This window comes from Pleurodeles waltl, chromosome 6, assembly GCF_031143425.1.
Source record: "Pleurodeles waltl isolate 20211129_DDA chromosome 6, aPleWal1.hap1.20221129, whole genome shotgun sequence".
Lineage (NCBI taxonomy): Eukaryota > Metazoa > Chordata > Amphibia > Caudata > Salamandridae > Pleurodeles > Pleurodeles waltl.
In genome coordinates, this window is record NC_090445.1 from 1,290,251,214 (window position 1) to 1,290,395,392 (window position 144,179).

The window sequence follows — 144,179 nt, forward strand, 5'->3', positions numbered from 1 at the left end:
TAGTACTAATACTTTACACATTGTATCTGAAGTTAAGCCTGCCTGCTCGTGCCAAGCTACCAAGGGGTTTAGCAGGGGTTAAGTGAGGGTGTTTCTCCTTTACCCTGACTAGAGTGAGGGTTCTCTCTTGGACAGGGGGTAACCTGACTGCCAACCAACAACCCCATTTCTAACAGTAATATAAAGTCCAACCTCACCAATAAGCAGGATGTTCTATTACCATTCTGGCCATACTAAATATGACCTGGTTGCCCCTTTCTGATCAGAATCTACCACTTAAACAGTATATGAGGATAGTCCTAATGCTATCATATGAGAGAAACAGTCCTAACAGTAGTGGAAAACGAGTTTAGGTTTTTTTTCACTACCAGGGTATATAAAACGCACAGGTACATGTCCTGCCTTTTATCTACATAGCATCCTGACCTATGGGTTACCTAGGGACGACTTTAGGGGTGACTTATATGTAGATAAATGGGAGTTTAAGGCTTGGCAAGTACTTTTAAATGCCAAGTCGAAGTGACAGTGAAACTGCACACACAGGCCTTGCAATGGCAGGCATGAGACATGGTTAAGGCACTACATATGTGGGTGTCACATCCAGTGCTGCAGGCAAACAAGTAGCATTCAATTTACAGGCCCTGGGCATATGTAGTACACTTTCCTAGGGCCTTACAAGTAAATCAAATAGGCCAATTGGGAATGAACCAATGTTAACAAGTTTAAGGGAGAGAGAGCATCTGCACTTTAGCACTGGTTAGCAGTGGTAAAGTGCGCAGAGTCCAAAGAACAGCAAAAACAGTGTCAGAAAAGTGGAGGGAGGCAGACAAAAAGTAACCAACATTTCAGGCATTGTCAGTTGTTTACTTGTTATATTTCTTACACTTTTTCTGAACATCGCTACAATCCTTTGAAAGCTGTCACTTTGGGCAGATGGTAGTTTTTTTCATAAACAGGATACTGTCCTAAATGAGGAGCTTAAACACTTCTCACTCAGTCGTAATCTTTGATACAATTTGAATCAGTATTTACTTTACTGTCATCAACGTCAACAAGATACAAACTGGACAATGTTCTAAGTCACTACAAGGCCACATATGACATACCTTTCTTAAAGACAGTAGCACCAATATTAATGAATGCTGCATCTACACTTAAATCTTGAGATTTACAAATAATCACAGCATATGTTATAGAAACTGGGAACTGCTTACTCTGAACATGAAAGTCTTTCACAATCAAGAAACATGCAACAGACCTTCCAATCTGTTTTATGCCATCAACATGATCAAATTGTATTTCTAGGTATTCAACTTCATTCCTATTAGGAAACAAAATGAAATCAATTATTTTACCCATAGCACAATTAATTAATACTTCCACAACATTTATATTTTGCCATAAAATTAATATACAGTTTTTGCAAACATGTAAACACTTTTCTAATTCTGCAGATCTGGACATAGATGTCTCTAATGAATCCAATTTTGCTTGTAGTTTTTTACTTAATAGCACTATCACACCTGGTGTTCCATTTTGGTGACTGCTATAAGTTTCAAAATGTCTTCTTTCTCCAATTTTAGTAATTCTTCAATAAAACTGGAGCCCTCCTGAAGTGTAGGCACTAGGCAGACAATAGATGTTCCTCCTTGATTAAAACTGAACATTAGCTGTGCTGCTGTCTTGTTCTTAGGAAACAGTTTCTTTATTTTAAGTTGACTTTCTAAGCAAGTTTCCCCTCTTTTGTGTGAACTCATCTTTCAGAATATTTCTGTATTCCACGTCAGATGCTTGTCACATATTCTTAAGTAGTTTTTTGTACTGAAAGTTTAACCAAATGTTAACATTTACAGTACATCCCAAAGAATTCCAAGTTTCATTGTGAAATAGTGTCTTGAGCACAAGCTGTCCTTTCACGGGGTAAGTTGCAGTAGATCATCAAACACAATCAAGTGTTCCCTCCAAATATCACATTATAGGCTGTTGTTAGAATCTGCTGAATTCTCAGGTGTACAAAGGCAAGCAGTGAGGACCATGTTTACAAGAAATTACACATGCGCACAAGATTTAGTTACAACACCAAAGGTGTGCTATATCTACAATATGTGGCACCATGGTACAAGGATCCAAGGTGTGTAAAAAATTCTGACTCATCTGTGGGAACTTTGCCATAACGTTTCCACCCAAAACGTGAGTCATCTCTGAAGTTGGCCTCACAACTGACGCAATTTCACCAATGCATCAAAATTTAGAGGTGCAGCCTAATATTTCAGGACCAATGTAAAAAACAGTGAAATGGTGGGATATCACCATCTACACTTTTACATTGGTCTTGGTATGCATGCAATATATCTAAATGTCACATTATAGTAAGCCTATGTTGGAAAGTGGATTTTTAGTAAGGGCAGGTCGGTACTTACACTTAGCAATAGGACACAATCTCCCTTCTAGGTCCAGTCAACATCTGAATTAATTAATCCTTGCTCAACCCTTGGTTGCTTGGCCCATAAGCAGTTGGATTTAACTTAGGAGTCACAGGTGTAAAGCATTTAACATCAACAAAACAGTAAATAAGTAAAGTATGACATGTAATAGAAATGTGACACCAATTTATAAAAATAAGAAGTATTTTTTATCTTTGAAATTACACCAAATTGACATAAATCCAATATAGGGAACCAGAGATATGAATTTTTAAAGAACAAATGTAAAATAAATGCTTTCTAGTGCCTAAAAACCAAAAGCACCAACCGGAAACATCTGGTTGGGCATGGATAGAATGCTGGGGACCTGAGCTACGCTGTGCATGAAGAACTTTTGGAAGTAGCGCACAGAAGCCCAAGGGGCTGCAGAAGACAGGTGCACAGGGGTGCTGTCCTACACAGGAAGGCAAGTTGATACCTCCACCAAATTTGGACAGCTGGACCTTTGGACAGTCAGGATCACTTTGGTCCACCACCTGTGTTCCAGGGATTGCGCTCGTGGACAGGAGAGAAGTCCCAGAGTACAATTGTTGTCACCGAGAGGTGCCTGCTGAAGCAGGGAAGTGACTCCGTCACTCCACTGGAGATCCCTTCGGTACTTCTGGTGCAGAATGAAGACAGGCAGTCCTCAGAGCATGCACAACATGGAAACAATTGCAGTTGCTGGCTGGAGCTGAAGTTGCAGGATCGCAGTAGGGTCACAGTAGATTTTCTGGATACTTTGTTGCAGTTACAGCAATTTCTGGAGCAGTCTGTGGTTGATCCAAAGGTCAGAAGTTGAAGCAGAGGATACAGAGGAGTCCTGGCAGAGTCTTGCAAACAAAATCTGAGGAAACACCTACAGGAGAGACCATAAATAGCCCTGAGAGGGAGATTGGCTACCTAACCAGGTATGCACCTATCAGGAGGGGTCTTTGACATCACCTGCTGGTACTGGCAACTGAGATGCTCCCAGAGGGTGCCCACGCCTTGGAATCCAAGATGGCTAACGCCAGGGACACTCTGGAGGAGCTCTGGACACCAACCCTGAGGTGGTGATGGACAGGAGAGTGGTCACTCCCCTTTTCTTTGTCCAGTTTTTGGCCAGAGCAGGGACTGGGGGTCCCTGAACCAGTGTAGACTGGATTATGCAAGGAAGGCACCATTTGTGCCCTTCAAAGCATTTCCAGAGGCTCTGGAAGGATACCTCTCTCCCATGCCCGTAACACCTGTTTCCAATGGGAGAGGGTGTAACACCCCTCTCCTAAAGGAAATGCATTGTCCTGCCTTCCTGGCATTGAACTGCTCAATCCCTAGGAGGGCAGGAACCTATCTGTGTGGTGGCAGCAACTGGGGCTGCAGTGGAAACCTCAGAGAGCTGGTTTAGCAGTGCAGGGGGGTCCATGGTTCAGCCCCCAGGGTGCATGGAATTTGCCCCCAAATACCAGATTGGGATTGGGAGTTCCATTTCACAATCTTAGACACCTCACATGGCCATATTCAGAGTTACCATTGTGAAGCTACATATATGTATTGATATATACGTAGTGAACACTTATAATGGTATACCTGCACTCACGAAGTCAGGGAAATTGGTCCTGGACAATGTGGGGACACCTTTGCTAGTACAAGGGTACCCTCTCACACACTAACTTTGCACCTAGCCTTCAGTACTGAAGATTAGACAAGTAGGTGGCTTATAAGTTACCTGGTGCAGTGAAAATGGCTGTGAAATAGTTTGTGCACTATTTCACTCAGGCTGCAGTAGCAGTCCTGAAGAAAGGTTTGTATGAGCTCCTCATGGGTGGCAAAAGAAATGCTGCAGCCCATAAAGATCTCCTGGAACCCCAATGCCATGACTACCTAGGTTCCATATAGTAGGGACTTACAAGGGGGGTCCAGTGTGCCCAACCACAACTGGAATATGGAGTCACTAAACTATATTGACAAATTTGGTACACAGAGAGAGCAGAAGCACTGGAGTTATGGTTAACAAAACTCCAATGACACAGTCAAGCAAACACACTATGAGCACTGGGGTCCTGACTTACAGGATCCCAGTGAGACAGTAAAAACCCACTGAAAAACACTGACAAACAGGCCAAAAATGGGGGCAATCATGCTAGATGAAAGCCACCTTCCGTCATCCACAAATTGGATCAAAGGTTCCAGAAGCTCTGAGTTGCTCTTTGGAATTTGGGACTAGAGTTCCCATAATTCAACTGGTCAAAATCCTCAAATGACCACTGAATGCTGGTCAACTGGGCTCTTCTTCCATTGGACTTTGGTAAGATCCTTTGCACCTGTTGCTTACAGTGAGTCTACTCCTGGAATTGCAGAAGCTAGGCAAAGTCCTTTTCTTGGTGAATCCCAAAGTGTGCATGTAGGAGGCTGGCCTGGCTTGTAGTGGGTACAAAGGGGTACTTACACTCTGTACCAGGTCCAGTTATCCCCTTTTAGTGTAGAAGAGGTGTTTCTAGCAGCTTAGGCTGATAGAAGGTAGCTATAGCAGAGCAGCTTAGGCTGAACTAGGAGACATGCAAAGCTCCTACTATACCACTGGTGTCATATGCACAATATCATAAGAAAACACAATACACAGATATACTAAAAATAAAGGTACTTTATTTTTATGACAATATGCCAAAAGTATCTCAGTGAGTACCCTCAGTATGAGGATGCCAAATATACACAAGATATATGTACACAGTACCAAAAATATGCAGTAATAGCAAAAGGAAGTAATGCAAGTAGTGCAAAATTACAATAGATTGCAATAGGAGCACATAGGTATAGGGGCAACACAAACCATATACTCCAAAAGTGGAATGCGAACCACGAATGGACCCCAAACCTATGTGAGCTTGTAGAGGGTCGCTGGGACTTTAAGAAAACAGTGAGGGTTAGAAAAATAGCCCACCCCAAGACCATGTAAGGTAGGTGTAAAGTGCACCTACAACCCCCAGAGAGCACAGAAGTCGTGATAGGGGGATTCTGCAAGGAAAACCAACACCAGCAAAGCAACAACAGTGGATTTCCAGACCTGAGTACCTGTAAGAGAAGGGGACCAAGTCCAAGAGTAGCGACAGTGTCGAGAGTGGGCAGATGCCCAGGAAATGCCAGCTGAGGGTGCAAGGAAGCTGCCACCGGATGGAAGAAGCTTAGTGTTTTGCAAGAACGTAGAGGACTAGGAACTTCCCCTTTGGAGGATTGATGTCCCACGTCGTGAAGAAGCTTGCAGAGGTGCTCCATGAAGAAAGACTGCAAACAAGCCTTGCTAGCTGCAAGGGTCGCGGTTAGGGTTTTTGGATGCTGCTGTGGCCCAGAAGGGACCAGGATGTCGACACTTGGATGAGGAGACAGAGGGGGCACCCAGCAAGTCAGGGAGCCCTCACCGAAATAGGCAGCACCTGCAGAAGTACCAGAACAGGCACTCAGAAGAGGAGTGAACTGGAGTCCACCCGAAGTCACAAAAGGGAGTCCCACGACGCCGGAGGAAAACTCAGAAGATTGTGCACTGCAGGTTAGAGTGTTGGGGATCTAGGCTTGGCTGTGCACGAAGGAAATCCTGGAAGAGTGCACAGGAGCCGGAGCAGCTGCAAATCAGGCGGTACCCAGCAATGCAGTCTAGCTTGGGGAGGCACGGACTTACCTCCACCAAACTTGGACTGAAGAGTCACTGGACTGTGGGAGTCACTTGGACAGAGTTGCTGAGTTCCAGGGACCACGCTCGTCATGCTGAGAGGGGACCCAGAGGACCGGTGATGCAGTCTTTTGTTGCCTGCGGTTGCAGGGGGAAGATTCCGTCGACCCAGAGGAGATTTCTTCAGAGCTCCTGGTGCCAGAAGGAGGCAGGCTACCCCCAGAGCATGCACCACCAGGAAACAGGCGAGAAAGCTGGCAGGATGAAGCGATACAAGGTTGCAGTAGTTGTCTTTGCTACTTTGTTGCGGTTTTGCAGGCGTCCTGAGCAGTCAGCGGTCGATCCTTTGGCAGAAGGTGAAGAGGGAGATGCAGAGGAACTCTGGTGAGCTCTTGCATTCGGTATCTGAAGAATTCCCCAAAGCAGAGACCCTAAATAGCCAGAAAAGGAGGTTTGGCTACCTAGGAAGGAGGATAGGCTAGTAAGAAAGGTAAGACTCTATCAGAAGGAGTCAACAGGTTGATCCTGGCCCTCAGAATTGAGTTGTGATAAGACTGCCCCTACCCCTAATTCAGATGCATCAGTTTGAACAATGAATTTATTGGAGTAACATGGGCTTTTTAGGACAGGTGCAGTGCACATGGCCTGTTTGAGCTCACCAAAAGCTTTCTGACAGCTAGCTGTCCACAATATCTTTTTAGGCATTTTCTTGGAAGTGAGATCATTAAGTGGGCTGCAATGGAGCCATAGTGTTTAATGAATCTCCTGTAATACCCAGTGAGGCCTAAGAAGGCTCTCACCTGGGTCTGAGTTGTAGGGGGAACCCAATCCATGATTGTTTGGATTTTCCCCTGAAGTGGTGCAATCTGTTATCCACCTACCAGGTGTCCCAGATAAACCACTTTCCCCTGCCCTATCTGGCACTTTGAAGCCTTGATAGTGAGGCCTGCCTTTTGCAGGGCCTCCAAAACTTTCCACAGGTGGACCAGGTGATCATCCCAGGTAGAGCTAAAGACAGCTATATCGTCCAGATATGCTGCACTAAAAGCCTCCAACCCTTGCAGGACTGTATTCACCAACCTTTGAAAAGTGGCAGGTGCATTTTTCAAACCAAAGGGCATTACTGTGAATTGGCAGTGCTCTCCAATAGTCGAAAATACAGTTTTTGCTTTAGCATCCTCTGATAACTTGATCTGCCAATACCCTGCAGTCAAATCAAAGATGCTTAGATACTTGGCAGATGCCAGTGTATCTATGAGCTCATCTGCCCTGGGTATAGGGTGAGCATCAGTTTTTGTTACCAGCTTGAGACTTCTGTAATCTACACAAAACCTCATCTCCCTTTTTCCAGCTTTTGAGTGAGGCTTTGGTACAAGCACCAAAGGAGAGGCCCCAGAATGTTCAACCACTCCTAGTTTAAGCATTTTCTGAACTTCTTGTTTTATGAAGTCCCTGACATGGTCAGGCTGCCTATAGATTTTACTTTTGACAGGCATGCTGTCTCCAGTATCTATTGTGTGCTCACACCAAGATGTGGTGCCTGGCACAGTTGAAAAGAGTTCAGAAAACTGACCTAGGAGATTTATGCAGTTGTCTTTTTGCTCAGCAGTAAGACAGTCTGCCAAAACTACACCTTCCACTAGAGCATCCGCTTCTGTGGAAGAGAAGAGATCAGGGAGAGGGTCACTCTCTTCTTCCTGTCCCTCATCTGTTGCCATGAGCAGGGTGAGATCAGCCCTGTCATAGTAGGGTTTTAGGCAATTGACATGGAGCACCCTAAGGGGACTCCTGGCAGTGCCCAGGTCAACCAAGTAGGTGACCTCGCCCTTCTTTTCAACAATGAGATGGGGTCCACTCCATTTGTCTTGGAGTGCTCTTGGGGCCACAGGCTCCAATACCCACACCTTCTGTCCTGGTTGGTACTGAATCAGAACAGCCTTCTGGTCATGCCATTGCTTTTGGAGCTCTTGGCTGGCCTGAAGGTTTTTACTGGCCTTTTTCATGTACTTCGCCATTCTGGATCTTAGGCCAAGTACATAGTCCACTATATCTTGCTTAGGAGCTTTTAAAGGTTGTTCCCAACCCTCCTTCACAAGTGTTATAGGACCTCTTACAGGGTGCCCAAATAGGAGTTCAAAGGGGCTGAAGCCCACTCCTTTCTGGGGTACCTCCCTATAAGCAAAAAGGAGGCAAGGTAACAGGACATCTCATCTCCTCCTGAGTTTTTCAGGGAGTCCCATTATCATTCCTTTGAGAGTTTTATCAAACCTCTCTACCAGTCCATTTGTTTGTGGGTGATAGGGTGTGGTGAATTTGTATGTTACACCACATTCCTTCCACATAGCTTTCAAGTATGCAGACATAAAGTTGCTACCCCTGTCTGATACAACCTCTTTTGGAAAACCCACCCTGGAAAAGATTCCCAGGAGGGCTTTTGCCACTGCAGGTGCTGTAGTGGTCCTTAGAGGAATTGCTTCAGGATATCTTGTGGCATGGTCCACTACCACCAAGATAAACCTATTGCCTGAAGAAGTAGGAGTGTCAAGGGGGGCAACTATGTCAACCCTTACCCTTTCAAAGGGAACCCCAACCACAGGTAGTGGAATAAGGGGAGCCTTTGGAGTGCCGCCAGTCTTGCCACTGGCTTGGCAGGTCATGCAAGACTTACAAAAATCCTTTGTGTCCTCTGACATCCTAGGCCAGTGAAACAGGGGGACAAGCCTTTCCCATGTATTAATCTGACCCAAATGTCCAGCCAAAGAAATGTCATGTGCCAGAGTTAGGAGGAACTCTCTGTACTGCAGGGGAATGACCAATCTCCTGGCTGCTCCAGGTTTTGGATCCCTTGCCTCTGTGTACAAGAGGTTGTCCTCCCAGTAAACTCTATGTGAGTCACTGACATCCCCATTTTGCTGTTTGACAGCTTGCTGTCTGAGACCCTCTAATGTGGGACAGGATTGCAGTGCCACACTTAGCTCTTCCCTAGCAGGCCCCCCTCTACCCAAAAGCTCAGCAGTGTCTGCTGCCAGCTCCTCTGGTGAAGGTTCTGCACAGGGAGGAAATTCTTCTTCCTCAGACGTTGAATCATCTGTAGAGGGAGGGATAGTGGGTAGGGATTTACCCTTGCTATCCCTAGCTTTAGGGATCACTTGGTCCATTGTTCCAGGATCCAAGTAACCCTGTCCTTTTTGCTTTTTGGCCTGAGCCCTTGTCAAAGCAAAAATATGCCCAGGAATGCCTAGCATTGCTGCATGAGCCTCCACCTCCACTTCTGTCCAAGCTGATGTCTCTAAATCGTTCCCTAGTAGACAGTCTACAGGTAAATCTGAGGCAACCATAACTTTCTTTGGACCAGTAACCCCCTCCCCAGTTGAGATTTACAACAGCCATGGGGTGGCTTAGAGTGTTGTTTTGCGCGTCTGTCACTTGGTACTGGTGACCAAGTAGGTGTTGTTCAGGATGTACCAGTTTCTCTATCACCATGGTAACACTGGCACCTGTGTCCCTGTAGGCCTGAACCTCAACATGATTGATTAGGGGAAGTTGCTTGTACTTATCCATATTAAGGGGACAAGCAATCAAGGTGGCCAAATCAATGACACCTTCAGAGACTAACACAACCTCTGTGGTCTCCCTAACAAGACCAACCCCAACTAAATTACCAAAAGTGAGCCCAGCTACTCCCTTGGATTGGCTATTAGTAGGTTTGCTCCCACTACCACTGCTATTACTAGGGGCACTAGAGGTTGCAGTAGGGGTTGTGGTAGTGGGAGGTTTGGTGTTTTTCTTTGGACAACTGTCATCAGTTGTCCAATGGCCTTTTATTTTACATAAATAACACCAAGGCTTTTTTACTTGATTAGAAGAGGATTTGTACCCATTACCCCCACCAGAGTGTTTTTGTGGGCCTGATGAAGTCTGATTTTTAGATTTGTCCCCACCCTTGTCTGAAGACTTACCATCCTTCTTCTTGCCATCCTTGTCACCCCCTGTGTGAACGTTTCTGTTCACTCTTGTTCTGACCCATTTGTCTGCCTTCTTTCCCAATTCTTGGGGTGAGGTCAGATCTGAGTCCACTAGATATTGGTGTAACAAATCAGACACACAGTTATTCAGAATATGCTCTCTCAGGATTAGATTGTACAGGCTTTCATAGTCAGAAACTTTACTGCCATGTAATCACCCCTCCAAGGCCTTCACTGAATAGTGAACAAAGTCTACCGAGTCTTGTGAGGACTCTTTTCTGGTTTCTCTGAACTTAATCCTGTATTGTTCAGTGGTTAAGCCAAATCCTTCCAAGAATGCATCCTTCAAAACTGCAATATTATTGGCATCACTTTCTCTAACAGTAAGGGGCCTATCCCTACCCTTTCCATTGAAAGATAGCCATAGGACAGCAGCCCACTGCCTTTGAGGGACTCCCTGTACCATACAGGCCCTCTCAAGTGCAGCAAACCACTTGTTAATGTCATCCCCCTCCTTGTAAGGGGGAACTATCTTGTGCAGATTCCTGGAATCATGCTCTCTCACAGGATTGCTGTCAGGAATACTACTGCTGCCACCATGGGGTCCAAACCCCAACCTCTGTCTCTCTTTCTCCAGATCTAGGGATTCCTGTCTAGAGCCAGCTGTTGCGGTTTAAGCTTCAGTCTGGTCTCTTCCACTCTCAACTTATTGAGTTCCCTTTCTAACAATTTGTCTTCAGGGTGGGTGGGTTGGGAATTCTTGGACACAGAAGAAATATTGGATTCAACAGAGGGAGACCTGCCTCTAACAGCTTGCACTCTAACAACCTCTCCTTCAGGAACAAAAACATCCCTACTATGATGGGAGCTTCTATTACTACCAGCATTGCTAGGTGGTCTGCTAAGGGGCAGATTAGGAAGAGAACCCTGTACCACTCCCTCAAGGAGTGTTACAGGTTAGAATGTCGGGGACTCAGGCTTGGCTGTGCACGAAGGAAATCCTGGAAGAGTGCACAGGAGCCAGAGCAGCTGCAAATCACGTGGTACCCAGCAATGCAGTCTAGCGTTGGGAGGCAAGGACTTACCTCCACCAAACCTGGACTGAAGAGTCACTGGACTGTGGGAGTCACTTGGACATAGTTGCTGAGTTCCAGGGACCACGCTCGTCGTGCTGAGAGGGGACCCAGAGGACCGGTGATGCAGTCTTTTGTTGCCTGCGGTTGCAGGGGGAAGATTCCGTCGACCCACAGGAGATTTCTTCAGAGCTCCTGGTGCAAGAAGGAGGCAGGCTACCCCCACAGCATGCAACACCAGGAAACAGGCGAGAAAGCCGGCAGGATGAAGCGATACAAGGTTGCAGGAGTAATCTTTGCTACTTTGTTGCGGTTTTGCAGGCGTCCTGAGCAGTCAGCGGTTGATCCTTTGCCAGAAGGTGAAGAGGGAGATGCAGTGGAACTCTAGTGAGCTCTTGCATTCGGTATCTGAAGAATTCCCCAAAGCAGAGACCCTAAATAGCCAGAAGAGGAGGTTTGGCTACATAGGAAGGAGGATAGGCTAGTAAGAAAGGTAAGAGCCTATCAGAAGGAGTCTCTGACGTCAGCTGGTGGCACTGGCCACTCAGAGCAGTCCAGTATGCCAGCAACACCTCTGTTTCCAAGATGGCAGAGGTCTGGGGCACACTGGAGGAGCTCCGTGCACCTCCCCTGGGAGGTGCAGGTCAGGGGAGTGGTCACTCCCCTTTCCTTTGTCCAGTTTCATGCCAGAGCAGGGCTTGGGGATCCCTAAACCGGTGTAGATTGGCTTATGCAGAGATGGGCAGCATCTGTGCCCATCAAAGCATTTCCAGAGGCTGAAGGAGGCTACTCCTCCCCAGCCCTGACACCTATTTCCAAAGGGAGAGGGTGTAACACCCTCTCTCTGAGGAAGTCCTTTGTTCTGCCTTCCTGGGCCAGGCCTGGCTGCACCCCAGGAGGGCAGAAACCTGTCTGAGGGGTTGGCAGCAGCAGCAGCTGCACTGAAACCCCTGGAAAGGCAGTTTGGCAGTACCCGGGTTCTGTGCTAGAGACCCGGGGGATCATGGAATTGTCTCCCCAATACCAGAATGGTATTGGGGTGACAATTCCATGATCTTAGACATGTTACATGGCCATGTTCGGAGTTACCATTGTGACGCTATACATAGGTAGTGACCTATGTATAGTGCACGCGGGAAATGGTGTCCCCGCACTCACAAAGTCCGGGGAATTTGCCCTGAACAATGTGGGGGCACGTTGGCTAGTGCCAGGGTGCCCACACACTAAGTAACTTTGCACCCAACCTTCACCAGGTGAAGGTTAGACATATAGGTGACTTATAAGTTACTTAAGTGCAGTGGTAAATGGCTGTGAAATAACATGGACGTTATTTCATTCAGGCTGTATTGGCAGGCTTGTGTAAGAATAGTCAGATCTCCCTATGGGTGGCAAAAGAAATGCTGCAGCCCATAGGGATCTCCTGGAACCCCAATACCCTGGGTACCTCAGTACCATATACTAGGGAACTAAAAGGGTGTTCCAGTATGCCAATGTGAATTGGTGAAATTGGTCACTAGCCTGTTAGTGACAATTTGGAAAGCAGAGAGAGCCTAACCACTGAGGTTCTGGTTAGCAGAGCCTCAGTGAGACAGTTAGTCATCACACAGGGAACACATACAGGGCACACTTATGAGCACTGGGGCCCTGGCTGGCAGGCTCCCAGTGACACATACACTAAAACAACATATATACAGTGAAATATGGGGGTAACATGCCAGGCAAGATCGTACTTTCCTACAGTGCAGTTGGTGCAGTCCCTGTGGGTGCAGTTCTTCAGGTGCAGACCAGAGGTTCAGCAGGACAGTCCTCTTCTCTAGTATTTTCTTCCTGCAGGGGTCTAAATTGTTGGGCATCTCTGCCATATTTATCCTCACTCCTGGGTTAGCAAGTATGGAGCTCCCCTGACCAGTGAAATGCAGGGTGCCACCCTCTGGGGTGACCACTTTCTGTGAAGTGTGGCAAAAATCATCAGTCTTGGAAGCAACATTCTTTAAAAATCCACATGGAGAAAATCTCTCCCTGAAGATTACATCTAGATGGGCCCACCCACTAATGTGGCTATATTTCCCTAAAACCCACTTACATCCCCTCTCTTAATCTATCTATCCATCTGGCTGGGGAAGCAGGAAATGGGGAGGCCCAGTTTCTGTCCCAGGTGGCTTTTCCTTCTTTGAAAAAAACAGTTTGGCCAGTCTACACCCATCCTGCCTGGCCATCTCCTGCAGCAGCTCTCCTCCCACCAGATGTTCCCTTTCTTTCAGCCAAGGCAACTTCTTACCTCATTAAGGCAGCCTGGCTCAGGTGCCAGAGACTGACCAATCAGGAAAGGGCACTAGTGGGCTGATTTTGGCAACTTTCATAAAGAGTTCTACAACTCTTTCTCTGTATTAGTTATAATAAATCTAACCTTGGTAAATTGTTGGTTTTATTTTAACTTTTAATTTAATAACAATCTTGACAGATATAGCTTTTTTTCTAGTGGAAATGAGACTATTCATTTTAAATAATGTCTCCCACTGTTAGCCAATAGAGCTAATGCACTACAATGGGGAAAATGAATAGGGCTGTATTTCTCTTTCCCGGGCTTAAAGGCATCCTCTATAAAGTCCCTGCTTCTATATAAACACTGCACCCAATTGAGGCACTTAGGGCAGACCCCATGGGTGACATATGTAAAACGAAGGTAGATTGAGGCTTTGGAAGTACTTTTAATTTCAAAGTTGAACTTGGGGATAACTTGAATTTGAAGGCAGCCAGCAAGACAGGTCTACTTTTAAAATTACACCAGAGACCACAGAAGGGCACCTAGGGGTGTCCCGACTACATTGGGGTCCCTACACCTACATTCCCTACCACATACTCAGGACTTACAGGTAGGTTGTCAGAGCCAATTATAACTATGCTTAATTTGCATATGCCATTTTACACAGAACACTGTATCTAGGACTGGTTAGCAGTGTCCAGGGCACAGTCAGAGTCAGTAAACACCAGTTTCAGCCAAAACGTTTGTGAGTGATCAGGGCTTTCTCACAGTAATCAATCATATCACTGACTGCAAGGAATAATTTTAAGCTAGAATACCAACATATAGTCGAAAGAAGGAAAGAAAACATAATTATTTAAAAGGATTTAATCGATAGTGAAAAGGAACACAAACTTTGTGTTAGAACATGTGGACTACCTTTCTTACCATTATTGAGCAAGGCATATAAATATGTAAGCTGCACAATTAATACTTGACTATGCATCATCATTGGAGCCATGCTGGCGGGTCTGGTAAGGTTACTCTCAGCATAATTTAGGGAAATCCTAGCTGTAGCATATCATGGGAACTTATCATTCTAATCACCCTGCTCTTTCCAACTATTTTCCCTCATCAGGGCATATAAAACAGCTTTTATAAAGTCCCTCCTTATATTAACACTACAGGCAACCCTTGGTGCACATCGGGCAGACCTTAGGGATGGCTTATATGTAAAAATAAGGTTGTTTTGGACTTTGGAAGTAGTTTTAATTCCAAAGTCAAATTTGGGGATAGCTTTAACTTAAAAGCAGCCAGCAAGACATGCCTGTCTTAAATATGATGCTAGACACCACAGCAGTGTACCTATGGGCACACTAACTTTACTGGGATCTCTATACCTATATGCTCAACCATATACAAATGACTTATAGGTAGGTTGTCATAGCCAATTATAGTTATGCCTAATTTGTATATGCCATTTTTCACAGAGCACTGGCCTTGGGACTGGTTAGCCGTGCCCAGAGCACAGTCAAAGTCAGTAACCTTTAGTATCAGTTAAAACGTTTGGGGGTGATCAGGGAAAAAAGGATGACTTTCTCACAGCATAATCTACTCATGTGCATGTAGAGACCTGCATATGTGTGACACATTGAGTGACAGTGTAATGTAAGAGAATATAAGTATATGTTGAAATGTGGAGTAGAAATACACATATTACCCGTTGTCATCCAAACAAAATGAAAACAACCCAACTTCATGAAAAGGGTTCCGAAATACCAAAATCCCTATGAAACACTAAAAACAAAGCTAGCCACAAAAATAACCCAAAGGGACAAAAACAATCCTTCACATGAAACAAATAAGCAAATAGTACATTCTATTAGTTAATACATAAATATATATGCTTTATATAATGAGACAATAGTAAAAATGAAGAAAAAACATAGTCAAAACACCCCCTCTACCAGAGCAATAAAAAATAAAAACATGCATTCATACATACTCAATCACACTATAAAAACAAACCAAAGCACACCTAGCACCAAGATAGGTCGGAAAAGAAGAGGAACAACAATCTCCTCCTTCTATTGTTTGATCTAAGACACAAATTACAACAATGGAATGATGTTCTTCAAATATATATATAGTATCCAAATGGATTAATGTAATGCCCTATTACCTGTTGTCATTTCAGAGTACGCAGGCCTGGACTTGGCGACCCTTTTTTCCATGGATAAGTGCCAATCCTGGCCTGCCCCTAGCAAACAATATACAATGTCACATAGCCTTGCTTTAGTGGTGTAGTGGATCCTAATCAATATTTTTGGGAACCAGGAGATAGCTTAGTCTTCTGGCTTGCAGGCCTGTGCCACCGTCACCTAGTGACGTTAAACCTACTTAGCCTGCTCTGTTTTAGCACATGTATTTAATTATTTCTTCCAAAATGGCTGCCATGTTTATAGTTAGGAAGATGTTTTGATTTCACACTCTGAAGGAGTCACTATCAGTGTCAAAGATAAGTGATATAAGTAGGTATTCACATCATGTACTTTCCCACTTACATGTGACTGCAACATTATGTACCTTTTCTGGGAATTGTTTATATAATTGCCACCCCAAGCACGCCTTCTTATCTATTGTTTGGGAACATACCTGCGTCAGGGGTCCTACACGATCTGTATAAATACATCTTGTACAGACAAGGTTATCAGAGGGATTCCTACCAGATGCCATCAACACTATCGATGCTACACGTCACCTTGATGGGAGGCTTTTCTCATAGACATGGTACTGGCAGATTAAGTTCAACACACCTAGCTCTCTTTAGGTTAGAGTTTACGTTCTTCATGCTAGGGTATTAAGGCCTATTTCACATCTCATGTTGTTGCAAGACGGTGGGGTCTTCATATTCATGACTTGTTTTTACAATTCTGTTTATTGCATTGTTCATTTTAATCATTGCAGCCCATTGATTTTACGGTAGATTGCAGTCTCAATAATAAAACCTATTGAAAACTTTACTGCATCTCCTTCATTGCCTGTGTGTGAATGAGACTTGTTGCTCATGTGAGAAAAGGGTAATCTCCATTTAACCACAACTCCCCTGAGATGTCACAGAGTTCATGCGTCAAGGATACCACAAATCACCTTTTACTATTCGGGTTTTTGGTGAGGTACTACTTGTGTAGGATTAACTTAGTCTACAATTAAAGTGCTGTCATCCCTAAACCAGCATTCTTGCCTAGAGCACGAGTCCAACTACGACAGTGGAGTATGAGATCATAGGTGCCATTGTCCCAGCTTGGTAAAGGGGTCCTACAACATGATTGGTACATGTGTGGACCACTACTAGTAGAGTAGAAGTGAAATAAAGTCATGTTCCAGTGTGTTAAGTGGCTTCAGCTAATCCGATTTCTATTGAAAAGCAAATGTGTCGTTTTCACACCTGGGTTAAACAGGCATAGGAATTTTGACACATTTTGGACATTTGCCAATAATGCATCTCTTTGCTAAAATCTTGAAAATATGGATGTGTCAAATCTGTTTGGGATTTTAAGAGGGAACACCTACCTTGCATATGATTAACTTAACCCGACACAGCTAATTGTAGCAGAGGTATCTAAGTTTAGACCAAACAGCTAAGTTTACCTTTGTGAATCGGCCCCAGAGTTTTCAAAAGTGCAGAACTTGCTGTTTAAGGCCTTTTTCACTACTATCTTCCAGAATGGTATGTCACATACTGTTCAATGAAATAGAGTACAGAGTCATCATTGTCTGTTTCAAATTTTGGTGCATCTTTTATCTATAACAGCATGCAAACATGAGGAGCACCTCTTGCGTGTTATTCTTTACGTGAAAAGAAATCAGAACCTTCCCCAAAAGGAGCATTTGTTTTGTTGCAGTTGAAACATAACATAGCTTAAAACCTGTGGTTAAAGTATCTAAATACATTAGCAGGATCCAAAGAGCAAAGTTCTCTTCCTGTATTCAAAATAATATTCTTAATGTTTAAGCTTGCTTCTGTCAAAAAGTCAAGTAAGTCAGCCCATGCGTATTTTGCACAGCTAAAAGTCACAAACCAAGTAGGTGCACCTAAGTTTAGCAACATATGTTTCAGTTCTCCATGATGATGATGCCAATACACATTGGTTCCTGACAAGTCACTTCTAAGTAATAGATGGAAAATGTATGGAACACACTGGCGCAATCTAGGGTCCTCTGATTATAATCTAGTTGACCTGTATTCAGCTGCTATTATTTGTACGGGGCTGTCATCAGACTGGCCACCTACTCCAGTGAGAAATAGATGTGGAAAACAGCGAGACTCTAAATATTTCTCCCACACACACACTGGAGCTCCTCTTGTTTGTTTCATTTGGCAGACATCAATACCATTGCCAATAAAGTATTTGGAATGGAGTGAATAAATACTATAGTGTTCATATATTTTTTCTGACTTAGTTCTATCCATTTCTACAATCTGACCACTTGATGGTAACAATTCATCCTCCATACAGCTTCAATCTTCAACACCATTTTTACAATCTGACCACTTGATGGTAACAATTCATCCTCCATACAGCTTCAATCTTCGACAACATCAACAGTTTTGTGAATAACATTATTTTGTTTCAGGTATAATGTAGCTTTCTTTCCTTTATTAACATCCACTAACTCTTGCCAGATTTTTCTGTTTTTGGTAAGTACACCATTTACTGGAATAATAACTAGTTCATCAATATCTCTCTCTACACCTGCAGTTTTGATATTATGTTTAAAATCTAAAGGAGAGTAGACAACTCTTCCTTTAAGGCCTTTCTGTAGCTCTGTCACCTAGTCTTTGGTTTAATATGAACTATTGCTTGAAAAAGCTGTACAGATAGCATTGGAAATTATGGAAAATTATTCATACATATTTATTTGTTGAAGTTCTTCTGGAATTGGTACCAAATATAACTTGCTTTGTATTCTCTGTCTTGCCTTTTATTATCCTCTAACTTATCATAACAACACTTATATTTCATTTGCCATGTTGACAAATCAAAGTGTTCCTCCACAAATAAATATACACCAAAGTCTTATCTCTGTTCTCCTCTTCAGTTTTTGAGAATACAACAACATTGCATGTTTGACTTTTGTAGTGAGCGCTTCACCAACAAATATAAACATAGTTTGGATTCTCAGACGAAACTGTGCTAAACCTTGCAATCTCTTGTGTAAAGTTGTCATTACTAATACCTGCGTCCTGTTCCTCTACACCTGCACATACCAGCTCCTCATTTTCCATACATTCCTTTTCATTACCAAAGAAATGAAAGTGGACTTCTTCACAAACGTTTTCTACATCTGCTAGTGTACCATGCAACAGAGTTCTATTCCTCTCTCCTAAATATAAGGTAGAAAGTAAAGTCAACTAACTAAGGCCCATATTTATACTTTTTGATGCAAAACTGCGCTAACGCAGTTTTGCGTCCAAAAAATTAGCGCCGGCTAACGCCATTCTGAAGCGCCATGCGGGCGCCGTATTAATTGAATGACGTTAGCCGGCGTTAGCCGCCGGCGCCGTCTGGTGTGCGTTAAAAAAAACGACGTACACCAGGCAGCGCCGGCGTAGGGGAAAATGGAGCTTGGGCGTCAAGAAATGGGGCAAGTCAGGTTGAGGCAATTTTTTCGCCTCAACCCGATTTGCGCCATTTTTTTTCACTCCCAACCCCCATAGAAAGGACTCCTGTCTTAGCAAAGACAGGAGTCATGCCCCCTTGCCCAATGGCCATGCCCAGGGGACTTCTGTCACATGGGCATGGTCATTGGGCATAGTGGCATGTAGGGGGGCACAAATCAGGCCCCCCTATGCCACAAAAAAAAAAAAAAAAAAAACACTTACCTGAACTTACCTTAATGTCCCTGGGATGGGTCCCTCCAACCTTGGGTGTCCTCCTGGGGTGGGCAAGGGTGACAGGGGGTGTCCCTGGGGGCATGGGAGGGCACCTCTGGGCTCCTTCAGAGCCCACAGGTCCCTTAACGCCTGCCTTTTGCAGGCGCTAAAAAACGGCGCAAAAGCGGCAGTACGTCATTTTTTTTGACCCGCCCACTCCCGGGCGTGAATAAATCCGACGCACATGCCTCGGAGTCGATTTTTTAGACGTGAACGCCTACCTTGCATCTCATTAACGCAAAGTAGGTGTCCACGCTAAAAAATTACGCAAACTCCATGGACTTTGGCGCTTGACGCGTCTAACGCCAAAGTATAAATATGGAGTTAGTTTTGCGTCGAAATTGCGTCAAAAAAAACGACGCAATTCCGGCGCACGGAGTATAAATATGCCCCTAAATTTCACATTTTAGTATGATGTACAGCTAACATTCAGAAGTGGTAAAAGATGCTTCTACACACTTTCTGTGATAAACACCCCAGTTTATGTCCCTGTAAATTAGTATACGTCTTCACTCGGCATGGATCTAATCATTGCAAAATTAAAATTTTCTACATGACACTTCTGTATGGAAATTGACGTAGAAACATTCCTAACATGTAAATCGACTCCAGACAAACATGCAAATACTACTACAGTTCCATTTGTATACAGGGGCCTGTCTATGTCTTCTTTGCACCCCTTTAGCTGTCCTCCTTCTACATTCCTAGGACATCTCCTCTTTTGTAATGGGGCTACCATCTCTTGCTTCATAGCAATGACCAGTTGTATCAACTGCATGCACTAATGTGTTCTCCTATAAGTAGCTTTTTTCATTAAAAAAGGTTCTATACTAGAAGTGTGCTTCCATTCACTTTTAAAATCTTGCAAAAGTTAGGTTTATAAATAAACCTTCTTTTTAGGGTTTTTTTCTTCCCAGAAAATACTGTTTTGTCTAGCATCCATATTCTGTTCAAAATTAAGATAGTTTTCATTTCACAGCAAATGCTTTGTCAACTACACTTTCACAATGTTGCTTTTTCTTAACTGCAACACTTCTCCTCTTGTTCTGCTTCATGTTTCATAGAAAATGTTGTATTACTCCAGTTTGAAACATTTTAACCCATATCTCTTTAAATTGCTTCTGTCTCCATGTCAAACTACCTGTTTTTTAAAACATTTCCTTTTTTCAAAATCACATACTCCTTCTCGTTTCTTAGTTGATTTCAAACTTCACCTTTTACTTGAAAAGATTCTCTCAGTTTCCATTTTTCAACATATTTTTTCCCAGAAACTCCTCAGTACTCTTACCAGCTACTCTTTTGTTTTTCTTCACACACTCTTCACCTTATCTTCCTTTTCACTCTGAGTTTTAAGCGGGTATTACTTTGTCTTAAGTTTCTTTCCTCTTTGTCTCTTATCCCCTTCTGTGCCCAGGACGTAATGGTTACGTCCTGAGGCACAGTGCTCGTGTGCCCAGGGTGCTAGTGCTAGTGATCCCTCTGTGGGGTTCCCCCCCACCTCCCCAAGGCAGGGATGGAAGGGGAAGCCCTTCCCCTTCCACCCCCGACCCCCCCTGACCCCACACACCCTCCCTGTGACGTCAGCGTGCAATTGTGCACTGATTGTCACAGAGGCCTCCTACCATCGTGCTGGAAGCTCAGCTTCCAGTGCGATCGGAAGAGAAATGCTTTGCATTTCTCTCCCGATCATGTGGAGGAGGCCGGAGAGGCTTCAAAGGAAACCAGCCCACTTTCTTCTCTGTCATCTGCTGCTGCTGTTCTTCTCCCACTAGATGGTCCCTTTGTCTCAGCAAAGACCACTTCACAGCTCATCAAGGCAGCCTTCCCAGCCTGTAAAAGGTGGACCAATTAGGAGAGTCTGCTGATGGACTAACCTTAGGTAAGTTTAGCAAAGAGTTCTAAATCTCTTTCCCTGTACGTTAGTTTAACATTAGCTTTATCGTTAGTTGCGTTAAAGCTAATTTTGGCAGTTGTAGGTTTTATCTTAACTATTCATTTGACACTTTGAAGCACATTTTTAGGTCACTCCTATCAAAAAATAAACTTTATTAGTTTTAAATTAGGCCTTTCATCTTAGCCTGTGGAGCTAATGTACTACAATGGGAAAAACAAAATTGGCATTTTTCCCTCACCAGGGCTTATAAAACATGCTCTATAATGTCCCTGCTTATAATTACAAGGCACTCTACCTTTTGGGGCATCTAGGACAGACCTTAGGAGGGACATATTTGCAAAAATAACATCGTTTGAGGCTTTGGAAGTACTGTTAATTCCAAAGTCGAATTTGGAATTAATTTTAATTTATAAGCAGCCTGCAAAGCAGGGCCACTTTTGAAATGACAGCAGAGACCCCAGCAATACACCCATAAGTGCTTTAACTCCACTGGGGTCCTTAAACCTACATGAACTACCATATAATAGGAGCTTTCAGGTAGGTTGTCAGAGCCAAATATAATTATTCCTAATTACCACATACCTTTTAAACAGAGGAACTGACCTGGGCCTGGTTAGCAGAGGCCAGGGCACAGTCAGATTCAGTCACCATATATATTTCCACTGAAAAAAAAGGTTAAAATTATGTTATTGTTAGGCTAACATCCCAAATGTACAAAACCACTGATATTCAGCAGTTATATCTATCTCACCTAACTATAACTTACGCCCCCACAATGCACTGCTTATGACTTCACAATGATATGGTCAATAACATCACTGATGATATGACTGATGACATCACTGATTGAGAATGAGTATTCTGTAAAGGTTTATAATATGTAATCAGCTGTTGCTAAAGTTAATTTACTATTTGTAGTACAGTACTAATGAATGAGAGTAATTGTAACAAATGTGATTTGAGTTGTTGTGTGAATGTTTCTATAATATGTTTGTGTGGTTGTATGCGTGTGTAACTATGTAGGTGAGTGCCTGTAAGGATGTGTGACTGGATTTGTGATTGATGGTGGTTGTTATGAGAAAGTAACCTTTTTCTAGCATGGTTACCCCCCTTTTTGCTTGTTTGTCAGTGTGTTTTACTGTGTCACTGGGATTCTTCTACTCAGGACCCCAGTGCTCATAGTTTGTGGCCTACATGTCAGTAAGTTTTACTGTTTTGTCAGTATGCTTGACTGTCTCACTGGAGTCCTGCTAATCAGAACTCCAGTGCTTACGCTCTCTCTGGTTCAAAATTTGTACTTACATACTGGTAACCAAGTATTCCACTCCAAATTGGCATACTGGACCCCCCTTACAAGTCCCTAGTATATGGTACATAGGTACCCAGGGCATGGGGTTCCACGAGATCCTTATGGGGTGCAGCATTTCTTTTGCCACCCATAAGGAGTTCATACTATCACTTCTTCAGGACTGTCATTGCAGTCTGAATAAAATTCACTGTACCAGGTCACTTATAAGTCACCTAAATGTATAACCTTCAGATCCTGAAGGTTAGATGCATAGTACCTGTGTGTGAGGGCCCCCCTGCAGTAGTAGAGGTGTCCCCACATTATCCAGGCCCATTTTCCCAGAATTCGTGGGTGCGGGGACGCCAATATAAGTGTGCACTACATATAGGTCAATACATATGTAGCGTCACAATGGTAACTCCGAATATGGCCATGTAAGGTGTCTAAGAATTGGGAATATTACCCCCATACTGATTCTAGTATTGGGGGGGCAATTCCATGCACCCTGACGGCTCCCCTATGAACCCCCAGTACTGCCATACCAGCCTTCTGAGGTTTTCACTGTAGCTCGAGCTGCTGCCACCTCACAGACAGTCGTCTGAGCTCCTGGGGCTTTAGCAGCTCAATCCCAGGAAGGCAGCACAATACTTTTCCTTTAGGAGTGGGGTGTTACACCCTCTCCCTTTAGAAAAAGGTGTTACAGGCATGGGAGGGGTATCCTCTCAGAGCCTCTGGAAACGTTTTGAAGGGTATAAATGGTGCCCTCCTTCCATAATCCAGCCTACACCGGTTTAGGGAACCCCAGTCCCTGCTTTGGCGTGAAACTGGACAAAGGAAAGGGGAGTAACCACTCTCCTGTCCATCACCACCCCAGGGGTGGTGCCCAGAGCTCCCCCAGTGTGTCTCAGACCTCTTCCATCTTGTTTTCAGAGGGGTGGGGGCAGTCTGGAGGCCTCTTAGTGGCCAGTGCCAGCAGGTGACGTCAGAGACCCCTCCTGATAGGTGCATACCTGGCCTGGGCAGGTAGCCAATCCTCCTCTCAGGGCTATTTAGGGTCTCTCCTGTGGGCTTCTCTTCAAATGTCGACTTGCAAGGGTCCACCAGGGCTCCTCTGCACTTCCCTCTTTGACTTCTGCCAAGGATCAACTGCTGACTGCTCCAGGACACCTGCAAAACTGTAACAAAGTAGCCAGAAGACTACCACCGACATTGAAGCACCTAATCCTGCTAGATTTCTTGATTGCTTCCTGGTGGTGCATGCGCTGAGGGCTTTCTGCCTTCACCCTGCAATGGAAGCCATGAAGAAATCTCCTGTGGGTTGATGGAGTCTTCCCCCTGCTCCAGCAGGCACCAAACTACAGCCTCACTGGTACTATGGGTCCCTTCTCATCCTGACGAGTGTGGTCCCTGGAACACAGGTGGTAGACCCAAGTGACCCCGACTGTCCAGAGGTCCAACTGTCCGAATTTGGAGGAAGTAAGTCCTTGCTTCCCCTTCCCGGACAGTATCACCGTGCACCATGTGATCTGCAGCTACAAAGGCTTCTGTGCACACTTACAAGAAATCCTGCATGCACAACTTAGGTCCCCAGCACTCTGTCCGGCAATGCTCAGCTCCCTGAGTTAACCTCCAGCATCGTGGGATCTCTTTATTCAGCGTTGAGATGACTGCTGTGTTCAGTCTCCTTGAACCCGTGTTCAATGACTCCAGCAGGTGCTTCCCTTCTACGTTGCTGAGGGCCCCGTCTATATCCCCTCTAAAGTGGCGACATCCTGGTCCTTCCTGGGCCAAGACATCACCCTTTTTCTGCAACCGCTACTCTTGCGTATAGCAAGGCTTGTTTGGGGTATTTTGCCAAAGAAATCAACCTGCATCTGCCAACACATTGTGGAACATCTTTTGCAAAAAGCAGAACCTCCTACCTCACTCCGTTGATGCAGAACCAGCAACGTCTTCCAACCAGAAGCAGCCATTTTGCACCTTCATCCAGGGTTTAGTGGGCTCCTGCCACCCCCCGGACACATTAGCGACTCTTGGACATGATCGCCTTCCGTTACAGGTCTTCAGGTCCAGGAATCCGTCTTCAGTGCTTTGCAGTCTTGTGTGGTCCTTGCAAAATCCTTTATCATGACTTTAACTTGCTTTGGGGGAAATAGTCGTACTTCACTCCTGCTTTCCTGGGTCCTCGGGAGGGGTCCCCTCTATACCATTGGTGTTTCCTTACACTCCCAGCGCCCCTCTACACACTACACTTGCCTAGGGGTGCATTCGTGATTCACATTCCACTCACTAAGTATGTGGTTTGTGTTGCCCTTAGGCCTGTTGTATTCTATTGTGTTCTACAGTGTTTGCACTACTTTCTGACTGTTTTACTTACCTGATTTGGTTATTTCTGTAGATTTTGTATATGTTACTTATCTCCCAAGGGAGTATATCCACTGAGATATTTTTGGCACATTGTCACTAAAATAAAGTACCCTTATTTTTAGTAACTCTGAGTATTGTCTTTCTTCTGGTTTTGTACCTATGTGATATAGTGGTATTGCAGGAGCTTTTCATATCTCCTAGTTTAGCCATGGCTGCTCTGCTATGGCTACCTCTATCATCCTAAGATGCTAGAACACTTCTACACTCTACTAATAAGGGATAACTGGACCTGGTATAAGGTGTAAGTACCATTGGTTCCCACCACAAGCCAAGCCATCCTCCTACATTTGTGGCAGCGGTGGGATAAATACTTGTAACTGCTTTAACACTTTGTCATTGGTACTTTTCATAAGAAAACTATATTCCTAATACTAAGAAATATACACAAGTAAACTTAACAGTCTTACTTTCACTCTAAAAACTTCCTAAAAAGTTTCAAAAAAGTTTGAAAAAGGTTTTTCTCTTTTCTTTAAAAGTGTAAAACTTTTTTCTCTTACCACTAACCTCTTTCTTTTCACCATGTCTATGGTAGAGGATACCCCCGGAGTTGTGAAAACAAATTATGACAATCTTAATTTCAAAAGTTTGAGGGGTCTCAGTATAGAAAGAAGTTTGGAGATTGGTAAGAACCCTACCAAGGATCTCCTTCTTAGCCTTCTCCTTGAAAGTGACCAGAATCAGAAGGTCAAACCCAGGATCAGGAGGTAGAGGAGGGGGGTACCCAGATAGATTCAGAAATGGGTCCTGAGAATTCTAGGAAGGGTACTTCCAAAGACCTTTCACTAAACATGACACCTAGTGAAGCTGGTAGTGGGAGGGGGGGTCATACAGCAGTAGGACACTTTTCACTCCTAAAGGCCAGGTCACTAGGGTTCAGGCAGTCAGAAGAAGGTCCACTTCTGCGCATTCACACATTTCATCTGTATCAGAGGTTTCCCAAGCCTCCAACCCTGAGGACAAGACCCTAGACAGGGAACTTAGAAAGCTGAGGTTGGAAGAGGCCAGGCTGAGGCTAAAACAGAATCAGTTGGCCTTAGATAGGGAATCCTTAGATGTAGAGAGAGAGAAGGCAGAATTTAGGGTTAGTTCCCCATGGTGGCAGCAATAGCAGCAATCTTGATAGTCATCTTGTTAGAGAAACAGATTCGAGGAACCTGCATAAGATTTCCCCCCCTTACAAGGAGGTGGATGACATTAACAAGTGGTTTTCTGCACTTAAGAGGGCCTGTATGGTACACTTGGTCCCTCAAAGGCAGTGGGCTTCTATATTGTGGCTATCTTTCACTGGCAAAGTTAGGGCGACTGTAGGAAAGTACCATCTTGCCTGGCATGTTACCCCCATTTTCACTGTATGTATGTTTGTTTTTGCCCTTGTGTCACTGGGATTCTGCCAGACAGGACCCCAGTGCTCATAATGTATGCCCTATATGTGTTCCCTGTGTGGTGCGTAACTGTATCACTGAGGCTCTGCTGACCAGAACCTCAGTTTTTATGCTCTCTCTGCTTTCTAAAATTGTCACTGCAGGCTAGTGACTAATTTTACCAATTCTCATTGGCACACTGGTACACCCATATAATTCCCTTATATATGCTACTAGGTACGCAGAGTATTGGGGTTCCAGGAGATACCTATGGGCTTCAGCATTTCTTTTGCCACCCATAGGGAGCTCAGACAATTTTTACACAGGACTGCCACTGCAGCCTGAGTGAAATAACGTCCACGTTATTTCACAGCCATTTTTCACTGCACATAAGTAACTTATAAGTCACCTATATGTTTAACCCTCACTTGGTGAAGGTTAGGTGCCAAGTTACTTAGTGTGTGGGCACCCTGGCACTAGCCAAGGTGCCCCCACATTGTTCAGGGCAAATTCCCAAACTTTGTGAGTGCGGGGACACCATTACATGTGTGCACTGCACATAGGTCACTACCTATGTGTAGCGTCACAATGGTAACTCCGAACATGGCCATGTAACATGTCTAAGATCATGGAATTGTCACTGCATTACCATTCTGGTATTGGGGGGACAATTCCATGATCCCCCGGGTCTCTAGCACAGAACCTGGATGCTGCCAAACTGCCTTTCCGGGGTCTCCACTGCAGCTGCTGCTGCTGCCAACTCCTCAGACAGATTTCTGCCCTCCTGGGGTCTGGGCAGCCCAGTCCCAGGAAGACAGAACAAGGATTTTCCCTGAGAGAGGGTGTTACACCCTCTCCCTTTGGAAATAGGTGTTAAGGGTTGGGGAGGAGTAGCCTCCCCCAGCCTCTGGAAATGCTTTGATGGGCACAGATGGTGCCCATCTCTGGATAAGCCAGTCTACACCGGTTCAGGGATCCCCCAGCCCTGCTCTGGCGCGACACTGGACAAAGGAAAGGGGAGTGACCACTCCCCTGACCTGCACCTCCCAGGGGAGGTGCCCAGAGCTCCTCCAGTGTGTCCCAGACCTCTGCCATCTTGGATTCAGAGGTGTTGGGGCACAATTGACTGCTCTGAGTGGCCAGTGCCAGCAGGTGACGTCAGAAACACCTCCTGATAAGTTCTTACCTCTCTTGGTAGCCAAACCTCCTTTCTTGGTAGCCAAACCTCCTTTTCTGGTTATTTAGGGTCTCTCCTCTGGGCTATTCCTCAGATAATTAATGCAAGAGCTCACCAGAGTTCCTCTTCATCTCCCGCTTCGACTTCTACCAAGGATCGACCGCTGACTGCTCCAGGACGCGTGCAAAACCGCAACAAAGTAGCAAGACTACTGCCAGCAACATTGTAGCGCCTCATCCTGCCGGCTTTCTCAACTGTTTCATGGTGGTGCATGCTCTGAGGGCTGTCTGCCTTCACCCTGCACTGGAAGCCAAGAAGAAATCTCCTGTGGGTCGACGGAATCTTCCCCCTGCCAACGCAGGCACCAAATTACTGCATCACCGGTCCTCTGGGTCCCCTCTCATCCTGACGAGCATTGTCCCTGGAACACAGGAGCTGGGTCCAAGTGTCTCCCACAGTCCAGTGGCCCTTCTTTCCAAATTTGGTGGCGGTAAGTCCTTGCCTCCCCAAGCCAGACAGCAAACCTGTGTACTGCGTGATTTGCAGCTGATCTGGCTTCTGTGCACTTCTCCAAGGATTCCTTTGTGCACAGCCTAGCCTGGGTCCCCAGCACTCTGTCCTGCATTGCTCAACCTGCTGAGTTGGACTCCGACGTCGTGGGTACCTCCTTTTGTGACTCTGAGTTCACAGATCTTCTAAGTGCCTGTTCTGGTACTTCTGTGGATGCTGCCTGCTTCTGTGGGGGCTCTCCGAGTTGCTGAGTGCCACCTCTGTCTCCTCCTCCAAGGGGCGACATCCTGGTCCTTCCTAGTCCCCAGCAGCACCCAAAAACCTCCACCACGACTCTTGCAGCTAGCAAGGCTTGTTTGCAGTATTTCTGCCTGGAAACACTTCTGCAACATCCAGCACGCCGTGGGACATCTTCCTTTCAAAGGAGAAGTTCCTAGCCCTTTTTTTTGTTGCAGAATCTCCAGCTTCTTCCACCCAGAGGCAGCCCTCTTGCACCTTCATCTGGGGTTTCTAGGGCTCCTGCCCCCCGGACACTATTGCGACTTCTGGACTTGGTCCCCTTCCTTTTCAGGCCCTTAGGTCCAGGAATCCATCTTCAGTGTTTTGCTGGTGCTTGGGGTTCTTGCAGAATCCCCTATCACGACTATTGTGTCTTTCTGGGGTAGTAGGGTAACTTTACTCCTACTTTTCAGGGTCTTGGGGTGGGATATTTTGGACACCCTTACTGTTTTCTAACAGTCCCAGTGACCCTCTACAACCTCCCGTAGGTCTGGGGTCCATTCATGATTCGCATTCCACTTTTGTAGTATATGGTTTGTGTTGCCCCTAGACCTATGTTCACCTATTGCATCCTATTGTGATTCTACATTTTTTGTACTACTTTCCTTACTGTTACTTACCTGTTTTGGGTTTGTGTACATATACTTGTGTATATTACTTACCTCCTAAGTGAGGGTATTCTCTGAGATACTTTTGGCATATTGTCACTAAAATCAACTACCTTTATTTTTAGTAACTCTGAGTATTGTGTTTTCTTATGATATTGCGCTATACGATATAAGTGTTATAGTAGGAGCTTTGCATGTCTCCTAGTTCAGCCTAAGATGCTTTGCCATAGCTACCTTCTATCAGCCTAAGCTGCTAGAAACACCTCTATTCTACTAATAAGGGATCACTGGACCTGGTACAGGGGGTAAGCACAACAAGGTACCCAGTATAAGCCAGGCCAGCCTCCTACATTGGTGGTGCAGCGGTGGGATAAGTACTTGTAACTGCTTTACCACTTTGTCATTTGGTGCTTTTCATAAGAAAATCTTATACAAATAGTTCAATATATATACACTTAACCAAAACAGTTTACTTTTCTACTCTAAAACTTTTAACAAAGTTTCTGAGAAGTTTTGAAAACTTCTAAAAGTTTTCCCAAAGTTTGAAAAAGTTTTTCTCTCTGTTTTCTAAAGTTCTAAAACTTTTTCTCCTACTATCCTTAAACCTTTTTCTATCATGTCTACAGTAGAGGCTACTTCCCAGGTTATTCAGGCAACTTATGAAAGTTTAAACTACAAGAGTTTGAGGGGTCTCTGCCTGGATAGAGGTTTAAGCATAGGTAAGAATCCAACAAAAGAGTTTCTCTTTAACCTGCTCTTACAGGATGACCAGAACCAGTCAGGCCCATCTCAGGAAAGGGTAGAAAAAGGGGAGGCTTCCCAGTCAGACTCAGAGTAGTTCCCTGAAGATGCTGGGGAGGGTTCTTACAAAGTCCTGCCCCCTAGCAGGCCACCTAGTGACACTGGTAGTGTTAGAGGGTCACACATTAGTAGGACATCTTTCACTCCTAGAGGCCAGGTTACTAGGATCCAGCCAGTTAGGAACAGGGTTCTCTCTGAACATTCCCACATTTCCTTTGTGTCCAAACATTCCCAAGCCTCCCTCCCTGAGGATAACTTAATGAAAAGGGAACTCAGAAAGCTGAGGATGGAAGAGGCCAGACTGAAGCTTAAACAGCAGCAGCTGGCCTTAGACAGGGAATCCCTAGACATAGAGAGGGAAAGACAGAGTTTGGGGTTAGTTCACCATGGTGGCAGCAGCAGTGTTTCAGATAGTAATCCTGTTAGAGAGCAAGATTCCAGAAACCTGCATAAGATAGTCCCCTCTTACAAGGAGGGGGATGATATTAACAAGTGGTTCGCTGCACTTGAGAGGGCCTGTACGGTACAGTTGGTCCCTCAAAGGCAGTGGGCTGCTATCTTGTGGCTATCTTTCACTGGAAAGGGTAGGGACAGGCTCCTTACTGTCAGAGAAAGTGATGCCAATAATTACAAAGTTTTGAAAGATGCACTCTTGGATGGATTTGGCTCAACCACTAAACAATACAGGATTACGTTCAGAGACACCAGAAAAGAGTGCTCTCAAGACTGGACAGATTTTGTGGACTGTTCAGTGAAGGCCTTGGAAGGTTGGTTGCATGGCAGTAGAGTTTCTGACTATGAAAGCCTGTTTAATCTTATTCTGAGAGAGCATATTCTTAACAATTGTGTGTCTGACTTGTTGCACAAATACCTAGTGGACTCTGATCTGACCTCTCCCCAAGAATTGGGAAAGAAGGCAGAAAAATGGATCAGAACAAGGGTGAACAGAAAAGTTCATACAGGGGGTGACAAGGATGGCAAGAAGAAGGATGGTAAGTCTTCTGGGAAGGTTGGGGACAAAAGTAAACATTCTGAGTCTTCATCAGGCCCACAAAAATCCTCTGGGGATGGTGGTTCCAAATCCTCTTTAAACAATCAGAAAAAGACCTGGTGTTATTTGTGTAAAGTCAAAGGCCATTGGGCAAGTGATTCAACTTGTCCAAAGAAAAACACCAAACCTCCCACCACCACAACCCCTACTGCAACCTCTAGTGCCCCTAGTAAAAGCAGTGGTGGTGGGAAATCTACTACAAATAGCCAATCCAAGGGTGTAGCTGGGCTCACTATTGGCAATGTAGTTGGGGTTGGTCTTGTTAGGGAGACCACAGAGGCTGTGTTAGTCTCTGATGGTGGCATTGACTTTGCCACCTTGGTTTCTTGTCCCATTAATATGGGTAAGTACAAGCAACTTCCCCTAATCAAAGGTGTTGAGGTTGAGGCCTACAGGGACACAGGAGCCAGTGTAACTATGGTGATAGAAAAACTGGTCCACCCTGATCAACACCTACTTGGTCAGCAGGACCAAGGGCCATATTTATACTTTTTGACACAAAACTGCGCTATCGCAGTTTTGCGTCAAAAAAATTTGCGCCGGCTAACGCCATTCTGAAGTGCCATGCAGGCGCCGTATTTATTGAATGGCGCTAGCCGGCGCTAGCAGACCGGCGCTGCCTGGTGTGCGTGGAAAAAAACCACGTACACCAGGCAGCGCCGGCGTTGGGGAAAATGTCGTTAGGGCGTCTTAAAATGGGGCAAGTCAGGTAGAGGCAAAAAAATCGGCTCCACCCGATTTGCGCCATTTTTAACGACGCCCAGACGCCATTTACATGACTCCTGTCTTAGTAAAGACAGGAGTCATGCCCCCTTGCCCAATGGCCATGCCCAGGGGACTTATGTCCCCTGGGCATGGTCATTGGGCATTGTGGCATGTAGGGGGGCACAAATCAGGCCCCCCTATGCCAAAAAAAAATAAAAAAAATAAAATAAATTATACTTACCTGAACTTACCTGAATGTCCCTGGGATGGGTCCCTCCATCCTTGGGTGTCCTCTTGGGGTGGGCAAGGGTGGCAGGGGGGGTCCCTGGGGCATGGGAGGGCAGCTGTGGGCTCATTTTGAGCCCACAGGTCCCTTAACGCCTGCCCTGACCCAGGCGTTAAAAAGAGGCTCAAATGCGGGGTTTTTTGCCCCGCCCACTCCCGGGCGTGATTTTTGCCTGGGAGTATAAATACGACGCATTTGCGTCGCAGTCATTTTTCTAGACGGGAACGCCTACCTTGCATCTCATTAACGCAAGGAAGGCGTTCACGCAAAAAATGACGCTCATTCCTCATACTTTGGCGCTAGACGCGTCTAACGCCAAAGTATAAATATGGCGTTAGTTTTGCGCCGAATTTGCGTCGAAAAAAACGACGCAAATTCGGCGCAAACGGAGTATAAATATGCCCCCAAGTGACTGATGCTCATAACAACACTCTTAGCCACCCCATGGCTGTTGTGAATCTCAACTGGGGGGAGGTTACTGGTCCAAAGAAAGTTGTGGTAGCCACTGAATTACCTGTAGATTGGCTACTAGGGAACGATTTGGAAACATCAGCTTGGGCAGAAGTGGAGTTGGAGACTCATGCAGCAATGCTGGGCATTCCTTGGCATATTTTTGCTTTCACAAAGGCTCAGGTCCAAAAGCAAAGAGGACAGGGAAACTTGGAACCTTGAAAAATGGACCAAGTGCTCCCAAAAGCTAGGGGTAGAAAGGGTAAATCCTTGTCCACTATCCCTCCCTCTCCAAAAGATTCCCCTTTTGAGGAAGAGGAATCCTCTAGCTGTGCAGAACCTACACCAGAGGAGCTGACAGCTGACACTGCTGAGCTTTTGGGTGCAAGTGGCCTGCTAGGGAAGAGCCGAGTATGGCACAGCAAACCTGTCCTACACTAGACGGTCTTAGACAGCAAGCTGTCAAACAGCAAAAGGGAGATATCACTGATAGCCATGAAGTTTATTGGGAAGATAATCTCCTCTATACTGAGGCAAGGGACCCTAAACCTGGTACGTCCAGGAGATTGATCATCCCTTTGTAGTATATCGAATTACTTCTTACTTTAGCATATGATATCCCCTTAGCTGAACATCTGGGTCAGAGTAAAACATGGGACAGACTTGTTCCACATTTTCACTGGCCTCATATGTCAGAGGACACAAAGGAGTTCTGTCGCTCCTGTGTGATCTGCCAAGCCAGTGGCAAGACTGGTGGCACATCTAAGGCTCCCTTAAATCCACTTCCAGTGGTTGGGGTGCCCTTTGAGAGGGTAGGGGTTGACATTGTTGGCCCTCTTGCCCCTCCAAAAGCTTCAGGAAACAGATTCATCCTGGTGGTAGTGGACCATGCCACTAGTATTCTGAAGCTATACCCTTAAGGACCACTACAGCTCCTACAGTGGCAAAAGCCCTCCTGGGAATCTTTTCCAGTTTGGGTTTCCCTAAGGATGTGGTATCAGACAGAGTTAGTAGCTTCATGTATGCATATCTCAAGGCAATGTGGAAGGAGTGTGGTGTTACCTACAAGTTCACCACCCTTTATCATCCACAAACAAATGGTTTGGTTGAGAGTTTATCAAAACTCTCAAAGGCATGATCATGGGACTCCCTGCAAAACTCGTGAGGGGATGGGATGTCCTTTTGCCATGCCTCCTTTTTGCTTATAGGGAGGTACCCCAGAAAGGAGTGGGCTACAGCCCCTTTGAACTCCTCTTTGGACACCCTGTAAGAAGTCCCCTTGCTCTTGTGAAAGACATTTGGAAACAACCTTTAAAAGCTCAGAAATAAGACATTGTGAACTATGTGCTTGGCCTCAGATCAAGGTTGGCTGAGTACATGAAAAAGGCGAGCAAAAACCTTCAGGCCAGCCAAGAGCTCCAAAAGCAATGGCATGACCAGAAGGCTGTCCTGACACAGTACCAACCAGGACAGCAAGTGTGGGTATTGGAGCATGTGGCACCAAGAGCACTCCAGGACAAATGGAGTGGACCCCATCTAATTGTGGAGAAGAAAGGTGAGGTCACCTATTTGGTGGACCTGGGCACTGCCGGAAGCACCCTTAAGATGCTTCATGTCAATCGGTTTAAACCTTACTATGACAGGGCTGATTTAACCCTGTGTATGCCCACAGATGAGGGACAGGAAGAAGAGAGTGACCCTCTCCCTGATCTCTTCTCCACCACTGAAGCTGATGGCTTAGTGGAGGGAGTTGTATTGACAGATTGCCTTACTGCTGAGCAGCAGGACAACAGCATAAATCTCCTTGGACAGTTCTCTGGCCTCTTCTCACTAGTCCTAGGAACAACTACCTGGTGTGAGCACACAATTGACACTGGAGACAGTTTACCTGTCAAAAGTAAAAATTTTAGACAGCCTGACCATGTCAGAGACTGTATCAAACAAGAGGTACAGACAATGTTAGACCATGGAGCGATTAAGCCTTCTGAAAGCCCCTGGGCCAGCCCAGTGGTGCTAGTCCCCAAACCATATAGTAAAGAAGGAAAGAAAGAAATGCGGTTTTGTGTGGACTATAGGGGTCTCAATCAAGTAACAAAAACTGATGCTCTCCCTATACGCAGGGCAGATGAGCTAATAGATACACTGGCTTCTGCCAAGTATCTAAGCACTTTTGATTTAACTGCAGGGTATTGGCAGATAAGGTTATCAGAAGATGCTAAACCCAAGACTGCATCTTCAACCATTGGAGGGCATTATTAGTTCACAGTTATGCCCTTTGGATTGCAAAAATGCACCTGCCACTTTTCAGAGTTTGGTGAATACAGTCCTCCAAGGATTGGAAGCCTTTAATGCAGCACATCTAGATGAAATTGCTGTCTTTAGCTCCACCTGGGATGGTCACCTTGTCCACCTGGGGAAAACTTTGGAGGCCCTGCAAAAGGCAGGCCTCACAATCAAGGCCTCAAAGTGCCAACTACTGCAGGTGAAAGTGGTTTATCTGGGCCACCTGGTAGGTGGAGAACAGATTGCACCACTGCAGGGGAAGATCCAAACCATTATGGAGTGGACTCCCCCTACAACTCAGACCCAGGTAAGAGCCTTCCTAAGCCTCACTGGGTATCACAGGAGGTACATCAAGAATTATGGCACCATAGCAGCCCCTCTTAATGACCTCAAGTCAAAGAAAATGCCTAAAAGGTATTATGGACTGCTAGCTGTCAAAAGGCTTTTGATGAGCTCAAACAGGCAATGTGCTCTGCACCTGTCCTCAAAAGCCCTTGTTACTCCAAACAAATCATAGTACAAACTGATGCTTCTGAATTAGAGGTAGGGGCAGTCCTATCACAGCTAAACACAGAGGGCCAGGATCAACCTGTTGCTTTCATCAGCAGGAGGTTGACCCCTAGAGAAAATCATTGGTCTGCCATAGAGAAGGAGGCCTTTGCTGTGGTCTGGGCCTTGAAGAAGTTCAGACTTTACCTCTTTGGGACTCACTTTATTGTTCAAACAGACCACAAACCTCTATTATGGCTTAAACAAATGAAAGGTGAAAACCCTAAATTGTTGAGGTGGTCCACCTCCCTACATGGAATGGACTATACAGTGGAACGTTGACCTGGGAGTACCCACTCCAATGCAGATGGACTCTCCAGATATTTCCACTTAGACAATGAAGACTCATCTGGACAAGGTTAGCCTTATGGTCCCTCGTTTGGGTGGGGGTTGTGTACAAAAGTACCATCTTTCTTGGCATGTTACCCCAAATTTTACATGCATGTCAGTATGTTTTTGCCTGTCTCACTGGGATCCTGCTAGCCAGGACCCCAGTGCTCATAGTTTGTGGCCTAAATTTGTATGCATGTGTAGTGCCTAACTGTGTCACTGAGGCTCTGCTAATCAGAACCTCAGTGCTCATGCTCTCTCTGCCTTTAAATTTGTCACTATAGGGTAGTGACTACAATTAATGATTCTAATTGGCATACTGGACCCCCCTTATAGGTCCGTAGTATATGGTACCTAGATACCTAGGGCATTGGGGTTTCAGGAGATCCATATGGGCAGCAGCATTTCTTTTGCTACCTATAGGGAGCTCAGACTAACCCTTACACAGGACTGCCTTTTCAGCCTGGGTGAAATAGTGCACACACTATTTCACAGACATTTTCACTGCACTTAAGTAACTTAAAAGTCACCTATATGTCTAACTTTCACTTGCTAAAGGTTTGGTGCAAAGTTACTAAGTGTGTGTGTACCCTTGCACCAGCAAAGGTGCCCCCTCATAGTTCAGGGCCATTTTCCCTGACTTTGTGAGTGCGGGCCGCCAATGCACGCATGCACTACATATAGGTCAATACCTATATGTATCTTCACAATGGTAACTCCGAATATGGCCATGTAACATGTCTAAGATCATGGAATTGTCCCCCCATTCAAAATCTGGCATTTGGGAGCCCATTCCATGCATCCTGGGGGCTCCACTATGGACCCTCAGTACTGCCAAACCAGCTCTCTGGGGTTCTCTGCAGCTACAGTTGCTACCACCCCACAGACAGGATTCTGCCCTCCTAGGGTCTGAGCAACTGAGTCCCAGAGAGGCAGAACAATGTATTTCCTTTGGGAGGAGGGTGCTACACCCTCTCCCTTTGGAAATAGGTGTTACAGGCTTGGGAGGGGTAGCCTCCCAGAGCCTCTGGAAATGCTTTGAAGGGCACAGATGGTCCCCTCCTTGCATAAACTAGTATACACCAGTTTAGGGAACCCCAGTCCCTGCTCTGGTACAAAACTGGACAAAGGAAATGGGAGTGACCACTTTCCTGTCCATCACCACCCAGAGGTGGTGCCCAGAGCTCCTCCATTGTGTCTTGGATCTCTGCCATCTTGTTTCCAGAGGTGGGGGGGCACTCTGGAGGCCTCTGAGTGACCAATGCCAGCAGGTGATGTCAGAGACCCCTCCTGATCGGTGCATACCTGGGTTGGTAGCCAATCCTCCTCTCAGGGCTATTTAGGATCTCTCCTGTGGGCTTCTCTTCAGATTTCAACTTGCAAGAGTCCACCAGGGCTCCTCTGCACTTCTCTCTTTGACTTCTGTCAAGGATCGACCACTGACTGCTCCAGGACACCTGCAAAACTGCAACAAAGTAGTCAGAAGACTACCAGCGACATTGTAGCGCCTAATGCTGTGGCTTTCTCAACTCTTTTCTGGTGGTGTATGCTCTGAGGGCTGTCTGCCTTCACCCTGCACTGGAAGCCATGAAGAATTCTCACGTGGGTTGACGTTGTCTTCCCCCTGCTCCAGCAGGCACCAAACTACAGTCTCACTGGTACTCTGGGTCCCCTCTCATCCTGACAAGCGTGGTCCCTAGAATACAGGTGGTGGACCCAACTGACCCCAACTGTCCAGAGGTCCAACTGTCTGAATTTGGAGAAGGTAAGTCCTTGACTCCCCTCCACAGGCAGTATCACTGTGAACCGTGTGATCTGCAACTACAAGGACTTCTGTGCACATTTTCATGAAATCCTGCATGCACAGCTGAGCCTAGGTCCCAAACACTCTGTCCTGCAATGCCCAGCTCCCTGAGTTGACCTCTGGCATTGTGGGACCTCTTTATGCAGTGTTTAGACAACTGAAGTGTTCAGTCTTCTTAAACCCATGTTCAATGACTCCTGCGGGTGCTTCCCTTCTTCCAGTGGGCTCTCTACGTTGCTGAGGGCCACCTCTGTCTCCCCTCCTGAGTGGCGACATCCTGGTCCTTCCTGGGCTCGGACAGCACCTTTTTTCTTCAAATGCGACTCTTGCGTGTAGCTAGGCTTGTTTGTGGTATTTTGCCAAGGAAATGGGCTATCCTGCAGTTGCTGCTTCTGCCTGTGAAAGGGGACAAATACTGGACTTTGTTGTGCATTCCTGCTTGAGAAGAAAATCCAAGGGCGTGAACTGAGCTTGTCTCCTGTTGTTGAAGTCTCAGGGCCATCAGTGACTTTCCCTGCCAGCACCTGGTCTCTCTGCTGAGACTCCTGTCCTGACAAGTGGTGCCCTATCCAGTCCCTGGGCCCTTGAGAGGTGAAGATGACAGACAAGAACAGAAAATCCACACACAGAACGCCGTGCAGGGAAATTTCCAATGCACCTTCCATGACGCGGCTGATAAACGACACGCCGCTGGCTTTGCAGCTGAAACAGACACTCCATCTTCATCGCAGCTGGGAGATCGGCTCAACGTGGCTGGAGAAACGACACGCAACATCTGCTTACGGAGACCGATAACAACACAAACCCCACACAGCGTGGTTTTCTAACACTGTATGACTGGATTTTCCACGCATCATTCCTGGTCATCCAAGTCAATCCAAATCTGCGTGGACCCAAGGTGCCCCATCCGGACATTGAAGTATCACTATCTTGCAAGGGAGAAAAACGACACACTGCCGACCCAACTGGAGAAGGAAACAACGCAGGCCTCACTTGCGAGTAAGGAATCGATTCATTGGTGACTTTTTCAACGCAGGCTCACCCGTGCAGCTTTATTGTTTACGCTAACCAGGTACTTTGTGTAACAACTGCGTTCTCACTGTTTTCTGAGGATTCAGACTCTTATTCTTTTAAAACTTCATAACTTGATTTGTGTATGTTGGATGTTTGTTGTTTTGGTCTTGTTTGATTCAGATAAATATTTACTATTTTTCTAAACTGGTATGGTGTCCATTTTGTAGTGTTTTCACTGTATTACTGTGTGTGTTAGTACTAATACTTTACACATTGTATCTAAAGTTAAGCCTGCCTGCTCGTGCCAAGCTACCAAGGGGGTTAGCAGGGGTTAAGTGAGGGTGTTTCTCCTTTACCCTGACTAGAGTGAGGGTTCTCTCTTGGAGAGGGGGTAACCTGACTGCCAACCAACAACCTCATTTCTAACAGTAATATAAAGTCCAACGTCACCAATAAGCAGGATGTTCTATTACCATTCTGGCCATACTAAATATGACCTGGTTGCCCCTTTCTGATCAGAATCTACCACTCAAACAGTTTATGAGGATAGTCCTAATGCTATCATATGAGAGAAACAGTCCTAACAGTAGTGGAAAACTAGTTTAGGTTTTTTTCCACTACCAGGATGTATAAAACGCACAGGTACATGTCCTGCCTTTTATCTACATAGCACCCTGACCTATGGGTTACCTAGGGACGACTTTAGGGGTGACTTATATGTAGATAAATGGGAGTTTAAGGCTTGGCAAGTACTTTTAAATGCCAAGTCGAAGTGGCAGTGAAACTGCACACACAGGCCTTGCAATGGCAGGCATGAGACATGGTTAAGGCACTACATATGTGGGTGTCACATCCAGTGCTGCAGGCAAACAAGTAGCATTCAATTTACAAGCCCTAGGCATATGTAGTACACTTTACTAGGGACTTACAAGTAAATCAAATAGGCCAATTGGGAATGAACCAATGTTAACAAGTTTAAGGGAGAGAGAGCATCTGCACTTTAGCACTGGTTAGCAGTGGTAAAGTGCACAGAGTCCTAAGAACAGCAAAAACAGTGTCAGAAAAGTGGAGGGAGGCAGACAAAAAGTAACCAACGTTTCAGGCATTGTCAGTTGTTTACTTGTTATATTTCTTACACTTTTTCTGAACATCGCTACAATCCTTTGAAAGCTGTCACTTTGGGCAGATGGTAGTTTTTTCATAAACAGGATACTGTCCTAAATGAGGAGCTTAAACACTTCTCACTCATTCGTAATCTTTGATACAATTTGAATCAGTATTTACTTTACTGTCATCAACGTCAACAAGATACAAACTGGACAATGTTCTAAGTCACTACAAGGCCACATATGACATACCTTTCTTAAAGACAGTAGCACCAATATTAATGAATGCTGCATCTACACTTAAATCTTGAGATTTACAAATAGTCACAGCATATGCTATTGAAACTGGGAACTGCTTCCTCTGAACATGAAAGTCTTTCACAATCAAGAAACATGCAACAGACCTTCCAATCTGTTTTAAGCCATCAACATGATCAAATTGTATTTCTAGGTATTCAACTTCATTCCTATTAGGAAACAAAATGAAATCAATTACTTTTACCATAGCACAATTAATTAATACTTCCACAACATTTATATTTTGCCATAAAATTAATATACAGTTTTTGCAAACACGTAAACACTTTTCTAATTCTGCAGATCTGGACATAGATGTCTCTAATTAATCCAATTTTGCTTGTAGTTTTTTACTTAATAGCACTATCACACCTGGTGTTCCATTTTGTTGACTGCTATAAGTTTCAAAATGTCTTCTTTCTCCAATTTTAGTAATTCTTCAATAAAACTGGAGCCCTCCTGAAGTGTAGGCACTAGGCAGACAATAGATGTTCCTCCTTGATTAAAACTGAACATTAGCTGTGCTGCTGTCTTGTTCTTAGGAAACAGTTTCTTTATTTTAAGTTGACTTTCTAAGCAAGTTTCCCCTCTTTTGTGTGAACTCATCTTTCAGAATATTTCTGTATTCCACGTCAGATGCTTGTCACATATTCGTAAGTAGTTTTTTGTACTGAAAGTTTAACCAAATGTTAACATTTACAGTACATCCCAAAGAATTCCAAGTTTCATTGTGAAATAGTTTATTGAGCACAAACTGTCCTTTCACGGGGTAAGTTGCAGTAGATCATCGAACACAATCAAGTGTTCCCTCCAAATAACACATTATACGCTGTTGTTAGAATCTGCTGCATTCTCAGGTGTACAAAGGCAAGCAGTGAGGACCATGTTTACAAGAAATGACACATGCGCACAAGATTTAGTTACAGCACCAAAGGTGTGCCATATCTACAATATGTGGCACCATGTTACAAGGATCCAAGGTGTGTAAAAAATTCTGACTCATCTGTGGGAACTTTGCCATAACGTTTCCACCCAAAACGTGAGTCATCTCTGAAGTTGGCCTCACAACTGACGCAATTTCACCAATGCATCAAAATTTAGAGGTGCAGCCTAATATTTCAGGACCAATGTAAAAAACAGTGAAATGGTGGGATATCACCATCTACGCTTTTACATTGGTCCTGGTATGCATGCAATATATCTAAGTGTCACATTATAGTAAGCCTATGTTGGAAAGTGGATTTTTAGTAAGGGCAGGTCGGTACCTGTAGGAGGCTGGACTGGCTTGTAGTGAGTACCAAGGGGTACTTGCACCTTGCACCAGGCCCAGTTATCCCTTATTAGTGTATAGGGTGTCTAGCAGCTTAGGCTGATAGATAATGGTAGCTTAGCAGAGCAGCTTAGGCTGAACTAGGAGACGTGTGAAGCTACTACAGTACCACTTAGTGTCATATGCACAATATCATAAGAAAACACAATACACAGTTATACTAAAAATAAAGGTACTTTATTTTTATGACAATATGCCAAAGTATCTTAGAGTGTACCCTCAGTGAGAGGATAGGAAATATACACAAGATATATATACACAATAGCAAAAATATGCAGTATAGTCTTAGAAAACAGTGCAAACAATGTATAGTTACAATAGGATGCAATGGGGAAACATAGGGATAGGGGCAACACAAACCATATACTCCAGAAGTGGAATGCGAACCACGAATGGACCCCAAACCTATGTGACCTTGTAGAGGGTCGCTGGGACTATTAGAAAATAGTGAGAGTTAGAAAAATAACCCTCCCCAAGACCCTGAAAAGTGAGTGCAAAGTGCACCAAAGTTCCCCTAAGGACAAAATAGTCGTGTTAGAGGGAGAAGGCAAGGAAAACACAAATCAGCAATGCAACAACGATGGATTCCTGTCTGAGGGTACCTGTGGAACAAGGGGACCAAGTCCAAAAGTCACAAGCAGCTCGGAGATGGGCAGATGCCCAAGAAATGCCAGCGGTTGGTGCAAAGAAGCTCTTACTAGGCTGAAGAACTGTGAATACTGCAGGAACAACAAGGGCTAGAGACTTCCCCTTTGGAGGATGGATCCCCCACGCCTTGGAGAGTCGTGCAGAAGTGTTTTCCCGCCGGATGGACGCCAACAAGCCTTGCTACACGCAAATCGTGCGTTTGGCGTTTTTGGACGCTGCTGGGGCCCAGGAGGGACCAGGAGGTCGCAAATTGGACCTGCAGAGAGAAGGGACGTCGAGCAAGACAAAGAGCCCTCACTGAAGCAGGTAGCACCCGGAGAAGTGCCAGAAACAGGCACTACGAGGATGCGTGAAACGGTGCTCGCCGAAGTTGCACAAAGGAGTCCCACGTCGCCGGAGACCAACTTAGAAAGTCGTGCAATGCAGGTTAGAGTGCCGTGGACCCAGGCTTGGCTGTGCACACAGGATTTCCGCCGGAAGTGCACAGGGGCCGGAGAAGCTTGCAAAGTCGCGGTTCCCAGCAATGCAGCCCAGCGAGGTGAGGCAAGGACTTACCTCCACCAAACTTGGGCTGAAGAGTCACTGGACTGTGGGGGTCACTTGGACGGTGTCGCTGGATTCGAGGGACCTCGCTCGTCGTGCTGAGAGGAGACCCAAGGGACCAGTAATGCAGCTTTTTGGTGCCTGCGGTTGCAGGGGGAAGATTCCGTCGACCCACGGGAGATTTCTTCGGAGCTTCTGGTGCAGAGAGGAGGCAGACTACCCCCACAGCATGCACAAGCAGGAAAACAGTTGAGAAGGCGGCAGGATCAGCGTTACAGAGTTGCAGTAGTCGTCTTTGCTACTATGTTGCAGGTTTGCAGGCTTCCAGCGCGGTCAGCAGTCGTTTCCTTATCAGAAGGTGAAGAGGGAGATGCAGAGGAACTCGGCTGAGCTCGTGCATTCGTTATCTAAAGTTTCCCCAGAGACAGAGACCCTAAATAGCCAGAAAAGAGGGTTTGGCTACCTAGGAGAGAGGAAAGGCTACTAACACCTGAAGGAGCCTATCAGCAGGAGTCTCTGACGTCACCTGGTGGCACTGGCCACTCAGAGCAGTCCAGTGTGCCAGCAGCACCTCTGTTTCCAAGATGGCAGAGGTGTGGAGCACACTGGAGGAGCTCTGGACACCTCCCAGGGGAGGTGCAGGTCAGGGGAGTGGTCACTCCCCTTTCCTTTGTCCAGTTTCGCGCCAGAGCAGGGGCTAAGGGGTCCCTGAACCGGTGTAGACTGGCTTATGCAGAATTGGGCACATCTGTGCCCAACAAAGCATTTCCAGAGGCTGGGGGAGGCTACTCCTCCCCTGCCTTCACACCATTTTCCAAAGGGAGAGGGTGTCACACCCTCTCTCAGAGGAAGTTCTTTGTTTTGCCATCCTGGGCCAGGCCTGGCTGGACCCCAGGAGGGCAGCTGCCTGTCTGAGGGGTTGGCAGCAGCAGCAGCTGCAGTGAAACCCCAGGAAGGGCAGTCTGGCAGTACCAGGGTCTGTGCTACAGACCACTGGGATCATGGAATTGTACCAGCAATGCCAGGATGGCATAGAGGGGGCAATTCCATGATCATAGACATGTTACATGGCCATATTCGGAGTTACCATGGTGAAGCTACATATAGGTAGTGACCTATATGTAGTGCACGCGTGTAATGGTGTCCCCGCACTCACAAAGTTCAGTGAATTGGCTCTGAACAATGTGGGGGCACCTTGGCTAGTGCCAGGGTGCCCTCACACTAAGTAACTTTGCACCTAACCTTTACCAGGTAAAGGTTAGACATATAGGTGACTTATAAGTTACTTAAGTGCAGTGTAAAATGGCTGTGAAATAACGTGGACGTTATTTCACTCAGGCTGCAGTGGCAGGCCTGTGTAAGAATTGTCAGAGCTCCCTATGGGTGGCAAAAGAAATGCTGCAGCCCATAGGGATCTCCTGGAACCCCAATACCCTGGGTACCTCAGTACCATATACTAGGGAATTATAAGGGTGTTCCAGTAAGCCAATGTAAATTGGTAAAATTGGCCACTAGCCTGTTAGTGACAATTTGAAAGTAATGAGAGAGCATAACCACTGAGGTTCTGGTTAGCAGAGCCTCAGTGAGACAGTTAGGCACCACACAGGGAACATATACATGCACACCTATGAGCACTGGGGCCCTGTGTGACAGGGTCCCAGTGACACATACATATAGGCTACAAACCTATGAGCACTGGGGTCCTGACCAGCAGGATCCCAGTGACACATAACAACCATACTGAAAACATAGTGTTTTCAGTATGAGCACTGATGCCTGGCTATCAGGATCCCAGTGAGACAGTGAAAACAGTGACAAACACCCTGACATACACTCACAAACAGGCCAAAAGTGGGGGTAACAAGGCTAGAAAGAGGCTACCTTCTCACACAACCCCCCCCCAAACGAAGGACAATAAGGCTAACCTTGGCCAGTTGAGACTTTATTGTCTAAGTGGTGATAAGTAGAGAGTAGCTCTGCAATAGACTGGTTACTCCCTTTATCATCCACTATATGGTTACTTCCCTGTGGGGATGTAAACCACCCTGTTTGAAGTTTTTTAGCTAAGCAACAATGTGAAGATGTATTTTCAGAGTTTCTATCAGTAAGTTTTAGTTTAGAGCAGTGGGAATTTGTAGGAGGCTGGACTGGCTTGTAGTGAGTACCAAGGGGTACTTGCACCTTGCACCAGGCCCAGTTATCCCTTATTAGTGTATAGGGTGTCTAGCAGCTTAGGCTGATAGATAATGGTAGCTTAGCAGAGCAGCTTAGGCTGAACTAGGAGACGTGTGAAGCTACTACAGTACCACTTAGTGTCATATGCACAATATCATAAGAAAACACAATACACAGTTATACTAAAAATAAAGGTACTTTATTTTTATGACAATATGCCAAAGTATCTTAGAGTGTACCCTCAGTAAGAGGATAGGAAATATACACAAGATATAAATACACAATAGCAAAAATATGCAGTATAGTCTTAGAAAACAGTGCAAACAATGTATAATTACAATAGGATGCAATGGGGAAACATAGGGATAGGGGCAACACAAACCATATACTCCAAAAGTGGAATGTGAACCACGAATGGACCCCAAACCTATGTGACCTTGTAGAGGGTCGCTGGGACTATTAGAAAATAGTGAGAGTTAGAAAAATAACCCTCCCCAAGACCCTGAAAAGTGAGTGCAAAGTGCACCAAAGTTCCCCTAAGGACAAAATAGTCGTGTTAGAGGGAGAATGCAAGGAAAACACAAATCAGCAATGCAACAACGATGGATTCCTGTCTGAAGGTACCTGTGGAACAAGGGGACCAAGTCCAAAAGTCACAAGCAGCTCGGAGATGGGCAGATGCCCAAGAAATGCCAGCGGTTGGTGCAAAGAAGCTCTTACTAGGCTGAAGAACTGTGAATACTGCAGGAACGACAAGGGCTAGAGACTTCCCCTTTGGAGGATGGATCCCCCACGCCTTGGAGAGTCGTGCAGAAGTGTTTTCCCGCCGGATGGACGCCAACAAGCCTTGCTACACGCAAATCGTGCGTTTGGCGTTTTTGGACGCTGCTGGGGCCCAGGAGGGACCAGAAGGTCGCAAATTGGACCTGCAGAGAGAGGGGACGTCGAGCAAGACAAGGAGCCCTCACTGAAGCAGGTAGCACCCGGAGAAGTGCCAGAAACAGGCACTACGAGGATGCGTGAAACGGTGCTCGCCGAAGTTGCACAAAGGAGTCCCACGTCGCCGGAGACCAACTTAGAAAGTCGTGCAATGCAGGTTAGAGTGCCGTGGACCCAGGCTTGGCTGTGCACGAAGGATTTCCGCCGGAAGTGCACAGGGGCCGGAGAAGCTTGCAAAGTCGCGGTTCCCAGCAATGCAGCCCAGCGAGGTGAGGCAAGGACTTACCTCCACCAAACTTGGGCTGAAGAGTCACTGGACTGTGGGGGTCACTTGGACGGTGTCGCTGGATTCAAGGGACCTCGCTCGTCGTGCTGAGAGGAGACCCAAGGGACCGGAGATGCAGCTTTTTGGTGCCTGCGGTTGCAGGGGGAAGATTCCGTCGACCCACGGGAGATTTCTTCGGAGCTTCTGGTGCAGAGAGGAGGCAGACTACCCCCACAGCATGCACAAGCAGGAAAACAGTCGAGAAGGCGGCAGGATCAGCGTTACAGAGTTGCAGTAGTCGTCTTTGCTACTATGTTGCAGGTTTGCAGGCTTCCAGCGCGGTCAGCGGTCGATTCCTTATCAGAAGGTGAAGAGGGAGATGCAGAGGAACTCGGCTGAGCTCATGCATTCGTTATCTAAAGTTTCCCCAGAGACAGAGACCCTAAATAGCCAGAAAAGAGGGTTTGGCTACCTAGGAGAGAGGAAAGGCTACTAACACCTGAAGGAGCCTATCAGAAGGAGTCTCTGACGTCACCTGGTGGCACTGGCCACTCAGAGCAGTCCAGTGTGCCAGCAGCACCTCTGTTTCCAAGATGGCAGAGGTCTGGAGCACACTGGAGGAGCTCTGGACACCTCCCAGGGGAGGTGCAGGTCAGGGGAGTGGTCACTCCCCTTTCCTTTGTCCAGTTTCGCGCCAGAGCAGGGGCTAAGGGGTCCCTGAACCGGTGTAGACTGGCTTATGCAGAATTGGGCACCTCTGTGCCCAACAAAGCATTTCCAGAGGCTGGGGGAGGCTACTCCTCCCCTGCCTTCACACCATTTTCCAAAGGGAGAGGGTGTCACACCCTCTCTCAGAGGAAGTTCTTTGTTCTGCCATCCTGGGCCAGGCCTGGCTGGACCCCAGGAGGGCAGCTGCCTGTCTGAGGGGTTGGCAGCAGCAGCAGCTGCAGAGAAACCCCAGGAAGGGCAGTCTGGCAGTACCAGGGTCTGTGCTACAGACCACTGGGATCATGGAATTGTACCAACAATGCCAGGATGGCATAGAGGGGGCAATTCCATGATCATAGACATGTTACATGGCCATATTCGGAGTTACCATGGTGAAGCTACATATAGGTAGTGCCCTATATGTAGTGCACGCGTGTAATGGTGTCCCCGCACTCACAAAGTTCAGTGAATTGGCTCTGAACAATGTGGGGGCACCTTGGCTAGTGCCAGGGTGCCCTCACACTAAGTAACTTTGCACCTAACCTTTACCAGGTAAAGGTTAGACATATAGGTGACTTATAAGTTACTTAAGTGCAGTGTAAAATGGCTGTGAAATAACGTGGACGTTATTTCACTCAGGCTGCAGTGGCAGGCCTGTGTAAGAATTGTCAGAGCTCCCTATGGGTGGCAAAAGAAATGCTGCAGCCCATAGGGATCTCCTGGAACCCCAATACCCTGGGTACCTCAGTACCATATACTAGGGAATTATAAGGGTGTTCCAGTAAGCCAATGTAAATTGGTAAAAATGGTCACTAGCCTGTTAGTGACAATTTAAAAGTAATGAGAGAGCATAACCACTGAGGTTCTGGTTAGCAGAGCCTCAGTGAGACAGTTAGGCACCACACAGGGAACACATACATGCACACCTATGAGCACTGGGGTCCTGTGTGACAGGGTCCCAGTGACACATACATATAGGCCACAACCTTATGAGCACTGGGGTCCTGACTAGCAGGATCCCAGTGACACATAACAAACATACTGAAAACATAGTGTTTTCACTATGAGCACTGAGGCCTGGCTATCAGGATCCCAGTGAGACAGTGAAAACAGTGACAAACACCCTGACATACACTCACAAACAGGCCAAAAGTGGGGGTAACAAGGCTAGAAAGAGGCTACCTTCTCACACAACCCCCCCCCAAACGAAGGACAATAAGGCTAACCTTGGCCAGTTGAGACTTTATTGTCTAAGTGGTGATAAGTAGAGAGTAGCTCTGCAATAGACTGGTTACTCCCTTTATCATCCACTATATGGTTACTTCCCTGTGGGGATGTAAACCACCCTGTTTGAAGTTTTTTAGCTAAGCAACAATGTGAAGATGTATTTTCAGAGTTTCTATCAGTAAGTTTTAGTTTAGAGCAGTGGGAATTGTCCACTGAACCTATTTGTAGTGATGGAAATGCCAGACAGGGATGCTGTCTCAGAAAAGCCATAGCTGGGCAAAAACTTTGTCCATCTGGCTGGAAGAGAGAACAGGGATGCTGTTTCTCTTGAGTTGGAGCAGGGCAGGGATGCTGTCCTATGAGCTCCACACTAGGGCAGGGATGCTGTCCTAAGTGTTGTGAGGTAGTGCAGGGTTTCTGCACTAAAGTTTCTCTGGGAGGGTTGGAGGGATGCTCCATGTTAACTAAAATGGTGCTGTTTTTCTCACCAATGTTAGTTATCCCACAGAGAGGTACTTCCACCTCAGGGAGTCCAGCTTTGCCAGCTGATGATTCCCTTGGAACAGGTGCCACCCCAGGAGAGGTTTCTCCCACCACAGGAATAGTATCCTGAATGGTAGGGTGGTTAGGGGATACTGTGATACCCTTTTTACCTGTTGATGGAGAGGGATCCTGAGTTTTCAGGCCTTCTCTCCTTTGCTTTTTCATTTCACTTGAAATGAGAGGGAACAATTCCTCAGGGATGCCCAGCATGGCTGCATGGGCATAAAACTCTACATCAGCCCAACCTGAGGCCTCTAGGTCATTACCTAAGAGACAGTCTACAGGTAAGCTAGGTGATACCACCACCTGCTTAGGGCCAGTAACTCCACCCCAACTAAACTGAATTATAGCTAAGGGAAGAAACTTAGTGGAGTTATGGACATCAATAATCTTATACTGTTGTCCAATGATGTGTTGTTCAGGAGGCACTAGGTTTTCAGTCACCAAAGTGAAACTGGCACCTGTGTCCCTGTAGGCCAAGGCCTCAACACCATTTATTGAAACTGTCTGCCTGTACTTATCCATTGTAAGGGGACAAGCAGCCAGTGTGGCAAGGCCAGTGCCACTAGGTGTGACAGAAACTGTCTTGGGGCTGATTACATCAGTTTCCACTATGGACCCATAAGTGAACCCAACTACACCCTTTGCTTGACTGTTGCCAGCAGTCCCACCACTAGTACCACTACTGCTAGGGGCACTAGAGCTTGATGTATTAGTGGTGGTAGGCTCAGGGGGTTTACCTGGACAGGACTTATCCCCTGGCCTATGGCCTCTGTTTTTACACACAAAGCACCAAGGCTTTTTAATGTGTGCAGGTTGGGAAGAAGAGGAAGAATTTGTTTTATCCCCACCCTCTGAAGAGTGTTTAAGATTTGAAGTGGGATCTTTGGTTTTACCCTTATCCCCATGCTTATCTTGAGATTTTTCACCATCTTTCTTCTTATTGCCATCTTTGTCACCCCCTGTATGAACTTTTCTGTTCACCCTTGTTCTGACCCATTTGTCTGCCTTCTTTCCCAATTCTTGGGGAGAGGTCAGATCAGAGTCTACCAGGTACTGGTGCAACAAATCAGACACACAATTATTAAGTATATGCTCTCTCAGGATTGTGTTATACAGGCTTTCATAATCAGTAACTTTACTGCCATGTAACCACCCCTCCAAGGCCTTCACTGAATGGTCAATGAAATCAACCCAGTCTTGTGAAGACTCCTTTTTGGTCTCTCTGAACTTTATCCTGTACTGTTCAGTGGTTAAGCCATAACCATCCAGGAGTGCATTCTTAAGAACTGTAAAATTATTGGCATCATTTTCTTTCACAGTAAGGAGCCTATCCCTACCTTTTCCACTAAATGATAGCCATAGGATAGCAGCCCACTGCCTTTGAGGGACATCCTGTACAGCACAGGCCCTCTCAAGTGCAGCAAACCACTTGTTAATGTCATCCCCCTCCTTATAAGGGGGAACTATCTTGTGCAGATTCCTGGAATCATGCTCTTTTGCAGGATGACTATGGGGAATACTGCTGCTGCCACCATGGGTATCTAAACCCAACTTCTGTCTTTCCCTCTCTATTTCTAAAGACTGTCTATCCAAATCCAGCTGTTGCTTCTTGAGCTTCAGTCTGGTTTGTTCCACTCTCAATCTATTGAGCTCCCTTTCTAACAATCTGTCATCAGGGTGGGTGGGAGGGACATTTCTAGATACAGAGGTATGATGGGAATGAACAGAAGGAGACCTGTCCCTTACAGAGGGCACCCTAACAGCTTGGCTACCAGCATAATGTGAGATCACATCATCAGTATGGTGTGATTCAACCTCTGTACCAACTATGCTAGACTGTCTAGTAATGGGCAGGCTGAGAAGTTTCTTTCCTGAACCTTTTCCTGGGGGAGTCCCTGGATCAGATTGAGAACCATTAGCTACTTTTTCTACAGATTGGGCACTTATGGCCTTATCCTGTACTCTAAGCATATTAATTAACAGTTCTAAGGAAGGATTCTTCCCTACACTCAAACCTCTCTCTATGCAGAGACTCCTTGCTCCTTTCCAGCTAAGGTGATCATATGCAAGTTTGGACAGTTCAACATTTTGGCCTGTGCCAGACATTTTTAGAGAGAGTTAAAGTGATAGACAAAGAGAAAAAAGTTTTCAGAACTTTTTGGAAAGACAGAAAAAAAACTTTTTAAACTTTTAAGAACTTTTTGAAAGTTTAGTAGTACTTTTCAGCACTTAGAAAAGAGTGAAAAGAGGAAATGCAAAACTTTTTGGCTATGTGTATATACACTGACCTTGTTTTGTATATTTTTCTCTTATGAAAAGTACAATGACAAGAGTGGTAAGTAGTCTCAAGCACTTATCCCACCACTGCACAACCAATGTAGGAGGCTGGACTGGCTTGTAGTGAGTACCAAGGGGTACTTGCACCTTGCACCAGGCCCAGTTATCCCTTATTAGTGTATAGGGTGTCTAGCAGCTTAGGCTGATAGATAATGGTAGCTTAGCAGAGCAGCTTAGGCTGAACTAGGAGACGTGTGAAGCTACTACAGTACCACTTAGTGTCATATGCACAATATCATAAGAAAACACAATACACAGTTATACTAAAAATAAAGGTACTTTATTTTTATGACAATATGCCAAAGTATCTTAGAGTGTACCCTCAGTAAGAGGATAGGAAATATACACAAGATATAAATACACAATAGCAAAAATATGCAGTATAGTCTTAGAAAACAGTGCAAACAATGTATAATTACAATAGGATGCAATGGGGAAACATAGGGATAGGGGCAACACAAACCATATACTCCAAAAGTGGAATGTGAACCACGAATGGACCCCAAACCTATGTGACCTTGTAGAGGGTCGCTGGGACTATTAGAAAATAGTGAGAGTTAGAAAAATAACCCTCCCCAAGACCCTGAAAAGTGAGTGCAAAGTGCACCAAAGTTCCCCTAAGGACAAAATAGTCGTGTTAGAGGGAGAATGCAAGGAAAACACAAATCAGCAATGCAACAACGATGGATTCCTGTCTGAAGGTACCTGTGGAACAAGGGGACCAAGTCCAAAAGTCACAAGCAGCTCGGAGATGGGCAGATGCCCAAGAAATGCCAGCGGTTGGTGCAAAGAAGCTCTTACTAGGCTGAAGAACTGTGAATACTGCAGGAACGACAAGGGCTAGAGACTTCCCCTTTGGAGGATGGATCCCCCACGCCTTGGAGAGTCGTGCAGAAGTGTTTTCCCGCCGGATGGACGCCAACAAGCCTTGCTACACGCAAATCGTGCGTTTGGCGTTTTTGGACGCTGCTGGGGCCCAGGAGGGACCAGAAGGTCGCAAATTGGACCTGCAGAGAGAGGGGACGTCGAGCAAGACAAGGAGCCCTCACTGAAGCAGGTAGCACCCGGAGAAGTGCCAGAAACAGGCACTACGAGGATGCGTGAAACGGTGCTCGCCGAAGTTGCACAAAGGAGTCCCACGTCGCCGGAGACCAACTTAGAAAGTCGTGCAATGCAGGTTAGAGTGCCGTGGACCCAGGCTTGGCTGTGCACGAAGGATTTCCGCCGGAAGTGCACAGGGGCCGGAGAAGCTTGCAAAGTCGCGGTTCCCAGCAATGCAGCCCAGCGAGGTGAGGCAAGGACTTACCTCCACCAAACTTGGGCTGAAGAGTCACTGGACTGTGGGGGTCACTTGGACGGTGTCGCTGGATTCAAGGGACCTCGCTCGTCGTGCTGAGAGGAGACCCAAGGGACCGGAGATGCAGCTTTTTGGTGCCTGCGGTTGCAGGGGGAAGATTCCGTCGACCCACGGGAGATTTCTTCGGAGCTTCTGGTGCAGAGAGGAGGCAGACTACCCCCACAGCATGCACAAGCAGGAAAACAGTCGAGAAGGCGGCAGGATCAGCGTTACAGAGTTGCAGTAGTCGTCTTTGCTACTATGTTGCAGGTTTGCAGGCTTCCAGCGCGGTCAGCGGTCGATTCCTTATCAGAAGGTGAAGAGGGAGATGCAGAGGAACTCGGCTGAGCTCATGCATTCGTTATCTAAAGTTTCCCCAGAGACAGAGACCCTAAATAGCCAGAAAAGAGGGTTTGGCTACCTAGGAGAGAGGAAAGGCTACTAACACCTGAAGGAGCCTATCAGAAGGAGTCTCTGACGTCACCTGGTGGCACTGGCCACTCAGAGCAGTCCAGTGTGCCAGCAGCACCTCTGTTTCCAAGATGGCAGAGGTCTGGAGCACACTGGAGGAGCTCTGGACACCTCCCAGGGGAGGTGCAGGTCAGGGGAGTGGTCACTCCCCTTTCCTTTGTCCAGTTTCGCGCCAGAGCAGGGGCTAAGGGGTCCCTGAACCGGTGTAGACTGGCTTATGCAGAATTGGGCACCTCTGTGCCCAACAAAGCATTTCCAGAGGCTGGGGGAGGCTACTCCTCCCCTGCCTTCACACCATTTTCCAAAGGGAGAGGGTGTCACACCCTCTCTCAGAGGAAGTTCTTTGTTCTGCCATCCTGGGCCAGGCCTGGCTGGACCCCAGGAGGGCAGCTGCCTGTCTGAGGGGTTGGCAGCAGCAGCAGCTGCAGAGAAACCCCAGGAAGGGCAGTCTGGCAGTACCAGGGTCTGTGCTACAGACCACTGGGATCATGGAATTGTACCAACAATGCCAGGATGGCATAGAGGGGGCAATTCCATGATCATAGACATGTTACATGGCCATATTCGGAGTTACCATGGTGAAGCTACATATAGGTAGTGCCCTATATGTAGTGCACGCGTGTAATGGTGTCCCCGCACTCACAAAGTTCAGTGAATTGGCTCTGAACAATGTGGGGGCACCTTGGCTAGTGCCAGGGTGCCCTCACACTAAGTAACTTTGCACCTAACCTTTACCAGGTAAAGGTTAGACATATAGGTGACTTATAAGTTACTTAAGTGCAGTGTAAAATGGCTGTGAAATAACGTGGACGTTATTTCACTCAGGCTGCAGTGGCAGGCCTGTGTAAGAATTGTCAGAGCTCCCTATGGGTGGCAAAAGAAATGCTGCAGCCCATAGGGATCTCCTGGAACCCCAATACCCTGGGTACCTCAGTACCATATACTAGGGAATTATAAGGGTGTTCCAGTAAGCCAATGTAAATTGGTAAAAATGGTCACTAGCCTGTTAGTGACAATTTAAAAGTAATGAGAGAGCATAACCACTGAGGTTCTGGTTAGCAGAGCCTCAGTGAGACAGTTAGGCACCACACAGGGAACACATACATGCACACCTATGAGCACTGGGGTCCTGTGTGACAGGGTCCCAGTGACACATACATATAGGCCACAACCTTATGAGCACTGGGGTCCTGACTAGCAGGATCCCAGTGACACATAACAAACATACTGAAAACATAGTGTTTTCACTATGAGCACTGAGGCCTGGCTATCAGGATCCCAGTGAGACAGTGAAAACAGTGACAAACACCCTGACATACACTCACAAACAGGCCAAAAGTGGGGGTAACAAGGCTAGAAAGAGGCTACCTTCTCACAGAATTGTCCACTGAACCTATTTGTAGTGATGGAAATGCCAGACAGGGATGCTGTCTCAGAAAAGCCATAGCTGGGCAAAAACTTTGTCCATCTGGCTGGAAGAGAGAACAGGGATGCTGTTTCTCTTGAGTTGGAGCAGGGCAGGGATGCTGTCCTATCAGCTCCACACTAGGGCAGGGATGCTGTCCTAAGTGTTGTGAGGCAGTGCAGAGTTTCTGCACTAAAGTTTCTCTGGGAGGGTTGGAGGGATGCTCCATGTTAACTAAAATGGTGCTCTTTTTCTCACCAATGTTAGTTATCCCACAGAGAGGTACTTCCACCTCAGGGAGTCCAGCTTTTCCAGCTGATGATTCCCTTGGAACAGGTGCCACCCCAGGAGAGGTTTCTCCCACCACAGGAATAGTATCCTGAATGGTAGGGTGGTTAGGGGATACTGTGATACCCTTTTTACCTGTTGATGGAGAGGGATCCTGAGTTTTCAGGCCTTCTCTCCTTTGCTTTTTCATTTCGCTTGAAATGAGAGGGAACAATTCCTCAGGGATGCCCAGCATGGCTGCATGGGCATAAAACTCTACATCAGCCCAACCTGAGGCCTCTAGGTCATTACCTAAGAGACAGTCTACAGGTAAGCTAGGTGATACCACCACCTGCTTAGGGCCAGTAACTCCGCCCCAACTAAACTGAATTATAGCTAAGGGAAGAAACTTAGTGGAGTTATGGACATCAATAATCTTATACTGTTGTCCAATGATGTGTTGTTCAGGAGGCACTAGGTTTTCAGTCACCAAAGTGAAACTGGCACCTGTGTCCCTGTAGGCCAAGGCCTCAACACCATTTATTGAAACTGTCTGCCTGTACTTATCCATTGTAAGGGGACAAGCAGCCAGTGTGGCAAGGCCAATGCCACTAGGTGTGACAGAAACTGTCTTGGGACTGATTACATCAGTTTCCACTATGGACCCATAAGTGAACCCAACTACACCCTTTGCTTGACTGTTGCCAGCAGTCCCACCACTAGTACCACTACTGCTAGGGGCACTAGAGCTTGATGTATTAGTGGTGGTAGGCTCAGGGGGTTTACCTGGACAGGACTTATCCCCTGGCCTATGGCCTCTATTTTTACACACAAAGCACCAAGGCTTTTTAATGTGTGCAGGTTGGGAAGAAGAGGAAGAATTAGTTTTATCCCCACCCTCTGAAGAGTGTTTAAGATTTGAAGTGGGATCTTTGGTTTTACCCTTATCCCCATGCTTATCTTGAGATTTTTCACCATCTTTCTTCTTATTGCCATCTTTGTCACCCCCTGTATGAACTTTTCTGTTCACCCTTGTTCTGACCCATTTGTCTGCCTTCTTTCCCAATTCTTGGGGAGAGGTCAGATCAGAGTCTACCAGGTACTGGTGCAACAAATCAGACACACAATTATTAAGTATATGCTCTCTCAGGATTGTGTTATACAGGCTTTCATAATCAGTAACTTTACTGCCATGTAACCACCCCTCCAAGGCCTTCACTGAATGGTCAATGAAATCAACCCAGTCTTGTGAAGACTCCTTTTTGGTCTCTCTGAACTTTATCCTGTACTGTTCAGTGGTTAAGCCATAACCATCCAGGAGTGCATTCTTAAGAACTGTAAAATTATTGGCATCACTTTCTTTCACAGTAAGGAGTCTATCCCTACCCTTTCCACTAAATGATAGCCATAGGATAGCAGCCCACTGCCTTTGAGGGACATCCTGTACAGCACAGGCCCTCTCAAGTGCAGCAAACCACTTGTTAATGTCATCCCCCTCCTTATAAGGGGGAACTATCTTGTGCAGATTCCTGGAATCATGCTCTTTTGCAGGATGACTATGGGGAATACTGCTGCTGCCACCATGGGTATCTAAACCCAACTTCTGTCTTTCCTTCTCTAATTCTAAAGACTGTCTATCCAAATCCAGCTGTTGCTTCTTGAGCTTCAGTCTGGTTTGTTCCACTCTCAATCTATTGAGCTCCCTTTCTAACAATCTGTCATCAGGGTGGGTGGGAGGGACATTTCTAGATACAGAGGTATGATGGGAATGAACAGAAGGAGACATGTCCCTTACAGAGGGCACCCTAACAGCTTGGCTACCAGTATAATGTGAGAGCACACCATCAGTATGGTGTGATTCAACCTCTGTACCAACTATGCTAGACTGTCTAGTATTGGGCAGGCTGAGAAGTTTCTTTCCTGAACCTTTTCCTGGGGGAGTCCCTGGATCAGATTGAGAACCATTAGCTACTTTTTCACCAGATTGGGCACTTATGGCCTTATCCTGTACTCTAAGCATATTAATTAACAGTTCTAAGGAAGGATTCTTCCCTACACTCAAACCTCTCTCTATGCAGAGACTCCTTGCTCCTTTCCAGCTAAGGTGATCATATGCAAGTTTGGACAGTTCAACATTTTTTCCTGTGCCAGACATTTTTTAGAGAGAGTTAAAGTGATAGAAAAAGAGAAAAAAGTTTTCAGAACTTTTTGGAAAGACAGAAAAAACTTTTTAAACTTTTAAGAACTTTTTGAAAGTTTTAGAAGTACTTTTCAGCACTTAGAAAAGAGTGAAAAGAGGAAATGCAAAACTTTTTGGCTATGTGTATATACACTGACCTTGTTTTGTATATTTTTCTCTTATGAAAAGTACAATGACAAGAGTGGTAAGTAGTCTCAAGCACTTATCCCACTGCACAACCAATGTAGGAGGCTGGACTGGCTTGTAGTGAGTACCAAGGGGTACTTGCACCTTGCACCAGGCCCAGTTATCCCTTATTAGTGTATAGGGTGTCTAGCAGCTTAGGCTGATAGATAATGGTAGCTTAGCAGAGCAGCTTAGGCTGAACTAGGAGACGTGTGAAGCTACTACAGTACCACTTAGTGTCATATGCACAATATCATAAGAAAACACAATACACAGTTATACTAAAAATAAAGGTACTTTATTTTTATGACAATATGCCAAAGTATCTTAGAGTGTACCCTCAGTGAGAGGATAGGAAATATACACAAGATATATATACACAATAGCAAAAATATGCAGTATAGTCTTAGAAAACAGTGCAAACAATGTATAGTTACAATAGGATGCAATGGGGAAACATAGGGATAGGGGCAACACAAACCATATACTCCAGAAGTGGAATGCGAACCACGAATGGACCCCAAACCTATGTGACCTTGTAGAGGGTCGCTGGGACTATTAGAAAATAGTGAGAGTTAGAAAAATAACCCTCCCCAAGACCCTGAAAAGTGAGTGCAAAGTGCACCAAAGTTCCCCTAAGGACAAAATAGTCGTGTTAGAGGGAGAAGGCAAGGAAAACACAAATCAGCAATGCAACAACGATGGATTCCTGTCTGAGGGTACCTGTGGAACAAGGGGACCAAGTCCAAAAGTCACAAGCAGCTCGGAGATGGGCAGATGCCCAAGAAATGCCAGCGGTTGGTGCAAAGAAGCTCTTACTAGGCTGAAGAACTGTGAATACTGCAGGAACAACAAGGGCTAGAGACTTCCCCTTTGGAGGATGGATCCCCCACGCCTTGGAGAGTCGTGCAGAAGTGTTTTCCCGCCGGATGGACGCCAACAAGCCTTGCTACACGCAAATCGTGCGTTTGGCGTTTTTGGACGCTGCTGGGGCCCAGGAGGGACCAGGAGGTCGCAAATTGGACCTGCAGAGAGAAGGGACGTCGAGCAAGACAAAGAGCCCTCACTGAAGCAGGTAGCACCCGGAGAAGTGCCAGAAACAGGCACTACGAGGATGCGTGAAACGGTGCTCGCCGAAGTTGCACAAAGGAGTCCCACGTCGCCGGAGACCAACTTAGAAAGTCGTGCAATGCAGGTTAGAGTGCCGTGGACCCAGGCTTGGCTGTGCACGAAGGATTTCCGCCGGAAGTGCACAGGGGCCGGAGTAGCTTGCAAAGTCGCGGGTCCCAGCAATGCAGCCCAGCGAGGTGAGGCAAGGACTTACCTCTACCAAACTTGGGCTGAAGAGTCACTGGACTGTGGGGGTCACTTGGACGGTGTCGCTGGATTCGAGGGACCTCGCTCGTCGTGCTGAGAGGAGACCCAAGGGACCGGTAATGCAGCTTTTTGGTGCCTGCGGTTGCAGGGGGAAGATTCCGTCGACCCACGGGAGATTTCTTCGGAGCTTCTGGTGCAGAGAGGAGGCAGACTACCCCCACAGCATGCACAAGCAGGAAAACAGTTGAGAAGGCGGCAGGATCAGCGTTACAGAGTTGCAGTAGTCGTCTTTGCTACTATGTTGCAGGTTTGCAGGCTTCCAGCGCGGTCACCAGTCGTTTCCTTATCAGAAGGTGAAGAGGGAGATGCAGAGGAACTCGGCTGAGCTCGTGCATTCGTTATCTAAAGTTTCCCCAGAGACAGAGACCCTAAATAGCCAGAAAAGAGGGTTTGGCTACCTAGGAGAGAGGAAAGGCTACTAACACCTGAAGGAGCCTATCAGCAGGAGTCTCTGACGTCACCTGGTGGCACTGGCCACTCAGAGCAGTCCAGTGTGCCAGCAGCACCTCTGTTTCCAAGATGGCAGAGGTCTGGAGCACACTGGAGGAGCTCTGGACACCTCCCAGGGGAGGTGCAGGTCAGGGGAGTGGTCACTCCCCTTTCCTTTGTCCAGTTTCGCGCCAGAGCAGGGGCTAAGGGGTCCCTGAACCGGTGTAGACTGGCTTATGCAGAATTGGGCACATCTGTGCCCAACAAAGCATTTCCAGAGGCTGGGGGAGGCTACTCCTCCCCTGCCTTCACACCATTTTCCAAAGGGAGAGGGTGTCACACCCTCTCTCAGAGGAAGTTCTTTGTTTTGCCATCCTGGGCCAGGCCTGGCTGGACCCCAGGAGGGCAGCTGCCTGTCTGAGGGGTTGGCAGCAGCAGCAGCTGCAGTGAAACCCCAGGAAGGGCAGTCTGGCAGTACCAGGGTCTGTGCTACAGACCACTGGGATCATGGAATTGTACCAGCAATGCCAGGATGGCATAGAGGGGGCAATTCCATGATCATAGACATGTTACATGGCCATATTCGGAGTTACCATGGTGAAGCTACATATAGGTAGTGACCTATATGTAGTGCACGCGTGTAATGGTGTCCCCGCACTCACAAAGTTCAGTGAATTGGCTCTGAACAATGTGGGGGCACCTTGGCTAGTGCCAGGGTGCCCTCACACTAAGTAACTTTGCACCTAACCTTTACCAGGTAAAGGTTAGACATATAGGTGACTTATAAGTTACTTAAGTGCAGTGTAAAATGGCTGTGAAATAACGTGGACGTTATTTCACTCAGGCTGCAGTGGCAGGCCTGTGTAAGAATTGTCAGAGCTCCCTATGGGTGGCAAAAGAAATGCTGCAGCCCATAGGGATCTCCTGGAACCCCAATACCCTGGGTACCTCAGTACCATATACTAGGGAATTATAAGGGTGTTCCAGTAAGCCAATGTAAATTGGTAAAATTGGCCACTAGCCTGTTAGTGACAATTTGAAAGTAATGAGAGAGCATAAACACTGAGGTTCTGGTTAGCAGAGCCTCAGTGAGACAGTTAGGCACCACACAGGGAACATATACATGCACACCTATGAGCACTGGGGCCCTGTGTGACAGGGTCCCAGTGACACATACATATAGGCCACAAACCTATGAGCACTGGGGTCCTGACCAGCAGGATCCCAGTGACACATAACAACCATACTGAAAACATAGTGTTTTCAGTATGAGCACTGATGCCTGGCTATCAGGATCCCAGTGAGACAGTGAAAACAGTGACAAACACCCTGACATACACTCACAAACAGGCCAAAAGTGGGGGTAACAAGGCTAGAAAGAGGCTACCTTCTCACAGTACCTACACTTAGCAATAGGACACAATCCCCCTTCTAGGTCCAGTCAACATCTGAATAAATTAATCCTTGCTCAACCCTTGGTTGCTTGGCCCATAAGCAGTTAGATTTAACTTAGGAGTCACGGGTGTAAAGCATTTAACATCACCAAAACAGTAAGGGGCATATTTATACTCCGTTTGCGCCAAATTTCCGTTGTTTTTTTCGACGCAAATTCGACACAAAACTAACTCCATATTTATACTTTGGCGTTAGACGCGTCTAGCGCCAAAGTTCATGGAGTTAGCGTCATTTTTTGGCGTGAACACCTTCCTTGCGTTAATGATATGCAAGGTAGGCGTTCCCGTCTTAAAAAATGACTCCGATGCATATGCGTCGTATTTATACTCCCGGGCAAAAATGACGCCCGGGAGTGGGCGGGACTAAAAAACCCGCATTTGCGCCGGATTTTAGCGCCTGGGTCAGGGCAGGCGTTAACGGACCTGTGGGCTCAGAATGAGCCCAGAGGTGCCCTCCCAAGCCCCCAGGGACACCCCCTGCCACCCTTGCCCACCCCAGGAGGACACCCAAGGATGGAGGGACCCATCCCAGGGAAGAAAAGGTAAGTTGTGGTAAGTATTTTTTTTAATTTTTTTTTGTGGCATAGGGGGGCCTGATTTGTGCCCCCCTACATGCCACTTGCCCAATGACCATGGCCAGGGGACAGAAGTCCCCTGGGCATGGCCATTGGGCAAGGGGGCATGACTCCTGTCTTTGCTAAGACAGGAGTCATGTTAATGGCATCTGGGCGCCAAAAAAAATGGCGCAAATCGGGTTAAGACGATTTTTTTGCCTCAGCCTGACTTGCCCCATTTTTGGACGCCCAAACGCCATTTTTCCCTACGCCGGCGCTTACTGGTGTACGTGTTTTTTTTTCACGCACACCAGGCAGCGCCGGTCGGCTTACGCCATTCAATAAATACAGCGCCCGCATGGAGCTTCAGAATGGCGTTAGCCGGCGCTAATTTTTTTGGCGCAAAACTGTGTTAGCGCAGTTTTGCGTCAAAAAGTATAAATATGGCCCTAAATAAGTAAAGTATGACATGTAATAGAAATGTGACACCAATTTATAAAAATAAGAAGTATTTTTTATCTTTGAAATGACACCAAATTGACATAAATCCAATATAGGGAACCAGAGATATGAATGTTTAAAGAACAAATGTAAAAAAAATGCTTTCTAGTGCCTAAAAACCAAAAGCACCAACAGGAGACATCTGGTTGGGCATGGATAGAATGCTGGGGACCTGAGCTACGCTGTGCATGAAGAACTTTTGGAAGTAGCGCACAGAAGCCCAAGGGGCTGCAGAAGACAGGTGCACAGGGGTGCTGTCCTACACAAGAAGGCAAGTTGATACCTCCACCAAATTTGGACAGCTGGACCTTTGGACAGTCAGGATCACTTTGGTCCACCACCTGTGTTCCAGCGATTGCGCTCATGGACAGGAGAGAAGTCCCAGAGTACAGTTGTTGTCACCGAAAGGTGCCTGCTGAAGCAGGGAAGTGACTCTGTCACTCCACTGGACATCCCTTCGGTACTTCTGGTGCAGAATGAAGACAGGCAGTCCTCAGAGCATCCACAACATGGAAACAATTGCAGTTGTTGGCTGGAGCTGAAGTTGCAGGATCGAGGAAGGGTCACAGTACATTTTCTGGATACTTTGTTGCAGTTACAGCAATTTCTGGAGCAGTATGTGGTTGATCCGAAGGTCAGAAGTTGAAGCAGAGGATGCAGAGGAGTCCTGGCAGAGTCTTGCAAACACAATCTGAGGAAACACCTACAGGAGAGACCCTAAATAGCCCTGAGAGGGAGATTGGCTACCTAACCAGGTATGCACCTATCAGGAGGGGTATTTGACATCACCTGCTGGTACTGGCAACTCAGATGCTCCCAGAGGGTCCCCACGCCTTGGAATCCAAGATGGCTAACTCCAGGGACACTCTGGAGGAGCTCTGGACACCAACCCTGAGGTGGTGATGGACAGGAGAGTGGTCACTCCCCTTTTCTTTGTCCAGTTTTTGGCCAGAGCAGGGACTGGGGGTCCCTGAACCAGTGTAGACTGGATTATGCAATTATGCAAGGAAGGCACCATTTGTGCCCTTCAAAGCATTTCCAGAGGCTCTGGAAGGATACCCCTCTCCCATGCCTGTAACACCTGTTTCCAATGGGAGAGGGTGTAACACCCCTCTCCTAAAGGAAATGCATTGTTCTGCCTTCCTGGCATTGAACTGCTCAATCCCTAGGAGGGCAGGAACCTATCTGTGTGGTGGCAGCAGCTGGGGCTGCAGTAGAAACCTCAGAGAGCTGGTTTAGCAGTGCAGGGGGGTCCATGGTTCAGCCCCCAAGGTGCAAGGAATTGGCCCCCAAATACCAGATTGGGATTGGGGGTTCCATTTCACAATCTTAGACACCTCACATGGCCATATTCGGAGTTACCATTGTGAAGCTACATATATGTATTGATATATACGTAGTGCACACTTATAATGGTATACCCGCAATTCACGAAGTCAGGGAAATTGGTCCTGGACAATGTGGGGACACCTTTGCTAGTACAAGGGTACCCTCGCACACAGTAACTTTGCACCTAGCCTTCAGTACTGAAGGTTAGACAGGTAGGTGACTTATAAGTTACCTGGTGCAGTGAAAATGGCTGTGAAATAGTTTGTGCACTATTTCACTCAGGCTGCAGTAGCAGTCCTAAAGAAAGGTTTGTATGAGCTCCTCATGAGTGGCAAAAGAAATGCTGCAGCCCATAAAGATGTCCTGGAACCCCAATGCCATGACTACCTAGGTTCCATATACTAGGGACAAACAAGGGGGGTCCAGTGTGCCCAACCACAATTGGAATATGGAGTCACTAAACTATATTGACAAATTTGGTACACAGAGAGAGCAGAAGCACTGGAGTTATGGTTAGCAGAACTCCAGTGACACAGTCAAGCATACTGACAGCACAGTAAAACACACTGACACATAGGCCACACACTATGATCACTGGGGTCCTGACTTACAGGATCCCAGTGAGACAGTAAAAACCCACTGAAAAACACTGACAAACAGGCCAAACATGGGGGCAATCATGCTAGATGAAAGCCACCTTCCTACATCCACAAATTGGATCAAAGGTTCCAGAAGCTCTGAGTTGCTCTTTGGAATTTGGGACTAGAGTTCCCATAATTCAACTGGTCAAAATCCTCAAATCACCACTGAATGCTGGGCAACTGGGCTCTTCTTCCATGGGACTCTGGTAAGATCCTTTGCACCTCTTGCTTACAGGGAGTCTACTCCTGGAGTTGCAGAAGCTAGGCAAAATTATTTTCTTGGTGAATCCCAAAGTGTGCATGTAGGAGGCTGGCCTGGCTTGTAGTGGGTACCAAGGGGTACTTACACTCTGTACCAGGTCCAGTTATCCCTTATTAGTGTAGAAGAGGTGTTTCTAGCAGCTTAGGCTGATAGAAGGTAGCTAAAGCAGAGCAGCTTAGGCTGAACTAGGAGACATGCAAAGCTCCTACTATACAACTGGTGTCATATGCACAATATCATAAGAAAACACAATATCAAATCAAATCAAATCAAATCATTAGCATTTGTAAAGCGCGCTACTCACCCGTGCGGGTCTCAAGGCGCTAGGGGGGAAAGGGGGGGTTATCGCTGCTCGAACAGCCAAGTCTTTAGGAGTCTCCGGAAAGCGGAGTGGTCCTGGGTGGTCCTGAGGCTGGTGGGGAGGGAGTTCCAGGTCTTGGCCGCCAGGAAGGAGAAAGATCTCCCACCCGCCGTGGAGCGGCGGGTGCGAGGGACGGCAGCAAGTGCGAGGCCAGCGGAGCGGAGGGGGCGGGTGGGGACGTAGAAGCTGAGGCGTCTGTTGAGGTATTCCGGTCCCTTGTTGTGGAGGGCTTTGTGTGCGTGGGTGAGAAGACGGAAGGTGATCCTTTTGCTGACTGGGAGCCAATGCAGGTGTCTCAGGTGTGCGGAGATGTGGCTGTTGCGGGGTACGTCGAGGATGAGGCGGGCCGAGGCGTTTTGGATGCGTTGCAGGTACAATACACAGATATACTAAAAATAAAGGTACTTTATTTTTATGACAATATGCCAAAAGTATCTCAGTGAGTACCCTCAGTATGAGGATGCCAAATATACACAAGATATATGTACACAGTACCAAAAATATGCAGTAATAGCAAAAGAAAGTAATGCAAGCAGTGTAAAGTTACAATAGATTGCAATAGGAGCACATAGGTATAGGGCAACACAAACCATGTACTCCAAAAGTGGAATGCGAACCACGAATGGACCCCAAACCTATGTGAGCTTGTAGAGGGTCGCTGGGACTTTAAGAAAACAGTGAGGGTTAGAAAAATAGCCCACCCCAAGACCCTGTAAGGTAGGTGTAAAGTGCACCTACAACCCCCAGAGAGCACAGAAGTCGTGAAAGGGGGATTCTGCAAGGAAAACCAACACCAGCAAAGCAACAACAGTGGATTTCCAGACCTGAGTACCTGTATGAGAAGGGGACCAAGTCCAAGAGTAGCGACAGTGTCGAGAGTGGGCAGATGCCCAGGAAATGCCAGCTGAGGGTGCAAGGAAGCTGCCAACGGATGGAAGAAGCTTAGTGTTTTGCAAGAACGTAGAGGACTAGGAACGTCCCCTTTGGAGGATGGATGTCCCACGTCGTGAAGAAGCTTGCAGAGGTGCTCCCATGCAGAAAGACTGCAAACAAGCCTTGCTAGCTGCAAGGGTCGCGGTTAGGGTTTTTGGATGTTGCTGTGGCCCAGAAGGGACCAGGATGTCGACACTTGGATGAGGAGACAGAGGGGGCACCCATCAAGTCAGGGAGGCCTCACAGAAGCATGCAGCACCCGCAGAAGTACCAGAACAGGCAATTAGAAGAGGAGTGAACCGGAGCCCACCGGAAGTCACAAAAGGGAGTCCCACAACGCCAGAGGACAACTGAGAAGGTTGTGCACTGCAGGTTAGAGTGTCGGGGACCCAGAATTGGCTGTGCATGAAGGAAATCCTTGAATAGTGCACAGGAGCCAGAGCAGCTGCAAATCAGGTGGTACCCAGCAATGCAGTCTAGCGTGGGGAGGCAAGGACTTACCTCCACCAAACTTGGACTGAAGAGTCACTGGACTGTGGGAGTCACTTGGACAGAGTTGCTGAGTTCCAGGGACCACGCTCGTCATGCTGAGAGGGGACCCAGAGGACCGGTGATGCAGTCTTTTGTTGCCTGTGGTTGCAGGGGGAAGATTCCGTCGACCCACAGGAGATTTCTTCAGAGCTCCTGGTGCAAGAAGGAGGCAGGCTACCCCCAGACCATGCACCACCAGGAAACAGGCGAGAAAGCTGGCAGGATGAAGCAATACAAGGTTGCAGTAGTCGTCTTTGCTACTTTGTTGCGGTTTTGCATGCGTCCTGAGCAGTCAGCGGTCGATCCTTTGCCAGAAGGTGAAGAGGGAGATGCAGAGGAACTCTGGTGAGCTCTTGCATTCGGTATCTGAAGAATTCCCCAAAGCAGAGACCCTAAATAGCCAGAAGAGGAGGTTTGGCTACCTAGGAAGGAGGATAGGCTAGTAAGAAAGGTAAGAGCCTTTCAGAAGGAGTCTCTGACGTCACCTGGTGGCACTGGCCACTCAGAGCAGTCCAGTGTGCCAGCAACACCTCTGTTTCCAAGATGGCAGAGGTCTGGGGCACACTGGAAGAGCTCCGGGCACCTCCCCTGGGAGGTGCAGGTAAGGGGAGTGGTCACTCCCCTTTCCTTTGTCCAGTTTCACGCCAGAGCAGGGCTTGGGGATCCCTAAACCGGTGTAGATTGGCTTATGCAGAGATGGGCAGCATCTGTGCCCATCAAAGCATTTCCAGAGGCTGGGGGAGGCTACTCCTCCCCAGCCCTGACACCTATTTCCAAAGGGAGAGGGTGTAACACCCTCTCTCTGAGGAAGTCCTTTGTTCTGCCTTCCTGGGCCAGGCCTGGCTGGACCCCAGGAGGGCAGAAACCTGTCTGAGGGGTTGGCAGCAGCTGCAGTGAAACCACTGGAAAGGCAGTTTGGCAGTACCCGGGTTCTGTGCTAGAGACCCGGGGGATCATGGAATTGTCTCCCCAATACCAGAATGGTATTGGAGTGACAATTCCATGATCTTAGACATGTTACATGGCCATGTTCAGAGTTACCATTGTGACACTATACATAGGTAGTTACCTATGTATAGTGCATGCGGGAAATGGTGTCCCCGCACTCACAAAGTCCGGGGAATTTGCCCTGAACAATGTGGGGGCACCTTGGCTAGTGCCAGGGTGCCCACACACTAAGTAACTTTGCACCCAACCTTCACCAGGTGAAGGTTGGACATATATGTGACTTATAAGTTACTTAAGTGCAGTGGTAAATGGCTGTGAAATAACATGGACGTTATTTCATTCAGGCTGTATTGGCAGGCCTGTGTAAGAATAGTCAGATCTCCCTATGGGTGGCAAAAGAAATGCTGCAGCCCATAGGGATCTCCTGGAACCCCAATACCCTGGGTACCTCAGTACCATATACTAGGGAATTATAAGGGTGTTCCAGTATGCCAATGTGAATTGGTGAAATTGGTCACTTGCCTGTTAGTGACAATTTGGAAAGCAGAGAGAGCCTAACCACTGAGGTTCTGGTTAGCAGAGCCTCAGTGAGACAGTTAGTCATCAAACAGGGAACACATACAGGGCACACTTATGAGCACTGGGGCCCTGGCTGGCAGGGTCCCAGTGACACATACACTAAAACAACATATATACAGTGAAATATGGGGGTAACATGCCAGGCAAGATGGTATTTTCCTACAGTGCAGTTGGTGCAGTCCCTGTGGGTGCAGTTCTTCAGGTGCAGACCAGAGGTTCAGCAGGACAGTCCTCTTCTCCCTGCAGGGGTCTAAATTGTTGGGCATCTCTGCCATATTTATCCTCACTCCTGGGTTAGCAAGTATGGAGCTCCCCTGACCAGTGAAATGCAGGGTGCCACCCTCTGGGGTGACCACTTTCTGTGAAGTGTGGCAAAAATCATCAGTCCTAGAAGCAACATTCTTTAAAAATCCACATGGAGAAAATCTCTCCCTGAAGATTACATCTAGATGGGCCCACCCACTAATGTGGCTATATTTCCCTAAAACCCACTTACATCCCCTCTCCTAATCTATCTATCCATCTGGCTGGGGAAGCAGGAAATGGGGAGGCCCAGTTTCTGTCCCAGGTGGCTTTTCCTTCTTTGAAAAAAACAGTTTGGCCAGTCTATACCCATCCTGCCTGGCCATCTCCTGCAGCAGCTCTCCTCCCACCAGATGCTCCCTTTCTTTCAGCCAAGGCAACTTCTTACCTCATTAAGGCAGCCTGGCTCAGGTGCCAGAGACTGACCAATCAGGAAAGGGCACTAGTGGGCTGATTTTGGCAACATTCATAAAGAGTTCTACAACTCTTTCTCTGTATTAGTTATAATAAATCCAACCTTGGTAAATTGTTGATTTTATTTTAACTTTTAATTTAATAACAATCTTGACAGATATAGCTTTTTTTCTAGTGGAAATGAGACTATTCATTTTAAATAATGTCTCCCACTGTTAGCCAATAGAGCTAATGCACTACAATGGGGAAAATGAATAGGGCTGTATTTCTCTTTCCCGGGCTTAAAGGCATCCTCTATAAAGTCCCTGCTTCTATATAAACACTGCACCCAATTGAGGCACTTAGGGCAGACCCCATGGGTGACATATGTAAAACGAAGGTAGATTGAGGCTTTGGAAGTACTTTTAATTTCAAAGTTGAACTTGGGGATAACTTGAATTTGAAGGCAGCCAGCAAGACAGGTCTACTTTTAAAATTACACCAGAGACCACAGAAGGGCACCCAGGGGTGTCCCGACTACATTGGGGTCCCTACACCTATATTCCCTACCATATACTCAGGACTTACAGGTAGGTTGACAGAGCCAATTATAACTATGCTTAATTTGCATATGCCATTTTACACAGAACACTGTATCTAGGACTGGTTAGCAGTGTCCAGGGCACAGTCAGAGTCAGTAAACACCAGTTTCAGCCAAAACGTTTGTGAGTGATCAGGGCTTTCAAACAGTAATCAATCATATCACTGACGGCAAGGAATAATTTTAAGCTAGAATACCAAAATATAGTCGAAAGAAAGAAAACATAATTATTTTAAAGGATTTAATTGATAGTGAAAAGGAACACAAACTTTGTGTTAGAACATGTGGACTACCTTTCTTACCATTATTGAGCAAGGCATATAAATATGTAAGCTGCACAATTAATACTTGACTATGCATCATCATTGGAGCCATGATGGCGGGTCTGGTAAGGTTACTCTCAGCATATTTTAGGGAAATCCTAGCTGTAGCATATCATGGGAACTTATCATTCTAATCACCCTGCTCTTTCCAACTATTTTCCCTCATAAGGGCATATAAAACAGCTTTTATAAAGTCCCTCCTTATATTAACACTACAGGCAACCCTTGGTGCACATCGGGCAGACCTTAGGGATGGCTTATATGTAAAAATAAGGTTGTTTTGGACTTTGGAAGTAGTTTTAATTCCAAAGTCAAATTTGGGGATAGCTTTAACTTAAAAGCAGCCAGCAAGACATGCCTGTCTTAAATATGATGCTAGACACCACAACAGTGTACCTATGGGCACACTAACTTTACTGGGATCTCTATACCTATATGCTCAACCATATACAAATGACTTATAGGTAGGTTGTCATAGCCAATTATAGTTATGCCTAATTTGTATATGCCATTTTTCACAGAGCACTGGCCTTGGGACTGGTTAGCCGTGCCCAGAGCACAGTCAAAGTCAGTAACCTTTAGTATCAGTTAAAACGTTTGGGGGTGATCAGGGAAAAAAGGATGACTTTCTCACAGCATAATCTACTCATGTGCATGTAGAGACCTGCATATGTGTCACACATTGAGTGACAGTGTAATGTAAGAGAATATAAGTATATGTTGAAATGTGGAGTAGAAATACACATATTTCCTGTTGTCATCCAAACAAAATGAAAACAACCCAACTTCATGAAAAGGGTTCCGAAATACCAAAATCCCTATGAAACACTAAAAACAAAGCTAGCCACAAAAATAACCCAAAAGGACAAAAACAATCCTTCACATGAAACAAATAAGCAAATAGTACATTTTATTAGTTAATACATAAATATATATGCTTTATATAATGAGACAATAGTAAAAATGAAGAAAAAACATAGTCAAAACACCCCCTCTACCAGAGCAATAAAAAATAAAAACATGCATTCATACATACTCAATCACACTATAAAAACAAACCAAAGCACATCTAGCACCAAGATAGGTCGGAAAAGAAGAGGAACAACAATCTCCTCCTTCTATTGTTTGATCAAAGACACAAATTACAACAATGGAATGATGTTCTTCAAATATATATATAGTATCCAAATGGATTAATGTAATGCCCTATTACCTGTTGTCATTTCAGAGTACGCAGGCCTGGACTTGGTGACCCTTTTTTCCATGGATAAGTGCCAATCCTGGCCTGCCCCTAGCAAACAATATACAATGTCACATAGCCTTGCTTTAATGGTGTAGTGGATCCTAATCAATATTTTTGGGAACCAGAAGATAGCTTAGTCTTCTGGCTTGCAGGCCTGTGCCCCCGTCACCTAGTGACTTTAAACCTACTTAGCCTGCTCTGTTTTAGCGCATGTATTTAATTATTTCTTCCAAAATGGCTGCCATGTTTATAGTTAGGAAGATGTTTTGATTTCAGACTCTGAAGGCGTCACTATCAGTGTCAAAGATAAGTGATATAAGTAGGTATTCACATCATGTACTTTCCCACTTACATGAGACTGCAACATTATGTACCTTTTCTGGGAATTGTTCATATAATTGCCACCCCAAGCACGCCTTCTTATCTTTTGTTTGGGAACATACCTGCGTCAGGGGTCCTACACGATCTGTATAAATACATCTTGGACAGACAAGGTTATCAGAGGGATTCCTACCAGATGCCATCAACACTATCGATGCTACACGTCACCTTGATGGGAGGCTTTTCTCATAGACATGGTACTGGCAGATTAAGTTCAACACACCTAGCTCTCTTTAGGTTAGAGTTTACGTTCTTCATGCTAGGGTTTTAAGGCCTATTTCACATCTCATGTTGTTGCAAGACGGTGGGGTCTTCATATTCATGACTTGTTTTTACAATTCTGTTTCTTGCATTGTTCATTTTAATCATTGCAGCCCATTGATTTTACGGTAGATTGCAGTCTCAATAATCAAACGTATTGAAAACTTTACTGCATCTCCTTCATTGCCTGTGTGTGAATGAGACTTGTTGCTCATGTGAGAAAAGGGTAATCTCCGTTTAACCACAACTCCCCTGAGATGTCACACTTTTGAGTTCATGCGTCAAGGATACCACAAATCACCTTTTACTATTCGGGTTTTTGGTGAGGTACTACTTGTGTAGGATTAACCTAGTCTTCAAATAAAGTGCTGTCATCCCTAAACCAGCATTCTTGCCTAGAGCACAAGTCCAACTACGACAGTGGAGTATGAGATCATAGGTGCCATTGTCCCAGCTTGGTAAAGGGGTCCTACAACATGATTGGCACATGTGTGGACCCACTACTAGTAGAGTAGAAGTGAAATAAAGTCATGTTCCAGCGTGTTAAGTGGCTTCAGCTAATCCGATTTCTATTGAAAAGCAAATGTGTCGTTTTCACACCTGGGTTAAACAGGCATAGGAATTTTGACACATTTTGGACATTTGCCAATAATGCATCTCTTTGCTAAAATCTTGAAAATATGGATGTGTCAAATCTGTTTGGGATTTTAAGAAGGAACACCTACCTTGCATATGATTAACTTAACCCGACACAGCTAATTGTAGCAGAGGTATCTAAGTTTAGACCAAATAGCTAAGTTTACCTTTGTGAATCGGCCCCAGAGTTTTCGAAAGTGCAGAACTTGCTGTTTAAGGCCTTTTTCACTATCTTCCAGAATGGTATGACACATACTGTTCAATGAAATAGAGTACAGAGTCATCACTGTCTGTTTCAAATTTTGGTGCATCTTTTATCTATAACAGCATGCAAACATGAGGAGCACCTCTTGCGTGTTATTCTTTACGTGAAAAGAAATCAGAACCTTCCCCAAAAGGAGCATTTGTTTTGTTGCAGTTGAAACATAACATAGCTTAAAACCTGTGGTTAAAGTATCTAAATACATTAGCAGGATCCAAAGAGCAAAGTTCTCTTCCTGTCCTCAAAATAATATTCTTAATGTTTAAGCTTGCTTCTGTCAAAAAGTCAAGTAAGTCAGCCCATGCGTATTTTGCACAGCTAAAAGTCACAAACCAAGTAGGTGCACCTAAGTTTAGCAACATATGTTTCAGTTCTCCATGATGATGATGCCAATACACATTGGTTCCTGACAAGTCACTTCCAAGTAATAGATGGAAAATGTATGGAACACACTGGCGCAATCTAGGGTCCTCTGAATATAATCTAGTTGACCTGTATTCAGCTGCTATTATTTGTACGGGGCTGTCATCAGACTGGCCACCTACTCCAGTGAGAAATAGATGTGGAAAACAGCGAGACTCTAAATATTTCTCCCACACACACACTGGAGCTCCTCTTGCTTGTTTCATTTGGCAGACATCAATACCATTGCCAATAAAGTCTTTGGAATGGAGTGAATAAATACTATAGTGTTCATATATTTTTTCTGACTTAGTTCTATCTATTTCTACAATCTGACCACTTGATAGTAACAATTCATCCTCCATACAGCTTCAATCTTCAACACCATTTTTACAATCTGACCACTTGATGGTAACAATTCATCCTCCATACAGCTTCAATCTTCGACAATATCAACAGTTTTGTGAATAACATTATTTTGTTTCAGGTATAAAGTAGCTTTCTTTACTTTATTAACATCCACTAACTCTTGCCAGATTTTTCTGTTTTTGGTAGGTACACCATTTACTGGAATAATAACTAGTTCATCAATATCTCTCTCTACACCTGCAGTTTTGATATTATGTTTAAAATCTAAAGGAGAGTAGACAACTCTTCCTTTAAGGCCTTTCTGTAGCTATGTCACCTAGTCTTTGGTTTAATATGAACTATTGCTTGAAAAAGCTGTACAGATAGCATTGGAAATTATGGGAAATTATTAATACATATTTATTTGTTGAAGTTCTTCTGGAATTGGTACCAATTATAACTTGCTTTGTATTCTCTGTGTTGCCTTTTATTATCCTCTGACTTATCATAACAACACTTATATTTCATTTGCCATGTTGACAAATCAAAGTGTTCCTCCACAAATAAATATACACCAAAGTCTTATCTCTGTTCTCCTCTTCAGTTTTTGAGAATACAACAACATTGCAAGTTTGGCTTTTGTAGTGAGCGCTTCACCAACAAATATAAACATAGTTTGGATTCTCAGACGAAACTGTGCTATACCTTGCAATCTCTTGTGTAAAGTTGTCATTACTAATACCTGCGTCCTGTTCCTCTACACCTGCACATACCAGCTCCTCATTTTCCATACATTCCTTTTCATTACCAAAGAAATGAAAGTGAACTTCTTCACAAACTTTTTCTACCTCTGCTAGTGTACCATGCGACAGAGTTCTATTCCTCTCTCCTAAATATAAGGTAGAAAGTAAAGTCAACTAACTAAATTTCACATTTTAGTATGATGTACAGCTAACATTCAGAAGTGGTAAAAGATGCTTCTACACACTTTCTGTGATAAACACCCCAGTTTATGTCCCTGTAAATTAGTATACGTCTTCACTCTGCATGGATCTAATCATTGCAAAATTACAATTTTCTACATGACACTTCTGTCTGGAAATTGACGTAGAAACATTCTTAACATGTAAATCGACTCCAGACAAACATGCAAATACTACTACAGTTCAATTTGTATACAGGGGCCTGTCTATGTCTTCTTTGCACCCCTTTAGCTGTCCTTCTTCTACATTCCTAGGACATCTCCTCTTTTGTAGTGGGGCTACCATCTCTTACTTCATAGCAATGACCAGTTGTATCAACTGCATGCACTAATGTGTTCTCCTATAAGTAGCTTTTTTCATTAAAAAAGGTTCTATACTAGAAGTGTGCTTCCATTCACTTTTAAAATCTTGCAAAAGTTAGGTTTATAAATAAACCTTCTTTTTAGGGTTTTTTTCTTCCCAGAAATTACTGTTTTGTCTAGCATCCATTTTTCTTCCCAGAAAATACTGTTTTGTCTAGCATCCATATTCTGTTCAAAATTAAGATAGTTTTCACTTCACAGCAAATGCTTTGTCAACTGCACTTTCAAAATGTTGCTTTTTCTTAACTGCAACACTTCTCCTCTTATTCTGCTTCATGTTTCATAGAAAATGTTGTATTACTCCAGTTTGAAACATTTTAACCCATATCTCTTTAAATTGCTTCTGTCTCCATGTCAAACTACCTGTTTTTTATAACATTTCCTTCTTTCAAAATCACATACTCCTTCTCGTTTCTCAGTTGATTTCAAACTTCACCTTTTACTTGAAAAGATTCTGTCAGTTTCCTTTTTTCAACATATTTTTTCCCAGAAACTCCTCAGTACTCTTACCAGCTACTCTTTTGTTTTTCTTCACACACTCTTCACCTTATCTTCCTTTTCACTCTGAGTTTTAAGCAGGTATTACTTTGTCTTAAGTTTCTTTCCTCTTTGTCTCTTATCCCCTTCAGTGCCCAGGACGTAATGGTTACGTCCTGAGGCACAGTGCTCGTGTGCCCAGGGTGCTAGTGCTCCCTCTGAGGGGTTCCCCCCCACCCCCCCAAGGCAGGGATGGAAGGGGAAGCCCTTCCCCTTCCACCCCCGACCCCCCCGGCCCCTCACACCCTCCCTGTGACATCAGCGTGCAATCGTGCACTGATTGTCACAGAGGCCTCCTACCATCGTGCTGGAAGCTCAGCTTCCAGTGCGATCGGAAGAGAAATGCTTTGCTTGCTTTGTTTTTAAGGCCTTTTCTGCCCCCCCGGGGGGCAGAAACCTATAGGCACCAGGGATAATTTGTTTTTGTTGTTTTGTTTTTGTTTTTAGAGGGGGGGAGCGACCCCTTAGGCAAGGGTCGCTCCCATAGGGGGCAAATTATATTTAGGCCATTTCTGCCCCCCTTGGGGGCAGATTGGCCTATTTTTATGAGGCCAATCTGCCCCCAAGGGGGACAGAAACCACTAGACACCAGGGATTGTTTTTTTTTTTTTCGTGAATTTCACGCAAGTGGAACGACCCCTTAGGCAAGGGTCGCTCCCCTGGGGGGCAAATTTATTTTAGGCCATTTCTACCCCCCTGGGGGCAGATCAGCCTATTTTAATTAGGCCGATCTGGGGGCAGAAACCACTAGGCACCGGGGATTTTTTTTGTTGTTTTACAGATGGGGAGTGACCCCTTAGGCAAGGGTCGCTCCTCTGGAGGGGCAAATTGTATTTAGGCCATTTCTGCCCCCTTTGGGGGCAGATCGGCCGATTAAACCACTAGGCACCGGGGATCTTTTTTTTTGCGCCAATGTCACGCAAGGGGAGTGACCCCGTAGGCAAGGGTCACGACCCGGGGGGTTGGGGGGGACAAATTTATTTTAGGCCATTTCTGCCCCCCCGGCGGCAGATCGGCCTATTGTTATTAGGCCGATCTGCCCCCAGGGGGCGGCAGAAACCTCTAGGCGCCAGGGCAAATCTTTTTTTTAAAATTTTTTGTTTGTTTGTTTTTTTTTTTAGATGGGGAGCGACTCATTAGGCACGGGTCGTTCCCCTGGGGGGTAAATTGTATTTAGACCATTTCAGCCCCCCTTGGGGGCAGATCGGCCGATTTTAGGTCAATCTGCCCCCAAGGGGGGCAGAAACAACTAGGCACTGTGGATCTTTTTTTTTGCGCCAATGTCACGCAAGGGGAGCGACCCCGTAGGCAAGGGTCGCTCCCCGGGGGAGATGGGGGGGGGCAAATTTATTTTAGGCCATTTCTGGGGGCAGAAACCACTTAGGCACCAAGGATTGGTGTGTGTGTATGCGTGTGTTTTCTTTAGGGGGGCAGCCCCTTGGGTGAGGGTCGCTCCCCATGGGGGCACATTACTGTTGGCCATATCTGCCCTCAGTTGGGGGCAGATGGGCCTATTTTTGGAAGGCCAAAGCCCACCAGAGGCCCGGGAATTTTTTTTTTTCAAAAATAAGAGGGTGGGGGTATAGCCATACCCCCACCCCAAAGAAATGGGGCCAAAGTTGTTCTGCCCACCAGTGGGCAGATGGGGCAATTACCCCTGATCCACACCCGGGGGGGGCAGAAAGACTACTAGATGCCAGGGAATTTTAAAAAAACAAAAAATATTGGGGTGGTAGCTACCAACCAGTATGGGCTTGGTTACACCCCCACCTCAATTGAAGGGGGTAACAGTCTTTCAGCTCTCCCCAACACTCTAAAACATCTTATCCCACAGCAAGCAAGAAGACAGTTGATTATTTTGGGTTTTAGTTTTACATTTGGGCCATGAGAACTTGGCTTACTCTCAAAATCGTCCCACTTGGAATGGTGAGGGCTGCACTTTATGGACTTTGGGACGCTGCAATGTAGAATAATCCACAAGACCTAGACACATCTTTTGGACCCCCTTTGTTCCCCCTCAATATCAACATGTTTTTGGCTCTTTCCTTTCACAAGCACTTGGCCCACCTACACAAATGAGGTATCATTTTTATCGGGAGACGGAAGGGAACAGTGGTATGAAATGTGTCCCAGTGCGGTGATCCCACACAGAAAAGTGGGAAAAATTTGATTTGTTAGCTAAATTTGAGGTTTGCTGAGGATTCTGTGTAAGAAAACATTGGGGGATCCACGCAAGTCAGACCTCACTAAACTCACTCCGGTGTCTAGTTTTCAGAAATATCTGGGTTTGGTAGGTTTCCCTAGAAGGCTGCTGAGTCCACGACCAAAAACGCAGGTGCCCCCCTGCAAATACCGGTAGTTTTGTATTTGATAATTTTGATGTGTCCAGATAGTGTTTTGGGGCATTTCCTTTTGTGGGCGCTAGGCCTACCCACACAAGTGAGGTACCATTTTTATCGGGAGACTTGGGGGAACGCTGGGAGGAAGGAAATTTGTGGCTCCTCTCAGATTCTTGAACTTTCTGTCACCTAAATGAGAGGAAAAAGTGTTTTTTTGGTCAAATGTTGAGGTTTGCAAAGGGTTCTGGGTAACAGAACCCTGTCAGAGCCCCACAAGTCACCCCATCTTGGATTCCGCTAGGTGTCTAGTTTTCAAAAATGTGCTGGTTTGCTAGGTTTCTTCAGGTGCCAGCTGAGCTAGAGGCCAAAATCCACAGGTAGGCACTTTGTAAAAACACCTCTGTTTTCTGTGAAAAAATGTGATGTGTCCACGTTGTGTTTTGGGCCATTTCCTTCCGTGGGTGCTAGGCCTACCCACACAAGTGAGGTACCATTTTTATCGGGAGACATGGGGGAATGCTGGGTGGAAGGAAATTTGTGACTTCTCTCAGATTCCAGAACTTTCTGTCACCCAAATGAGAGGAAAAAGTGTTTTTTTGGTCAAATGTTGAGGTTTGCAAAGGATTCTGGGTAATAGAACATGGTCAGAGCCCCACAAATCACCCCATCTTGGATTCCCCTAGGTGTCTAGTTTTCTAAAATGTGCTGGTTTGCTAGGTTTCCCCAGGTGCTGACTAAGCTAGAGGCCAAAATCCACAGGTAGGCACTTTGCAAAAAATACCTCTGTTTTGTGTGAAAAAATGTGATGTGTCCACGTTGTGTTTTGAGCCATTTCCTTTCGTGGGCGCTAAGCCTACCCACACAAGTGATTTACCATTTTTATCGGGAGACTTGGGGGAACACAGAATAGCAAAACAAGTGTTATTGCCCCTTGTCTTTCTCTACATTTTTTCCTTCCAAATTTAAGGCAGTGTGTAAAAAAGACGTCTATTTGAGAAATGCCCTGTAATTCACATGCTAGTATGGGCACCCCGGAATTCAGAAATGTGCAAATAACCACTGCTTCTCAAAACCTTATCTTGTGGCCATTTTGGAAATACAAATGTTTTCTTGATACCTATTTTCACTTTTTATATTTCAGCAAATGAATTGCTGTATACCCGGTATAGAATAAAAACCCATTGCAAGGTGCAGCTTTTATTGGCTCTGTGTACCTACAGTTCTTGATGAACCTACAATCCCTATATAGAGTAAAACGTGGAGAAAAATGGCTGTTTTTTTCACCTCAATTTATTTTATTTGAGCTGTTATTTTCTGTAGGAAACACTTGTAGGATCTACACAAATGACCCCTTGCTGAATTCAGAATATTGTCTACCTTTCAGAAATGTTTAGCTTTCCGGGATCCAGCATTGGTTTCTCACCCATTTTGGTCACTAACTGGAAGGAGGCTGAAAGCACAAAAAATAGTAAAATGGGGTTTGTCCCATGTCAAAATTGTCAAAATTGGATTTTCCAATTGGATTTTCCAATTCAAGTCTGCCTGTTCCTGAAAGCTGGGAAGATGGTGATCTCCCCACTGCAAACCCTTTGTTGATGCCATTTTCTGCTGCAGCCCTTTTTCCCATTTTAAAAAACAAAACAAAATGTTCACTGTATTTTGGCTAATTTCTTAGTCTCCTTCAGGGGAACCCACAAAGTCTGGGTACCTCTAGGATCCCTAGGATGTTGGGAAAAAAGGACGCTAATTTGGCGTGGGTAGCTTATGTGAACAAAAAGTTATGAGGGCCTAAGCGCAAACTGCCCCAAATAGCCAAAAAAAGGCTCGGCACAGGAGGGGGAAAAGGCCCGGCAGCGAAGGGGTTATCAGGCATTGTTATTCCTCTTGGTTAAATACAAGTAGATATTTGGCAAGCAAAAAAAGATTGCATTTAACTCTACAAAACATACTATTACATTATGTAACTAAGTACATAAGTGGCCATTTCACTGTCTAAAGTGTTCTATAAGTCTCTAACTATACATCTACAAAATGTGTACGCTAGTTACTGTATACATAGGAGACCAGGTATTCCACTACTTGAAACTATTTGCAGTGCTTACTTGCTGTGTTTTTTTACATTACTGATATCCAAATATCTGTACAGGTACCTCTTTTACTAATAGGTCTTTGTGTTTGACTGAGTGTCTCGGTATATGCATCAGAGTGTCTATGGGTGTGTCAGTGCATGCATTATTGTTTGGCTGGTTGTTTTACTGTATATTTCATTTTATGCTTGGGTCTGTAAGTATCTGTATTATGGTTTAGTTGGCTGTGTTAGTGGGTGCATTATTGTCTACCTGGGTGTGTTACTGCCTGCATCAGTGTGTGCGTAGATTTGTTAGTGGCTGCATTAGGGTTTGCCTGTGTGTGTTAGTGTCAGCATCAGTGTGTGGATGAGTGTGTCAGTGATTGCAGTAGTGTTTGCTGGGTGTGTCAGTGTATGACTTGGTGCACATTTGGTTATGTGAGTAGCTGTATCAGTGTGTGCATAGCTATGTCAGTGCATGCATTGGTGTGTTTCTGAATGTCTCAGTACGTGCATTAATTTTATGTGGTTGTGTCAGTGGTTGTTTCAGTGTGTCCCTGTGTGTGTCTGCTTTTTTGTATCAGTGCCTGAGCTGGTATGTGACTGGGTGTCACAGAGTATGGCTGTGTATCAGTAGCTGTACTGGTGTTTTGCTGAGTGTGTCTCTCTTTACATGAGTCTGCATGGGTGTGTGAGTATTTGCATTAGTGTTTGGGTACACGTGTGAGTGTTTGCATCAGTCTCTGCCTGGCTGTGCCAGAAGCTATATTAATGTTTTGTGTCTATCTCAGTAACTGTGTCAGTGTAGACCTGGGTGTGTCAGTATCTGTACCAGTCTGTGCCTGGCTGCCTCTGTAGCTGCATTATTGTTTGGCTGGGTATGTCAACCTTTGCATCAGTTTGGGTCTGGGTGTATCACTGGCTGCATATGTGTTTAGCTGGGAGCGCACATGACTACATTAGTGTTTCACTGTATATACTTTGGTCTGTAAATAGCTGTATTCCTGTTTAGTTGAATGTGTTAGTGTCTGCAAAATAATTACTTCTGGATTAGGAATGCCTCTTAATCTATGTGACTAAATCATGTAATCTCTGTATGGGGGTGTGAAAAAGTAGTTTAATAAAGTGTGTCACTTGCACTCTACCTATATTAGTACGGAGGTGATAATTGGTTCTGAAAAACTAAACTTGCTGAATAAGTACCTTTTTATCTTTCTGACTGGGTAATGTAATATTCATTAACTTACTGCATCTGTTTTCCACATACATTACATTTTAGCACATAGAAACAAATGCTGTAACTCTCCAAATTTCTCTTTCTGCATTAGTGATCATCATACTTTTTCTTATTTTCATCATGTACCCTCCCTTTATATTCCTTCTCACTTTTGTAAGTCAACCACCTTACATACACACATGCCCTTTCAAACACATTTTTTAAACTACATCCTAATTCACATACCTATTAAAAATGGTATTGGTCTGTCTTTTTGTTTGGCAGTATCAGTTAGAATCTCTTCTCACGGAAAATGTAAAATACCAAGCACAGACATTATACACCACTCTCATACAAGGGAGCCATTAATGGCAACCTTTTCAACTTTGCTTGCAAGATGACTCAGCCAGAAAAGAAATTCACAACTTTCCTTTCATATTTAACTTTTATAGTACAACTTCTGAATGGTCACAATCGCTAACCCTTTCTAACACACCTCTAAAGAAAGCCCAATTTCGTAGGGGTTTTGGGCAGATCCATTGCGGTACTCAGTGCGGCCCCCACCTTGTAAATTTGCAGCAGATCCAAGAACTCACACAGGAGCCTGAAAATCCTTTTGATAAACTGTTCATAAGCAATGTAATTTATACTCCACTTAGTATAAATGACTTAGTACTTGATTTAGAGTTTGGTGGAGCGGGTTTCTTCATCACACATGTGATAGATATCATGTATGCGATATTACAATCCCATTATAGGCTATGGAGATCGTAATATTGTGGACGGGATATCCGTCACATTTGCGACAGAGTAAACTATCCATCAAACTCTAAATCAGGCTGTAAATCTTCACCCAATCACTCCTTACTCAGTATTTATTCTATAAACAATATCCCTTCACATTCACAATCTATTCTTTCTGGTTCCGTTCCTCCATGATTCTGTAGCTCTGTTACATTGGTCACCAATTTTGAAACATTCTCTGCTTGCAATACTGAGAGCTGAATACGTATTTCAAAACCAACTGTAGCAGGTGTGGTTGATTGTTTGGAATTATATTAATATCCCAAATACCATTTTTTTTTTTATTATTTCTCCAAAGCCAACACCATATGTACTTACTTTTATCTCACTGTCACCACCTACTTTTAGGCACTAGCATATTTACACCATCCAATCAAATCTGAGTTTTAAAATGTTAGGTGCTAGATTCCATTTTAACTGCTTTTCACTTGAAATCTGTCTCATTCAGCTGCAGCTATCTCATATGTGGTACTCCAGCTCCCTTCCAAAATGCTCAGAGTGTGAATAGTGTGTCATAGCTTTGTGTTTTGGGCCAGAGAGAGTTCTGGAAAGAGAGATATTGACAAGGGCCTGGATTTACCTAGAGTGGATATTACTTGGATTGGCCAGAGACGGTTAAAGTACCATCAATCACTCCCTTTGGTTGAAGGCATTATGGATTGCCAAAATCCAGACCTCATGATTGTGCACTGTGGTTGCAGTGACCTGGGCACAGTCACGGGTGTAAGACTGGAAATCCTAAAAAAATACACAGAGGCCAAATTAATGGCACTTTCCCCAAATATTGCCTTGGTATTGTCCACATTTGCCAAAGGCAGAAGTTGAAGTGGTCAAGTGAATTCTGTCCACACATAGACAAATCCAAGAAACATAATAAAACTGTTTCTGCATTTCTCAGAGACCACAACATGGACTATATATACCAAATTATTTACTCTTTGACATGGATGTTATATATAGAAATGATGGAGTTCACTTGTCAGATAAAGGCAGCAGGGTGTTCTTCCAGAGCTTGAAAGACTGCATCCGGTTTTATGTGAAGTTATCAACTAAACATCATAAACAAAAAGGCTCTTCACAGAGCCAATCTTTTTACCAAAGACATATTGATTTATTTATTATGTGCTATTTGTATAATTCTCATTAGGATCTGTGGATCCATTGTGGATTTGCAAACCGAAGGCACTCATACCACACACACCAGCATCACTCAAGGATGTGTCAGTGGATGTGTGAGTCGTTTTATCAGTCAATGTCTGGGTGTATCAGTGGATGTCTGTGTCTGTGAGTTAGCGTGGGAGTGTCTATTTGCGTGTGTCAGTGAGTGTGAGTGTCTCCTTGCAAGTGTTAGTGGGTTTAAAAGTTTCTGTCTGGGTGTGTGAGTGGGTGTGAGAGTGCCTGTCTAGGTGTGTGATTGTGTGAGTGTCTGAGAGTTAATGTTTGAGTACATATTTTTTTTATTTTGTGGCGAGATCTGTGGATCTGTCATGGATTTAAAAAGGGCCACGCTAAGCACTGCAGTGGATCTGCAGATCTCACATGTGTTAGAAAAAATGTTTTCAGGCATTGTCTTGCCCATCATACATACTTTTGCCACATCTATTGCAGACATGTAGGGTCAGGGAAGATCTACTCTGACTCCTTCATGTAAATGCCAGCCTACTTTTTAGCCCATGGACCATTTCCTGATAAATAAAATGGTGGCTGCAACTTTTCTCTAAGGTTGGGGCCAGCCAATCAGAGCCTTCCTTTGCCTTGTGACTTAGCAGAGATCTGCATACCCAGACATACAATTTTGTTTCTCCCTTAATATCTCAAAACTACAGGTTTACACCAAAAAAACTGAAAGCACATGTTCTGGACCAAAGGCTACCTTTCTGCTAAATTTGGTGTAATTTCATCCAGTGGTATGGGTTAGAGTCATGTTCAAAATCCCAAAGGCAAATTGCATGGGGCTTAAAGGATCTCATCAAAACGCATGAGACAGCACCTGCAGTGAGTGGCAAACTAGTTTTGAGAATTCATGAAGATTTGTCAAACGGCATCAAACAATTGACAAAACAAAAACACTTTTCCTGTGGATACTAGGTCTTAACTATCTAACTATAACTACCTACTGGGGAATGCCATTTGCTCATATATATATATATATAAATGCAGTAGTTATAGCTATGTTTAACTCAAGTAAACATAACTTGTGCTCTAAAGTAACTATAACGTGAGACTTTTCCATGCACAACTAATTACTCCACATATTCTAGGTATGTCAGTTGTTATTTCGCAGCTTTAAAATCTGTTCTACTTTAAATATTTAAGGGACATACAAAAATGTGATCTCACTCTTTTTACTTGTCAAATAGATTTTTGCCCTGCACGGCCAAAGACCATGGGTGGCATGGGGTTTGGTGGTTATATGGGGTTGGCCGCAGACAAGGCTCTGTGGCCAACCTTTCCCGCGCAAGGCCAAAGGTCAGATTTTTGTACAGTGATTCAAATTACTTTACGCTAAAAAAACTATGGAAAGTCACTGAAAAAACAGAGGTTACAGGGATGTTATATTTCGGTTCTGAACTTACATGCACAAAACCGTAGAAATTCAGCAGTTACAGTTAGGGTTATTTTAGTTAACTATAACTTGCACTCTAAGGTAACTTATAACTCATCCCTTCACCATGCACTGCTAATTAATCCACATATAACAGCACTTATGATAACTTCTATAACATCATTAAAAACATAATTGTAACATTAACAGTCAAAATATTGAAGAGAAAACTGTGCATGGTGGGGGAGCGAATTAGGGGCGGCTCCTCCGCAATGGCTGAGGAGCGTCTCCCCGCTGGCTAAGAGCCAGCAGCAGAAAAAATTCAACAATATTTGAATATTGTTTTATTTTTCTGCTTCTGGCTCAGCCAGCAGGTATAGGGGCTGGGTCACGGGAGGTGGGAGCGGTGATGAGGAATTCTGTGCACTAAGGCCCATATTTATACTTTTTGACGCACAACTGCGCCAACGCAGTTGTGCGTCAAAAATGTTACCGCCGGCTAACGCCATTCCAACGCACCATGCGGGCGCCTTATTTATGGAATGACGTTAGCCGGCGCTGCGGACTGGTGTGCGTCAAAAAAAATGACTCATGCCAGGCAGCGCCGGCGTATTGGAAAATGGGGGTTGTGCGTCAAAAAATGGGGCAAGTCAGGTCTGAGGCAAAATTCAGGCCTCAAACCGGATTTGCGCCATTTTATTTTACGCCCAACCTCCATTGAGATGACTCCTGTCTTAGCAAAGACAGGAGTCATGCCCCCTTGCCCAATGGCCATGCCCAGGGGACTTATGTCCCCTGGGCATGGTCATTGGGCATAGTGGCATGTAGGGGGCCCAAATCAGGCCCCCCTATGCCACAAAAAAATTTGGAAAAAAAATACTTACCCAAACTTACCTTAACTTCCCTGGGATGGGTCCCTCCATCCTTGGGTGTCCTCCTGGGGTGGGCAAGGGTGGCAGGGGGTGTCCCTGAGGGCAGGGGAGGGCACCTCTGGGCTCCTTCCGAGCCCACAGGTCCATTAACGCCTGCCCTGACCCAGGCGTTAAAAAACGGCGCCCATCAGGCTGTGCGTCGTTTTTTAAGGCCCACCCCCTCCTGTGCGTCAAAATGACATCAGAGTATAAATATGGGGCACAGGCCTTAAAGTCATTTTTTGGAAGGGAACGCCTACCTTGCATATAATTAACGCAAGGCTGGCTCCCCCTTCCAAAAAATGACGCACATGGTGGAATTTTGACACCCGCGGGGTCGGACGTCAAAGTATAAATATGGGGCAGGGTTTGCGCCGATTGTGCGTCAAAATTTTTGACGCACATTCGGCGCAAATAGAGTATAAATATGCCCCTAAGTGCGCATGTGTGTTTGGATGGGCTAAGATGGCTGCCCAAACAAGCATGCGCACTTAGGGTACTCCAGCCCGGCTGTGCACACAGCCAGACTGGAGAAACTGAACTAGCCTCGGGGTTGCGTCTGAGAAATAGTCACTGCCACTCATACTAATCTTGATGCTGCTTACATGCTAGGTTTAGCATGTAAGCAGTGCCAGGGTTGCTGGGGAGCCTCGTCTGGTGTCCCAGCAAAAGCTGAGACACCAGAATATGAAAATAGGACAAGCGAGGCGGCAGGAGAGGACGGCGGCGATGACGAGCGGTAATTTTTTTTTAATTTCATTTATTTCCCCCCACAACCCTGCCTCTCCCCATGATATCTGCTGCAGCTGCCACTGACACAAGTTATAGTTACCTTAGGGTGCAAGTTTGGAAACAGTATTTTTTAAAATGTCAGAGGAAGTTGGGAAACAGCTATTCGTTTATATCTCTATTATAGTAACATACATGAATGGGAAATGCAAACCACACTTTGCAACTGTAACTGCCTTTATTAGATGAATATTACCTTTATTGTATTACATAATTATGTTATACTAATTCCACAATCATTTTAATAGAAAATGATAATGTTTTATGCCTCACTACTGCACTTTATACTGATTGCTATGATTCACAGAATTTAAAGTAATCATGAATTAACAGTGTTAATTGTTGAATTCAATTACTAAACCTTTTCGAACCTATCAATGCAAATTAGTGCTAGCCCAGAAATAATCACTGGGCGCATGGACTTTATCTGAATTGATGTTTTACTTCATAGCTATTACTGAATCAATGAGCCGTTTTGCTCCGCAAACGATATACTCTGTGTGGGTGTGCTAATGATTAGTCAGATGAAATATACACATTCTTGCAACGGAAACAACCAGGGACTTCTGTGATATAGCTATCAATTCGCTTATCCACTGCATTAATTATTTTTACTTTTCAAACTTTTCTCCCTGTTTTTCGTTTCTGTTCCAAGCAAAAATATTAATAATGTGTCACTTAACTGAACAGATCATGCCCTAAGTGTCTACATTGATCACATGCTCATGCAGTGCAATGAGGTTATTCCAGAAGCCTAACAATAGGTTGAGACCTCAGACAAGTAGTTAGGTTTATTCAAATTCACAACTAATTGTATTTTATCCTCACTGCAACCAATGGTTGGTTCGCTGCACAAATAATTAGACACACATACGTGATTTGAAATATTAACGTAGATTCGCAGCAGGGGTGAGTAGTGCGACTGAAGGTATTCCATTGTGAATACTCAGGGCCAGATAGGACAAAAAATAGATCCACGCACTACAATAAGTGACCCCAGTTAGTGAATTAGATAGATTACAAAGTGGCCCATGTTTTGCAAATTGCTGCAGTTTTGAACTTGAAAAGACACTGCATTAGTGTTTTACAAGGTATGGAAGACTGCATGAATTTGAGCTTGCTGAAGGCTTCGTTAGTTTTAATCTGAAAATGACCAGTGAAAGAAAAACAGACCGTATAACAGACTCAGAATCAGCCAAGGAAATGGCCCACACAATGACCTGTCAGGCCCGAACAGCGATAACTGCCTGATTGCCCTATAGGCCAGTCCCGCCCTGAGAATGCTAAATCATCCAAACCGTGGTAGCTGTATAAAAGCAGGAGATAATGCCAAATAAAAGTTGTAAACCCTTTATTCTAAAAAGAATTTAGAGATGGGACAAAACGGTTTTGAGGCTGTGGGTTATACTAGATTATAATTTCAAAACTATGAAATAGTGCGAGGGGAAATGTGCTGGGTAATCACATCTCATATAGTATTAAAAGTACCTCTATCCATGCACAGCCCCTACCTTAGGGTGTAGGAGGATCACCCCTCTGCCAGCAGCAGCAGCTGCAAATCTTTTAATACTAAACTCCCCCTCACTGTGCATGAATGTTTGGCCAGCAGTCTTGGGCTGGCCAGGCACATACGCGCAGTGTGCTCTCTCCAGCCCAGCAGCATCAGGTTTGGCCTCAGGGCAGGCTCGGAGCCTGTGTCTGCAGCGAGGACCATATAGCGGAACAGCACAGCGTGACTTTCAGGTACATTTTTTTTTGTTATTTGTAAAATTATTTTATTTTATCTCTCCCCCTCCCCGCCATGCACCATGTCGCCTCACCTCTGTTCCCTTGCACAAGCCGCCACTGTCTCTATCTTGTTCCTTATCTTAAACACCAGAATAGAGGCCGCTGCAGTATCTATAATACATAAAGCATTTCTGTCCTCTCCCCCTGCACTGGCACTTGCTGCCTAGCTCCAACACAGGCACCCTTGCACTATGGTACAAGGATGCCTGCGTTGCGAGGTTGATTGTTTTCGTGCAGAAAGGGGTACCTTCACAATCACAAGAGGTGTTTTCCTCTTTCTATGTGTGCTGAAAAAATGAGGAAAAATAAAAAATAATTCTCCCTGTTGAGTCATTCTTATGCCACCCCCGAGGTGGCGTAGGATTCTGACGCATTCCTGGACCTATAAATCTGGGAATGCGTCAGATTCCTCCCTTTCACGCAGTGTTATGCATGAAAGGGGACCATATTTGCAAGGCGGGAAAAGCCACGCAAGGTGGCTTTGCGTGGCCTTGTAAAATTTGGGCTGGCACACAGCAATACTGAAGCATAAAAGAAATTATGCTCTGGTGGCGCAGTGTGCCGCTAGGGTCTCATAAATGAGGCTCAATGTCTTTTTAACATACTTTTGTCAGGGGTAGCTCCTTTGCAATGGCAACTATTGTTTTATTTTCCATCTGCTAGCTCAGCCAGCAGTGCAGGTAAGGGCAGGGCTGGGTCACAGGAGGTGAGGGAGGAACAAGGAGAGAGTGCACCTAAGTGGTCATGTGCTTCAGGATTAGCCACAGGGCAGGCTGGAAGCCTGTGCCTGCAGCAAGGACAGAGGAGCGGAGCAGCACTGCACGGCACGGCATTCAGGTAATTTTTTTCTTTATATTTTTTAATTATTTTATTTCTCCACCACCCCCGCCAAGCGCCGCCCCGCCACTTTTCCCTCACACAAGTAGCCTGTGACTTTGTCAATAGTTTCTTATCTTTGTCCCTCCCATTTCTCTAACCCCTTATTTCTTACTCTCTTGTGATGGGCCGAAATCTGTTGATGAAACTAAGGTACCACCCTCAAAATGAGTGCAAGAGCCTGCCAATTGTAAATACCTGTGCAAAGCCAACGCTGAGTCATAAAGTTAAAAGTTTCTCAGAGGCCATATATTTTCTTTTTAAATGTGTGCACCCCGGTACATCATCAGAAAGAAAAAAATGCATGTTAAAATTTGTTTTTTGATGTTCGATATGTTTTTTTTCGATCATTTGCTCTGCATTTCCATCAAGACTAAAAAGAGAAATTTCTGGCCAGGATTCTTGTGTACTTATTGCCACAGCACCAGCACTACGATGTCTGTACCTTTGACTAATTCAATGTTCCTAATTCTTGCTTGTAAGTGAATCTGATGTTTATATCAGGTTTTTGTGTGAAGTAGAGCTCATCTGTGTTGCTACTGAGGTGAAGCTCTTGGTCAAACTCATTCTGCTTTCGGTTTCTCTATATTGTCTAATTAATGATCTGTGCGCCATTATTCAGTTGGCAGACACCACTGTCCGTGCCTTTGTCTAGCCCAATTATGTGTACAAAGAAAAAAACCGGAATCCACTTTCATCTGAAATTAATACTTCAGATTCCTGGATGTTTAATTTTATACAATTGCTTGAACTGATTCCATTCCTTTTGTATGCACAGTTGGCGCCATTAAGGTACACACGTGACTTCAGCCGTTGACAAAATGAAACAGGGACCAGAGCATTTAGTAAACACTCATGGTTTGCTGGCCAAGTAGAAGAACTAATAAGTGTCCATGTTTGTAGCGCAGCATTACCTCTTATATTCCAGTCAGCATTTCGCTGAGAGGGGCTCAACCTGGGCACTTTAAAGGGTAAACCATTCAATGACTGGTAATGGCCTCTAATCCAAACAAACTAAAATTACCAGGCTTTTCCTTCTCGCCCCTGAGATTATCTTGCCCCTTTCCCTGTTACATGGAAATGCTTTCAGGCAACATGGTATCCTACAGTCCATTTCACTAATGAACCTGCCCTGTCCAATTTTCCTTTTCTTGTGTTCTTTTCTCTCCATCCACAGACGCCAGACTAGTTATTGCCACCATGGATCTCCTCCCAGCTCCTACCACACGAAACTCTGCATGAGGCTCCTTGTGTGGACTTAGACTGTGAAAAGGTAAACTCTTAGCCCTGACAAACCTGGCCCCTGTCAAACTATGCTCCACTGAAGTTGGCCTGAACTTGTGACTTTGACCCGGACATGCATGACCATATAACTGAGAGTGACACTTTGTGCTTTTTGGCACTATTTTTAGCTGAGATTTTGAAATTTATCACTCCGGTTCTACTTATTTGATTTCTTGTCATTTTGGTGCTAGTTTATGAATTAAAATGTACTCTATTTGTTTAAATTGTTTTTTTATTTTTCTTATGTTGTGTTTTCACTTTATTGCTTTTGAGGGCTTCATAAATACTTTACACATTGCTTCTAAGTTGAGCATGAGTTTTGTGTTTCACCCTGATGTGGATTATGTTTAATATTTGAGTTAGGCCCCCAGCCTTCTCAATTAATAACTCTATTTCTTACAAGCACCATATTCCCTTCAAACCACTTCACTCCGACTGCTGCAGTTTTAATTGCCATCTTTAATTTGATTATGCAATATTTCCAGGTAATACTGTCACATCGTCACTTTTTTTTAAAACAAAATTCTTCTGAACCAACATAATTTTATACTTTTTACTTGTTTAGTTTTCATCTGTTGGAAAGTGGATTATTACTAAGTTCAGGTAGATGCCTACAACTAGTAATAAGGCCACAATCACACATGAGGTTCAGTCAAGGTCTCAATAAATTAACCTTTGCTCAACCTTTGGTAGCTCAGCTCATGTGCAGGCAGGCTTAACTTAGGAGGCAGGTATGTAAGGCATTTAATATTAATAAAACAGTAACTAAGTAAAACACAACAAACAAAAAAAAGCAACACCAAGTTATATAAAGAGGAAATATTTCTATCTTTAAAATTACACCTAAACAACAAAAATCCAATGTAGGAAACTGGAGATATACATTTTTAAAGAATAAATAAAACAAACTGTACTCTCTAGTGCCCAAAAATAAAAAGTGCCCATCGCAGACATCTGGTCGTTCATGAAGGGTCAAAGTCAAAGATTGAGGCCAACTGTGATGAAGCCCTAGTTGGATACGTTAAGTGGCAGCGTGCTTAGTCACTTTTTTTTATTCTTTTTTCCTCAACATCAAGCGAAGCTCCTCAGCAGACCGGGTTGTGTTTCATTGTTCAAGGCTTGGATCAGCGTGAGGTCTCTGTGAAAGTCTGGAGGTCTTGGTTCTCATCATTGATGGGCAGAGCTCTGGAGATGTCAACGGAACGACCCTGAAAATCAGGCCGACTTGCGGTTTGATGTCACTGGCTTGCCTCTCGTCAATGAGTCTGACATCTTAGGGAGCTTTCTTCCAAAAGTTCTCAAAATTTCTCCAAATGTCTGGATCTTCTTCTAGAAGGTCATTTTGGGGCCTGGAAGAGTCAACAACACCAGTCAAGGTACCAGAAGCTCTAAGCTCCTCCTTGGAGTGTTGGGACTACAATTCCCACAATGAAACTGGTGAAATCCTTAAAAGTCCTCTGGACGCTGGTCTGATGAGCTCTTCTTGCAGTTGGTGATGCAGGGGACTCCTGGTAGCTCTACTGTACCTGTTGCTTACAAGGACCACACTCCTTGAACCTTTGAATCAAAGCAAAGTTCTCTTTGTGGTGAAGCCCAGAGTTCAGAAGGGCAGTCCATTCTTCTTCTGATTTCTTCCAGCAGTGATGTGAGTTGCTGGGCAGCTTAAGTGCATTTATCCAGGTTTCTAGGCTGGAAAGCATGGGGACATCCCTAACCAATGGGATACGGGGAGCCACCCTCTAGGATGACTATTTCTTGGGAGGTGTGGCTTATTTTTGTCCCTGAAAGCACTGTTTCACAAAAATCCAAAATGGAGAAAAATTCTCATGAAGGTTCAGGTCTGCCTAAGCCCACCCACAGGTGTGGCTAATGTTCTCCTATTCTCCCCTTCCAGCTCCTCTCCTAATGCAATGAACAAAAACACATCTGCATTCACTCACTCCTACAAACTTATTGTCAGCTTTTGATTGAGGCCTATATATAGAAAGTGTAGGAAAGTACCATCTTGCCTGGCATGTTACCCCCATTTTTCACTGTATATATGTTGTTTTAGTTGTATGTGTCACTGGGACCCTGCCAGCCAGGGCCCCAGTGCTCATAAGTGTGCCTGAATGTGTTACCTGTGTTATGACTAACTGTCTCACTGAGTCTCTGCTAATCAGAACCTCAGTGGTTATGCTCTCTCATTTCTTTCAAATTGTCACTAACAGGCTAGTGACCAATTTTACCAATTTATATTGGCTTACTGGAACACCCTTATAATTCCCTAGTATATGGTACTGAGGTACCCAGGGTATTGGGGTTCCAGGAGATCCCTATGGGCTGCAGCATTTCTTTTGCCACCCATAGGGAGCTCTGACAATTCTTACACAGGCCTGCCACTGCAGCCTGAGTGAAATAACGTCCACGTTATTTCACAGCCATTTTACACTGCACTTAAGTAACTTATAAGTCACCTATATGTCTAACCTTTACCTGGTAAAGGTTGGGTGCTAAGTTACTTAGTGTGAGGGCACCCTGGCACTAGCCAAGGTGCCCCCACATTGTTCAGGGCCAATTCCCCGGACTTTGTGAGTGCGGGGACACCATTACACGCGTGCACTACATATAGATCACTACCTATATGTAGCTTCACAATGGTAACTCCGAATATGGCCATGTAACATGTCTATGATCATGGAATTGCCCCCTCTATGCCATCCTGGCATAGTTGTCACAATCCCATGATCCCAGTGGTCTGTAGCACAGACCCTGGTACTGCCAAACTGCCTTTCCCTGGGTTTCACTGCAGCTGCTGCTGCTGCCAACCCCTCAGACAGGCTTCTGCCCTCCTGGGGTCCAGCCAGGACTGGCCCAGGATGGCAGAACAAAGGACTTCCTCTGAGAGAGGGTGTTACACCCTCTCCCTTTGGAAAATGGTGTGAAGGCAGGGTAGGAGTAGCCTCCCCCAGCCTCTGGAAATGCTTTCATGGGCACACATGGTGCCCATTTCTGCATAAGCCAGTCTACACCGGTTCAGGGACCCCTTAGCCCTGCTCTGGCGCGAAACTGGACAAAGGAAAGGGGAGTGACCACTCCCCTGACCTGTACCTCCCCTGGGAGGTGCCCAGAGCTCCTCCAGTGTGCTCCAGACCTCTGCCATCTTGGAAACAGAGGTGCTGCTGGCACACTGGACTGCTCTGAGTGGCCAGTGCCATCAGGTGACGTCAGAGACTCCTTCTGATAGGCTCCTTCAGGTGTTGCTAGCCTATCCTCTCTCCTAGGTAGCCAAACCCTCTTTTCTGGCTATTTAGGGTCTCTGTCTCTTGGGATTCCTTAGATAACGAATTCAAGAGCTCATCCGAGTTCCTCTGCATCTCTCTCTTCACCTTCTGCCAAGGAATCGACTGCTGACCGCGCTGGAAGCCTGCAAAACTGCAACAAAGTAGCAAAGACGACTACTGCAACTCTGTAACGCTGATCCTGCCGCCTTCTCGACTGTTTTCCTGGTGGTGCATGCTGTGGGGGTAGTCTGCCTCCTCTCTGCACTAGAGGCTCTTAAGAAATCTCCCGTGGGTCGACGGAATCGTCCCCCTGCAACCGCAGGCACCAAAGAACTGCATCACCGGTACCCTGGGTCTCCTCTCAGCACGACGAGCGAGGTCCCTTGAATCCAGCAACTCTGTCCAAGTGACTCTTCAGTCCAAGTTTGGTGGAGGTAAGTCCTTGCCTCCCCACGCCAGACTGCATTGCTGGGAACCCCGACTTTTGCAGCTACTCCGGCCTCCGTGCACTTCCGGCGGAAATCCTTTGTGCACAGTCCAGCCTGGGTTCACGGCACTCTAACCTGCATTGCACGACCTCCTAAGTTGTTCTCCGGCGACTCCTTTGTGCGACTTCGGGTGAGCACCGTTTCATGCATCCTCGTAGTGCCTGTTTCTGGCACTTCTGTGGGTGCTGCCTGCTGCTGAGAGGGCTCCTTGTCTTGCTCGAAGCTCCCTCTGTCCCCTGACGCAATTGGCGACATCCTGGTCCCTCCTGGGCCACAGCAGCATCCAAAAACACTAACTGCACGATTTGCAGCTAGCAAGGCTTGTTGGCGGTCTTTCGGCGGGAAAACACTTCTGCACGACTCTCCACGGCGTGAGGGATCCGTCCTCCAAAGGGGAAGTCTCTAGCCCTTGTCGTTCCTGCAGAAACCTAAGCTTCTACTGTCCAGTAGCAGCTTCTTTGCACCCACAGCTGGCATTTCCTGGGCATCTGCCCATCTCCGACTTGCTTGTGACTTTTGGACTTGGTCCCCTTGTTCCACAGGTACCCTCAACTGGAAATCCATCGTTGTTGCATTGCTGGTTTGTGTCTTTCCTGCAGAATTCCCCTATCACGACTTCTATGTCCTTTGGGGAACTTTAGTGCACTTTGCACTCACTTTTCAGGGTCTTGGGGTGGGCTATTTTTCTAACCCTTACTATTTTCTAATAGTCCCAGCGACCCTCTACAAGGTCACATAGGTCCATTCGTGGTTCGCATTCCACTTTTGGAGTATATGGTTTGTGTTGCCCCTATCCCTATGTGTCTCCATTGCATCCTATTGTAACTATACATTGTTTGCACTGTTTTCTAATACTATTACTGCATATTTTGGTATTGTGTACATATATCTTGTGTATATTTGCTATCCTCATACTAAGGGTACACTCTGAGATACTTTGGCATATTGTCATAAAAATAAAGTACCTTTATTTTTAGTATATCTGTGTATTGAGTTTTCTTATGATATTGTGCATATGACACTAGTGGTACTGTAGGAGCTTCACTCGTCTCCTAGTTCAGCCTAAGCTGCTCTGCTAAGCTACCATTATCTATCAGCCTATGCTGCTAGACACCCTATACACTAATAAGGGATAACTGGGCCTGGTGCAAGGTGCAAGTACCCCTTTGTACTCACTACAAGCCAGTCCAGCCTCCTACACAAAGCTTCCCTACATGTTTCCCTACATGTTGCAAATGTAAAGCTAAGCGACCTTGTGTATCAGGTGTGTTGTGAACTGATAATCTCTTGCCATCAAGTTCAACAAACAATCTGGCAACACAATTTTCCCTTCATTTGAAATCCAGGCATCATCTTCCTCCCTTTGAGCACAACCTGCTTTTGTCCAAACTCTGTGTTCTTCCTCTGTTGCCTCTTCCTGCAATGTCTCAATTTCATCCCAGTTCTCAACTACTTACATCAAGAAACTTTAGTTTGTCTCACTGGTGTCCCTTCCACAACCCCGCTCTTCATTGAATGTGACCCACTAGAGTGAACAATATCTGGCAAATTGGTCAGCATAGGCAATACCCTATGATACATAATCATTTGATTGTTGATGTGCTGTGCACTTCACAACCACAATCTTCTCAGGTAATTGCAGAGCATTTAACAAATTATGAATTATTTCACCATTTTGAATGGGTGATCCTGATGAGGTCATAAAACCTCTCTGGTGCCATAACTGCCCAAAGTCATGCACAACACAAAATCCGCATTTACTATCTGTGAATATTGTCTGTTTGAGCTGCTCTGATACGCAGCAAGCTCTTGTAAGAGCTACCAGTTTGGCTACTTGGGCAGAAACAACTCCTTGAAGCCATTACGCTTCGACTACTCCTGAGAGGGTGCAAACTGCATAACTAGCTCTCAGAGTTCCTTCATCGTCTCTTAGACAGGAGCCATCAACCTGAATATCAGTTCTGGATTTGGTGCACAGTTCAGTGACATTGAGGCAGTCATGTTCCACTTTCTAGCATCATTTGAATTCTTAAGAATAACAGGGAATAATGTAGCTAGATTCAGTTCAGCAAACCTCTTAACCACAACATTAGCTGATTCAAGAATCAGTCATTCATATTGGGTAAGACAGGCACTGATCAACTATTAGGTTTTTGTTCATGTCAGAAGAACTTCAACGGAGTGTGGGACATAAATGGTTAAAGGGTGTCCCATCACAATGCCTTCACATTGACATATACTTACACCAATACCCACTACTGCCTTTAACCTTTAATCAACCAGGCAAAGCAGCAGCAATGGGAGCTAATGTGGTAGAAAAATGTGCCACAGGTCTGTTCATTCCTCCATGCAACCGTATCAAAACAGAAAGAGCATAACCATCGCTATCAGGACAAAACAGTGAAAAGCTTTCATTTAATTAGGCATTCCCAAGGCTGAAGCTCTGCATAAACTCTCTCTCAACTCAGTGAAAGCTTTCATGCATTCTTCATTGAAGGGGACCAGGTTTGAAACTTCTTGTGCATTAACCTTTGCAATGATTTGAAAATTGCAAAAAATGTGTGATCCATTTGTGACAGTAGCTCACCATTTCCAAAATCATTCTGGCATTTCTCTGTGTAACTGGGGGATTAATTTGCATAATAGCTGCAACTGTCTCTCGGGACACTTTCCTTGCACCTTTCTCAGTTTGGTGACCTAAATACTTTACTCCTTTCTGGCAGTGCTGTAATTTGGTTGGGGAAACCTTATGTTCATTTTTGTCCAATTGATTCACAAACACTATGGTATCTTGTCTGCAAGCCTTACATGTGCTGGATACAACCATCAATGTACTGCACTAAAGCAGACCGAAATGGCATGTTCAAAGACTCTAAATTCTTCTTCAAAATCTGATCAAAAATGGACTGTGATTCTGAAAACCCATGTGGAGTGCAGCACCACGTATACACACGGTTGACAAATCTGAATGAGAAAAGGAATTGACTATCCTCATGTAAGGGTACAGAAAAGAAAGCCTGTGACAAATCAATAACGGAAAACCATTCTGCTTCACATGGAATCTGAAATATTATTACTGCTGGTATTTCCCATTTGGCTTTCACAATCCCATGATTGGAGAAGTACGTGGGCTGTTCATCACTTCCGTCAGAACTCGCTGCTCAACAAAATCTATAATTTTTTGAGTAATTCCATCAATCACTTTTGGATTCATGTGATCCTGTGGCATTTTGGGAAAACTGCAATTGGCTTTACAGTCACTTTAACTGGTTTAACGCCTTTAATAAGTCTAATATCTGTCAGAGAGATCCCAAAATCTCAATGTTACTGTGTCTTACAATTCATCAGACAGATATTTAACTTTCATGGCATGAAACAACGTAATGAAAGGATACATCTTATCAGTTTGACAGGAGGTCTCATCATTGCTATTGGTTTGAATTGCTATCCCCTCATGTGTTCAAGTGATGGAATATTTTAATTTGCATAGTAAGTTTCTTCCTAACAGACTCACAGGACTGGAATCGCAGACTACGAGTTGGTGTAAATCCTCAAAGGTTTCTGATTTAATTGAAATGGTTTGCTACTCGTACAACCTGGACTGACCTTCCAGAAAGGAGCACATTTGGGACTTCTGCAGATCTGACAGTGGAAAGAGTTGCACAATTGTCGATCAGAAATGAAACGTCATGACCCATAACGCTTGCATTCACATCAAGTCCAATGGTGATCTACTGCCAATGAGGCAGCCAACATGCATTCTTCTTCTGAACTTTCACTCATACATTCTTCACTCATTTCATCATCACTGAAATCAATCAATGTGTATTGTGTGATTGACTGATTTACATTTGCATTTGCTCTTTGGTTCACATTCTGCTGAGAAACCATTACCTGTTGCTGTGCCATCGGAGCTTGTGGAATCTATATTTGTTGTGAGGCTGGAATTTGCTGTTGGGGAAATTGAACGTGTTGCTAAGAAACTTGCATTTGGATTGTTCCCATAGGAACATTCTTGTTTTGATTTCAGGCCCTTTGAACTCTTTGTTTCTGAAATTGACTGTTGTCAACCATCCCTGCAACACCACCACCTTGCACCAAATTATTCACATTACTATAGGGACACTCACATTTTCAATGTCCGATGTTGCTGCACGCATGTCAAGGAAGCATTATCTTTCTGTTCTGAACATCAGCTACATTAACATTTTGATCTATTACAATTCCACAACCTCTACCACTGGACTGAGGCACCATATTGCTCTGCTGTTATGTTTCCTGCATTCCTCCTGCATTCATCATTCCTTGTGATCCCTGCATACCTGCAGCTTGGGCAGATTTGATTAGCATCACCATTGCCTTTTCCCTTAATCTCTTCTGCTTCAACTCAATTGTGTCACTACAGTACTGTGCATAATGCAATACTTAATCAATCAGCTTTCCTTGCTAGCGAAGCAAATGATTTCTAATTATTTTACCAATCTCAGGTTTCAATCCTTGAACAAATGTAAACACAAAATGAATCATGTCCCTCGGATCAATAACCTCTGTGCCACTGTATTACTGGAATGCTTGCAACAATCTCTCATAATAAGCATGAGCAGACTCCTTTGTCTCTTGAGATGTCCTGTCAGTTCACAATCAATATGTTTAGGGGAAGCTCTAGTTTTCAAAAACTCTATCACCTTATAGTAATTCTTCATCACTTCTTTAGATGGCACACCTGTTACTGCATCTCTTTGCAGCTCATGCATTGGCTAATCAACACTCCGCCTACATTCAATCCACAAATCTGCTAGAACACAATCTCAAATAAAGTGTTCAGATCTTCCCACAGACACTTTGCAAGCTTTACAAACCTCTCTGTTTGCTGGTACGACTCCCCTGGTTTCTCCCTCAACTTTGGGTCATCATTTGTAAATTACAGTATGTCATTACTGCTCCAAGGAATATGCATGATATTCCCTCCAAGAATCTCTCTCATTGGCATCATTATATAGCTCCCTCAGCCTGCTGTACATCATTTGAAGATGCAGTTGGCTTTTTCTTCTGATCTCTCTTATATGCCCATCTGCCTTCCCATTTATCTAATGCTTCCCATGTTTGAATGTTCTGGATTCATTCTTTAATATGAATTTTCATGCCAGGTGATCTTATGTGTGCAATGTCTCTTGAATAAAATTCTAATATGTAACTCTTTTTTTAACTGTTTGGAATTATTCATCTTGATTTCATACTTTTCGGCTAAATTGGTTAATTTCTCATAAACCTGTCCTGCTCGAACAGTAACATTCTTGTACATGAAGCACAATGTGTTTTCCTTGTAAGAATCTAATTTGTCTAATTCAAGTGTTCCCTCAATCATTTAATTTAATTCCAATTTTAGTCTAGGCTTGTTCAATGTCTTTTCTCCCTGTGCTGTGTTTCCTGAAACTCCTGCTCTGCTCAAATTGTCTAACCATTCATTAAATTGTAGAGCTGTCAATCTTTGCAAACTAATATTATTACTATATTCTCATGGAGTAAACTGTGGAATATTGCATCGTGTTCTGACAGCCTGCTCTTGAGCCATCAAAAATGATCCCATTGAGCATGGGGGACATGTCACATCAATCAGCGGACCTACTTTATCATGTGTCTGGTTCAGACCAAATGAATTCATGGGGGTCATGGCTGGCACAGTAGTGCTTAGTCTCTCCATTTCTGCATTAGTTCCAAAAAGAGAATTCATTGCTGATACTGTATTTAGAATCTGGGACCACCCCCATTATTACCCTGGGCATACAACGGGACAATTGGACCTATTGCCACAGCAAATGTCAATGTATCTGGTCCTGAAATGTTTTTTTGACTTGATGGGAGCAATAATCCTTTACCTTGACCAGTTGATACTGTACCAAAGGCCTTATTTGACTGATTAAGGCAACATTTTGAGGTGTAATTACTAGGGAATACATCAGCATTGTCTGTCTCTGGCCCACAATTTGTGCAAATGTCTGTACATTAGGTGTGCACTCAAATTGAGTCAATCCTGCATTATGAATTGGCTGTGGCATAAATGGATATGTAACATTCTGAGCTGTGTTAACATTTGGAACTGTTGTATAAACCACTGGCACCTGTGCAACATTAACAGTAGGCACATTTGGAGTTATCTGAATCTAACGTTGTGCAGCTGAAGCTGTGGCCATATTTGAGACTACATTCTGACTTAATGATTCAACTGCATTGAACGGTGGGGGATGATTGTGCAACAACTGCATTTTAAATTCATCCTCTGAATTACTTTCAGTGTCTACTACCTTTTTATTTTCCACTAATTTCTGTTCTGGATCTTCTTCAGACTTCTTTTTGGCTTCAGATTTAACACTTCCATCACCTTTCTTTGTAATTGCTTGGAATAACTTCACTGGGTGTAATGTATCTGCTCTCCACATTCTCTGCTCCTCATCCCATCTAGGTTCTGCTAACGTCTTTTCTGCTTTCCTCATTCTCCTTTCGAATTTCTGTGCCTCACTACTAATTTCCAAATGGCAAGAGCTTCACATTGTGCAGGTCTAGGAAGGGGTTTGCCTCATACAGCAACCTCCTCAGGTTCTCTAATATTCTTAAGTTAAAGGTTCTATAGCAAGGAAAAGCTAAGCTCAGTTATTTTGCACCATTGATGTACCACAGACATGCTGAAACTCATCTTTCCTCCATGACCTAGAATGTTGGTGTACCCTCAGGTAGAGTAGGCTCACCCTCTCTAACTGAAAAATAAAAACATCACTCAACCCCCTCCTTAAAGCTTTAAAAAACTTTTTACACACATCTAATTTACAAACACAAATTCTATGAAACCAGGAATGAATTTTCATTCCCATAATTCTTTTCACAAACTGTTCTCAACCGATATCACCGCAGTCTTGTCCACCAATCTGTGCAGCTTTTGTCACCTACCAACCTATCCCAGTGCAGAACAAATTACGTCACCCTCACTTCACTCAGCAGCTATGACTCACTTTGTCTACTACACCTCTAACGCAAAACATAAATGAGAATATTGCAAGCTCAAAAACCAAACCTGTCTGCTCACTACAGATATGACTCAAACGCTTTGAAAGCTGCACAGAACTTTCCACTGTATCCTTCGCACAAATAACTACTGTTCTTTATTGTAGGAAAGTACCATCTTGCCTGGCATGTTACCCAAATTTTTCACTGTATATATGTTGTTTTAGTTGTATGTGTCACTGGGACCCTGCCAGTCAGGGCCCCAGTGCTCATAAGTGTGCCTGAATGTGTTACCTGTGTTATGACTAACTGTCTCACTGAGGCTCTGCTAATCAGAACCTCAGTGGTTATGCTCTCTCATTTCTTTCAAATTGTCACTAACAGGCTAGTGACCAATTTTACCAATTGACATTGGCTTACTGGAACACCCTTATAATTCCCTAGTATATGGTACTGAGGTACCCAGGGTATTGGGGTTCCAGGAGATCCCTATGGGCTGCAGCATTTCTTTTGCCACCCATAGGGAGCTCTGACAATTCTTACACAGGCCTGCCACTGCAGCCTGAGTGAAATAACGTCCACGTTATTTCACAGCCATTTTACACTGCACTTAAGTAACTTATAAGTCACCTATATGTCTAACCTTTACCTGGTAAAGGTTAGGTGCAAAGTTACTTAGTGTGAGGGCACCCTGGCACTAGCCAAGGTGCCCCCACATTGTTCAGAGCCAATTCCCTGAACTTTGTGAGTGCGGGGACACCATTACACGCGTGCACTACATATAGGTCACTACCTATATGTAGCTTCACAATGATAACTCCGAATATGGCCATGTAACATGTCTATGATCATGGAATTGCCCCCTCTATACCATCCTGGCATAGTTGGCACAATCCCATGATCCCAGTGGTCTGTAGCACAGACCCTGGTACTGCCAAACTGCCTTTTCCGGGGTTTCACTGCAGCTGCTGCTGCTGCCAACCCCTCAGACAGGCTTCTGCCCTCCTGGGGTCCAGCCAGGCCTGGCCCAGGATGGCAGAACAAAGGACTTCCTCTGAGAGAGGGTGTTACACCCTCTCCCTTTGGAAAATGGTGTGAAGGCAGGGGAGGAGTAGCCTCCCCCAGCCTCTGGAAATGCTTTCATGGGCACACATGGTGCCCATTTCTGCATAAGCCAGTCTACACCGGTTCAGGGACCCCTTAGCCCTGCTCTGGCGCGAAACTGGACAAAGGAAAGGGGAGTGACCACTCCCCTGGCCTGCACCTCCCCTGGGAGGTGTCCAGAGCTCCTCCAGTGTGCTCCAGACCTCTGCCATCTTGGAAACAGAGGTGCTGCTGGCACACTGGACTGCTCTGAGTGGCCAGTGCCACCAGGTGACGTCAGAGACTCCTTCTGATAGGCTCCTTCAGGTGTTGCTAGCCTATCCTCTCTCCTAGGTAGCCAAACCCTCTTTTCTGGCTATTTAGGGTCTCTGTCTCTTGGGATTCCTTAGATAACGAATTCAAGAGCTCATCCGAGTTCCTCTGCATCTCCCTCTTCACCTTGTGATAAGGAATCGACTGCTGACCGCGCTGGAAGCCTGCAAACCTGCAACATAGTAGCAAAGACGACTACTGCAACTCTGTAACGCTGATCCTGCCGCCTTCTCGACTGTTTTCCTGCTTGTGCATGCTGTGGGGGTAGCCTGCCTCCTCTCTGCACCAGAAGCTCCGAAGAAATCTCCCGTGGGTCGACGGAGTCTTCCCCCTGCAACCGCAGGCACCAAAAAGCTGCATTACCGGTCCCTTGGGTCTCCTCTCAGCACGACGAGCGAGGTCCCTCGAATCCAGCGACTCTGTCCAAGTAACCCCCACAGTCCAGTGACTCTTCAGCCCAAGTTTGGTGGAGGTAAGTCCTTGCCTCACCTCGCTGGGCTGCATTGCTGGGAACCGCGACTTTGCAGCTACTCCGGCCCCTGTGCACTTCCGGCGGAAATCCTTTGTGCACAGCCAAGCCTGGGTCCACGGCACTCTAACCTGCATTGCACGACTTTCTAAGTTGGTCTCCGGCAACGTGGGACTACTTTGTGCAACTTCGGTGAGCACCGTTTCACGCATCCTTGTAGTGCCTGTTTCTGGCACTTTTCCGGGTGCTACCTGCTTCAGTGAGGGCTCTTTGTCTTGCTCGACGTCCCCTCTCTCTTCAGGTCCAATTTGCGACCTTCTGATCCCTCCTGGGCCCCGGCAGCGTCCAAAAACGCCAAACGCATGATTTGCAACTAGCAAGGCTTGTTGGCGTCCTTTCGGCGGGAAAACACTTCTGCACGACTCTCCAAGGAGAGAAAGATCCGTCCACCAAAGGGGAAGTCTCTAGCCCTTTTCGTTCCTGCAGAAACCTCAGCTTCTTCTGTCCAGTAGAAGCTTCTTTGCACCCGCAGCTGGCATTTCCTGGGCATCTGCCCATCTCCGACTTGCTTGTGACTTTTGGACTTGGTCCCCTTATTCCACAGGTACCCTAGATTGGAAATCCACAGTTGTTGCATTGCTGGTTTGTGTCTTTCCTGCATTATTCCTCTAACACGACTACTTCGTCCTTAGGGGAACTTTACTGCACTTTGCACTCACTTTTCAGGGTCTTGGGGAGGGTTATTTTTCTAACTCTCACTATTTTCTAATAGTCCCAGCGACCCTCTACAAGGTCACATAGGTTTGGGGTCCATTCGTGGTTCGCATTCCACTTTTGGAGTATATGGTTTGTGTTGCCCCTATCCCTATGTTTCCCCATTGCATCCTATTGTAACTATACATTGTTTGCACTGTTTTCTAAGACTATACTGCATATTTTTGCTATTGTGTATATATATCTTGTGTATATTTCCTATCCTCTCACTGAGGGTACACTCTAAGATACTTTGGCATATTGTCATAAAAATAAAGTACCTTTATTTTTAGTATAATTGTGTATTGTGTTTTCTTATGATATTGTGCATATGACACTAAGTGGTACTGTAGTAGCTTCACACGTCTCCTAGTTCAGCCTAAGCTGCTCTGCTAAGCTACCATTATCTATCAGCCTAAGCTGCTAGACACCCTATACACTAATAAGGGATAACTGGGCCTGGTGCAAGGTGCAAGTACCCCTTGGTACTCACTACAAGCCAGTCCAGCCTCCTACAGGAACTTTAGTGCACTTTGCACTCACTTTTCAGGGTCTTGGGGTGGGCTATTTTTCTAACCCTTACTATTTTCTAATAGTCCCAGCGACCCTCTACAAGGTCACATAGGTTTGGGGTCCATTCGTGATTCGCATTCCACTTTTGGAGTATATGGTTTGTGTTGCCCCTATCCCTATGTGTCCCCATTGCATCCTATTGTAACTATACATTGTTTGCACTGTTTTCTAATACTATTACTGCATATTTTGGTATTGTGTACATATATCTTGTGTATATTTGCTATCCTCATACTGAGGGTACTCACTGAGATACTTTTGGCATATTGTCATAAAAATAAAGTACCTTTATTTTTAGTATATCTGTGTATTGTGTTTTCTTATGATATTGTGCATATGACCTTAGTGGTACTGTAGGAGCTTCACTCGTCTCCTAGTTCAGCCTAAGCTGCTCTGCTAAGCTACCATTATCTATCAGCCTATGCTGCTAGACACCCTATACACTAATAAGGGATAACTGGGCCTGGTGCAAGGTGTAAGTACCCCATGGTACTCACTACAAGCCAGTCCAGCCTCCTACATTTATCACATGGGATGGTGAGATTTGACCGGCAAATCTCACTGAAGTTGATACGGATTGTGCACTCAGGATTCACCTAATACTAACCAACAATTTACGCACTCAAGGAAATCTACTGACATTGCCGACAGCGCTTCATTGACCAACACATCACTGCAGACAATAAATTGACCTAGGCACAGATTCATAAACGTTTTAGTGCTGGCTAACGCCATTTCTTAACGCCACCGATGTGTCAAATTTATACTTTGACGCATGGTGGTGCTAAGAACAGGTTAGAGTCATTTTTTCTGACACTAACCATTGCACCGTGTCGTAAGGCAAAATGAGGTTAACGCAGGAAAAATGACTCTAATCTGTTTTGCGACATGGAAAAATTACGCAAAACGGATATGCCCCATTTTTCACCGCAATAGCATCAAAAAGCGATGCAAAAGTAGCAAACAGTGCTAAGAAGCCCCAAAATGGATCCCAGAATCCAGGAGAGACCCCAGGGAGACCTCAATCAACCAGAAACCAGACAGTAGTACACAGACAAGACCCAGGGGAGAGACAAGAAGAAAAGGAAGTGTTGCTTAAGTGCAGAGGAGCATGAAATCCTGGTCAGAGAGGTGACGGAGCATCAGCATCAATTATTCATCACCTCTAAATTGCCAATTGGAAGGAGAGGCAATTTGGCAACAAATTGTGGACAAGATTCACAGTGTGGCAGAGGACAGGAGAACTGTCACCGAGTGTAAGAAACGCTGGCATGACTGCAAACGCAGGACAAAGGAGAAAATGGCAAGGAACAGTAAGGCAGCACTGCAGACCGGAGGTGGGAGTCCAGCACCGCAAGAGGACCTGGACGAGATGGAGGAGATGGTTGCGGCCGTCATCCCGGAGCATATCGTCACAGGAATCGCAGGACAGGACAGCGCAGACTACCAGGAAACAAAATGTATGCAGGGTAAATTGCATGGGGGACCAAAATGCCGAAATGTCAAGTGCAAGAAGGAGGAGGCACATACCTACTACACAATGGATGTCAGCCCTGAAAATCAGGCAGTGGAAAGGGCACAGGGGCACGGCACGGGTACATGGGCTGTGCAGGGTCATCCAGGGGCACAGCACAACACAACACCAACAACCTTTGCATGGGGGCGCACCGCCATGCCAAGGCTGCTGGAAATGCTGAAGCAGACCAGGAGAGTAGGGAAGAACATAAAACTGGGCTGCTGTCACAGGACAGCTGGTATTGTCAGAATGTAAGCTAGATGACAATGCCCAGTCTCAGGCCATTGGCTCAAGCGGCATTTACCATTGACAACACTTGCCACTGCTACCTGTGCTGTGTGTGCTGGTCAATTAGGAAATGGCAGTTAGGTGCCCATGACACACACATTCTCAAAATGAGGGATCAGTATGACTACGTGATCAATCCCCATCAGTCCCTATCCAAGTGCAAATCCTGTCAACTCTGCCTGTCCATAGACTCAATAAACAGCAGGCACTGTCACATACATTATGAAGTACATAGCAGAAATCTCATACCCATGCTGCTCATTCCAGGGTCTACCCCTGTGCCTGTGTCACAATGGCTGCAATGCCACCATGCAACATCTCAGGTGTCATAGTGCTTAAAGAACTACATTGAGGGGGAGGACATATGGGTGTGGCTAGGCAAACAAACCCACACTGTCAAAAGAGGAAATGCAACTCTGCCATGGCCCATCAATGCAATGCAACGTAGCACACATACGGAAACATCAACATGAGAAACTACCAATGGTGACACCTATGTTGTTTCATGGAAATGTAATACATGGTCTGGTGCTAGGTCTCAGCACCGTATAGGTGTATGTGAAAAATGATAGCCTGGGACAGGGCCAAATTGTTATGTGTGTTGCATGTGGCATCAGCACTCCAACAAGCATTGCAAGGCCTCACCATGCTAATGGTAGCAGAGGGAAGGTTCAATAGGACAAGAAGGTGGCAAGCCACAATTTGGTCAGAAACCACACGTAGAAGATGTGACGCAGACAAATCCCCCAACTGCCCACACTACATGTGACATGCAGGTGGGGCATAGGCCTGAGAGACTGCAAACATTAGTGACAGGAACAATGCATGGGAACCCAGATTACAACAGACCACCAATAGGAAGTCAGTGATGTCACATTACAACTGGCACAACACAGACACACTAATTGTATAATATCTATTTGCAGAGGACAATGGCTCTCCTGTGCATCTGTCTATCCTGGTCTACCCTGATGACATGGATGACTAGCTGACAACCATCAGCCAGGAAACCCTCCAAGATGTCCTGGGAACCCTCCAGACACCACCTCCAGTTTCAAGGAGGTGCACACAAGTAGCAGCCATCCCAGAGGACCCACCCACCACCCCAATTGTACGACCTGCCAGCTCAAACACAGCTGGGGACTCTGGGACCACCTGTGAGAGGACAGTTGTGGGAGTACCGTGGGAGCTGGCCAAGGAGGTGCGGGTGAGGATGCAAACTATGGTAGCCAGCCTTCAGGGGATGCACATGTGCATGATGACATCCGCAGGACAGTCAGCAGCTATATAAGTCACCCAATCACTACTGCAAGGAGTCCAACAGTATGTGAGGGACCTCACCACTGCTGTGAGGGAGTTGCCACAAAACTCCATATACAACACATACTAACCTAAACTGATACTAATACTAAACAAATATATATATATTTGTATTTTTTTAAATAATTTATTAGAAAACACAAAAGTCCAAACATTAACCCCCACCCACAAACTAATGTGTAATAATATGAAACCCCCCACCAACCTACTTATTCTACCTAAACTGCTAGCCTACTCTAACCTATCACTAAACTCCTTAAACCCACAAAAGAAAATGGATAAGGAGAGAGGAGGGAGGGGACAGAATTAGGGGTGAGGTAAGACAGGATTTCAGAGGTTTACCCTCTTCAGAGTTTTCTTGATTGACTTTAGCCTCTGGCTATTCATGTCCACATTCCTCTTGAGAGTGGAAGTTTCTTCCTCTGTAGCTGTGATATTGCGGCCATGTCCAAAGCACCTGCTGTGGTGGTCTGTGTCCCTGACTTAGTTGCTCCTGCAGGTGTCGTAGTTGTGGGTGCTGGAACAGAAGATGTAGCATGTGTTGTGTGTGTGCGTCCCGAGGTTGAAGGTGCAGCAGGTGGCCGCTGTGCTACTGCCTGCAGTCGTGGTGGTGGCTCCACCTGTTGTGACCAATGCCGGTCCCTCTTGGCTGAAAGCTCGCCATGCTCCTGTGGCTCTCTCCCTCCGATAACGTCTTGCGATCATCCGGAACCCAGACTCCACATCCAAGATGTGCCTGTACCTCACTGCCTGCCTCTGGAAATCCCTTATCTCTGCGGCATTCATGTTGGCGGCTGAGAAAATGAGACATGCAACCACTAGTGTCATCATTATGCGATGCATGTACACATGATAATCTAACACTCTCCCTCAAATTGCACATGCAGTCTGAATCACAGTACAGATGATCTATTGTCCCCTGAGGAATTACATGGCAACGCTCCCTAACCATCAAGTATTTAACAGCACAGCAAAGCACAACAAGAGGTGTACCAAATAAAATGATCTGTGCATTTATGTAGTGCAATGTGTCACAATGCAAATGCAGCAAGTACTTAAGATGTGCCAGGCCGACTAATCCCTATCATCTGGATCAACTTCAAGGCACCCAAGACCAGTGATTTGTAGATCTTGACTTGTTTACATGCTGCTGCTTATTGTGCAGCACAAGACTCCCAAGAAATGACTCTCTGCCTATGAATGTCTAACCCTTGCATGGAACACTATGTCAACCTCCAGTCAAGTAATAGATCACGGGCCACCACATCATATCTTGCAATGAGTGCAACACACAAGAGTCACTCACACAACAGCTGCATTCACTACACAGGACAGACATTTTCACACTTTCTGGATACGTCTGGGTCTTCAAATCAAGCCACTTTCTCAATGGAATAGAGGGGCGGTCCACCTGTAAAACATGTAAAGGAAATATATGCTCAATGTCTGATCACTGTACAAACGTGTGGACAACATATCACAGTGTTTGACATTTTGGGGGTTATTACAACATTGGAGGAGGTGTTAATCTGTCCCAAATGTGACGGATATACCACCAGCCGTATTACGAGTTCCATAGGATGTAATGGACTCGTCATACGGCTGGTGGTATATCCGTCACTTTACCGTCACTTTTGGGATGGATTAACACCTCCTCCAAAGTTGTAATAACCCCCTTTATATGAATAAGCTGCTGATCCTGCATGTAGACACTCCAACAGACATACCACAGCAAACTTGCATTGACACTGACACTCAAGTGAGTGATAGACACACATATGTACACATGCACTGGGCCTAACAATCATGTGGTGCTAAACCTGACTACAAAGATTTGTGGTTAAACCATTTCAGATGGTACTCCATGTCATGATTTGTAGTTGGGTGACAATTGCGTTGGCACTTCCCTGGCGCACTGCAATACAAGTGACTCAGGTATTGTGGCTTGTGCATCAAAGGACAATGATTAACTGTGTGATGGACATGTGGGTCAATTTTCAGTCAGCAATTATCGTGCATACAGAGGTCCATAACAGATGTGGCACAGTTGTATGTAGGTAACTGTAGGAAAGTACCATCTTGCCTGGCATCTTACCCCCATTTTCACTGTATGTATGTTTGTTTTTGCCCTTGTGTCACTGGGATCCTGCTAGGCAGGACCCCAGTGCTCAAAGTGTATGCCCTGTATGTGTTCTCTGTGTGGTGCCTACCTGTATCACTGAGGCTCTGCTAACCAGAACCTCAGTGTTTATGCTCTCTCTGCTTTCTAAAATTGTCACTGTAGGCTAGTGACTAATTTTACCAATTCTCATTGCACACTGGTACACCCATATAATTCCCTTGTATATGGTATTTAGGTACCGAGGGTATTGGGGTTCCAGGAGATCCCTATGGGTGCAGCATTTCTTTTGCCACCCATAGGGAGCTCTGACAATTCTTACACTGGACTGCCAATGCAGCCTGAGTGAAATAACGTCCATTTTATTTCACAGCCATTTTTCACTGCACATAAGTAACTTATAGGTCACCTATATGTCTAACCCTCACTTGGTGAAGGTTAGGTGCCAAGTTACTTAGGGGGTCATTACAACATTGGTGGTAAAAGTCGCTTACCGCAGTGCAGAAGACCGCCAACACACCGCTGCGGCCGCAGAATTCCGCCACGGTCATTATAACCCACAGCTCTGAATCCGCCAATATCCAGACACCAACACAAGTCCGCCACACCAAAGGTCAGTGAAAAACTGGCGATAACAAAACTCCACCGTCACGCCAACAGGAATACGCCCACACTATCACGACCCACGAATCCACGCAGCGGTCTTTTAACCGCGGTATTCCATTGGCGGTACACACCGCCGCTCTCAAAATACACACACATTTACAAAACACAACCACATTGGACAGTTCCAAATACACACCCCTGATACACATACACACACCACTCCCACACATCCAATACAATATAAAACACCCACCCACATCACCCACAAACCCTTACGACGACAATTGTGACTGAGGGCCAGAGAGAGACACCACCATCTACAAACTAGCATCCACAGGCACTCAAAACCATCACTCACACAACATCCACGCACAAAACAGCACACACCTCTAAATATCACCCCACACATCACAACACACACCACCCCACACATCACCCACACCACCCCATGGCACCGCAAAGACACCCCAGGTTCTCTGAGGAGGAGCTCATGGTCATGGTGGAGGAAATCATCTGGGTAGAATCACAGCTATTCGGTTCACAAGTGCAGCACACCACCATAGCTAGGAAGATGGAGCTATGGCGCAGAATCGTGGACAGGGTCAACGCAGTGGGACAGCACCCAAGAACTAGGGATGACAGCAGGAAGAGGTGGAACGACCTACTGTGGAAGGTGAGTTCCATGGTCTCAAGACACCACATTGCGGTACAGAGGACTGTCGGCGGACCCCCACCTCCTCCCCCGCAACTAACAACATGGGAGGAGCTGCATCCTGAGGGCCTCACAGGTGTAGCTGGAGAAATGGACTCTGGTAAGTCATATTTGAACTATTACATACCCCACCCACCTGCATGCTATCACATACCCCCACCCTCGCTGCCACCCCCATCACTCCAACTCCTCACGTATATGTCCCAATATCACAAACCACCCATCCCAACACCTAGCCCTGCATGCAACACCAAAGCATGGACACCCATCACCAATGCATGGCCACTACACATACCCATACACCCCCCTAAACCATTATCACACAAGGTCCGACACAGGGGTACACGGTCACCCACCCATTGCAACCCATGGCACACACAGATGCAATAATCATGCCTTTAAACCCTGCAGGACCCCTACCCAACGTCACCGGACAGGAGGGTCCAGATATGTCTACTCCACCCACAGAAGAGTCCCACAGGGATGACAGCAGCTCTGTCCAACTGGATCTAGATGACCAGCCTGGCCCATCTGCGACCTCGGGACAGTCGGTTCCCCTCACACTGGCACAGGTGCCTACAGAGCTTGCCCCCTCTGGAAACACCAGCACAGCAACCACCCAGCGGGCCCATAACTGTCCCCAGGACATGTCAATCAGCAGTGTGTCCACCACTACAGGGAACCCAGGCTAACCCACCACCCCAACAACACCAGGGACCTGGGGGCAGTGGTAGTGGGCACACGGTTCAGGGACAGAGGCCCAGGAACACAGGGGAACTGCAAGGGCTGCTGTGCGACAGGGAGAGGACAGGCCCAGGGAACCCACTCTCCACAAGGCCCTCTCCAACATCATGGGAGCCTACCACCATTCCCAGGAGACGATGGCAACGATACTGGCCAAGTTTCAGGAGACCCAGCAGCTGCAGGAGGAATAGTATTTGGGCTTCAGGGAGGAACTCAAATCCATCAATTCCCCCCTGGGCACCATTGTAGGGGTGCTGAAGGAACTAGTCAACACCAGGAGGGACACTGTGGCACAACAAGGGGCCCCTGACACTAGCCTGGACGATGAACTGCTCACCACCTCCGCCGGCGCTAGTGGACAGGAGGCACCGCCACAGGACCACGACACCAGCACCCCATCCCCTGTAGATGGAGAACCACCCTGCAAACGGTCCCTGAGATCCAGGACAAAGACAGAGAACAATGCCAAGACCCCCACCAAGAAATGACACCACCCTGATTTGTCATCCTTCTGTCCCACTTTGTCACCCTATCCACACTTAAACTGCCCCAGCTCCACTTCCTATGCCCCTTTGGACAATGTACCTGTGAGACTAATACACTGGACTCAGCCATGGACATTCCTCCACCATCACCCCTGACCATTTTACAACCCCCTCCACTATTGAGCACTTAAATAAACACCCTTAAATCAAAAAACAATCTGGAGTCAGTCTGCTTTCGAAAATGTGTATTTGCAATAACAGTGGCAAAATGCTATATCAAATGTAATGTCAACATACCTATGTCACACATCACTAGTCCATGTGGAAACAAAGCAGATGTCACACCGTGGGACCCACATCTGTAAAATCGTAAGGGAAAGTGACAACACAGTGACCATACACTGGGTGAAAATGATAGACAGATGAGAGGTATTAGAGTTAATTCTGATGTAGCAGGCTGTGTTGTCTTCTTACCTGTGTCTCACTGGAAGTATTGCAGTATCACCGTGTTCCCGTTGTCTGTGTCCTCTTCTTCAGCTTCCTCGTCTTCACTGTCCACAGGCTCCACAGCTGCCACAACACCTCCATCTGGACCATCCTCCTGCAGAAAAGGCACCTGTCGTCGCAAAGCCAATTTGTGAAGCATACAGCAGGCCACGATGATCTGGCACACCTTCTTTAGTGAGTAGAATAGGGAACGACCTGTCATATGGAGGCACCGGAACCTGGCCTTCAGGAGGCTGAAGGTCCTCTATAACCCTCCTAGTTCGCCCATGGGCCTCATTGTAGCGTTCCTCTGCCCTTGTTCTGGGATTCCTCCTTGGGGTCAGTAGCCATGACAGGTTGGGGTAACCAGAGTCACCTGCAAATGGCAAGGGGCAACTGTTAGACACACACTAACCCTTAGGGTCAACCCCAGAGCCAGACACCTATTCACACTGTATTGGGTCCATGTCCTCACCTAATAGCCACACACAGTGCTACTGGAGTTGCCCCATCACATAAGGGATGCTGCTATTTATCAAAATGTAAGCGTCATGCACTGAGCCTGGGAATATGGCGTTCACATGGGAGATGTACTGGTCTGCCAAACACACCATCTGCACATTCATCGAATGGTAATTCTTCCGGTTTCTGTACACCTGTTCACTCCTGCATGGGGGGACCAATGCCACATGTGTCCCATCAATGGCACCTATGATGTTGGGGATATGTCCCAGGGCATAGAAATCACCTTTCACTGTAGGCAAATCCTCCACCTGAGGGAAAACAATGTAGCTCTGCATGTGTTTCAGCAGGGCAGACAACACTCTGGAGAACACGTTGGAAAACATAGGCTGGGACATCCCTGATGCAATGGCCACTGTAGTTTGAAATGACCCACTTGCTAGGAAATGGAGTATTGACAGCACCTGCACTTGAGGGGGGATTCCTGTGGGATGGCAGATAGCTGACATCAGCTCTGGCTCCAACTGGGCACACAGTTCCTGGATTGTGGCACAATCAAGTCTGTAGGTGATGATCACATGTCGCTCCTCCATTGTCAACAGGTCCCCCAGCGGTCTGTACACTGGAGGATGCAACCATCTCCTCACATGCCCCAGCGGATGGTGCCTATGGAGGAGAACAGCGAGCAGAGAGTCAACCAACTCTGAGGTACGTAAACACAGCAGACTCAGAAATATTAGCAAATCGACATATGCCTGTATGAGTGTTTAGGCAAGGCCTAGATATGTGTGACGCATTTAAAATTAATGCCATGTGGCCCCCTGAAATGGCGGCTGCCTGACCTGTAATGTTGGACAAGGGGATATGAGGTAACTGCGCTGGCGTAGTACACCGTCGCGGTAGGCGGCCGAAGACTGCGGCGCAATCCTGCATTGGTTAACATTGGACCCTATGGGTCCCAGGAGCCAATGACGATGTACACCGGCGGTGACGGTACGCACCGCCATGGACGGGACCGCCATTTTCTCTCTGTTCAATCAATTGATACCTGATCTTCGACAGGAGAGGACCTACACTGCAAGTGCTGCTGTGACCTCAGTCTGGAAGAGACAATGGCTCGTGTGTCTGGGGAAAGGGCCCCTGCCTTCAGCACGGAGGAGTTGGAGAAACTCGTGGATGGGGTCCTCCCCCAGTACATGCTACTCTATGGTCCTCCAGACAAATAGGTAAGTGCACTGTGAGCATGCTGTATGGGCAATGCCTGTGTGGAGTGGTGTGGATGAAAGATGGGGGGGTGAGAATGAGGCGTGCATGAAACAACGGTGAGTGCATGTGCGTCATGGCAAAGGTAGGGATGCGGGCCAATGACTGTGACGGTGCGGACGGTAATAACTTATCTTTTTCCCCTGTACTATTCCTGTAGGTCAGCGCCCACCATAAGAAGGCCATTTGGCGTGCCATCGCCAAGGAAGTCCAGACCCTGGGGGTCTACCGCAGACGGAGCACCCACTGCCATAAAAGATGGGAGGACATTCGCCGTTGGAGCAAGAAGATGGCGGAGGCCCAGCTGGGGATGGCCTCCCAACGTGGGAGGGGTGCCCGTCGCACCATGACCCCCCTGATGTTCAGGATCCTGGCGGTGGCGTATCCGGACTTGGATGGGCGCTTGAGGGCATCACAGCAGACACAGGGGAGTGAGTACACTCTCATTCTGCTGATTCAGCGCACATTGTAGGTGTCTGGGTGGGGTAGGTGGGCTTTGGGTTCCCCGAGGCCAGGGCAAGTTTAGTAGGCAAGGACCGTTCTTAAGGCAGGCCCTGTGGCACCCCACCCCACCTGTGTAGAGTGCCAACTACACCTAGTCAGGCTCCTGTGACATCCATGTGTTCAGCAATCGGGCATAAGCCTTGTAACCCATGTCCCTGGGATGGAATAGGGAACTCCAAGTGAGCGGCGTAGTGCAGGGGGCTTATATGTCTGTAGTGTCCGCCAGCGGTAGCGGTAGTGCATGCACTCAACATGTCTTTCTTCTGTCTTCCCCTCCCCTTTTTGTGGTCTCCCTGTTCTTGTGTGCATTAACATCATCAGGCTGAAGAGCAGTGGCACCGGAGCAGGAGGGAGCTGCATCCCACATGGCCCTGGAGGGCGACAAAACTGAGTCAGAATTCACCAGTGGGACGGAGGTCGAGGCGAGCTCCACGGCGGGGACAGGAGCTGACACCAGCGATACGGACTCCTCCTCTGATGGGAGCTCCCTGGCAGTGGCGGGCCCCTCTGTGCCCCCCACATCTACAGGTACAGCCGCCACCCCCCTACCAGCACTGCCCTCCCAGCAGCCCCTCAGCGTTTGCCCAGTGCCAGCTCACCCAGGAGGGTGGGCATCACCTTTGCCCCAGGCACCTCAGCCCCTTCCCCTGTCACCCCTGCTGCCCTCAGTGAGGAGGCCATTGACCTCCTCAAGTCCCTCACTGTTGGGCAGTCTACCATTTTTAATGCCATCCAGGGTGGAGAGAGGCAGTTGCAACAAACCAATGCATACCTGGAGGGCATTCACTCTGGTCAGGCAGCCCATCAGCAAGCTTTTCAGACTCTGGCCTCAGCACTGATGGCAGCCATTGTCCCTCTCTCTAGCCTCACCCCTCCAACTTCCTCCAGCCAGACCCAAACCCTTGTACCTCAGCCTATCCCAAGCACACCATCAGACCAGCATGCACACACCTCAACGAACAAGGGAAGCTCAGGTAAACATAAGCACCACACATCCCACAGGCACTCACGCATGCATCACGCACATGCAGACACACCAACATCCACTGCCTCCACTGTGTCCCCCTCTTCCTCGTATACCTCCTTCCTCCCTGTCTCGTCTCCACTCACACCTGCATGCACTACATCCTCAGCCACTATGTCCACAACCAGCACACCCACCACCACACCCCACTCATGTGCATTCACCACCCCCACTACCATTCACACATCCCCTGTGTCCTCTCCCAGAGTGTCTGTGAGGCCACCTCCTAAATTACACAAACGCAGCCACACACCCACCCAACAGCCATCCACCTCACGACAGCCTCCAGCCCATGCACCATCACCCAAAGTCACCAAACATACACCTCTTACAACCACTACCTCTTCCTCCATTCCCAAACCCCCTCCATCCACCCTTCCCAGTGTTCCTTAGAAACTTTTCCTATCCAACCTTGACCTCTTTCCCTCACCTCTCCCACCCCTTAAGTCTCCTAGGGCCCGACTCTCCAGGCCCCAACCCAGCACCTCAGCCACAACATCTGCGGGACCAGTGGTGCCAGTAGTAACCGGCTTCTAGAGTGCGCCAGGCAGCAGGGCAGCCAGTGTGGCAAGGAGCCAGAGCACGGACAGTCCCCCACCTGTAAAGCATAAAAAGTTGGCCAGTGCCCGGCGGGTGAGGGGAAAGAAATCAGCCACCAAAGCCGCTCCTAGGGGTACAGTTGGGGGTGTGGAGACAGCTGCGCACCATCCAAGGTGGGGAAGGCACCGCTGCCCAGGACACCTCTGCCAGCAGCACCGCTGCCCAGGACACCGCTGCTACCACCCCGCTGCCTAGGACACCGCCGCCAGCAGCACCGCTGCCCAGGACACCGCCGCCAGCAGCACCGCAGGCCAATGAGCGCCATAGCTTCCAACGCTACTGAGGCCGCCACGGGCAGGATGAAGCACTCTGGGCACCATGCCCCCTCCAGAACCAGTGGAGAGATACATCCACTGCCTCAGTCCTTGGCAGGATGAAGCACTCTGGGCACAAAGCCCCCTCCAGAACCAGTGGAGCGATACATCCACTACCTCAGTCCTTGGCAGGATGAAGCACTCTGGGCACCAAGCCCCCTCCAGAACCAGTGGAGATTCACATCCACTACCTCAGTCCTTGGCAGGATGAAGAACTCTGGGCACCAAGCCCCCTTCAGAACCAGTGGAGATTTACATCCACTACCTCAGTCCTTGGCAGGATGAAGCACTCTGGGCACAAAGCCCCCTCCAGAACCAGTGGAGAGATACATCCACTACCTCAGTCCTTGGCAGGATGAAGCACTCTGGGCACACATTCCCCTCCAGAACCAGTGGAGAGATACATCCACTACCTCAGTCCTTGGCAGGATGAAGCACTCTGGGCACAAAGCTCCCTCCAGAACCAGTGGAGACTGTTATCCACTTGAGAGACTGTGGCTTTGCACTCCCCAGGATAAAGGAGTGGGCAAACCACCCAATTGAGAGACTTGAGAGACTGTGGCTTTGCACTCCCCAGGAAAAAGCAGTGGGCAAACCACCCACTGTAGAGACTTGAGAGACTGTGGCTTTGCACTCCACAGGATAAAGCAGTGGGCAAACCACCCACTGGAGAGACTTGAGAGACTTGAGAGACTGTGGCTTTGCACTCCCCACGATTGAACAGTGGGCATGGAGCCCCCTCGTGGATCTGGCATCGTGCACTCATCTGGCTGAGGTGCCCCCCTTTCCCTTCCCCCTGAGTTGCCTGTTTTATTTCTATCTGATGCCCCTGCAGTGTTCTCTCCGTCTTGTTCGGGTATTGAGTGTGGGCCTCGCTCATGCCTTTTATGCCCAGTGGTCGACGGGCTGTGATAGTGGAATACCTTGGACTTGTATTCTTAGTTGATATATTTGTTTATAGTGTGAATATCTTAATATATGTATATATATTTGATTACTGTCTTCGTATATAACAATCGTTCGACTCATTTCCTTTTGTCCTTGCATTCTTCCAGGGGGGTTTGGGGGGTGTAACTGTGATGTATCATGATGTATTAGTGTGTGTGTTGTTGTGAGTGAGGGTGGGGGTGGGAGTGTTGCCTGTTGTGTGTGTGTGTCACTGTTTGTTCCCTCCCCACTCCCCTGTGTCGTAGGTGCAGTACTCACCGTGGTCTTCTCCGCCGGCGTTCATTGTAGGAAAGTACCATCTTGCCTGGCATGTTACCCCCATTTTTCACTGTATATATGTTGTTTTAGTTGTATGTGTCACTGGGACCCTGGTAACCCAGGGCCCCAGTGCTCATAAGTGTGCCTGTATGTGTTACCTGTGTAGTGACTAACTGTCTCACTGAGGCTCTGCTAATCAGAACCTCAGTGGTTATGCTCTCTCATTGCTTTCCAAATTGTCACTGACAGGCTAGTGACCATTTTTACCAATTTACATTGGCTTACTGGAACACCCTTATAATCCCCTAGTATATGGTACTGAGGTACCCAGGGTATTGGGGTTCCAGGAGATCCCTATGGGCTGCAGCATTTCTTTTGCCACCCATAGGGAGCTCTGACAATTCTTACACAGGCCTGCCACTGCAGCCTGAGTGAAATAACGTCCACGTTATTTCACAGCCATTTTACACTGCACTTAAGTAACTTATAAGTCACCTATATGTCTAACCTTTACCTGGTAAAGGTTAGGTGCAAAGTTACTTAGTGTGAGGGCACCCTGGCACTAGCCAAGGTGCCCCCACATTGTTCAGAGCCAATTCACTGAACTTTGTGAGTGCGGGGACACCATTACACGCGTGCACTACATATAGGTCACTACCTATATGTAGCTTCACCATGGTAACTCCGAATATGGCCATGTAACATGTCTATGATCATGGAATTGCCCCCTCTATGCCATCCTGGCATTGTTGGTACAATTCCATGATCCCAGTGGTCTGTAGCACAGACCCTGGTACTGCCAGACTGCCCTTCCTGGGGTTTCTCTGCAGCTGCTGCTGCTGCCAACCCCTCAGACAGGCATCTGCCCTCCTGGGGTCCAGCCAGGCCTGGCCCAGGATGGCAGAACAAAGAACTTCCTCTGAGAGAGGGTGTGACACCCTCTCCCTTTGGAAAATGGTGTGAAGGCAGGGGAGGAGTAGCCTCCCCCAGCCTCTGGAAATGCTTTGTTGGGCACAGAGGTGCCCAATTCTGCATAAGCCAGTCTACACCGGTTCAGGGACCCCTTAGCCCCTGCTCTGGCGCGAAACTGGACAAAGGAAAGGGGAGTGACCACTCCCCTGACCTGCACCTCCCCTGGGAGGTGTCCAGAGCTCCTCCAGTGTGCTCCAGACCTCTGCCATCTTGGAAACAGAGGTGCTGCTGGCACACTGGACTGCTCTGAGTGGCCAGTGCCACCAGGTGACGTCAGAGACTCCTTGTGATAGGCTCCTTCAGGTGTTAGTAGCCTTTCCTCTCTCCTAGGTAGCCAAACCCTCTTTTCTGGCTATTTAGGGTCTCTGTCTCTGGGGAAACTTTAGATAACGAATGCATGAGCTCAGCCGAGTTCCTCTGCATCTCCCTCTTCACCTTCTGATAAGGAATCGACCGCTGACCGCGCTGGAAGCCTGCAAACCTGCAACATAGTAGCAAAGACGACTACTGCAACTCTGTAACGCTGATCCTGCCGCCTTCTCGACTGTTTTCCTGCTTGTGCATGCTGTGGGGGTAGCCTGCCTCCTCTCTGCACCAGAAGCTCCGAAGAAATCTCCCGTGGGTCGACGGAATCGTCCCCCTGCAACCGCAGGCACCAAAAAGCTGCATCTCCGGTCCCTTGGGTCTCCTCTCAGCACGACGAGCGAGGTCCCACGAATCCAGCGACACCGTCCAAGTGACCCCCACAGTCCAGTGACTCTTCAGCCCAAGTTTGGTGGAGGTAAGTCCTTGCCTCACCTCGCTGGGCTGCATTGCTGGGAACCGCGACTTTGCAAGCTTCTCCGGCCCCTGTGCACTTCCGGCGGAAATCCTGTGTGCACAGCCAAGCCTGGGTCCACGGCACTCTAACCTGCATTGCACGACTTTCTAAGTTGGTCTCCGGCGACGTGGGACTCCTTTGTGCAACTTCGGCGAGCACCGTTTCACGCATCCTCGTAGTGCCTGTTTCTGGCACTTCTCCGGGTGCTACCTGCTTCAGTGAGGGCTCTTTGTCTTGCTCGACGTCCCCTCTCTCTGCAGGTCCAATTTGCGACCTCCTGGTCCCTCCTGGGCCCCAGCAGCGTCCAAAAACGCCAAACGCACGATTTGCGTGTAGCAAGGCTTGTTGGCGTCCATCCGGCGGGAAAACACTTCTGCACGACTCTCCAAGGCGTGGGGGATCCATCCTCCAAAGGGGAAGTCTCTAGCCCTTGTCGTTCCTGCAGTATTCACAGTTCTTCAGCCTAGTAAGAGCTTCTTTGCACCAACCGCTGGCATTTCTTGGGCATCTGCCCATCTCCGAGCTGCTTGTGACTTTTGGACTTGGTCCCCTTGCTCCACAGGTACCTTCAGACAGGAATCCATCGTTGTTGCATTGCTGATTTGTGTTTTCCTTGCATTCTCCCTCTAACACGACTATTTTGTCCTTAGGGGAACTTTGGTGCACTTTGCACTCACTTTTCAGGGTCTTGGGGAGGGTTATTTTTCTAACTCTCACTATTTTCTAATAGTCCCAGCGACCCTCTACAAGGTCACATAGGTTTGGGGTCCATTCGTGGTTCGCATTCCACTTCTGGAGTATATGGTTTGTGTTGCCCCTATCCCTATGTTTCCCCATTGCATCCTATTGTAACTATACATTGTTTGCACTGTTTTCTAAGACTATACTGCATATTTTTGCTATTGTGTATATATATCTTGTGTATATTTCCTATCCTCTCACTGAGGGTACACTCTAAGATACTTTGGCATATTGTCATAAAAATAAAGTACCTTTATTTTTAGTATAACTGTGTATTGTGTTTTCTTATGGTATTGTGCATATGACACTAAGTGGTACTGTAGTAGCTTCACACGTCTCCTAGTTCAGCCTGAGCTGCTTTGCTAAGCTACCATTATCTATGAGCCTAAGCTGCTAGACACCCTATACACTAATAAGGGATAACTGGGCCTGGTGCAAGGTGCAAGTACCCCTTGGTACTCACTACAAGCCAGTCCAGCCTCCTACATTGGTTGTGCAGTGGTGGGATAAGTGCTTGAGACTACTTACCACTCTTGTCATTGTACTTTTCATAAGAGAAAAATATACAAAACAAGGTCAGTGTATATACACATAGCCAAAAAGTTTTGCATTTCCTCTTTTCACTCTTTTCTAAGTGCTGAAAAGTACTACTAAACTTTCAAAAAGTTCTTAAAAGTTTAAAAAGTTTTTTCTGTCTTTCCAAAAAGTTCTGAAAACTTTTTTCTCTTTATCTATCACTTTAACTCTCTCTAAAAATGTCTGGCACAGGCCAAAAAGTTGAACTGTCCAAACTTGCATATGATCACCTTAGCTGGAAAGGAGCAAGGAGTCTCTGCATAGAGAGAGGTTTGAGTGTAGGGAAGAATCCTTCCTTAGAACTGTTAATTAATATGCTTAGAGTACAGGATAAGGCCATAAGTGCCCAATCTGTAGAAAAAGTAGCTAATGGTTCTCAATCTGATCCAGGGACTCCCCCAGGAAAAGGTTCAGGAAAGAAAATTCTCAGCCTGCCCATTACTAGACAGTCTTGCATAGTTGGTACAGAGGTTGAATCACACCATACTGATGGTGTGCTCTCACATTATGCTGGTAGCCAAGCTGTTAGGGTGCCCTCTGTAAGGGACAGGTCTCCTTCTGTTCATTCCCATCATACCTCTGTATCTAGAAATGTCCCTCCCACCCACCCTGATGACAGATTGTTGGAAAGGGAGCTCAATAGATTGAGAGTGGAGCAAACCAGACTGAAGCTCAAGAAGCAACAGCTGGATTTGGATAGACAGTCTTTAGAAATAGAGAGGGAAAGACAGAAAATGGGTTTAGATACCCATGGTGGCAGCAGCAGTATTCCCCATAGTCATCCTGCAAAAGAGCATGATTCCAGGAATCTGCATAAGATAGTTCCCCCTTACAAGGAGGGGGATGACATTAACAAGTGGTTTGCTGCACTTGAGAGGGCCTGTGCTGTACAGGATGTCCCTCAAAGGCAGTGGGCTGCTATCCTATGGCTATCATTTACTGGAAAAGGTAGGGATAGGCTCCTTACTGTAAAAGAAAATGATGCTAACAATTTCCAAGTTCTTAAGAATGCACTCCTGGATGGTTATGGCTTAACCACTGAACAGTACAGGATCAAGTTCAGAGATACCAAAAAGGAGTCTTCACAAGACTGGGTTGATTTCATTGACCAGGCAGTGAAGGCCTTGGAGGGGTGGTTACATGGCAGTAAAGTTACTGATTATGACAGCCTGTATAACTTAATCCTGAGAGAGCATATTCTTAATAATTGTGTGTCTGATTTGTTGCACCAGTACTTGGTGGACTCTGATCTGACCTCTCCCCAAGAATTGGGAAAGAAGGCAGACAAATGGGTCAGAACAAGAGTGAACAGAAAAGTTCATACAGGGGGTGACAAAGATGGCAACAAAAAGAAGGATGGTAAGTCTTCTGACAAGGGTGGGGACAAATCTAAAAATGAGTCTTCATCAGGCCCACAAAAACACTCTGGTGGGGGTGGTGGGCCCAAACCCTCCTCTAATCAGAACAAGGAAAAGAAACCATGGTGCTATTTATGTAAGATAAAAGGCCATTGGACAACAGATCCCAGTTGTCCAAAGAAAGGCACCACAGCTCCTACCACTACAACCCCTACTGCTACACCTAGTGTCCCTACTAATAGCAGTGGTGGTGGGAGCAAACCTACTAATAGCCAATCCAAGGGAGTAGCTGGGCTCACTTTTGGTAATTTAGTTGGGGTTGGTCTGATTAGGGAGACCACAGAGGCTACTTTAGTCTCTGAAGGGGCTATTGACTTAGCCACTTTGGTTGCTTGCCCCCATAACTTGGAGAAGTACAAGCAACTAACCCTAATAAATGGTGTTGAGGTCCAGGCCTACAGGGACACAGGTGCCAGTGTCACAATGGTGATTGAGAAACTGGTGCACCCTGAACAACACATACTTGGACACCAGTACCAAGTAACCGATGCTCACAACATAACACAAAGCCACCCCATGGCTGTTGTAAATCTCAACTGGGGGGGGGTATCTGGTCCAAAGAAAGTTGTGGTAGCTTCAGATTTACCTGTAGACTGTCTATTAGGGAACGATTTGGAGACATCAGCTTGGTCAGATGTGGAGTTGGAGGCCCATGCAGCAATGCTGGGCATCCCAGGGCATATTTTTGCTTTGACAAGGGCTCAGGCCAAAAAGCAAAAAGGACAGGGAAGCTTGGATCCTGGAACAATGGACCAAGTGCTCCCTAAAGCTAGGGCTAGTAGAAGCAAACCACTTCCTACTATCCCTCCCTCTACAGTGGATTCTACTTCTGAGGAAGAAGAATTCCCTCCCTGTGCAGAACCTACACCAGAGGAGCTGGAAGCAGACACTGCTGAGCTTTTGGGTGAAGGGGGGCCTGCCAGAGAGGAGCTGAGTGTGGCACAGCAAACCTGTCCCACATTAGAGGGTCTCAGACAGCAAGCTGTCAAACAGGCTAATGGGGATGTCAGTGACTCACACAGAGTTTACTGGGAGGACAACCTCTTGTACACTGAGCAAAGGGATCCTAAACCTGGAGCTGCCAGGAGATTAGTGATTCCTCAGGAGTACAGAAAGTTCCTCCTAACACTGGCACATGACATTCCCTTAGCTGGGCACCTGGGTCAAATGAAAACTTGGGACAGATTGGTACCACTGTTTCATTGGCCTAGGATGTCTGAGGACACAAAAGATTTTTGTAAGTCCTGTGAAACCTGTCAAGCCAGTGGCAAGACAGGTGGCACTCCAAAGGCACCCCTTATCCCACTGCCTGTGGTTGGGGTTCCCTTTGAAAGGGTAGGGGTTGACATAGTTGGCCCCCTTGACCCTCCTACTGCTTCAGGCAATAGGTTTATCTTAGTGGTAGTGGACCATGCCACAAGGTATCCTGAAGCAATTCCTTTAAGGACCACTACAGCTCCTGCAGTGGCAAAGGCCCTCCTGGGAATATTTTCCAGGGTGGGCTTCCCAAAGGAAGTAGTATCAGACAGAGGAAGCAATTTCATGTCTGCATACTTAAAGGCCATGTGGAAGGAGTGTGGTGTAACTTACAAGTTCACAACACCCTATCATCCACAAACAAATGGACTGGTGGAGAGATTTAATAAAACTCTCAAAGGCATGATTATGGGACTCCCTGAAAAACTCCGCAGGAGATGGGATATCCTTCTACCATGCCTCCTTTTTGCCTACAGGGAGGTACCCCAGAAAGGAGTGGGCTTCAGCCCCTTTGAACTTCTTTTTGGACACCCTGTTAGGGGTCCACTCACACTTGTAAAGGAGGGTTGGGAACAACCTTTGAAAGCTCCTAAGCAGGATATTGTGGATTATGTACTTGGCCTCAGATCAAGGATGGCTGAGTACATGAAAAAGGCCAGTAAAAACCTTCAGGCCAGCCAAGAGCTCCAGAAGCAATGGCATGATCAGAAGGCTGTTTTGGTTCAGTACCAACCAGGGCAGAAAGTGTGGGTCTTGGAGCCTGTGGCCCCAAGAGCACTCCAAGATAAATGGAGTGGTCCACACACAATTGTTGAAAAGAAGGGTGAAGTCACCTACTTGGTTGACTTAGGCACTGCCAGGAGTCCCCTTAGGGTGCTCCATGTCAATCGCCTGAAACCCTACTATGACAGGGCTGATCTCACCCTGCTCATGGCAACAGATGAGGGACAGGAAGAAGACAGTGATCCTCTACCTGATCTCTTCTCTTCCACAGAACAAGATGCTCTTGTGGAAGGGGTAGTTTTGGCTGATTGTCTTACTGCTGAGCAGAAAGATAATTGCATAAATCTCCTAGGACAATTTTCAGAACTCTTCTCCATTGTGCCAGGCACCACTTCTTGGTGTGAGCACACTATAGATACTGGAGACAGTTTACCTGTCAAAAGTAAGATCTATAGGCAGCCTGACCATGTCAGGGACTGCATAAAGCAAGAAGTTCAGAAGATGTTGGAACTAGGAGTGGTTGAGCACTCTGACAGTCCATGGGCTTCTCCTGTGGTACTGGTACCAAAACCCAATTCTAAAGATGGAAAGAAGGAAATGAGGTTTTGTGTAGACTATAGAGGTCTCAACTTGGTAACCAAAACAGATGCTCACCCTATACCCAGGGCAGATGAGCTAATAGATACACTGGCATCTGCCAAGTATCTAAGCACTTTTGATTTGACTGCAGGGTATTGGCAGATCAAAATGTCAGAAGATGCTAAACCTAAGACTGCATTTTCTACCATTGGAGGACATTACCAGTTTACTGTAAGCCTTTTGGTTTGAAAAATGCACCTGCCACTTTTCAGAGGTTGGTGAACACAGTCCTGCAAGGGCTGGAAGCTTTCAGTGCAGCATATTTGGATGATATAGCTGTCTTTAGCTCCAGCTGGGATGATCACCTGGTCCACCTTTGGAAAGTTTTGGAGGCCCTGCAAAAGGCAGGCCTCACTATCAAGGCTTCAAAGTGCCAGATAGGGCAGGGTAAGGTGGTTTATCTGGGACACCTTGTTGGTGGGGAACAGATTGCACCACTTCAGGGGAAAATCCAAACTATTATTGATTGGATTCCCCCTACCACTCAGACTCAGGTGAGAGCCTTCCTAGGCCTCACTGGGTATTACAGGAGGTTCATTAAGAACTATGGCTCCATTGCAGCCCCTCTTAATGACCTCACATCCAAGAAAATGCCTAAAAAGGTATTATGGACAGCAAACTGTCAGAAAGCTTTTGAGGAGCTGAAGCAGGCCATGTGCTCTGCACCTGTCCTGAAAAGCCCTTGTTACTCTAAAAAATTCTATGTCCAAACTGATGCATCTGAATTAGGAGTAGGGGCAGTCCTATCACAACTTAATTCTGAGGGCCAGGATCAACCTGTTGCTTTTATTAGTAGAAGGTTGACCCCTAGAGAAAAGCGTTGGTCTGCCATTGAGAGGGAGGCCTTTGCTGTGGTCTGGGCTCTGAAGAAGTTGAGGCCATACCTGTTTGGCACTCACTTCATTGTTCAGACAGACCACAAACCTCTACTTTGGCTAAAACAAATGAAAGGTGAAAATCCTAAATTGTTGAGGTGGTCCATATCCCTACAGGGAATGGACTATACAGTGGAACATAGACCTGGGAGTAGCCACTCCAATGCAGATGGACTCTCCAGATATTTCCACTTAGACAATGAAGACTCATCAGGTAATGGCTAGTCTTATTGTCCTTCGTTTGGGGGGGGGTTGTGTAGGAAAGTACCATCTTGCCTGGCATGTTACCCCCATTTTTCACTGTATATATGTTGTTTTAGTTGTATGTGTCACTGGGACCCTGGTAACCCAGGGCCCCAGTGCTCATAAGTGTGCCTGTATGTGTTACCTGTGTAGTGACTAACTGTCTCACTGAGGCTCTGCTAATCAGAACCTCAGTGGTTATGCTCTCTCATTGCTTTCCAAATTGTCACTGACAGGCTAGTGACCATTTTTACCAATTTACATTGGCTTACTGGAACACCCTTATAATCCCCTAGTATATGGTACTGAGGTACCCAGGGTATTGGGGTTCCAGGAGATCCCTATGGGCTGCAGCATTTCTTTTGCCACCCATAGGGAGCTCTGACAATTCTTACACAGGCCTGCCACTGCAGCCTGAGTGAAATAACGTCCACGTTATTTCACAGCCATTTTACACTGCACTTAAGTAACTTATAAGTCACCTATATGTCTAACCTTTACCTGGTAAAGGTTAGGTGCAAAGTTACTTAGTGTGAGGGCACCCTGGCACTAGCCAAGGTGCCCCCACATTGTTCAGAGCCAATTCACTGAACTTTGTGAGTGCGGGGACACCATTACACGCGTGCACTACATATAGGTCACTACCTATATGTAGCTTCACCATGGTAACTCCGAATATGGCCATGTAACATGTCTATGATCATGGAATTGCCCCCTCTATGCCATCCTGGCATTGTTGGTACAATTCCATGATCCCAGTGGTCTGTAGCACAGACCCTGGTACTGCCAGACTGCCCTTCCTGGGGTTTCTCTGCAGCTGCTGCTGCTGCCAACCCCTCAGACAGGCATCTGCCCTCCTGGGGTCCAGCCAGGCCTGGCCCAGGATGGCAGAACAAAGAACTTCCTCTGAGAGAGGGTGTGACACCCTCTCCCTTTGGAAAATGGTGTGAAGGCAGGGGAGGAGTAGCCTCCCCCAGCCTCTGGAAATGCTTTGTTGGGCACAGAGGTGCCCAATTCTGCATAAGCCAGTCTACACCGGTTCAGGGACCCCTTAGCCCCTGCTCTGGCGCGAAACTGGACAAAGGAAAGGGGAGTGACCACTCCCCTGACCTGCACCTCCCCTGGGAGGTGTCCAGAGCTCCTCCAGTGTGCTCCAGACCTCTGCCATCTTGGAAACAGAGGTGCTGCTGGCACACTGGACTGCTCTGAGTGGCCAGTGCCACCAGGTGACGTCAGAGACTCCTTGTGATAGGCTCCTTCAGGTGTTAGTAGCCTTTCCTCTCTCCTAGGTAGCCAAACCCTCTTTTCTGGCTATTTAGGGTCTCTGTCTCTGGGGAAACTTTAGATAACGAATGCATGAGCTCAGCCGAGTTCCTCTGCATCTCCCTCTTCACCTTCTGATAAGGAATCGACCGCTGACCGCGCTGGAAGCCTGCAAACCTGCAACATAGTAGCAAAGACGACTACTGCAACTCTGTAACGCTGATCCTGCCGCCTTCTCGACTGTTTTCCTGCTTGTGCATGCTGTGGGGGTAGCCTGCCTCCTCTCTGCACCAGAAGCTCCGAAGAAATCTCCCGTGGGTCGACGGAATCGTCCCCCTGCAACCGCAGGCACCAAAAAGCTGCATCTCCGGTCCCTTGGGTCTCCTCTCAGCACGACGAGCGAGGTCCCACGAATCCAGCGACACCGTCCAAGTGACCCCCACAGTCCAGTGACTCTTCAGCCCAAGTTTGGTGGAGGTAAGTCCTTGCCTCACCTCGCTGGGCTGCATTGCTGGGAACCGCGACTTTGCAAGCTTCTCCGGCCCCTGTGCACTTCCGGCGGAAATCCTGTGTGCACAGCCAAGCCTGGGTCCACGGCACTCTAACCTGCATTGCACGACTTTCTAAGTTGGTCTCCGGCGACGTGGGACTCCTTTGTGCAACTTCGGCGAGCACCGTTTCACGCATCCTCGTAGTGCCTGTTTCTGGCACTTCTCCGGGTGCTACCTGCTTCAGTGAGGGCTCTTTGTCTTGCTCGACGTCCCCTCTCTCTGCAGGTCCAATTTGCGACCTCCTGGTCCCTCCTGGGCCCCAGCAGCGTCCAAAAACGCCAAACGCACGATTTGCGTGTAGCAAGGCTTGTTGGCGTCCATCCGGCGGGAAAACACTTCTGCACGACTCTCCAAGGCGTGGGGGATCCATCCTCCAAAGGGGAAGTCTCTAGCCCTTGTCGTTCCTGCAGTATTCACAGTTCTTCAGCCTAGTAAGAGCTTCTTTGCACCAACCGCTGGCATTTCTTGGGCATCTGCCCATCTCCGAGCTGCTTGTGACTTTTGGACTTGGTCCCCTTGCTCCACAGGTACCTTCAGACAGGAATCCATCGTTGTTGCATTGCTGATTTGTGTTTTCCTTGCATTCTCCCTCTAACACGACTATTTTGTCCTTAGGGGAACTTTGGTGCACTTTGCACTCACTTTTCAGGGTCTTGGGGAGGGTTATTTTTCTAACTCTCACTATTTTCTAATAGTCCCAGCGACCCTCTACAAGGTCACATAGGTTTGGGGTCCATTCGTGGTTCGCATTCCACTTCTGGAGTATATGGTTTGTGTTGCCCCTATCCCTATGTTTCCCCATTGCATCCTATTGTAACTATACATTGTTTGCACTGTTTTCTAAGACTATACTGCATATTTTTGCTATTGTGTATATATATCTTGTGTATATTTCCTATCCTCTCACTGAGGGTACACTCTAAGATACTTTGGCATATTGTCATAAAAATAAAGTACCTTTATTTTTAGTATAACTGTGTATTGTGTTTTCTTATGGTATTGTGCATATGACACTAAGTGGTACTGTAGTAGCTTCACACGTCTCCTAGTTCAGCCTGAGCTGCTTTGCTAAGCTACCATTATCTATCAGCCTAAGCTGCTAGACACCCTATACACTAATAAGGGATAACTGGGCCTGGTGCAAGGTGCAAGTACCCCTTGGTACTCACTACAAGCCAGTCCAGCCTCCTACATTCATGCTCCTGGTAGAGGAGCAGGAAGATAAGGGCTGGAAGTATCTGAAGTTCCATTCCATGGCATCCTGGTTCCTCGTGGGATGTGTAGAGGTGAGCGTTTTCCCTTCCAAGTCCTGTTTCCGCTGTGTTTTTGTTCGCAGTGAATACGCCCCGGAAAAGGTGGCAAATTGGTGGCTTGTAATAATGTGAGCGGTACATTGTCTTCCGCCTGTCAGTTGGCGGTTACCGCCTCTGTGTTTGTTTGTACCACCGTGGCGGTCGGAGTTTTAAAGTGGCTGTCTATGTTGGCGGTTTCCGCCACAGTCGTAATTCTATTTTCTTTTCCGCCGGCCTGTTGGCGGCTTTACTGCCGCTTTAACACCGACCTCCAGGGTTGTAATGACACCTTAGTGTGTGGGCACCCTGGCACATTGTTCAGGGCAAATTCCCCGAACTTTGTGAGTGCGTGGACACCATTACACACGTGCACTGCACATAGGTCACTACCTATGTGTAGCGTCACCATGGTAACTCCGAACATGGCCATGTAACATGTCTAAGATCATGGAATTGCCACCATAACACCATTCTGGTATTGGGGGGACAATTCCATGATCCCCCCGGTCTCTAGCACAGAACACGGGTACTGCCAAACTGCCTTTCCGGGGTCTCCACTGCAGCTGCTGCTGCTGCCAACTCCTCAGACAGGATTCTGCCCTTCTGGGGTCTGGGCAGCCCTGGCCCAGTGTAGGAGGCTGGCCTGGCTTGTAGTGGGTACCTAGGGGTACTTACACTCTGTACCAGGTCCAGTTATCCCTTATTAGTGTAGAAGAGGTGTTTCTAGCAGCTTAGGCTGATAGAAGGTAGCTATAGCAGAGCAGCTTAGTCTGACCTAGGAGACATGCAAAGCTCCTACTGTACCACTGGTGTCATATGAACAATATCACAAGAAAACACAATACACAGATATACTAAAAATAAAGGTACTTTATTTTTATGACAATATGCCAAAAGTATCTCAGTGAGTACCCTCAATATGAGGATGCCAAATATACACAAGATATAGGTACACAATACCAAAAATATGCAGTAATAGCAAAAGGAAGTAATGCAAGCAGTGTAAAGTTACAATAGATTGCAATAGGAGCACATAGGTATAGGGGCAACACAAACCATATACTCCAAAAGTGGAATGCGAACCACGAATGGACCCCAAACCTATGTGAGCTTGTAGAGGGTCGCTGGGGCTGTAAGAAAACAGTGAGGGTTAGAAAAATAGCCCACCCCAAGACCCTGAAAGGTAGGTGTAAAGGGTTATACGACGGTATGCCGACTGACAAAACAACGGGTGCCTAAACAACGAGGTCGGAACACCGACCTCGTTGTTACTACTAATGCCTTTACCACGAATGCCTTAACAACGATATTTCGTTATAAAGGCATTCCTGATAAAGTCATTAGTAACAGGCACCCATTGATCCTGCATGCCTCACCCCACCCCCCAAACCCCACCCCAAAACCTAAAACCCCCGACCCCCCACCCCCTCCCCAAAACCAAAAACGCCCCACCCCCCAACCCCACCCCAAAACCTAAAACCACCCACCCCCTCCCCAAAACCAAAAATGCCCCACCCCCCCAACCCCACCCCAAAATCTAAAACCCCGACCCCCCACCCCCTCCCCAAAACCAAAAATGCCCCACCCCCCCAACCCCACCCCAAAACCTAAAACCCCGACCCCCAACCCCCTCCCCAAAACCTAAAACGCCCCACCCCACCAACCCCACCCCAAAACCTAAAACCGCCGACCCCCCACTCCCTCCCCAAATCCAAAAACGCCCCACCCCCCCAACCCCACCCCAAAACCTAAAACCCCGACCCCCCACCCCCTCCCCAAAACCAAAAACGCCCCACCCCAAAACCTAAAACCCCCGACCCCCCACCCCCTCCAAAAAACCAAAAACGCCCCACCCCCCAACCCCACCCCAAAACCTAAAACCCCGACCCCCCACCCCCTCCCCAAAACCAAAAACGCCCCACCCCTCCAACCCCACCCCAAAACGTAAAACCCCCGACCCCCTACCCCCTCCCCAAAACCTAAAACCCCCCACTTACCTGAGTCGTCGCCTCATCTGCATCGTCCTGCTCAGCCGACTCCCTTGTTTGTACCTTAACCATGCATGTTCGTTGTTCAGGACATGCGTGGTTAAGGCACAAAATAACGAAGTCGTGGTTAAAGAAAGCGTTGTTTCACTTTCGTTAACCAGGACTTCGTTATAAAAAAGTCAGCATAAAGGATGTTTCCCGTTGTAAAGTGCACCTACAACCCCGAGAGAGCACAGAAGTTATGATAGGGGGATTCTGCAAGGAAGACCAACACCAGCAATGCAACAACAGTGAATTTCCGGACCTGAGTACCTGTAAGACAAGGGGACCAAGTCCAAGAGTCGAGACAGTGTCGAGAGTGGGCAGATGCCCAGGAAATGCCAGCTGAGGGTGCAAAGAAGCTGCCACCGGATGGAAGAAGCTTTGTGTTCTGTAAGAACGAAGAGGACTATGAACTTCCCCTTCGGAGGATGGATGTCCCCTGTCGTGAAGAAGCTTGCAGAGGTGTTCCCATGCAGAAAGACCGCAAACAAGCCTTGCTAGCTGCAAGGGTCATGGTTAGGGTTTTTGGATGCTGCTGTGGCCCAGGAGGGACCAGGATATCGCCACTTAGATGAGGAGACAGAGGGGCGCCCATCAAGTCAGGGAGTCCTCACAGAAGCAGGCAGCAACCGCAGAAGTACCAGAACAGGCACTTAGAACAGGAGTGAACTGGAGTCCACCCGAAGTCACAAAAGGGAGTCCCACGATGCCGGAGGACAACTCAGAAGGTTATGCACTGTAGGTTAGAGTGTCAGGGACCCAGGCTTGGCTGTGCACAAAGGAAATCCTGGAAGAGTGCACAGGAGCCCGAGCAGCTGCAATTCACGCGCTACCCAGCAATGCAGTCTAGCGTGGGGAGGCAAGGACTTGCCTCCACCAAACTTGGACTGAAGAGTCACTGGACTTTGGGAGTCACTTGGACAGAGTTGCTGAGTTCCAGGGGCCACGCTCGTCGTGCTGAGAGGGGACCCAGTGGACCGGTGATGCAGTCTTTTTTTGCCTGCGGTTGCAGGGGGAAGATTCAGTCGACCCACAGGAGATTTCTTCAGAGCTCCTGGTGCAAGAAGGAGGCAGAATACCCCAGAGCATGCACCACCAGGAAACAGGCGAGAAAGCCAGCAGGATGAAGCGATACAAGGTTGCAGTAGTCGTCTTTGCTACTTTGTTGCGGTTTTGCAGGCGTCCTGAGCAGTCAGCGGTCGATCCTTTGGCAGAAGGTGAAGAGGGAGATGCAGAGGAACTCTGATGAGCTCTTGCATTCAGTATCTGAAGAATTCCCCAAAGCAGAGACCCTAAATAGCCAGAAAAGGAGGTTTGGCTACCAAGGAAGGAGGATAGGCTAGTAAGAGGGCTATCTGCCTTCACCCTGCACTGGAAGCCAAGAAGAAATCTCCCGTGGGTCGACGGAATCTTCCCCCTGCTAACGCAGGCACCAAAAGACTGCATCGCCAGTCCTCTGGGTCCCCTCTCATCCTGACGAGCCTGGTCCCTGGAACACAGGAGCTGGGTCCAAGTGTCTCCCACAATCCAGTGGCCCTTCTGTCCAAATTTGGTAGAGGTAAGTCCTTGCCTCCCCACGCCAAACAGCAAACCTGTGTACTGCGTGATTTTCAGCTGCTCCAGCTTCTGTGCACTTCTCCAAGGATTCCTTTTTGCACAGCCTAGCCTGGGTCCCCAGCACTCCGTCCTGCAGTGCTCAACCCGCTGAGTTGGACTATGACGTCGTGGGACCCTCCTTTTGTGACTCTGAGTTCACAGAAATTCCAAGTGCCTGCTCTGGTACTTCTGTGGGTGCTGCCTGCTTCTGCGGGGGCTCTCTGGGTTGCTGAGCGCCCCCTCTGTCTCCTCCTCCAAGGGGCAACATCTGGTCCTTTCTGGTCCCCAGCAGCACCCAAAAACCTCTACAGCGACCCTTGCAGCTAGCAAGGCTTGTTTGTGGTATTTCTGTGTGGAAACGCTTCTGCAACATCCAGCACGCCGTGGGACATCTTCCATCCAAAGGAGAAGTTCCTAGCCCTTTTCGTTGTTGCAGAATCTTTGGCTTCTTCAACCCAGAGGCAGCTATTTTGCACCTTCATCCGGGGTTTCCTGGGCTCCTGCCCCCCCGGACACTATTGTGACTCTTGGACGTGGTCCCCTTCATTTTCAGGTCCTCAGGTCCAGGAATCCCCGTCTTCAGTGTTTTGCTGGTGATTGTGGTTCTTGCAGAATCCCCCTATCATGACTATTGTGTCTTTCTGGGGTAGTAGGGTAACTTTATTCCTACTTTCTAGGGTCTTGGGGTGGGGTATTTTGGACACCCTTACTGTTTTCCTACAGTCCAAGTGACCCTCTACAATCTCCCATAGGTCTGGGGTCCATTCGTGATTCGCATTCCACTTTTGGAGTACATGGTTTGTGTTGCCCCTAGACCTATGTCTGCCTATTGCATCCTATTGTGATTCTACATTGTTTGCACTTTTCTTACTGTACTTACCTGTTTTGGGTTTGTATACCTATAACTTGTGTATATTACTTACCTCCTAAGTGAGGGTATTCTCTGAGATACTTTTCGCATATTGTCACTAAAATAAAGTACCTTTATTTTTAGTAACTCTGAGTATTGTGTTTTCTTATGATATTGTGCAATATGATATAAGTGGTATGGTAGGAGCTTTGCATGTCTCCTATTTCAGCCTAAGCTGCTTTGCCATAGCTACCTTCTATCAGCCTAAGCTGCTAGAAACACCTCTATTCTACTAATAAGGGATAACTGGACCTGGCACAGGGTGTAAATACCACAAGGTACCTACTATAAGCCAGGCCAGCCTCCTACAGTAACAAATGCCTCATTGGCAGTGTCTCCTAAGCCGTATATGCCCCCTATGCCAATATTATGTGTGTGTGTAATGAAAATGTAGCACTAAACATGGACAGCCCACTTTGCTGTCCCAAAACAGTGAAATATGGTATGCTGACATTGTCTTAGCTGATCATCATTGACAGAATGCATGGTCACAAGTGTTGTCATTGCTCCTGAAATGTGTTACTCAGGGCCATATGTACCAAGATCAGGTTTTGTGAGTCACACATTGCGACACTTAGCAACTAGCAATTAGCAAGTTGGATGATCTGAGGTAGAACACTCTCAATGACACTGTTTGCAATTCAAAAATGAGGTAGCAAATGACCTACCTCATCAATAATGATGAGATAGGTCTAATTTTGCAAACCCCTTGGAAATGGCGGCACTCACAGGGATGCTAGCCTGCTGGGCTCAGAAGACCACCATGTCTGTGACTGCTTTCAAATAGGAATGTGAATATTCATTTAATTGCAGCCTTATTTCAGCAGGGGTAAAGAGAAAGTATTTTAAAAACCTATATTATGACTGAAAACATTTTTTGGAAGCAGTGAGTGGTCTGTGGCACAACTTTCTCTTCAGAATCAATTTTTGGCCATGCATTCACAAAGGGGAAGGGATCCCATGGGGACCCATCCCCCTTTTCAAATGGGTTAGCACCAACTTGAAATGGATGGTGACTGCAATTGTTTAGTGCCAGCATTTGTGCCCAAGAAAAAAACAATCAGTGGCCTCCGACTCGATAATAGGATAGGAACGCCCATTCCTAAATTCCACTAGCAAATCCTGTTTTTTGGTTGGGCAATGTGATTGTAGAGGAGCAAAATTGGGGTTGTGCATTTGTATGAATATTTTTACTGACGTAAACACAAAAAAAATCAGAAAACTATGCTGTTTAAGAAAATTATAAATAGCCTGGTACATATGGCCCGAAGTAATAGTCGGAAATGGCTCAATGAAGCTCTGGACCAGAAGCATCTGGACACCATCAAAACCATGAGCACCATCCACTCCGGCTCACCCTCTGACCCCTGCCCCCACCATGTCTTCAACAAAGCAAGCTCCTTCATCTCCTTCAACTCCAAATGATCGTCAACAGCTCCTTTGAAACCGCCACCTTCCCGGAAAGCTGGAAGCATGCCGAAGTCAACGCCCTGCTAAAGAAACTCAAAGCAAACCCAAGAGATCTCAAGAACTACCGGCCCATCTCCCTCCTCCCTTTCCTGGTGAAGGTCAACGGCCAACTGACCCACTTTCTTGAAGACAACAACACGCTGGACACTTCTCAATCCGGTTTCCGTAGCAACCACAGCACAGAGACCATCCTCATCGCCGCGACCAACGACATCAGGACCATGCTCGACAAAGGCGAAACTGCAGCCCTCATCCTCCTAGACCTTTTGGTGCCTTCGACACCGTCTGCCACCACACCCTTCGCACACGCCTCCATGATGCAGGGATCCACCACAAAGCCCTGGACAGGATCATCTCCTTCCTCTCCAGCAGAACCAAAAGAGTCCGCCTCCCTCCCTTCCTTTCTGAAGCCACCAAGAACATCTGCGGTGTTTCCCAAGGATCCTCACTCAGCCCGACCCTTTTCAACATCTACATGGCACTGCTCGCCAACATCTTCTGATCACACAACCTCAACATCATCTCCTATGCCGATAACACCCAGCTGATCTTCTCACTCACCAAGGGCCCCGCCACAGCCAAAATCAACCTCCACGATGGAATAAAGGCCATCGCCAATTGGATACATAACCTTCAAGCTCCTCACCCATGCTCACAAAGCACTCCACAACGTCGGCCCTGCTTACCTCAATGAGCGACTCACCTTCTACGTTCCCAGCTGTCAACTCCGCTCCGCCAACCTCGCCCTCGCCACCATTCCTCACATCCACCAAACTACAGCCGGCGGCAGATCGTTCTCCCACCTCACCGCCAAGACCTGGAACTCCCTCCCCGTCCACCTACGACAGACTCAGGACCTGCTGACCTTCAGGAAACGCCTCAAGACCTGGCTGTTCGAGCAGTAGCACCTCCCCCGTACCCCCATCAGCGCCTTGAGACCCTAGTGGGTGAGTAGCGTGCTCTACAAATGACTGATTGATTGTTTGGACTTCATTGTTAACATGTATAAACATGTGTAATACATCTCAGGTGCTATTCTGCGCTTCTACAACAACAGCATTGCGAAAGCTGTTTCTCCGGCTATTAAGATTTATTTGGCAAAAGCGCAGGGTGCAGTGACTTATGGTGCTGAGGTGTGGGGCTCCTCCAATACTAATACATTTTCTGTGGGTGAAAATAATTTCGCCACAGTTCTTCTTGCATGCCCTCGTAGTACACCCTTGATCCCGTTTTTTTGGGATCTTGGGTTCAATCGCATCTCTGATGTGATAGCCTTAAGACCTTTACTCTTCTGGGTATGTATTTGGACCACTCCTGAGCTTATTGTTTAAAGGTACTCACCTCTTGATATTTTAAATAGACCTAATGTAGTTTCTATTCCTTGGCTTAGGCATGTGTCTAAGTGGTTTTACATCTTGGGACTTGGGAATTACTTGGAGAATCCTCAAAATTTGGGCAGAGCCAAGAAGCAACTCCTGAAATCTGTTTACTGGTCTTATGTTAGGAACAACTATTCCCTACGCACATCTTATAGTCGATTGACAACAAAATGTCTTGATTTGAAATGGTATCCTCAGTTTGAATCTTATTTGGATTTTATTCCCGATTTACTAGGTAAGAGCTTGTATGCTCCTTTAGATTTGCGTGTTTACCGTTAAAGTCTTTTACCGGTAGCTGGCGGCTATTATCAACATTCGGTTTATGTTCTGGTTGTAATTGTGTTCCCGAATCTGTAGCACATCTTATGTTTTTCTGTCCAGCTTATGCCTCCTCCCGGCGAAAATGGATACGTCCAGTTTGCAGGAACATGGGCATAAGTTAATGCAATGCTGCCCTTAGGATATTGAGGAGTGATACTTCTCCTGTCTTAATTTTTGCAGCCAGTAAGTTCCTTGCGGCCGCATGATATGTACGCACTCGTTATTTAAAAACGTATCCTATTAGTGACTGCAGTTCCTACATTTTTATATTTATTTATTCATTATGTATGTAAATTTTGGATTGTTGTTATTTTATGCTTTGATGGTTATTTATGACTGAATAAAGCTTGTGTAATGATAATGATACATCTCAGTGCTGGTACATTACAGTTTGTTCTACTTGCATTCCACATGGCCACAAGCATTGCATGCAACACGTCAAGACATCTGCTATTGTCACTAAGGAGCATTCTACTTTACACATTTGTCAATGTGATACTCACCAACAGGGCCACCGATCAACGCACCCAGGTGGTCCAGCTGGTCCTGTTCTTGGGCAATTAGGTCAGCCCAGCGATGCTTCAGCTCGTGCTCGTTCCTTAAGGTGTTGAACACACGTTTCAGGTGGAAGAGCACCTTGGCCCAACCCAGCCGCCTTGGCTCCGTGTGATACCTCTGTATCACACGGCCACCCAACTCCAGCATCATCGGAAGAAAGTGGCACACCAACCACACAAAGGCCCCAAGATCCTCCTCACCCAGGTGGCTCAGCCTCACCCTTCCCGACATGTTATAGCACAACATTTCAAGATTAAAAGGGAAAAAGTAAGGAAAATAAATCAGAAAAGTGGAAACTTACAACCCACATTACAAACCCCAACTAACCCAACTAATCTAACCCCCAAACAGACACCCAACAGTACAAGTACAATTCAGACAACACTAAAATATAAAAAAAAAACACTTACACAGGTACAATATACAAATAGAATACACAAAAAGACAAAAGATAGACACAACAAGATACAGTGTACGCAATCCAAAAAAGAGCAACACCAAGACACAGCCACACAGTCAAGAAAAAGCACAGACTGTAAAGTGAAAGTGAAAGTACACCCACTGTACCATGTCTGTAAACAGGATTTCCTATTACATCACTTCCTGTCCCCATTGTGTCCCGTTTTCCATCTTGCGTGTATTTTTTGTATGCATACGTAGTTTGTGTGAATATATTTGACGCATAACCTACATGTGCGGCAAAATACCACGTATTACTGGGAAATTACTCTTTTTATAGATATCCGCATGCGTGGGGTGCGCTGGTGGAATTAACGCTAGGGGCCCATTGATGTTTAGTATGCGTTTGTATGGTTTGTCAATGCATTTGCATAAACATTTTGGACTCAAACTGTGTTTGCGTGAAATTTAATATTGAACATGCATGCAGCCTGTATCTAGATGACGATATGATGGTATGGCCTGCAGTGTGTGTTATATTGTTTGGCCACATGTGGTAGACCATGCAAGTGCGGCCCACATTTATACTATCTTTGTGTAGCATTTCCTTTTTTCTCTGACACAAAAGCGGTGCAAAGTAAAAAAATTCTAATGGAATTTGTACGTTTGCGCTGATTATTCATCAATAAATGATGGCAAGGATGCGCTACAAAAGTATAAATCATGGTCTGTGTGTTTTGTGTGTGAATTAACTGTTACAACTATATACGAGCTTCTGATGGAACAGAATGCAATACATTCGGCGTAATGGTCATGTATAAATGTGTTAGAAATGGGTATCAACATCAGATGGCAATCAATGATGTACAACAGTCATAATATGTGTTTGTAAAATGTGTTGACTCATTTGATGTGTGCAGTTGTTTGACTTTGGGGACATTACATTTCCCATGACAAACAATACACAGGGATGATAGAGGATGGCTGATGAGGGCTATGTTGGATATGTTACCCCTCACATGTCATTAATTGTTGGCTACAACTTCATTGTGACTTGTGTGTAAACTACCCATATGTCGGCCATTTGTACATGTTTGATAGGTACAGTGTTTGCGACATGGGTGTAGGAAAGTACCATCTTGCCTGGCATGTTACCCCCATTTTTCACTGTATATATGTTGTTTTAGTTGTATGTGTCACTGGGACCCTGGTAACCGAGGGCCCCAGTGCTCATAAGTGTGCCTGAATGTGTTACCTGTGTAGTGACTAACTGTCTCACTGAGGCTCTGCTAATCAGAACCTCAGTGGTTATGCTCTCTCATTTCTTTCCAAATTGTCACTAACAGGCTAGTGACCATTTTTACCAACTTACATTGGCTTACTGGAACACCCTTATAATTCCCTAGTATATGGTACTGAGGTACCCAGGGTATTGGGGTTCCAGGAGATCCCTATGGGCTGCAGCATTTCTTTTGCCACCCATAGGGAGCTCTGACAATTCTTACACAGGCCTGCCACTGCAGCCTGAGTGAAATAACGTCCACGTTATTTCACAGCCATTTTACACTGCACTTAAGTAACTTATAAGTCACCTATATGTCTAACCTTTACCTGGTAAAGGTTAGGTGCAAAGTTACTTAGTGTGAGGGCACCCTGGCACTAGCCAAGCTGCCCCCACATTGTTCAGGGCAAATTTCCCTGACTTTGTGAGTGCGGGACACCATTACACGCGTGCACTACATATAGGTCACTACCTATATGTAGCTTCACAATGGTAACTCCGAATATGGCCATGTAACATGTCTATGATCATGGAATTGCCCCCTCTATGCCATCCTGGCATAGTTGGCACAATCCCATGATCCCAGTGGTCTGTAGCACAGACCCTGGTACTGCCAAACTGCCCTTCCTGGGGTTTCACTGCAGCTGCTGCTGCTGCCAACCCCTCAGACAACCATCTGCCCTCCTGGGGTCCAGCCAGGCCTGGCCCAGGATGACAGAACAAAGAACTTCCTCTGAGAGAGGGTGTGACACTCTCTCCCTTTGGAAAATGGTGTGAAGGCAGGGGAGGAGTAGCCTCCCCCAGCCTCTGGAAATGCTTTCTTGGGCACAGATGTGCCCAATTCTGCATAAGCCAGTCTACACCGGTTCAGTGGACCCCTTAGCCCTGCTCTGGCGCGAAACTGGACAAAGGAAAGGGGAGTGACCACTCCCCTGACCTGCACCTCCCCTGGGAGGTGTCCAGAGCTCCTCCAGTGTGCTCCAGACCTCTGCCATCTTGGAAACAGAGGTGCTGCTGGCACACTGGACTGCTCTGAGTGGCCAGTGCCACCAGGTGACGTCAGAGACTCCTTGTGATAGGCTCCTTCAGGTGTTACTAGCCTATCCTCTCTCCTAAGTAGCCAAACCCTCTTTTCTGGCTATTTAGGGTCTCTGTCTCTGGGGAAACTTTAGATAACGAATGCAAGAGCTCATCCGAGTTCCTCTGCATCTCTCTCTTCACCTTCTGCCAAGGAATCGACTGCTGACCGCGCTGGAAGCCTGCAAACCTGCAACAAAGAAGCTAAGATGACTACTGCAACTCTGTAACGCTGATCCTGCCGCCTTCTCGACTGTTTTCCTGGTGGTGCATGCTGTGGGGGTAGTCTGCCTCCTCTCTGCACTAGAAGCTCCGAAGAAATCTCCCGTGGGTCGACGGAATCTTCCCCCTGCAACCGCAGGCACCAAAAAGCTGCATTACCGGTCTATTGGGTCTCCTCTCACACCGACGAGCGAGGTCCCTCGAATCCAGCAACTCTGTCCAAGTGGCCCCCACAGTCCAGTGACTCTTCAGTCCAAGTTTGGTGGAGGTAAGTCCTTGCCTCACCTCGCTAGACTGCATTGCTGGGAACCGCGACTTTTGCAGCTACTCCGGCCCCTGTGCACTTCCGGCGGAAATCCTTTGTGCAGAGCCAAGCCTGGGTCCACGGCACTCTAACCTGCATTGCACAACCTCCTAAGTTGTTCTCCGGCGACGTGGGCCTTCTTTGTGTGACTTCGGGTGAGCACCGTTTCACGCATCCTTGTAGTGCCTGTTTCTGGCACTACTCCGGGTGCTACCTGCTGCTAAGAGGGCTCCTTGTCTTGCTCGACGTCCCCTCTACCCTCTGGTCCAATTTGCGACCTCCTGGTCCCTCCTGGGCCACAGCAGCATCCAAAAACGCTAACCGCACGATTTGCAGCTAGCAAGGCTTGTTGGCGTTCTGTTGGCAGGAAAACACTTCTGCACGACTCTACAAGGCGAGTGGAATCAGTCCTCTAAAGGGAAAGTCTCTAGTCCTTTGCGTTCCTGCAGAAACCACAGCTTCTTCTGTCCAGTAGAAGCTTCTTTGCACCCGCAGCTGGCATTTCCTGGGCAACTGCCCATCTCCGACTTGCTTGTGACTTTTGGACTTGGTCCCCTTGTTCCACAGGTACCTCAGATTGGAAATCCAGCATTGTTGCATTGTTGGTTTGTGTCTTTCCTGCATTATTCCTCTAACACGACTTCTTTGTCCTTAGGGGAACTTTAGTGCACTTTGCACTCACTTTTCAGGGTCTTGGGGAGGGTTATTTTTCTAACTCTCACTATTTTCTAATAGTCCCAGCGACCCTCTACAAGGTCACATAGGTTTGGGGTCCATTCGTGGTTCGCATTCCACTTTTGGAGTATATGGTTTGTGTTGCCCCTATCCCTATGTTTCCCCATTGCATCCTATTGTAATTATACATTGTTTGCACTGTTTTCTAAGACTATACTGCATATTTTTGCTATTGTGTATATATATCTTGTGTATATTTCCTATCCTCTCACTGAGGGTACACTCTAAGATACTTTGGCATATTGTCATAAAAATAAAGTACCTTTATTTTTAGTATAACTGTGTATTGTGTTTTCTTATGATATTGTGCATATGACACTAAGTGGTACTGTAGTAGCTTCACACGTCTCCTAGTTCAGCCTAAGCTGCTCTGCTAAGCTACCATTATCTATCAGCCTAAGCTGCCAGACACCCTATACACTAATAAGGGATAACTGGGCTGGTGCAAGGTGCAAGTACCCCTTGGTACTCACTACAAGCCAGTCCAGCCTCCTACATTGGTTGTGCAGTGGTGGGATAAGTGCTTTGAGACTACTTACCACTCTTGTCATTGTACTTTTCATAAGAGAAAAATATACAAAACAAGTTCAGTGTATATACACATAGCCAAAAAGTTTTGCATTTCCTCTTTTCAATCTTTTCTAAGTGCTGAAAAGTACTTCTAACTTTCTAAAAAGTTCTAAAAAGTTTAAAACGTTTTTTTTCTCTGTCTTTCTAAAAGCTCTGACAAACTTTTTTCTCTTTTTCAATCACTTTAACTCTCTCTATAAATGTCTGGCACAGGCCAAAATGTTGATCTGTCCAAACTTGCATATGATAACCTTAGCTGGAAAGGAGCAAGGAGTCTCTGCATAGAGAGAGGTTTGAGTGTAGGGAAGAATCCTTCCTTGGAATTCTTACTTAACATGCTTAGAGAACAGGATAAGGCTAGAAGTGTCCCATCTGTGGAAAAAGTAGCTAATGGTTCCCAATCTGATCCAGGGACTCCCCCAGGAAAAGATTCAGGAAAGAAACTTCCTAGCCTGCCCATTACTAGACAGTCTAGCATAGTTGGTAATGATGAAGAGCCACACCATACAAATAGTGTTGTCTCACATCATAGCAAAAGCATTTATTCACACCACAGTGGTACTGATGTTTCTGTTAGCCAAGCTGTTAGGGTGCCCTCTGTAAGGGACAGGTCTCCTTCTGTTCATTCCCATCATACCTCTGTATCTAGAAATGTCCCTCCCACCAACCCTGATGACAGATTGTTAGAAAGGGAACTCAATTAGTTGAGGGTGGAACAAACCAGACTGAAGCTTAAAAAGCAACAGCTGGATTTGGATAGACAGTCTTTAGAATTAGAGAAGGAAAGACAGAAGTTGGGTTTAGAAACCCATGGTGGCAGCAGCAGTATTCCCCATAGTCATCCTGCAAAAGAGCATGATTCCAGGAATCTGCACAAGATAGTTCCCCCTTATAAGGAGGGGGATGACATTAACAAGTGGTTTGCTGCACTTGGGAGGGCCTGTGTTGTACAGGAGGTCCCTCAAAGGCAGTGGGCTGCTATCCTATGGCTATCATTTAGTGGAAAAGGTAGGGATAGGCTCCTTACTGTGAAAGAAAGTGATGCCAATAATTTTACAGTACTTAAGAATGCACTCCTGGATGGTTATGGCTTAACCACTGAACAATACAGGATAAAGTTCAGAGAGACCAAAAAGGAGTCTTCACAAGACTGGGTTGATTTCATTGACCATTCAGTGAAGGCCTTGGAGGGGTGGTTACATGGCAGTAAAGTTACTGATTATGACAGCCTGTATAACTTGATCCTGAGAGAGCATATTCTTAATAATTGTGTGTCTGATTTGTTGCACCAGTACTTGGTGGACTCTGATCTGACCTCTCCCCAAGAATTGGGAAAGAAGGCAGACAAATGGGTCAGAACAAGGGCGAACAGAAAAGTTCATACAGGGGGTGACAAAGATGGCAACAAAAAGAAGGAAGGTAAGTCTTCTGACATGGGTGGGGACAAATCTAAAAATGAGTCTTCATCAGGACCACAAAAACACTCTGGTGGGGGTGGTGGGTCCAAATCCTCCTTTAAACAAAACAAAGAAAAGAAACCATGGTGCTATTTATGTAAAGTAAAAGGCCATTGGACAACAGATCCCAGTTGTCCAAAGAAAAGCACCAAGCCTCCTACCACTACAACCCCTACTGCTACCCCTAGTGTCCCTACGAATAGCAGTGGTGGTGGGAGCAAACCTACTAATAGCCAATCCAAGGGAGTAGCTGGGCTCACTATTGGTAACTTAGTTGGAGTTGGCCTTGTTAGGGAGGCCACAGAGGCTGTGTTAGTCTCTGAGGGGGCTATTGATTTAGCCACCTTAGTTGCTTGTCCCCTTAATATGGATAAGTACAAGCAGCTACCCCTAATAAATGGTGTTGAGGTTCAGGCCTACAGGGACACTGGTGCCAGTGTGACTATGGTCATAGAGAAACTGGTCCACCCTGAACAACACCTACTTGGTCACCAGTACCAAGTAACCGATGCTCACAACAACACACTTAGCCACCCCATGGCTGTTGTTAATCTCAACTGGGGGGGGGGGTTACTGGTCCAAAGAAAGTTGTGGTAGCCACAGATTTACCTGTAGACTGTCTACTAGGAAATGATTTGGAGACATCAGCTTGGTCAGATGTGGAGTTGGAGGCCCATGCAGCAATGCTGGGCATCCCAGGGCATATTTTTGCTTTGACAAGGGCTCAGGCCAAAAAGCAAAAAGGACAGGGAAGCTTGGATCCTGGAACAATGGACCAAGTGCTCCCTAAAGCTAGGGCTAGTAGAAGCAAACCACTTCCTACTATCCCTCCCTCTACAGAGGATTCAACTTCTGAGGAAGAAGAATTCCCTCCCTGTGCAGAACCTACACCAGAGGAGCTGGAAGCAGACACTGCTGAGCTTTTGGGTGAAGGGGGGCCTGCCAGGGAGGAGCTGAGTGTGGCACAGCAAACCTGTCCCACATTAGAGGGTCTATGACAGCAAGCGGTCAAACAAGCTAATGGGGATGTCAGTGACTCTCACAGAGTTTACTGGGAGGACAACCTCTTGTACACTGAGCATAGGGATCCTAAACCTGGAGCTGCCAGGAGATTAGTGATTACTCAGGAGTACAGAAAGTTCCTCCTAACTCTTGCCCACGACATTCCCCTAGCTGGGCACCTGGGTCAAATGAAAACTTGGGACAGACTTGTTCCCTTGTTTCATTGGCCTAGGATGTCTGAGGACACAAAAGATTTTTGTAAGTCCTGTGAAACCTGTCAAGCCAGTGGCAAAACAGGTGGCACACCAAAGGCACCCCTTATCCCACTGCCTGTGGTTGGGGTCCCCTTTGAAAGGGTAGGGGTTGACATAGTTGGCCCCCTTGACCCTCCTACTGCTTCAGGCAATAGGTTTATCTTGGTGGTAGTGGACCATGCTACAAGATACCCTGAAGCAATTCCTTTAAGGACCACTACAGCACCTGCAGTGGCAAAGGCCCTCCTCGGAATATTTTCTAGGGTGGGCTTCCCAAAGGAAGTAGTATCAGACAGGGGAAGCAATTTCATGTCTGCATACTTAAAGGCCATGTGGAAGGAGTGTGGTGTAACTTACAAGTTCACAACACCCTATCATCCACAAACAAATGGACTGGTGGAGAGATTTAATAAAACTCTCAAAGGCATGATTATGGGTCTCCCTGAAAAACTCCGCAGGAGATGGGATATCCTTCTACCATGCCTCCTTTTTGCCTACAGGGAGGTACGCCAGAAAGGAGTGGGCTTCAGCCCCTTTGAACTTCTTTTTGGACACCCTGTTAGGGGTCCACTCACACTTGTAAAGGAGGGTTGGGAACAACCTTTAAAAGCTCCTAAGCAGGATATTGTGGATTATGTACTTGGCCTCAGATCAAGGATGGCTGAGTACATGAAAAAGGCCAGCAAAAACCTTCAGGCCAGCCAAGAGCTCCAGAAGCAATGGCATGATCAGAAGGCTGTTTTGGTTCAGTACCAACCAGGGCAGAACGTGTGGGTCTTGGAGCCTGTGGCCCCAAGAGCACTCCAAGATAAATGGAGTGGACCCCACACAATTGTTGAAAAGAAGGGCGAAGTCACCTATTTAGTTGACTTAGGCACTGCCAGGAGTCCCCTTAGGGTGCTCCATGTCAACCGCCTGAAACCCTACTATGACAGGGCTGATCTCACCCTGCTCATGGCAACTGATGAGGGACAGGAAGAAGACAGTGATCCTCTACCTGATCTCTTCTCTTCCACAGAACAAGATGCTCTTGTGGAAGGTGTAGTTTTGGCTGATTGTCTTACTGCTGAGCAGAAAGACCATTGCATAAATCTCCTAGATCAATTCTCTGAACTCTTCTCTACTGTGCCAGGAACCACTTCTTGGTGTGAGCACACTATAGATACTGGAGACAGTTTACCTGTCAAAAGTAAGATCTATAGGCAGCCTGACCATGTCAGGGACTGCATAAAGCAAGAGGTGCAGAAAATGTTAGAACTAGGAGTGGTTGAGCACTCTGAAGGCCATGGGCTTCTCCTGTGGTACTTGTACCAAAACCCCATTCCAAAGATGGAAAGAAGGAAATGCGGTTTTGTGTAGACTATAGAGGTCTCAACCTGGTAACCAAAACTGATGCTCACCCTATACCCAGGGCACAAACAGTTAGGAGCACACCTGCCTAACATCCCAGCAAATAATCTGCCCCATTGCATCATGATAAATGTAGTTTCCTCAAAAAACGAACTCAGTTACTTTTAAATATTTCACCTCTAAATAGGTGCAGCCTTTGCTGTGCATCTCTGGACACATGTGTTTCTGGGTTAATCCCTTCTTCAGCAGAGAACAAGTTTGCGGGGTGCTGGAAATGCTGCCATTAATCATCCGGTTTCAACACCTCTTCACTGGCATGCTCCAGAGCTCGTCAGCCCAGTGGCTCAAGGGAGCCTTTTTAAAGTCACAAACAGTTAGGAGCACACCTGCCTAACATCCCAGCAAATAATCTGCACCATTGCATCATGATAAATGTAGTTTCCTCAAAAAACGAACTCAGTTACTTTTAAATATTTCACCTCTAAATAGGTGCAGCCTTTGCTGTGCATCTCTGGACACATGTGTTTCTGGGTTAATCCCTTCTTCAGCAGAGAACAAGTTTGCGGGGTGCTGGAAATGCTGCCATTAATCATCCGGTTTCAATACCTCTTCACTGGCATGCTCCAG